This window comes from Macaca fascicularis, chromosome 1 (genome assembly GCF_037993035.2).
Source record: "Macaca fascicularis isolate 582-1 chromosome 1, T2T-MFA8v1.1".
Lineage (NCBI taxonomy): Eukaryota > Metazoa > Chordata > Mammalia > Primates > Cercopithecidae > Macaca > Macaca fascicularis.
The window spans coordinates 233,498,256-233,631,176 of NC_088375.1; the positions used below are offsets into that span (position 1 = coordinate 233,498,256).

General features: G+C 60.9%; 9 protein-coding genes across 33 annotated transcripts; 6 read left to right on the top strand and 3 right to left on the bottom strand.

The window, feature by feature from the left end:
• Nucleotides 1-7,879: 7,879 nt before the first annotated feature.
• Nucleotides 7,880-26,519, top strand: UBE2J2 (ubiquitin conjugating enzyme E2 J2). 11 transcript variants are annotated; one of them, XM_065531206.1, is made up of 8 exons: nt 7,880-8,039; nt 8,710-8,853; nt 13,760-13,890; nt 18,987-19,027; nt 24,429-24,531; nt 24,610-24,748; nt 25,307-25,387; nt 25,928-26,519. In XM_065531206.1, exons 3-8 carry the CDS (start codon nt 13,760-13,762, stop codon nt 26,210-26,212), a joined length of 780 nt encoding a protein of 259 aa, XP_065387278.1. In that variant the 5' UTR covers nt 7,880-8,039; nt 8,710-8,853; the 3' UTR covers nt 26,213-26,519. The 11 variants fall into 11 exon arrangements, 10 of the variants coding, with proteins under 10 accessions (XP_065387278.1, XP_073879981.1, XP_015299596.2 ...); XM_074023880.1 differs by having other exon boundaries at nt 25,995-26,519; XM_015444110.3 differs by lacking the exon at nt 8,710-8,853 and adding an exon at nt 13,164-13,434.
• A 5,075-nt stretch (nt 26,520-31,594) lies between these two features.
• Nucleotides 31,595-36,569, top strand: C1QTNF12 (C1q and TNF related 12). 6 transcript variants are annotated; one of them, XM_045388905.3, is made up of 8 exons: nt 31,595-31,968; nt 34,377-34,493; nt 34,580-34,691; nt 34,777-34,928; nt 35,330-35,438; nt 35,721-35,825; nt 35,974-36,052; nt 36,190-36,562. In XM_045388905.3, the coding sequence occupies exons 1-8, from the start codon at nt 31,813-31,815 to the stop codon at nt 36,545-36,547; spliced, it is 1,188 nt and encodes a 395-aa protein (XP_045244840.1). In that variant the 5' UTR covers nt 31,595-31,812; the 3' UTR covers nt 36,548-36,562. The 6 variants fall into 6 exon arrangements, with proteins under 6 accessions (XP_045244840.1, XP_045244845.2, XP_065387249.1 ...); XM_045388910.3 differs by having other exon boundaries at nt 35,735-35,825; nt 36,190-36,384; XM_065531177.2 differs by lacking the exon at nt 35,974-36,052 and having other exon boundaries at nt 35,735-35,825.
• Nucleotides 36,570-44,868: 8,299 nt separating this feature from the next.
• On the bottom strand, nt 44,869-46,790 carry B3GALT6 (beta-1,3-galactosyltransferase 6). The gene has a single exon (XM_045388917.3). It carries the CDS (start codon nt 46,754-46,756, stop codon nt 45,767-45,769), a length of 990 nt encoding a protein of 329 aa, XP_045244852.1. The 5' UTR covers nt 46,757-46,790; the 3' UTR covers nt 44,869-45,766.
• Nucleotides 46,791-47,045: 255 nt separating this feature from the next.
• Nucleotides 47,046-62,263, top strand: SDF4 (stromal cell derived factor 4). 2 transcript variants are annotated; one of them, XM_015444118.3, is made up of 7 exons: nt 47,046-47,144; nt 50,254-50,731; nt 55,064-55,200; nt 55,642-55,755; nt 60,218-60,376; nt 60,512-60,687; nt 61,483-62,263. In XM_015444118.3, the coding sequence occupies exons 2-7, from the start codon at nt 50,406-50,408 to the stop codon at nt 61,657-61,659; spliced, it is 1,089 nt and encodes a 362-aa protein (XP_015299604.1). In that variant the 5' UTR covers nt 47,046-47,144; nt 50,254-50,405; the 3' UTR covers nt 61,660-62,263. The 2 variants fall into 2 exon arrangements, with proteins under 2 accessions (XP_015299604.1, XP_045244833.1); XM_045388898.2 differs by having other exon boundaries at nt 60,218-60,687.
• Nucleotides 62,264-64,992: 2,729 nt separating this feature from the next.
• TNFRSF4 (TNF receptor superfamily member 4) lies at nt 64,993-70,048 on the top strand. 2 transcript variants are annotated; one of them, XM_045388921.3, is made up of 7 exons: nt 64,993-65,163; nt 65,366-65,488; nt 66,038-66,268; nt 66,425-66,491; nt 67,256-67,452; nt 67,562-67,690; nt 67,768-70,048. In XM_045388921.3, the coding sequence occupies exons 1-7, from the start codon at nt 65,019-65,021 to the stop codon at nt 67,836-67,838; spliced, it is 963 nt and encodes a 320-aa protein (XP_045244856.1). In that variant the 5' UTR covers nt 64,993-65,018; the 3' UTR covers nt 67,839-70,048. The 2 variants fall into 2 exon arrangements, with proteins under 2 accessions (XP_045244856.1, XP_005545179.1); XM_005545122.5 differs by having other exon boundaries at nt 66,038-66,139.
• Nucleotides 70,049-72,907: 2,859 nt separating this feature from the next.
• On the top strand, nt 72,908-76,049 carry TNFRSF18 (TNF receptor superfamily member 18). Of its 2 annotated transcripts, XM_005545123.5 has the most exons (5): nt 72,908-73,186; nt 74,034-74,156; nt 75,087-75,174; nt 75,325-75,527; nt 75,593-76,049. In XM_005545123.5, exons 1-5 carry the CDS (start codon nt 73,018-73,020, stop codon nt 75,715-75,717), a joined length of 708 nt encoding a protein of 235 aa, XP_005545180.3. In that variant the 5' UTR covers nt 72,908-73,017; the 3' UTR covers nt 75,718-76,049. The 2 variants fall into 2 exon arrangements, with proteins under 2 accessions (XP_005545180.3, XP_045238284.2); XM_045382349.3 differs by having other exon boundaries at nt 75,325-76,049.
• Nucleotides 75,754-78,421, bottom strand: LOC135965177 (uncharacterized). The gene is made up of 4 exons (XM_065521307.1): nt 78,355-78,421; nt 78,008-78,094; nt 76,940-77,923; nt 75,754-75,888 (listed from the first exon to the last, which is right to left on the bottom strand). Exons 1-3 carry the CDS (start codon nt 78,419-78,421, stop codon nt 76,992-76,994), a joined length of 1,086 nt encoding a protein of 361 aa, XP_065377379.1. The 3' UTR covers nt 75,754-75,888; nt 76,940-76,991.
• Nucleotides 78,422-80,647: 2,226 nt separating this feature from the next.
• TTLL10 (tubulin tyrosine ligase like 10) lies at nt 80,648-115,548 on the bottom strand. Of its 7 annotated transcripts, none has more exons than XM_045382311.2 (15): nt 103,395-103,817; nt 103,228-103,293; nt 98,450-98,642; nt 98,215-98,359; nt 97,193-97,499; nt 96,940-97,058; nt 96,682-96,811; nt 95,201-95,275; nt 94,585-94,670; nt 93,960-94,131; nt 92,922-93,093; nt 92,155-92,295; nt 82,088-82,204; nt 81,642-81,735; nt 80,648-81,129 (listed from the first exon to the last, which is right to left on the bottom strand). In XM_045382311.2, coding segments are annotated over exons 1-15 (2,283 nt in total). In that variant the 5' UTR covers nt 103,397-103,817; the 3' UTR covers nt 80,648-80,665. The 7 variants fall into 7 exon arrangements, 6 of the variants coding, with proteins under 6 accessions (XP_045238246.2, XP_005545184.3, XP_045238240.2 ...); XM_005545127.4 differs by having other exon boundaries at nt 97,193-97,328; nt 97,419-97,499; nt 98,215-98,642; XR_012427730.1 differs by having other exon boundaries at nt 92,155-92,311; nt 98,215-98,642.
• On the top strand, nt 110,233-118,687 carry LOC141410158 (uncharacterized). The gene is made up of 4 exons (XM_074038761.1): nt 110,233-110,315; nt 114,461-114,759; nt 115,178-115,398; nt 115,604-118,687. Exons 1-4 carry the CDS (start codon nt 110,233-110,235, stop codon nt 116,054-116,056), a joined length of 1,056 nt encoding a protein of 351 aa, XP_073894862.1. The 3' UTR covers nt 116,057-118,687.
• The last annotated feature ends 14,234 nt before the right edge of the window (nt 118,688-132,921 follow it).

Consider the following 132,921-nt stretch of genomic DNA (forward strand, 5'->3'; position numbering starts at 1 on the left):
GTTCTGGTGCAACAGACATGCAGCCCAAGGTCAGGATTCCTGTGGGCGTGGGAAGGCCAGGAGTGGCCTGGGGTCCTTCTGGCGTCCTGTACCCAGGCAGGTGAAGAGTCTCCCAGGCAGAGGCCCCTCAGCCCTGGGCATCAGTTGCACTGTCTGGTGGAGCCCCCACAGAACAGGCACTAAGGTGCCCCCAGCTGCTAGCCTGGGTGGGTGCTGAGGGTGGGAAGGTGGAGCCTGGGGTCTGGCCGGTGTCCCCCACTGGGGGAGTGAGGTGTGTGTGGGCTGCCTTCTAGGTTCCCTCATAAACCAAAAATAAAATTATAAGCCCTGAACTGTCTGAATGGACCCCTGGTCTCAGCCACGGGCATTCCAAAGTTAACCTGAAAAACTAGCTCAGCCATGATGGGAAGGGGGTAGGACGCGCCTCGTGCGTCCTCCCTGTTGGAATTCAGGCACAGCTGACCAGCATCAGCATCACCTCAGACCTTGAGTCGGACGAGAAGCATTTATAGTTGCTTCTCTCTGAGGCCTGTGACCTGGTGCCTTCATCTGTGATAAAACCTTCATCTCCATAACCCCATATTGTAATCAGACATTCCCTTCTACTGATAATAACTCTTTCCACCAATTGCCAATCAGATTTTTTTTTTTTTTTTTCGAGACAGAGTTTTGCTCTGTTGCCCAGGCTGGAGTGCAGTGGTGTGACCTCGGCTCACTGCAGCCTCTGCCTTCTAGGTTCAAACGATTCTTCTGCCTCAGCCTCTCCAGTAGCTGGGGTCACAGGCACGTGCCACCACACCCTGATAATTTTTGTATTTTTTGTAGAGATAGGGTCTTATGTTGCCCAGGCTGATCTTGAACTCCTGGGCTCAAGTGATCTGCCTACCTCAGCCTCCCAAAGTGCTGGGATTACAGGAGTGAGCCGCTGCACCTGGCCCAGAAAAATTTTAAATCTACCCATGACCTGGAAGCCCCCGTTCGAGTTGTTCCACCCTTCCAGATGGAACCAATGTAAATCTTACATGTATTGATTGATGTCTCATATCCCTAAAGTGTAAGGCAGGGCGCGGTGGCTCACCCCTGTAATCCCAGCACTTTGGGAGGCCAACGCAGGAGGATCACAAGGTCAAGAGATCAAGACCATCCTGGCCAACACAGTGAAATCCTATCTTTACTAAAAATACAAAAATTAGCTGGGCATGGTAGTCCCAGCTACTTGGGAGGCTGAGGCAGGAGAATGGTGTGAACCCGGGAGGTGGAGCTTGTAGTGAATGGAGATCACGCCACTGGACTCCAGCCTGGGCGACACAGCGAGCCTCCGTCTCAAAAAAAAAAAAAAAAGTACGAAAGCAAGCTGTACCCACACCACCTCGGGCACGTGTCGTCAGGACCTCCGAGGCCCTGTCCCGGGCACGGCCTTAACCTTGGCAAAATAAACCTTCTAAATTGGTTGAGACGTGTCTCAGATACTTCTGGATTCGCACCTTGGTAACCATGAAGGGCTTCTGAATGGCGGTGCCCCTCACCTTTGACAGATTTCCTATTGGTGCCTGGTACCAGCTAAAGCTCTCCTTATGGCTCAGACCAATAGGACAATTTACGGAGGCCTCAGAGCTCCCCACACAATTCCTGACCTCTCAGAATTTGGTTGAGATCTGAAGTTTATTTTGCTGTGTGAATCATTTTCTGGAGTTTTACTTGCCTCCATGACAATGGAAGGCTGGTAACTTCTGGAGTCCGAGCTCACATCCAACAGGGAAGGGGAGTTCGAATTTTAGTTCCTGTTTTCAGGACGGTAGACAGCAGTCTTGAACGGGGCCCCATTCCTAGGGAAGTAGCGGAATTGGGGTTTTTGTCTTGGAAATCCTCCTTAATGACTAAAATTGACAACCAGCTGGTCTTTTTTTTTTTTTTTTTTTTTTCTTTTTTTCAGACGGAGTCTTGCTCTGTCGCCCAGGCTGGAGTGCTGTGGCGTGATTTCGTCTCACTGCAACCTCCACCTCCCGAGTTCAAGTGATTCTCCTGTCTCAGCCTCCCGAGTAGCTGGGACTACAGGCGCCCGCCACCACGCCCGGCTAATATTTGTATTTGTAGTAGAGACGGGGTTTCACCGTGTTAGCCAGGATGGTCTCAATCTCCTGACCTCGTGATCCGCCCACCTTGGCCTCCCACAGTGCTGAGATTACAGGTGTCAGCCACACCAACCGGCCACCTTTTTCTTAAGGAGAACGACCCCATTTTTTTCTAGCTCAGACATGCACTCCTGGGGTCTTCTCTGTTGCTTTTTCTCCCAAAATTAAGCCCAACTGGCTTGTGCGTGCGTTTGTATGAGGAACTGAATTGTTGTTTGTGTAGACAAATGAGAGACTGAGTTTCCTCAGCTCCGGAAAGAAAAGGCATTTTGCTCCTCCCAGCTGAAAGGCGCCCCTGGTGACTGTGAGCCAAGCGGGTGTGTCTTGTGGGCTGATCCCCCCCAACATGCAGAAGCTCCCCAGGGACCCCCAACACAATCAGTTTAAAGGCTTGTCCAGGAGATGCAGGCAGGAGCTGCTCACTCCGTGTTCTGAGTCCTCTCAGAGGTGTTGGACTTCTAGAGAGAGAAACTGAGACACGTAAGAGGGCGGAGATGCCTCAGTGGTGACACACTGTGGAGTCCCGCCCACGACCCGTCCACAACCGGCACACTCAACCTGCTCCACGGAAGCCCGGGCCACAGCCCAGTTCCTCCTTTCAAGAAAAAAAAAAAAGTGGGAAATAAATAATGTAAGACTCAGGAAAGACAGGGAACTACCTCCTTCCAGGCACCCGCTGGTCTTACGGCGCCTCTACTTGCAAGTGTTGATGTAAAACTGAAAATGTCAAGGGCGTGCTGGGTTTCCTAGTGCCCCAGCTGGCTTCATATTATGGTCTTTTGGGGCACATTTTAAACTGATGGGCAAATTCCATCCAGGAAAAATTCAGAGCCCAAAGGTCGGCCTGCAACTATAGAACTACAGAGTTCCTGGCCAGGTGCGGTGGCTTACCTTGTAATCCCAGCACTTTGGGAGGCCAAAGTGGGCGGATTACCTGAGGTCAGGAGTTCGAGACCAGCCTGGCCGACAGGGTGAAACCCCATCTCTACTAAAAATACAAAAATGAGCCGGGCGTGGTGGCATCCACCTGTAATCCCAGCTACCTAGGAAGCTTAGGCAGGAGAATAGCTTGAATCTGGAAGGCGGAGGTTCCAGGGAGCCGAGATCATGCCATTGCACCCCAGCCAAGGCCACAAGAGCAAAACTCTATTTAAAAAAAAAAAAAAAGAAAAAGAAAAAAAACGAACTGTAGAGTTCCTAAGTTCTCTACCTCTCTGTTTCCTTTGCTGCCTGCTTTAAAGTTGCTGTTACTTTTTTCTTTTTTCAGACAGAGTCTCACCGTGTCACCCAGGATGGAGTGCAGTGGTGTGATCTCGGCTCACTGCAACCTCTGCCTCCCGGGTTCAAGCGATTCTCCTGCCTCAGACTCCCAAGTAGCCGTAGCCGGGATTACAAGTGTGCGCCACCATGCCTGGCTAATTTTTGTAAATTTAGTAGAGACGTGGTTTCACCGTGTTGGCTAAGCTGGTCTTGAACTCCTGGCCTCAGGCAATCTGCTCGCCTTGGCCTACCAAAATGCCAGGATGACAGGTGTGAGCCACTGTGCCCGACCAGCTGTTACTTTTCTACTGAGATGACATCCACAGTTTGCATCTAGATGTTTCTTTCTGTTATTGCTTTTCTGACCAGTGACTTTGTGTTGATATGTCATGGTTAGAGGTGTAAAGCAAAAGCTGTAGGGTTTTTGTATGAGCGTGCATGCGTGTTCAGATGTGTTTATGTGTACGTATGTGGATCCTGTTATGTTTTGTGGCCATAAGGTACCAAATTGGCTTAAGTTAAGGAGTACCCATACATTTAGTACATAATAACAAATTGCACGTGACTTAAGTAAAATCTTTTTTTTTTTTTTTTTGAGATGGAGTCTCGCTCTGCCCCCAGTCTGGAGTGCAGTGGCGTGATCTCGGCTCACTGCAAGCTTTACCTTTTGGGTTCAGGCCATTATCCTGCCTCAGCCTCCTGAGTAGCTGGGACTACAGGCGCCTGACACCACGCCTGGCTAATTTTTTGTATATTTTAGTAGAGACGGGGTTTCACCGTGTTAGCCAAGACAGTCTTGATCTCCTGACCTCATGATCCGCCCGCCTCGGCCTCCCAGAGTGCTGGGATTACAAGCATGAGTCACTGTGCCCAGCCAAAAGTATTGGTAAAGTAATATAAAAAGTGTCTTTAAAACTGTCAGCATACATTTTTGTTTGCATTTATTGATTTATAAGGGGTCAAAACTTGGCATAAGCATTATAAAACTCTAAACCCAGCTGAATGCCACGCATGGTGGCTCACGCCTGTAATCCCAGAACTTCGGGAGGCCGAGGCAGATAGATCACCTGAGATCAGGAGTTTGAGACCAGTCTGGCCAACATGGCAAAACCCCATCTCTACTGAAAAATACAAAAATTAGCCAGGTGTGGTAGCGCATGCCTGTACTCCCAGCTACTCAGGAAGCTGAGGCAGGAGAATCACTTGAACCTGGAAAGGGGAGGTTGCAGTGAGCTGAGATCGAGCCACTGCACTCCAGCGTGGGCAACAGAGTGAGACTGCATCTAAAAAAAAAAAAAAATTATAGGAAAACGTTCTTTCTACAAAATTTCTTATTAAAAGGTAAATAATTTTGTCTAATTCAAAGCTTATTTAAAGTTTATGTATAAAATGAAGTAAAAAGAACAAGAATATAAGGGAGACTGAGGGAAGTTATAAAGAGATCTTTTTGTTAAGTAAGGTTAAAAGAAAAATAATTTTATATGAGAAATAATCTTGTATGGTAAATGTCCTTAAATAAATGACTGGTTGTTTTAAAAAAGGGATGTTCAGGACAATCTAGAAAGTCCACAGGTTGTGAATGGTCTGTGTAAGCTGCAATACATTTAGTAAAAAAGGAATTTATAAAAATGTTACATGATAGGTCGGGCATGGTGGCTCATGCCTGTAATCCCAAAATTAGCCAGGTGTGGTGGTGCACGCCTATAGTTCCAGCTGCTCAGGAGGCTGAGGCAGGAGACTCAGTGGAACCTGGGAGGCGGAGGCTGCAGCGAGCCGAGATCAGGCCACTGCACTCCAGCCTGGGGGACAGAGCGAGACTCCATCTAACAAAAAAAAAAAATTGTTTTAAGGGGTAATGAATGCTGGTCCATGTCCATTCCTATCTGGCCTAGAAATTTTAATGGGCTGTAAATCTTTTAACTCTAAGTCCCTGGGTCGTAGGGAGTCCTACTGAGGGGCAGGATTGACCCAGGGTAGGCAGCCATACCAGCCCAGCAATGCTATGAGACACAATAAAGATTTGGTAGCCATTGATGTTGCCTCTGGCAAATCTTGGCCAGAAGGGGTGAATGCAAACCAAAAATTAAACCCTAAGGCCCCCCAACCATCCGCATGGAGCCCTCCTCTCAGCCAAGGACATTCCAGTGTTAACCTGGAAACTTGCTCAGGCCATGGTGGGAAGGGGTTGTAGGTCATGCCTCCTCCCTTTTGGAATTCAGGAAAAGCCGACCAGCATTGACATCAACACAGGCCTTAAGTCTGATAGGAAACATTTACAAGGTATTCTCTCTGAAGCTGGAGACCCGAGGCTTCAGCTGCGTGGAAAACCACAACCCCTTACTGAAACCCAGACATTCCTTTCTGTTGAGAATAACGCTTTCAACCAACTGTCAATCAGAATCATTTTGAATCTACCTATAACCTAGAAGTCTCCCCACACCACCCCAACTTATCCTGCCCTTTCCGATTGAACCCGTGTAAATAAATCATGTCTCCCTAAAATGTATAAAAGCAAGCTGTGCCACAAGCACCTTGGGCACCTCCTGAGGCTGTCATGGGTGTGTTCTTAACCTTGGCAAAAGGAATTTTCTAAAGGGACTGAGACCTTCCTCAGATGCTTTTGGGTTTGCACCCTCCAGGTTGGGATTCTCTGTCCCTCAAGCCCCCGCCGGCCAGACAGTCCCTGCTGTTCAGAGGCAGCCAAGGCTTTCTGGTCCGACCCTGGGGGCTGGAGGAGGTGGGGGCAGGAGGTGGCAACTGGGTTGGGGGATGTTTCATTGGGTCCCCAAAGCAGAGGGTGCCCCCCACTGCCCAAGATGCTGAGGGTGGTCCCTGTTGTCCTATTCCTGAAGAAGCCAGAGGAAGTCCCTCCTGAGGGCCGGCCCACAGCAGAAGGGCTGCTCCTGCCCTCGGAGGGCAATCTCAGGGTTGAGAAGGTTACAGCCACCATCCGCCACCAACCTAGCTGCTTGTGCCGATCCCACTGGCTAAGGCCTGGGCAGCCTGTGTCCTGCTTACCAGAAGGCCACAAAGGCAGGTGGGTGGGGTAAGGGCCATGGTGGGGGGTTAGCAAGGCATGCTGGCCACACCTGTCCCGGGCACCTTCTCCCTGGGGTGTGACTCAGCCATGCTCCTGAGCAGGATCCTCTGAGCTGAGCCTCACTGCCGCCTTCCCACCTGCAGAGTCCCCAAAGGTGCGCTCTCATCACACACTACTGAAGGACAAACAAGGCAGGGCGGGCCTCCATCTGCCACGGGCCACAGCCGTGAGCGTGCAAGCGAGTGGACGTGCTGGTGCCTGTATCTGCAGCCGGTGTGGCTTCCCTTACATAACTTTCCATGCTGTAAAACCAGCTCGGCCCGCCCTGCCTGGGAACGGCAGAGGCCTGAGAGGAGGCAGAGGAAGGAGGCTGGATGCTGAGCTGTTTTCCAAAGGTGGTGCCTGTGACGTCAGGAATGGAGGCAGGCTGGATTCCCACGGGCTGAGGCTGTGTGGACATTCCTCCTGGCTTCTGCCCCAGGACCTGCAGCAGCGTCTCAGACCCCCACCAAGGTGTCTCGGAGGGGCAGAGTCAGGCTGAGCATGGACACAGACTGCCCTCTGCCCGTAGCCACAGCGGGACCCACCCTCAGTGTTCAGCCACCTTGCTGACCTGTGGTTGTCTCTGAGAGGCCATCAGGGTTGGGGCAAAGGACAGGGCCACAGGCAGCCAGGTGGCGAGGTCCACCTCCCAATCCCCCACCAGGGGACCACCCTCAGCTCCCCGCTGTCCTTAGCTGCCTCTCGGGGAGGCGGTGGGCTGTGTGCCTGCCCTTAGCGTCCCACCCCAGCGCCCGGCCACCTACAGCTCCCTCCCAATGTGTCTGGGGTCAGAGAGAGGTGGAAAGGACGCAGCGCCCCGCGCTTTCTAAAGTCTGTCCAGAGGGAGGTCGGGGCGTCCCGGGACTGGGCCAGGCACCTGCAGGGGGAGGGTGCTGGGGCGGGGGCGTCCCAGGGCTGGGAAGGCTCCCGCAGGAGAGGGTGCTGGGGCGCGGACGTGGGTTGCAAAGCGATCCCACGCGTGTCACTCTCGGGTCCCTGAACGAGCCAGGCCTCCAGGCGCCCGGGACGCTCCACGCCGGGGCCGCGCCGCGCCGCGCCTCCCCTAAGGGCCGGGCAGGGTGTGGGAGCGGAGGACAAGGCGGGAGGGTCGGGGTCCTTTCTCCACCGGGGTCGCCCTCAGCCGGGCCTGCCGCCCTGGGCCGTGGCACGTGGGGACGTAAGCGCGCGGCTTCGGGGTCCGGGGCTTTCGCGCCCACTAACGGTGCCCGCAGCCGCCCGCCAGTGCGCACGCGCCGACCGCCCCGCCCTCCCCCGACCGGCGCCGGCGGCGACAGAGAGTCGTGGGCGCGGTCCTCCAGGCTGCCTAGAGCGGCGCCCCCGCCCCCCAGGGAACGCGCACCGGAAGCAGAAACTAGGCTGGTTCCGCCCCGCGAGCGGCCATCTTGGAGGTTGAGGCGGCGGCGGCCCTGCGACGGGTTCGGTGGGCCCAGTCCCGGCGCGGTGTGGCTGTTTCGGGCGCGGGCCCCGCTTTTCCGCACCCTGCTCCGGCCTCGACCACGGCGAGCCTGAGCGCGGCGGCGGCCCACGCGCAGCGACAGGGAGAGGTGAGCGCGCTCGCTGGCCTGCGCCGGGTCCTCGGGCCCGCTCGACCGCCCCGCCGGAGCCGGCCACAGCGGCGGCCCGGGGCTGCGGGGGACCCTGCGCGACGCTTCTCCGTTCGCGCCCGCCGCCCGCGGGGCCCTGGCCCGAGCCTGCGCGGAACCCGAGGTCGGTTACGGCGGGCTGCCGGAGCTCCGGGTCAGGGTCAGGTCGGGGACTTGACCACTAGGCCGGGTCTCCCGTCCGTTGGGACACTTGCGGCTGCCCCAGGACGGGCAGCCTCGATCCTGGTTTGTCAATGGATCCCGGGAGTCTGTGTCGGGGGAGGGCTGCCGTTGAGCCCGCCGCCGCCTCGCCCTGAACTGTTAGACCCCACACTGCCCCGAGAGGCACGAGAGAAACGAGCGTGCCCGGGACGGTGCTCGGGGCCAGCGTTTCTGGGAAACCCGGGCGGTGACAGTGGGAGACCGGAGTCTGGCTCCACCGCCGGCCGGCGGGAGTAAGACACGAGCCCGGAACAAGTCCCTGAGCTGCGCCGGGCCTCGCCGTCCACACCTGCCAATTCCCTGCACCCTCTCAGCCCCTGGCCAGGTGTCACCTCCTGGCCTCCTTTTCAATGCTTGCCATTTAGTGCGTGTGTATTTAACTCAAGTCCGGTTGCCACCCTCTTGCCAGACCCAGATAGGAAGCGGCTGAAAGGTCGGGCCTCAGCCCGGTGGGAGGGCAGCGAGGAGCGTACAGCAGGCTTGGCTGGGGCAGGTCGGTGGCCCCGCGTCCTGCCCCAGGGGAAACAGACGGTGTAATCTGGCTTCCGAAGAAGTGAGTATCTCGCTTAATCCAAAAGTCCAGCACCTGAGCCTAGGGCGTGGTTGGGTCTGGGTGCCCGGAACTCACAGTCCGTCATCTGCTCGGCCTGGCACCGCTGACGTCCTTAGCAGCTCCGCTCTAGGCAGGTACATGTGTGAGTGACAGGCAGGTGAGCCAGGCAGGTGCATGTGTGCGTTACAGGTGAGTGTCCCACCTCCATCGGCCCGGGCTTCCATCCAGCCTTCGGAGCAGTCTGGTGGAGAAGGCAGAGACTTCCGTGGCAGTCCTGGACCTGGGCGTGCCACGCGCCTGGCAGATGGGTCAGGCCAAGGTTTCCTGCCACATCCCTAAGCAGGAAAGAGCTGTCCAGACAAAGAGGGATGGGTGAGAGCTGCTGGGCAGCCACTGTCTCAGCGCCTGGGCACAGCTGCCCTCGGTGATTCACGCTGCTTTTATGCAGTTTCCGTGTAAACGTTTTTTTTCTGTACCTTTTTGTTTTAAAATCGCCAACTCTTTCTCTCAGCAGGATGATGTGCTTGGTGTCCCTTGTCTGTGGGGATGTTTGAAGGGAACCTGAGGCACATATGCTTCAAACTCTGTTCTCACAGTTTGCTTCCTTTGTGGATTTTTTTTTTTTTTTTTTGGAGACAGGGTCTCTGTTTCCCTGGCTAGAGTGCAGTGGCATGATCTCAGTTCACTGCAGTGTCCGGCTCCGGAGTTCAAGTAATTCTCCCACCTCAGCCTCCAGAGTAGCTGGGATTACAGGTGCCCACCACCACACCCGGCTAATTTTTTTTTTTTTTTTTTGAGATGGAGTTTCGCTCTTGTTGCCCGGGCTGGAGTGCAATGGCGTGATCTCAGCTCACCACAACCTCCACCTCCTGGATTCAAGCGATACTCCTGTCTCAGCCACCCGAGTAGCTGGGATTATAGGCATTTGCCAGCACACCTGACTAATTTTGTATTTTTAGTAGAGACAGGGTTTTACCATGTTGGTCAGGCTGGTCTCGAACTCCCGACCTCAGGTGATCCGCCCACCTCGGCCTCCCAAAGTGCTGGGATTACAGGTGTGAGCTACCATGCCCAGCCCCTTTGTGGATTTTTATTTTCCTTGTCCTTCCTGCTGTCATATTGGGAGGAGATGAATTGGGGGAAGTCGCCCCCTGGCGCCTTGGGGGACGTGAGAACGCTGTTCTGTGTGAAGCTCAGGAAGGGTGTCTGGGGAAACAGCAGTTGAATCGTGAACATGATTTTAAAAGCCTCTCCAAGCAAGTATGGGAGGGAAGCTTGCTTGTGACTGACTTGATGGAATCTATTTTATTTTTGCGTGGCTGTCCATGACCTTTCATTAAACCCGCAGCCTGGCCACTTAGCTAAGCCCAGACACACCTGTACCTGAATTGTCCAGTGAATTATTTTGTATATGGCAGAGTGTTAGCTTCAGGGTGAGCGTTTGAAAGGACGGCCTGTGTAGAGTGCTGCTTGGGGTCATCGCTGTGTCCATCACCAGGTGTTGGCCTGAGGGGAGATCCCTGGCCCATTGGCTTGAGCCAGGAGCTGGGGATGCCACTGTGTGGAGCACTTCCTTCCCGGGCAGGACTAGAACCCCGTTCCTGGTGAGGGCCCTCCTAGGGAGGCACTCCTTAGGCAGAGGAGCCCGCCCTTGCCTCTGCTGGGGCCCGAAAGGGCCCTGCGTGGTGTGTGGGGTCACATGGAGGCCAGTGATGTGTGACAGAGTGGGAGGCATTTGGCAGGGAAATCAGGGAGGCCTCTGAAGGCGGTGGCCCGGAAGGGCCTAGGGGAGTTTCCAGTAGAGTCTAGGCTGGGAAGCAGCAGTGAGAAGGAGTGTGTCGGTCAGGGGTTTGGAGTGGGGCCCTGGCTGTGCTGGGTCCTGGGAGTTGGAAACGGGTAGGGCTGACTGGGGCCGCTCTGTCAAGGGGCTGGCAGGCAGGAGGAGGTGTTGATTTTTCTTTGCTTGACTGTGGAGCATCCTGAAGGGTGGTTGGGGGAGTGGGTGATCAGAACAGTGTGTGGACTTAGGGGTACAAGAGGGCCTTGAGATGGGAGGACTTAGGGGTACAAGAGGGCCTTGAGACGGGAAGAGACTAGAAGCTCAGACCTTCTGGACTCATGGAGGGAGTTGGGAGGCTGCTGTGGTGCTGATGGAAGAAGTGACGCCATTCTGCATTAGAGAGGATAATGGGAGTGGGAAGGATGTGGTGAACTAGGATTGCAAGAGTCAGGGACCCCAGAACAAGACGCAGGGTCGGGGGTGGTGCCTCGGCTACACATTTGGGAGCACGCTGTGGGTGCCCTGGCTGAGCTCTGCACTCCAGGCCCTGGGTGTGGGGTGAGCAGCCAAGCCCTGGCCATCGCCATCCTCAGGTTGGGAACAGACACTGAACAGGCCACTGGTGATGATTCTCTGAGAAGGAATAAACGAGTCAGAGAGTCCAAGTCTGGAGATCTCTTGCAGGCGGAGACTGAAGGGCGGTAGAGTGTGTGGCTGTCTGCAGGTGTGTGAGTTGGTTCTCATGCTGCTATAAAGATGTACCCGAGACTCAGTAATTTATAAAGAAGGCCGGGTGCGGTGGCTCAAGCCTGTAATCCCAGCACTTTGGGAGGCCGAGACGGGCGGATCACGAGGTCAGGAGATCGAGACCATCCTGGCTAACACGGTGAAACCCCGTCTCTACTAAAAAATACAAAAAACTAGCCGGGCGAGGTGGCGGGTGCCTGTAGTCCCAGCTACTCGGGAGGCTGAGGCAGGAGACTGGCGTGAACCCGGGAGGCGGAGCTTGCAGTGAGCCGAGATCCGGCCACTGCACTCCAGCCTGGGCGACAGAGCAAGACTCTGTCTCAAAAAATAAAAAAATAAATAAATAAAGTAATTTATAAAGAAAAGGGGTTTAATGGACTCACAGTTCCGCACGGCCAGGGAGGCCTCAGGAAACTTACAACCATGGCGGAAGGGAAAGAGGCATGTTTTACATGGCAGCGGGCAAGAGAGCGGTCAAGAGCAGCGAACACTGCCTTGTAAACCGTCAGCTCTCCTGAGAACGGCTTGGGGCAAACCACTTCCACGATCCAATCACCTCCCACCAGGTCCCTCCCTCAACATGGGAGATTATGGGGATTACAGTTCAAGATAAATTCCCACCAGGTCCCTCCCTCGACATGGGAGATTACGGGAATACAATTCAAGATCAGATTTGGATGGGGACACAGCCAAAGCATATCAGCAGGGAAGCTGATGGAGTCGGCTTCAGGTTTGTGGAAACTGGGAGGTCAGGATGGAGATCACTGGTCACTGGCCATTATTGATCACCACTGATGTCCAGGGACCTTATTAAAGCGTGTGGCCATGGCTGGGCACGGGGGGCTCACGCCTGTAATCCCAGCACTTTGGGAGGCTGAGGTGGGCAGATTACCTGAGGTCAGGCGTTCGAGACCAGCCTGACCAACATGGTGAAACTCCGTCTCTACTAAAAATACAAAAAAAAATTGCCTAGTGTGGTGGCAAGTGCCTGTAATCCCAGCTGCTTGGGTGACTGAAGCAGGAGAATCGCTTGAACCTGGGAGGCAGAGGTTGCAGTGAGCGGAGATCACGCCACTGCACTCCAGCCTGGGCAGTGAACAGTGAAGATTCTGTCTTAAAAAAAATAAATATAAATAAAAGAGGTTTGAGTTGGAGCTAGTCTGATGCATCGGGGAGTCCTGTTTTTATCACCACCCCTCTCCCCAGCCTCAGGCATGGCTGAGGGGCCTTGGGGTCCCTGATCCAGCCTTTTCTCTTGCGTGATGGTGCCTCACGCTCCGTGCTCGGCCTGCAGTGCTGTCTTAAATGTCCCACCTGGAGCCACCAGAGTGACCTTCCTAACAGAAGATACGATCTGCCTTAAGGCTTGGACTCAAAACCCCTGTGGGGCCCAGGTTGCAGTGGCTCATGCCTGTAATTCTAGCACTTCGGGAGGCTGAGGCGTGAGAATCACTTGAGGCCAGGAGTTTGAGACCAGCTTGGGCAACACAGTGAGATCCCATCTCTACAAAAAATAAAAAATTAGCTAGGCGTGGTGGCACGCGTCTGTAGTCTCAGCTACTCAGGAGGCTGGGGTGGTAGGATTGCTTGAGCCAAGGCGGTCAAGGCTGCAGTGACTCCAGCCTGGGCGACAGAGCAAGACCTTGTCTCACAAAAAATAAGAAACCCTTATGCCCTGGCTCTGCCTCCCTGGCCAGTCTTATCCGTGCCCTCACTGTGCTTGGGCCCCTGCACACTGGACTTTCTCAGGTGTGGCCTGTTCACCTGTGGCCCCTTCTACCAGGAAGACAGCTGCTCCTCTGCCCAGCGAATGCCTCGGAGTCTCCAGCGTCTTCGTCACTCCAGCCGCAGAGGCTTCCCCATTCTGCGGCTCCTATTGCTTGTGGCCAGTGGTAAACGTTGGGCAGCTTCTGGGTGCAGTGGAGGGGCTGGCGGTGGTGCCTGCCCGTTTCCATGGTGTGGATTCTCCGTCAGTGAGCTCAGAGTTGGAAGGTGCGAGTAGCTGCCCTCAGGAGCTGGTCTGAGGCTGTGGCCTTAGCACCACCTCAGGCCCTGTAAGTGTATCCCTGTGTGAGTTCTTTGAGGACGGGAGCCCGGCTTTGGGTTTCTCCTCATCTTTGTACTTGAGCTGTACGTTGTGTCAATGAAGGCGGTGGCGGGACAGATGGGAAAAGAGAAGCCGCAGGGCCTCTGGGTATCTGGGCGGGTGGCAAGTCAGGGTGACCTGTGAGCTGTGACTCTCGGTGACTGGGCTGAGGTGTGTACGTTACAGCTGGGCCCTGAATGAGTGGTGGGCTGCAGAAACGGGAGTGGAGCCGCGTTGGGGGGAGAGCTGTGGCCAGCACTTTTCTTTGTCAGTGTAGACATTGTTTTTAACAGATGAGCAGCACCAGCAATAAGAGGGCTCCAACCACAGCAACCCAGAGGCTGAAGCAGGACTACCTTCGCATTAAGAAAGACCCAGTGCCCTACATCTGTGCCGAGCCCCTCCCTTCGAATATTCTGGAGTGGTAAGGCTGCGCCACTGATCACCTTGCACTGACTCTCGCTGCCACGCAGGCCTCTGCTGGCCTGGCTGGGTGAGCCTGGTGCCCCAGTCATGGCATTGGCAAGGTGCTCCTGCACCCTCCCCAGGGGTGAGTGGGTGCCCAGAGGCCGGTGGACACTCTCCGGTCTTTTCCCAATGGACGCATGCTGGGGATGTCACAGAACCCTGCTTGATTGAGTCTGGGGCTGGAAAGAATCTCTGGTGTGGGGTCCTTGGGGGAGGGGTCCAGGTTGCCTCAGGCTGGGGCTGGAGAGAATCTCTGGTGTGGGGTCCTTGGGGGAGGGGTCCAGGTATGCAGGGCTCACAGCTGCTGCTGATGTGTGCTCCAGGCACTTAGAGGAGAAACTGCCTTTCCAGACTCTGGTCTTTGCTTCTGGATACGGGAATCAGCCTGTTTTGGCTTGGACTAGGATCCGATACTCCTGTCCCTGGCACTGGCTTGGGCCAGGTGCCCCGACCCTCAGGCTGGCAACGAGAGGACTTGTGCCTCATAAGCGTTCACCTCATGGTGACTCTCCCCCTTTGAAGCATAGAGTGTGAGAGTGCATACCGCTCTGTAGAAACACCGCCATGACAGGTCTGCTAGTAATTTGGTAAGAAATAAAGCGTGAGAGCCCGGGCATGGTGGCTCACGCCTGTAATCCCAGCACTTTGGGAGGCTGAGGCGGGCAGATCACCTGAGGTCAGGAGTTTGAGACCAGCCTGGTCAACATGGTGAAACCCCGTCTCTACCAAAAATACAAAAATTAGCTGGGCATGATGGCATGCACCTGTAATCCCAGCTACTCAGGAGACTGAGATGGGAGAATCTCTTGAACCTGGGAGGCAGAGGTTGCAGTGAGCCGAGATCACGCCACTGCACTCCAGCCTGGGCAACAAGAGTGAAACTCTGTCTCAAAAAAAAAAAAAAAAAAAAAAAAAAAGGAAGGAAAATATGAGGATGTTTTATATTTTGATCTTTAAAAAAAAAAAGTCATGGCCGGGCGTGGTGGCTCACACCTGTAGTCCCAGCACTTTGGGAGGCCGAAGCAGGCAGATCACGAGGTCAGGAGATTGAGACCATCCTGGCTAACATGGTGAGATCCCGTCTCTATTAAAAGTACAAAAAATTAGTCTGGCGTGTTGGCGGGTGCCTGTAGTCCCAGCTGCTTGGGAGGCTGAGGCGGGAGAATGGCATGAACCTGGGAGGCGGAGCTTGCAATGAGCCGAGATCATACCACTGCACTCCAGCCTGGGGGACAGAGCGAGATTCCGTCTCAAGAAAAAAAAAAAAAGTTATTTATTTATTTTTTAATTATTTATTTTTTTGAGACAGAGTCTACCACTATCGCCCAGGCTGGAGTGCAGTGGCGCGATCTCGGCTCACTGCAAGCTCCGCCTCCCGGGTTCACGCCATCCTCTGGCCTGAGTCTCATGAGTAGCTGGGACTACAGGTGCCCACCACCATGCCCGGCTAGTTTTTTGTTTTTGTATTTTTAGTAGAGATGGGGTTTCACTGTGTTAGCCAGGATGGTCTTAATCTCCTGACCTCGTGATCCGCCCGCCTCAACCTCCCAAAGTTCTGGGATTATAGGCGTGAGCCACTGCGTCCAGCCTTATTTATTTTTTTGAGACACAGTCTTGCTCTGTTGCCCAGGCTGGAGTGCAATGGCATGATCTCGGCTCACTGTGATCTCTGCCTCCCAGGTTCAAGCAATTCTCCTGTCTTAGTAGAGATGCGGTTTCACCACATTGGTCAGGCTGGTCTCAAACTCCTTATCCCAGGTGATCTGCCTGCCTCAGCCTCCTAAGGTGCTGGGATTACAGGCATGAGCCACCATGCCTGGCCTAATTTTTTAAATGCCAGAGAAAAGATACTTCAGTGAGTTGAAAGGAAGTGTGTTTCTGCTTGGTCAGGGGTCCAGCTTCTCTGGCTCACAGAGGAGGCCCAGCCCAGGCAGGTGGAGGATACCCAGGGTGAGGCAGAGCCCCTTGGCCACCAGAGTGCTCTCTGCCCCCAGTGCTGAAAATCAGATGTGGCCCCCCAGGACATTGCTGGCAGGTGCGAGGGACAAGTTCCACGGTAGCCGCCGCCTCCCTGGTTGTGAGGACGCCTTCATCGTGTGGGGAATCGTTTCCCACAAGTCTGTGGGTCAGGCATCCCCAAGACCCTGTGCAGGTTGGATGAGTCACAAAGAAATACTCACCATTAATATTACGGAGAGAGGCTGGACGCGGGGGCTCAGCCTGTAATCCCAGCACTGTGGGAGGTCGAAGCCGGTGGATCACGAGGTCAGGAGATCGAGACCAGCCTGGCCAACATGGTGGAACCCGTTCTCTACTAAAAATACAAAAATTAGCTGGGCATGGTGACGTGTGCCTGTCATCTAAGCTACTTGCTACTTGGGAGGCTGAGGCAGGAGAATTGCTTGAACCCGGGAGGTGGAGGTTGCGGTAAGCTGAGATCGCGCCAGTGTACTCCAGCCTGGAGAGAGCGAGACTCCGCCACACACACACACGCGCGCGCGCGCGTGTGCACGCACACACGCACGCACACACACAAATTATGGAGAGAAAACAGCAGTGGAAGAGGCACGTGGGGCAAAGTCTCTGTGCTCCATTCCCAGCAGCAGGCTTGGGTTTGGACGGCGCGTGTGGAATGTTGACCAGAGAAGCTCATTGGAAACCGAAACGTTTTAGGGGAAGGCCCAGGAACTTTATGGGGCTGGTCCTAGGCATCCTCTGCCTGGCACCTGCCAAAATACCAAAATACCGGACTTCCAGGAGAGCAGGGGCTCAGCGTAGACCACGTTGCGTGTACTGTTGAGGCAGTAAGCCCCGGTTGTCAGGTGGTGGCACCTGACCCGGGAGGACAATGTCAGTGTCAGGCCTGTGCTGCGGGAGCCCCTGGCAGGGCCTCCACAGGTCTCTCCCCTCCCTGAGAGAAGCGTGCTTTCCCAGGAAAGGCCTGTGGGGTGCGCTGTGGGCCACATGGATCCCATCTTGTCTCGGCCGCCCCAAGGCTGCTAGGCTCTGTCTCAGGAAGAGAGTGACTTCTTTATTTCTTCCCAGTGTTCGCAGCTTGGGCACAGGAATTGGGTACAGGAACAACTTAAGGCCACACTCCTGGGTGCATCGTGTGCTGAGCTCGGAGTCACTGGGTTCCTGGGCCACTGACACATGATAATGGCATTTTTTGAAGAAAACATATCAGCTGGCAGATAGCACGCATCACATCATCCCATTAGTATTTTCTTTTGAGTATTTTTGTCCCTCAGGCTGGAGTGCAGCGGCGCCATCTCGGCTCACTGCAACCTCCGTCTTCCAGATTCAAGCAATTCTCCTGCCTCAGCCTCCCGAGCTGGGATTACAGGTGTGCGCCACCATGACCAGCTAATTTTTGTATTTTTAGTAGAGATGGAGTTTCACCGTATTGCCCAGGCTGGTCTCGAACTCCTGACCTCAGGCAGTCCACCTGCCTCGGCCTCCCAAAGTGCTGGGATTGCAGGTGTGAGCCACCGCGCCCAGCCTAATTTTTGTATTTTTAGTAGAGACGGAGTTTCGCCATGTTGACCAGGCTAGTCTCGAACTCCTGACTTCAGGTGATCCACCCACCTCGGCCTCCCGGAGCGCTGGGATTACAGATGTGAGCCACTAAGCCTGGGCCCCCGTTAGTTTTAAACTGATGTCACACATGTCCTGGGGGAGAGCAAGGGGAAAGATGCTGGCTGGTGTTGGCTGGTGTTGGCAGTTGAAGCCGTGTCTGGTTTCTGGCATTTCTAGCTGGCTTTACTTTCCATCTCTGTGCGCTTCTGTTTGGTTTGGGAATCTGTAAAGCCCAGACACCTCTTTCCGTGAAGCAGAAGCCTTGTTTATTTGTGTGGAGGAGGGGTTAGTCAGTTTGCTGCTGCCCCTGGTCTGAGGGTGAGCTCCGTGTGGGGACTGTGGTTTTGGGGACAATCACGGCAGTTCCTGTTCCTTCTCCAGGACAGCTGCTTAAGTCACTCATGGTTTTTCCAGGAGCATGAAAAACGGCTGGGGCACAGAGCCGGCCCCACATCACTGGCTGTGTTCTGTTTAGCCTGTGTGTGTGATACCAGAAAACACATTATGTATAAGTACATTTAAGAATATACATTTTAGCCGGGCGCGGTGGCTCAAGCCTGTAATCCCAGCACTTTGGGAGGCCGAGACGGGCGGATCACGAGGTCAGGAGATCGAGACCATCCTGGCTAACATGGTGAAACCCCGTCTCTACTAAAAAATACAAAAAAACTAGCCGGGCGAGGTGGCAGTGCCTGTAGTCCCAGCTACTCGGGAGGCTGAGGCAGGAGAATGGCGTGAACCCGGGAGGCGGAGCTTGCAGTGAGCCGAGATCCGGCCACTGCACTCCAGCCTGGGCGACAGAGCGAGACTCCGTCTCAAAAAAAAAAAAAAAAAAAAAAAAAAAGAATATACATTTTAAAGTACATCGTTTTTTCCTTGGAGATAGGGTCTCACTCTGTTGTGCAGATGGGATGTGGCAGCAGCCATAGCTCACTGCAGCCTGAAACTCCTGGCTCAGGCATCCTCCCGCCTCAGCCTCATGAGTAGCCGCGACCACAGGCATGCACTACCACGCCTGGCTGTTTTTTTTTAAAATAAAGGTGAGGTCTTGCTGTGTTGCCTAGGCTGGTGTCAAACTCCTGGGCTCAAGTGATCTTCCCACCATGTCCTTCCAAAGTGCTGGGATTACCGTCTTCAAGTACATCTTAGTAACGTACTGTGAAATTAAAATTTATTTAAGATTTCAGTTATTAATAATTAGGATTAACTATATTGTAGAAACAAAGGTATTTTATGATAAACATATAAAGTATAGTCTTTAAGATCCTGTTACAAAGAGACTGAAAGCACCCACAGTAGAAGAGACTGGGAGCTTTGAAGCTGTGTGGCTGTGTGACATTTCACCTGCATCTGTTCACTGCCTGAATGTGAATGTAATTTTGACTGGGTCCTATAAACCCCAGGCTTGGAATGCTTCAGGTTTTGGAGAATTTGCTGTCTCCAAATCCCAAGTAATTTTCTTCTCTCCCTTAGGCACTATGTCGTCCGAGGCCCAGAGATGACCCCTTACGAAGGTAAGGATTCTGTACTTAGGTAGAAGAACACCAGGCCGTTTTTATATTCTGGATCAACCTTGCCTGTTCAACATCTTTTATTTGCAAACAGCAGCCTTTCTACTTTGGATGTGCGCTAGTTGAATTGGCTTAGTTGGAACTCATCCTTGTCTGCTTTTTCACGCGCTGGAAGTGTTTGCTCTGCTGATGTGTCTCAGCCCACGGGGCCGCCTGTAGCGTCTGTGTTCACCAGCCTCTGACACCATAGGGCCACAGCCGAGAAAACCAGACTGGGGTAAACACTGAAGCTGGCCTGTTCTACTGTTTCTTAAGACCTGGTGCATATCATCAAAGGAGAGACATATGTATTCAATATGCCCTCTGTGCTGGGCGCCCCCAGGGTCTCGCGATCCCCAGGACGGTCTCTGAGCTAAGCGGAAGTACCCCTGTGTGGTGGCATCTGGGGCTTTGGGAGGCTGCAGGACCTGCCCAGCACCTCAGTCCTTCATTAGCTACCAAGGCCGATCCAGCAGCCTGACCCCTCTAGGTCAGCAGACACCACCTAGAGTCCTGGGTGTCATTTACAGAGTAGATGCTGGAGCTGTCAGCAAGTTTCTGGGGCCTTTGGTGGAGGCGGGCGCCAGCCTTGGTCTGGGCCAGGTCAGGAGTCAGCGTGCCCATGGATACTGTCCCACCGGCAAGTGCAAGGCACAGCAGGGCCAGGTCAGCATTTGGCTGTCCAGCCGCAGGTCCCCGGCTTCAGGTGGCTGGAGCAGCAGGCTCTGTTTGCCTGTGTGTGGAGGCTTTGGGTGAGATTTCACTAGAGGAAAGTGCTGCTGCTAGAAGGTGGTTTGCAAACCCCTGCTTTGGACTGTCAGAGGGTTGTGGGTGGGTAAGAATGAAAAAGGCTCTCCTGGCCGGGCGCGGTGGCTCACGCCTGTAATCCCAGCACTTTGGGAGGCCGAGACGGGCGGATCACGAGGTCAGGAGATCGAGACCATCCTGGCTAACACGGTGAAACCCCGTCTCTACTAAAATACAAAAACTAGCCGGGCGAGGTGGCGGCGCCTGTAGTCCCAGCTATTCGGGAGGCTGAGGCAGGAGAATGGCGGGAACCCGGGAGGCGGAGCTTGCAGTGAGTGAGATCCAGCCACTGCACTCCAGCCCGGGCGACAGAGCCAGACTCCGTCTCAAAAAAAAAAAAGAAAAGGCTCTCCTGAAGGCACTTTGGCCGAGTTCTCACAGCCACACCCGTGGACTCTCCTTTGGCCCAGGAATCCCAGTTCTGGGTTCATCTGCAACCAGGGCAGCCGGAGGGCAGGAGCCCATCTGTAGGGCAGGCACTTGATCCTAGCGCCATGGACCGTGACAGCGCTGGGGATGCCAGCAGGCCATGGCGAGATAAGGCCCGGGAGCAGTGTCCAGGGCGTGTTACTTGTTACGATGAGTCTGTGTGCCTTCAGCTGATTTGAAGAATCAACCACTGCTGGGCGCAGTGGCTCACGCCTGTAATTCCAGCACTTTGGGAGGCTGAACCGGGCGGATCACCTGAGGTCAGGAGTTCGATACCAGCCTGACCAACATGGAGAAACTCCATCTCTACTAAAAATACAAAATTAGCCGGGCATGGTGGCTCATGCCTGTAGTCCCAGCTACTCGGGAGGCTGAGGCAGGAGAATCACTTGAACCCTGGAGGCAGAGGTTGCAGTGAGCCGAGGTCATGCTGTTGCAGTCCAGCCTGGGTGACAAGAGCAGAACTCATCAGGAGATTGAGACTGTCTTGGCTAATATGGTGAAACCTCGTCTCTACTAAAAAAACACAAAAAATTAGCCGGGCGTGGTGGTGGGCGCCTGTAGTCCCAGCTACTCGGGAGGCTGAGGCAGGAGAATCGCTTGAACCCAGGAGGCAGAGCTTGCAGTGAGCCGAGATCGCGCCACTGCACTCCAGCCTGGGTGACAAGATCGAAACTCTGTCTCAAAAAAAAAACAAAAAATGAGTGGTGGTCTTTGACAAGCAAAATTATGCCAGCTTTACTTTTGTTTTGTGATTTTAGTTTTTTTGAAATAAATGATGAATATTAGTTCTGTATCTACACCCCGCCTCCCTCAGCATCACCAGCCAGGTCAGTTGCTGGTGGAGAAAAGCTGCTCCCCCGACAGGGCTGGACACAGTTGAGAGAAGAGGGGCAGCCCCTGCGTGTGGTGGGGCCGTTGCCGGCCCCAACCCTGTCACTTGTGCACTTATCCTGGTCCCTTCCCATTCCTTCCGTTGTGTGGCTCTGTGCTGGTCCTGGGTCTCAGGAAAGCCTCACTTCAGAGGCAGGTGTGTTCCTACTGCCCCTCCCTTTTCCCCTCTGGCACTGCTGCTCCCATCCCTGCGGCCCTCCCCTCGCTGGGGGATGCCTTCTGCTGTTTGCAGCCCTGCCCTCTGCTCTCCTTCAGTCTCCAGGGAACCCCTCTGAACTGCCACTTGCCAAGGGGCTATTCTCAGTCCTCAGTTTCTTAGCCTCTGGTATCTGATGCTGCTGACGATGGCTTCCTGACTTGGGGATTTCTGACCCCTCTTCCTGCCTTCTTGGTGGCTTCTGTGCCAGGTCCATGTCATTCTGGCCTGGCGTGCGTTAGCTGTGTCCCCTCCGTGCACTGGGCTCCGTGGCTGTTCTGCCCAGGCATGCCCACTCTGACAGTTCAGAGCTGGCTTCCTGCAAATGTTGTTAAATAATTCCCCTTGAGTTAATCTGTAGATTTCACACAGTCGTAACAAAATCTCAGTTTCTGTACTACACAGGCTTATTCTAAAATTTACATGAAAAGGCAAAGGACCTGGAACAGTTAAAACAATTTTTCTAAAGAATAAAGTGGGCCGGGCGCGGTGGCTCACGCCTGTAATCCCAGCACTTTGGGAGGCCGAGATGGGCGGATCACGAGGTCAGGAGATCGAGACCATCCTGACTAACACGGTGAAACTCCATCCCTACTAAAAATACAAAACTTAGCCGGGCGCGGTGGCGGCGCTTGTAGTCCCAGCTACACGGGAGGCTGAGACAGGAGAATGGCATGAACCCGGGAGGCGGAGCTTGCAGTGAGCTGAGATCTGGCCACTGCACCCCAGCCTGGGCGACTCAGTGAGACTCCGTCTCAAAAAAAAAAAAGAATAAAGTGGAATCTGCGGTGTGGTCACGCTGTGACTGGGGGGGGTCTCTGTGGTGTGGCTGCCGTGTGGCCACACTGTGACTGTGGGGGACTCTTGTTTTGTGGCTGCATAGTCCATGTGGGGCGTGGGGCCTGTGGGGACACGGGGGGGTCACCAGGGTACAGTGCGTAGCATGGGCGTCTGCGTGGGTCAGCTCGAGGAAGGGGGATGTGAACTGAAAATTGTCCTGGGTGACAGCCCCGCTTCTGGTCAGAGAAAGTCCAGCCTAGATTCAGAGTGGATCCCGAGGTGGCCTAAAACGATGAGAGTTCCCTGCAAGACGTGAAGCGCCCTAGGGGCAGGGGTGCTGCATCCTACACAGGCTGGCTGTGGAGCAGAAGAGCCCGCGACGATTTGGGAACTCGCATTGGGGCAGGATTGTGCACAGGGAGCCCGAAGGGAGGACAGAGGCCAGTGCTCCTCAAACCTGATGGCATGCACATGCACACACATAGACATACATGCATGTGTCCTTATGGCATGCACACACACGCACATGCAACACACATGCACGCACGCGCGTCCTGACGGCATGCACACGCATAGACATGCGCACACGCATGCAGGTGTGGCCGGGGAGTCCTGGCTCATGCACTTGTGCTCTGGTTGGGGTTGGCCCCAAGCTCTGAATTTCCAACCAACTCCAGGTGCAGCCTGGGCAGCCAGGGTGTGGGCCTCGGGCTGGGGCGGGGCTGCCACGAGGCAGCTTGTGGAGGGTCCGGGAGCAGGGCCGGGGGAGGCCATGCAGGGTGTGCGGATCTAGATTGATTTGAAGGTGGAGCCAACAGGATTTGCTCATTGCGTGGGTGTGGTACCAGGAGGATGGAGTTTCCAAGTTGCCATTTGGTGGAAGTGGCCGGAATTCTGTCCTGGATGGGGGCGTCTGGGCGCTGTGCTGTGGACGGTCAGTGTAGTGGCCTGGAGTGTGCAGGGGGCCTGTGGGTGCACCGTGGGGGCAGTGGCTGAGCAGCCATTCCAGGACTCCTGATGGGAGGCCGTGAAACTGGGGCGACTCCAGGAAGATGCCAGGACTAAGGGGAGAGCGCCCTGTGCTTGGGTGGGTGAAGAGGGGCTGGCTGGAGTGGGAAGAGGGGGTGGGGAGGGAGGAGCTAGACCAGGTTGGGGCCTTGGAGAGGCAGAGCCAGGAGTGGCCCCTGATAAGGCTATGCCGTTGGGTGGTCAGAAACCAGTGGGAGGGCCGGGCGAGATGGCTCACGCTTGTAATCCCAGCACTTTGGGAGGTCGAGGCGGGCGGATCATGAGGTCAGGAGATAGAGACCATCCTGGCTAACACGGTAAAACCCCATCTCTACTAAAATTTAAAAAAAATTAGCCAGGTGTGGTGGCAGGCGCCTGTAGTTCCAGCTACTCAAGTTCCAGCTACTCAGGCGACTGAGGCAGGATAATCGCTTGAACCCGGGAGGCAGAGGTTACGCCCCTGCACCCCAGCCTGGGTGACAGAGCGAGACTCTGTCTCAAAAAAAAAAAAAAAAAAAAAAAACACACCACCAGTGGGTACGTGTGGGTGACCCTGAGGTCGACCTTCAGGTCAGGTTTGGTAGGCCAGGGAGAAAGCCTGGTCGGGTGGATTCGAGAGCTTGGGAGGGGAGGACGTGGGAACAGCCATGGATGAGGCCCGAATCCAGGGGTTCAGGTCAGGGCGGGGGCATTTGGCAGAACTTGGAGGGGGGTGTGGTGGAGAGTGGTGTGTTTGAGGTGGGTTTTGCTGGCCTTTGGGTGCGGTTGGTCGGGGAAGCGAACAATGCTGGAGAGTCGCTGGGTCTGGACCTGAGTCCTGGGAGGGGCGGCCTCAGCTGGGCCTGGAGCTCCTGATGTGCTGAGGGTGTTGCAAGGAGGCCTGCCTGCCTCTCCCGACCCTCTGCTCTTGGTGTGGGTGTGTGGACGCTCCAGGGGGAGAGGTGTGCGGTAGCTGTGGGGGTCTTGAGCTCCCGGGGAAGTGGGGGGTCTGGGTCCAGTCATGTGGGTACGGGTAGGGTGGGTGGGGAGGGGCATTGGGTCTGGGTGGTCATGACGGTGGGTGGGTCATGACAGGAGTGGCACAGGAGAGTAAGGTCAGTGGGGGACTGAGTCTGGGAGCCGGCTCAGCACGGAAGGGCAGTGAGGACTCAGGAGCTGAGCTGGGGGGCGGGTGGTGTGGGGATGGGGACAAGGTCTCCAGGAGCCCCTGCTGTGGAGGACGACAAGGCTCTTTGTTTTGTTTCCATGTAGGTGGCTATTATCATGGAAAACTAATTTTTCCCAGAGAATTTCCTTTCAAACCTCCTAGTATTTATATGATAACTCCCAATGGAAGATTTAAGTGCAACACCAGGTAAGGTGCCTGGAGGGTGCCGTGGAAGCTTTCTGGCCGCAGTGGGGAGTGTGCACTGACAGGGCCCCTGTTTCGCAGGCTGTGTCTTTCTATCACGGATTTCCACCCGGACACGTGGAACCCAGCCTGGTCTGTCTCCACCATCCTGACCGGGCTCCTGAGCTTCATGGTGGAGAAGGGCCCCACCCTGGGCAGTATAGAGACGTCGGACTTCACGGTGAGCTTTCGAGCGCCTCTCCCTTGTGGGCCATCAGCCTTGTGTCTGGGGCTGTGTTCTGTTCCTGAGTTGCAGCTGCCTTTCTTCTCAGCAGGCGGGGCTGGGTGGAGTTCCCACCTTGTCCCAGGCACCCCTTGTCCCAGGCACCGTGGTGGAGACTGCTCCGCTCTGTGGCCTCGTGTTCCCCGCTGTCTCTCGGTCTTGCTTTTCTTCACCTCCAGCCTCATCCACACCCGCCAGTGGCTCCTCCTCGGGATCTTGGGGTGGGCCGAGGCAGTGCCAGTCGCACAGACGGCGGGGGCCTTTTCAGCCGGGAGCACAGTGCTTTTGTTAGCTGGTGTTTATTTTTCTATTTTTAATAGGAATCGAGTGTGATATCATTAATTGATGAGAAGATTAAGAAGCCTTTATAAGACTGAGTTTGCTGTGAAGAGTGTGCTTATTAAGTGCTTTCTGCAGCATGAAGACTGCAACCCTTGACTTTCAAATCATCTGCTTTTATAATTTTGAAAGAATTGAAATTAGTTTTCTGGCTGATTCCATTCTCTTCCTTCCTAGAAAAGACAACTGGCAGCGCAGAGTTTAGCGTTCAATTTGAAAGATAAAGTCTTTTGTGAATTATTTCCTGAAGTTGTGGAGGTAAGAAAGAGAAAGTCGGAAATGGGTTTCGCCTTCCCCTGTGTTAAAACACTTCAGTTTCACCTCTTTCCAAAGAGTAAAATCTGGGTCCTGAAGCTGCAGACCTCCTCAGGGTGTGGCTCCTCTCCCCCAGGAGCCCCGAGGCGGGGGAGGCAGAAGGCCTGGGCCCTGGGGGGTGGCCTGCGGACAGCTGTGCTGGCGGGCGGGGAGCTGGGCCTTTTCCACTCGTGGGCCTGAGCGGCCACCTGGGTGGTCGGGGGATGGCTGGGAGGCACAGCAGCTGCCGTGTGGGACTGGAGTGCTCCCTGGTCTCGGCCTCTGTGGCTCAGCCTTACTCTGGTCTGCCTGAGTGCAGGGGCCAAGAGGCACAGGGCCGGTGAGGCCAGCCACGCTCGGGCCCCCACCTGTGAGATGGGGTCGGGATGTGACACGGCCTAGGGCTGGGTTCTTGGTGGTGGACTGTGAGCTCCTGAGGACCGGAGTGCTGGTCCTGAGGCGCTGGTTGGAGACCAGCTGCGTTTCTCGCTGTTTCTCTCTTAGGAAATTAAACAAAAACAGAAAGCACAAGACGAACTCAGTAGCAAACCCCAGACTCTTCCCTTGCCAGACGTGGTTCCAGACGGGGAGACGCACCTCGCACAGAATGGGATTCAGCTTCTCAACGGGCATGCGCCGGGGGCCGTCCCGAACCTCGCGGGGCTCCAGCAGGCCAACCGGCACCACGGACTCCTGGGCGGCGCCCTGGCGAACTTGTTTGTTATAGTCGGGTTTGCAGCCTTTGCCTACACGGTCAAGTACGTGCTGAGGAGCATCGCGCAGGAGTGAGGCCCGGGCGCCCAGACCCAAGGCGCCAGCGAGGGCACCGCGCGCCAGAGCGTGACCTGGGCAGGCTGGACACACTGCCCGGCACCGGCGGACCCACCAGGCTCCTGGGTTGAGCGTTTAAAAGCCTGAAAGGGGAAGCGAAAACCAAAATGTGTGACCGGGCTTTGGAGGAGACCCGAGACTCAGGCCTGCCCCGGCCTCGCGCCCCTGGGGCCGGCGTGGATGGGCCGCTCGTGCGCTGGGTTTGTAGCTTCTCTTCCGTGTTGTCTTTGGAGCTGTTTTAGTAAACCCGTTTTTCATTCTGTTAGATGTGGTCACTTAGGAACAGACTCGCTGCCGACGCGGCTGCGCGTGCGCTCCTGGGGCTGCGGGCTCCGGCGGGGGAGGCGGGCGCGTGGAGCTGGCCGGGCCTGGCCGTGCGGTGACGGGGCTTAGCGGGCAGCGACAGCCGTGGCTCAGCATCCAGGGAGATGGGCTTTGGTCCCAGCATTTGCGAACGTGTTTACAGTCAGGGGGAAACGCGCTCCTTCTAGAAAGTGCGCGGGGCCTTCGGCGGTCGTGGAGCCAGGACCTGCCCGCTCCGACCACAAGGTGTCGCCCTTGACCGCGGCGGCCGCGGGGGGGAGGGCGGGGCGGGGCCTCCTGGGCGCCCCTCGGGGCTGCAGGCGCGGGGGCCTCGGGTACCCGCAGAGCCGCTCCCCCGAATTCCTTAAGTCCGGTGGCCCAGAGCCCGTCCTGCGCTGGCGGAAGGCGGAGGACCGGAGTCCCTGCGGGAGGCCGCCACGACCGGCAGGCTGGCCCCGTGCGCTCGGGGCCCCGCTCACATCCCATCCCGCGCCCCCTGCGCCGGTCTTCACCGTAGGTAACGGCGCCGGCCCGGGGTTCGCTCTCCACGGAAGATGGCAGAGGGGGACCCCGGCCCGGGAACGACGCCTGAGCCGGCAGGGGCTCCCCGGGTCCGGCCGTCTCCCCTCTTCTCCGTCGGTTCCGTGACTTCGCCCGGGTGGGATGTGCCGCAGGTGCATCGCGTCGAGGTGGGTCGCGGCCGCCGGCAAGAAACCCACCGTGTCCAGAGGCGGGCGGCAGACAAGCCCAGCCCGCGCGCGCTCCTCTTTGTTTGTTTTTCCATCGGTTTATTCAGAATTGCTCTATAATTTACCAATTGTATGTATTTAACCTATTGTGGAAAACAAAAAGTCTTTCATTATATCTTTATTTCTGAATTTCGTGCTGCTGGTGTCTCTGTGGGCGGGACGTGTGTCCGTCTCTGTGCTCTGGGCCGGGTGGCCCGTGACCAGGGGTCACACCTGCTGGCTGGGGTGGCAGCTGCAGGGCAGGTGGGTCCCAGTAGGGAATCGCGTCGCTGGGGCCAGGTGTGAAGCCCTCTGCAGGACTCTGTCCCCATCCCGTGCTGGATGCCAACCGTGCCCTGATGCCCAGCGCTTCCGTGACTGCCTGCATCACTTCCGAAGCCTGGTGTTTCCCGAGGCTCACGGGAGGTGGAATGCTAACGAACAGGTTTACTTAACACGCGTTACTGCCGGGTGCGGCGGCTTCCGCCTACAATCCCAGCACTTTGGGAGGCTGAGGGGTGGATCTCTTGAGCCCAGCCTGGGCAACATAGTGAGACCCCATCTCACAAAAAATACAAAACACTACCTGGTGTGGTGATGCACACCTTTGGTCCCAGCTGCTCAGGAGGCTGAGGTGGGAGGATTGCCTGAGCCCGGCAGGTGGAGGCTACAGTGAGCCATGATGGAGCCACCACACTCCAGCCTGGGCAAGGGAGCCAGATCCTGTCTCAAATGTTTTCTATATGTGAAATCTCAACTTTTTTTTTTTTTTAATGGAGACAGAATCTTGCTCTGTTGCCCAGTGTGGAGTGCAATGGTGCCATCATGGCTCACTGTAACTGTAGGGTCCAGCCCTACTGGGCGTGTGGATTTTTCGCCTTGTGTGTGGAGATGAGAGATCATAGAAATAAAGACACAAGACAAAGAGATAGAAGAAAAGACAGCTGGGCCCGGGGGGGACCACTACCACCTAGACGCGGAGACCGGTAGTGGTCCCGAATGCCTGGCTGCGCTGTTATGTATTGGATACAAGACAAGGGGGCAGGGTATGGAGCGTGAGCCATCTCCAATGATAGGTAAGGTCACGCGAGTCACGTGTCCACCGGACAGGAGGCCCTTCCCTGTTTGGCAGCCGAGGCAGAACGAGAGGACAGCTTATGTCGTTATTCTATGCATTTCAAAGAGTTTAGTACTTTCACTAATTCTGCTACTGCTATCTAGAAGGCGGAGCCAGATGTACAGGGCAGAACGTGAAAGCAGACCAGGAGCGTGACCGCGGAAGCACAGCGTCACAGGGAGACGGTCAGGCCTCCGGATGGCTGCGGGCGGGCCTGACTGATGGCAGGTCTTCCGCAAGAGGTGGTGGACCAGAGTCTTCTCTAACTCCCCGGGGAAAGGGAGACCCCCTTCCTGGTCTGCTGAGTAACGGGTGCCTTTTCTAGGCACTGGCACTAGCGCTAGACCGAGGTTCGCTAAGTAGCGAGCGTCTTCCCAGGCGCTGGCATTACCGCTGGACCGGGGAGCCCTCTAGTGGCCCTGTCCGGGCGTGACGGGCTCACACTTGTCTGCTGGTCACTTCTCACCGTGTCCCTTCAGCTCCCTGTCTCTGTGTGACCTGGTTTTTCCTGGGTTATAGTTGTAGAACAAAGATTATTATAATATTGGAATAAAGAGGAATGCTACAACTGTGATTAATAGTATATGTAATCATATCTATAATCTATTTCTCACATATTCTTATTGTGTATATTTTCTTTATTATACCGGAACAGCTTGTGCCCTTGGTCTCTTGCCTTGGCACCTGTGTGGCTTGCCTTGACCTCCTGGGCTCAAGGGATCCTCCAAACTCAGCCCCCTACGTAGCTGGGACCACAAGTGTGCGCCACCATGCCTGGCTAATTTTTGTATTTTTTGTAGAGATGGAGTTTCATCATGTTGTGCAGGCTGGTCTTGAACTCCTGAGCTCAAGGGATCCACCTGCCTCGGCCTCCCAAAGCGTTAGGATCATGGGCGTGAGCCAGCATGCCTGACTAAAATCTCAACTTGTTTTTTTTTTTTTTTTTTGAGACGGAGTCTTGCTCTGTCACACCGGCTGGAGTATAGTGGTGTGATCTCGGCTCACTGCAACCTCTGCCTCCCGGATTCAAGTGATTCTCCTGCCTCAGCCTCCCAAGTAGCTGGAATTACAGGTGCCCACCACCACACCCAGCTAATTTTTGCATTTTAAGTAGAGACGGGGTTTCACCATATTGGCCAGGCTGGTCTCAAACTCCTGACCTTGTGATCTGCCCGCCTCGGCCTCCCAAAGTGCTGGGATTACAAAGTGCTGGGATTACAGGTGTGAGCCACCACGCCCGACTGAAATCTCAACTTTTAGCGACCCTTGATCAAGCAGTGAAGGCGGTGCCCGTGGCGTGTTGTCTGCACTGGCCCAAAATAAGAGATGATGTTTGACCTGTTGGGCCGGGCATGTCTGGCCCTCTGTCCCTGTTTCCCGTAGAGGAATTGTGGGCCCCTCTGTTCTTGTGGTGTCACCAGTGGGGGCCGTCCTTGACCTGCCCCTGGGAGCACGGTGTGTCCCCTCGCCATGCAGACCACACTGTGGAGTCTTTTAATGAGGAGAGAAAAGCCCCTGAAAGGTTAATATTCTGCAGACACGTGCAGCACGTGGGCTCGGAAGAAGGCGTTTCCTGTGTGCGCTGGCAGCCTCGAGCTTCTCTGTGAGCGCATGCCCATGCCGGCCTGAGCGAGAGCGCTCTGGGTCTGAGGGAGCCGTTCTCCCTGCAGCAGGCGGGCGGGCAGGGCACTGTGGTCCTTTGCCATTTTCCCACAGCCTGGGGGTGTCAGGGTGTCTGGGTTGGGGGGTGCAGGGGGTGAGCAGAGCCAGCAGCTGCACCTGAGCCTCCCTGTGGGGGCAGCTCATGGCTGTGGCCCAGGGTACCCCAGGGCCTTGGTGGGTGACCCAGAGGGTGGGGTCCTCTTGGTCGTTTTCTAGAGGGAGTGTGGGGACTAAGTGTTCCTGCCTGGGTGCCAGGCTAAGCTCATTTTAAAGGTGCCTGGGGATGGGAACAAGAAGCCACATCCTTCCCAGTTAGGCCCAGTTGCACTCTGTCCAGCCTCCCAGGGCTGCCTGTTTTCCTGCCTGTAGGGCAGAGTTGGAGGTCCAGCCTGTCCTGTCTGGAGTCACAGGGGAGCACATTGCTAGTGCATGACACAGAAAATTTGGATGCCCTGCCTGTGAGGAGGGGTCTGGTAGCCCTGGGCAGGGGTCTCCTTGGCCAAGGCACCTGCCCACCGCTCCCCTTTGCCCCAAGCCTGGATTGAGGGGTGTTGGGGCTGCCTTTCCCAACCCATGCTGGATGCAGGTCACATCTAGGGCTCACCTGTGGGCGTCCGGCAGGGCTGGTACTGTGTGGGTGCTGTGCCATGTCCCCAGAGTCCTCCACCACCTTCACCAGCGGACACGGGGCTGGGAGGCTTCCACAGTGCGCTCTGGAGATGCCAGTCAGGCAGTGTCTGAGAGTCCAGAGGGTTCGGGGGCAGCCGGGGTCCCTGGTGGGTTCCCAAGCGTCATCCCCATCCCAGCCTGGTCTCCGGTGGCTCTGTCTGTGGGTGTGGCCTGGGGCTGGGGTCTCGGTGTGGCTGCCCTCGTGTCTGGCAAGAGGGGAGGGTCTGGAGCGTTCCGAGCTGTGCATCCGGGCCGGCATGTTGACCTTCCTGTTTCTTTTGGGGCCACTGTTAGCCTCCGCCAGGACCAGCGGCTGGAGGGTCTTCCAGCCCCACCTGGCCACCCCCTTCCTCTGGCCAGTGAGCCCGAGGGGTCTGTCGCCATGATCTGGCCTCATCTTTCCCCGGAGTGGGGCCCCAGCCAGGCCCGCCAGCACCCCCAGGACCCTGGGCTGGGGCGGTGAGTCAGGGCGGGGCACCCAAGAGGGCCTGGGTGAGGAGGTCGTGGGGGGGCTTTGGCTGGCTGGTAGCTGCCCTCCTGGTGGCTGGCTGCAGAGGCTGGTGTGAGGGGAGCCGGGCTGAGCTCAGCTGGGAGGGAGGGCGAGGAGGCAGGCAGCTGTCTTCACGGTTCCCAGGATGAGGTGGACCTTTGGGGAGGCAGTGGGGGCAGGGCGGGTTCTGGGGAGGGGAGGCAAGGAGCAGAGGCAGGGGTCAGTGGGGGTCTCCGCCCCGTCTCCGCCCCTGGCCGTCGGGGCGCCCGGGGGCTGGCGGATCATCCAAGTGTGAGCCCCCCTTGAAGCCCGCGAGGTCTGGGGAGGAGGAGGCCAGGGGAGGATTTACTGGGCGGCGGAGTGAGAAGGCCAGAGAGGACTGGCTGGGAGCGGGGACCAGAGCGGGACCCCAGCGGGACCTGAGCGCCGTCGCGCCGCCGTTCCGGGCAGGTCCGCGCAGACATGCAGCGGCGGAGACCGGGCGCGCCCCTGGGCCTCGCCCCCGCGCGGGGGCTCTGAGCGCCGGCCGCCCCCATGACTGCGCCCTGGCGCCGGGACTCGCCGCGCTGAGCCGCCTCGGGACGGAGCCATGCGGCGCTGGGCCTGGGCCGTGGTCGCGGTCCTCCTCGGGGGCCTTGGGGCCCGGCCGGAGGCGCAGAGGACGCAGCAGCCTGGCCAGCGCGCGGATCCCCCCAACGCCACCGCCAGCGCGTCCTCCCGCGAGGGGCTGCCCAAGGCCCCCAAGGTACGCGGCCGGGACGCACGTAGTCCCTTGTGGGGCGACTTCGGAGCTCGGGTCCTGGGGCGTCATCCCCCAGCAGGCTCTGTCCCCGCCTGCTCTGCCTCGGGGTTGCCCTTTTTGAGGCCTCGGCCACAGTCCTGCCTTGGGAATCTGCTGCAGCCCAGCCGGGCCGGCCTCTGGGAAGCCCTCTCCTCCTTTGCAGCCCGGACCTGGCCCCCAGCTGGCCTGGGGTGGGTGGGTGAAGGGGGGCTTCCCGCAGGGGTTGGGGGCTACAGTTAACCCTTTGAAGCCTGGGCCTGCCACGCCCTGAGGAACCTGTTGCTATTAAGTTAATTGCTGATTTGGGGGTGGGGAGGGGCTCCGGCAGCTTGCTGGATGGTTTACCAGACCCCCTGGGAGCCCAGCGCCCCATGACTCCCGCGGCTGGAGACGCCATGGTGAGCCCGTCCCTTGTGCTTTCTAGGGGTCCTGTGTAGCCAGCACCCCCCCTTGCAGGTTAAGTCCTCAGGCCCCAGCCTGGCCAGGCGTCCTCACAAAGACAGAAGGTCCCGAGCTCACCTCAACCCCGGGGCTTCCTCTCTCCTGCTCAGGGTCTCTCCAGGGGTCTTGGAGGGCAGCCCTTGCCGCTGCCGTCGGGGGCCCCGGGACTGGGAGGGGACCCGCAGTTGCCAGAGCAGCCCCCACCCCCAGCCCTCACACCTTTGATGCTGGCCTCCCTCCTCCCAAGGCCGGCTCTGCCGCAGCCAGCCCGGCTGCCTCTCAGCCCACGCGGTCCCCCTGGAGCCCGAGGCCCCGTTTCCCAGATGGGCAGGCTGAGGAGGGTTGAGGCCCGGCTCTACCAGCTCAGGAAGAGTGGGCTCGTCCCCGGTGCCAGGGCCAGCCTGGCAGTGCTGGCAGGGCTGGAGCAGTGGGGGGGTCTTTAGCAGTCCCGGCCAGTCACCGGGGAAGGGAGGGGGCACCCCACTGCCCAGGGCCACTGCTCCAGAGAACCTGCAGGGTGGCAGCCTCCCTCGAAGGGTGCCGGCTGGAGGGCTGTAAGGTGTGTGCTCAGGCTGGCCCTCCAGGCTTCCAGGGTTGGGCGGTTCTCCTGCAGTCTGCTCTCTGCTGCCTCTGGCCCTCTGTCCCCAGACGGGTTGATGCACAGGCCCCTCCAGGGCGCCAGGTCCCTCCATCACACTGCGGGGGTGATGCCAGGAGAGCAAGCAGATAGTGGATGCCGGAGGAGTAGGGGTGGAGTTGGCTGGGGAGGAGTGGGGAGGAGAGTAGGGGGAGCAGGGGAGAGGAGTGGGGGAAGGAGAGAGATAAGGAGTCGCGGGGGAGAGTGGGGGGAGGCAGGGGGAGAGTGGGGGGAGGAGGGGGAGGAGGGCGGAGCAGTGGGGAGGAACGGGATAAGGAGTCGGGGGAGGAGGGAGATAAGGAGTCGGGGGGAGAGTGGGAGTAGGAGGGGGGAGAGTGGGGGGAGGAGGGGGGAGCAGTGTGGGGAGGAGGGGGGAGCAGTGGGGAGGAACGGGATAAGGAGTCGGGGGAGGAGTAAAGGTGAATTTGAATGCTCTTGGATTGTTTTTTCCCTGGGTGGGCCCAGGTCTGGGATGGGTTCACGCCCACCCTGCCTGTCCTCCACCCCCCATGGCAGAGGCCTGTCTGGTCCACTGGGAGGACTCACCTGCCATGTCTGGTCAGGAGGCTGAGGCTGTCCTCAGAACCCAGCCTCGCTGTGTCGGGCTAGGCCAAGCTCAGGACGGGACTCTGTCCCGGGCCAGGGTCCCTTGGCTCACCCTGCTCTGGGAAGGGGCTCTCTCCTGGCCAGGCTGCGCTCTTCCTATCGCTTCCACCTGCAGGCCAGGCTGTCCCCAGCCCAAACCTCCTTAGCACATCTCCTCTGACTATGGGGGCTGGGGTGGCTTAAGAGAGGGTGATTGGAGGGCTGGAGAGGGTGGCAGGCCCTGTCTGACCCTTGCTTGAACTGGGTGGGCTGGCCCCAGCTGCCTGGACCTGAACCTGAGGACTGGGGTGAACTGGAAGGCAGAGGGTCCTTGGCGGGAAGGTCCGTGCCCGCTGCTCCCCTGTCAGCAGCCACTCTTGGCGTCTCTGGGACTCTCAGGCCAGTGGAAAACCCCCTCCTGTCCTCCCCACATCGTCCCGTCCATGTCCCTGCCTCAGCCAGGACCAGGCCCCTGTCGGGCTCAGGGCATCAGGCTGTGGCTGCGTCCACAGAAGCCCTGCATGTGTGCACTGCTGGTGCCCCTGGCATTGGAACGTCCAGGTTCTGAGTCCCCCAAGGGCAGCCATGGGTCTTTCTTGTGGCTGGTGATGCCTTCCCTGGGTCTGCCCTGAGTGGCCCCCGCTGCCCTGGGTTCCCAGCTCTCTGCAGGGCGCAGCCTCAGTGTGCTAGCCCCGTCCCGCCTCTTCAGCCATCCCAGGCCTCAGGACCTGAGCTCTCCGACGCCCACATGACATGGCTGAACTTTGTCCGGCGGCCGGACGACAGCGCCTTGAGGAAGCGGTGCGGAAGCAGGGACAAGAAGCAGGTGAGCCCCGCCCGGGCTGCCGCAGGGTCTGAGCCTGGGACAGGGTCCCACTGGGACACTTATCTCCTTCTTCTGTCTTCCCCCAGCGGGACCTCTTGGGTCCCCCAGGACCTCCTGGGCCCCCCGGCCCCCCAGGACCTCCAGGTGCAGAAGTTACCCCGGAGACTCTGCTTCGCGAGTTTCAGGAGCTGCTGAAAGGTCAGCTGCCCCGCACTGCCCAGAGTCCCGACGTGCCTGGGCCCCACGCTGACCCTGTTGGCGGCCTGTGCCCTCCTCCCCACAGAGGCCACGGAGCACCGGTTCTCAGGGCTCCTGGACCCACTGCTGCCCCAGGGGGTGGGCCTGTGGCTGGTGGGAGAGGCGTTTCATTGCCGGCTGCAGGGCCCCCGCCGGGTGGACAAGCGGACACTGGTGGAGCTGCATGGTTTCCAGGCTGTGAGTGGGGCCAGGAGCCCAGAGGGGGGCACTGGGTGGGGCCCCACAGGCAAGATGGGACCACACACACTGTCTGACACTCACGGGGCACCCACGTGAGTTGGGAGTTGGGAGGGGCTCGGAGGGCGAGGGGCTGCCTCGGGTGAGGGTTGGGAGGCCCTGGGGTCCCAGACCACACCTTATGCCCAGACCGAGGATGGGTCCCCGGTGGCCGGGAGGCAGGGAGACCCTCCTGGGTGTGGACTCGAGGGTCAGTCCTGTCAGTGCCCGTGGTGAGAGTGAGGGTCCTGGGGAGTCCTGCTCCAAGTGAAGGGCTGTTGGTTGCAGGCACCTTCCCCAGGCGGGGTCTGTGGGGTGGGGGCCAGGCCCTTCGCTGGCCGCTCACCCACTGCCCCTCACAGCCTGCTGCCCAAGGCGCCTTCCTGCGAGGCTCCGGTCTGAGCCTGGCCTCAGGTCGGTTCACAGCCCCCGCGTCCGGCATCTTCCAGTTCTCTGCCAGTCTGCACGTGGGTGAGCCGGATGGGGCTGGCTGTGCCGTGTGCTGTGACGGGGCTGGGGCTGAGCTTTCTGGGGGCGCCTGGCATCGCCAGCCCCGGGCATGGGTCCCATTAGAGATCTGCCCCCTGCCCCATGGGGGCCTTGGACTGGGCATGGGGTCCCTGCTGCACACCCGGCCTCAGGCCTCCCCTCCCCCAGCCCCAGCAGCCACTCCTGGGCCTGTCCTGGGCGGTGTGCCCTGAAGCCCCTCCCCACTGGCCCCCACCCCGCCCCCCCAAGCACCACCCTCCCCAGGGCTGTCTCCGCAGACCACAGTGAGCTGCAGGGCAAGGCCCGGCTGCGGGCCCGGGACGTGGTGCGTGTTCTCATCTGCATCGAGTCGTTGTGCCAGCGCCACATGTGAGTGACCTCAACCCCCGCTTCAGGCGGCAGTCCCCAGACCACCCTTGGGCGGGGCTCACGGGCCACACAAGTCTCTGGGCCCCGGGGAGGTCTTGGCCCCCTGGACCTGCAACGCCTCCCCCTTGCCCTGTGGGGCTGTGTTCAGGTCCCTGGAGGCCGTCTCAGGCCTGGAGAGCAACAGCAGGGTCTTCACGGCACAGGTGCAGGGGCTGCTGCAGCTGCAGGTGAGGCCGGGCCTGGTGTGAGCAGGAGGGCTGGGTTGCACTCAGGGTGCAGACCTCTGGGGCCTCAGCACCTCCTAGCGCGGCTGCCGGGTGGCTGGGCTGTGGCCGCGGTTGTGACGTCCCCATGCTTCTTACAGGCTGGACAGTACGCTTCTGTGTTTGTGGACAATGGCTCCGGGGCCGTCCTCACCATCCAGGCGGGCTCCAGCTTCTCCGGGCTGCTCCTGGGCACGTGAGGGCGCCGAGGGGGGCTGGGCGAGGAGCTGCCGCCGGATCCCGGGGACCCTCCCACTGATGCCTGCGGTCACCACAATAAAGAGCGCGCCGCCCTCGGTGTTGCCTGGATGTTTCACTGGGGGTGGAGGCCAGGCTGCCAAGGTTGGCAGAGGATGGGTGCGGGCAGAAGGGTGCTGTTCTCATGAGAGCCTGGTAGTCTGGAGTACGGGCTGTGGAGCCTCCCTCGGGCCCAACTTGTCTGGCCTGGGGTTATGGTGATGGCCAGAGGCTGGGCTCTGCCCTGGCAGCCCCTGCAGGGGCAACATCAAGCCTGAGGACAGGGACCACTGTCCATGCCAGCACCACTCAGCTCTGCCCACAGCCTGTCCAGCCTTTGGGGAGGGCAGCAGGTCGTGGGGCACTGGAAGCACCAGAGGTTGGGGAGCAGCACAGTTCTGGGCCCTCGGGAGGCCTGCGTCCTGTGGGGGGTTCTGTGCAAGAGGACGTGCAGGCCACACACGGGACTGCGTGCTTGTGTGCCCTGGCCGCCGCCGGCGTGTGAAGCTGAAAGGCACCCCTGCGGGCTCAGGTGCACCCAGACGGTGCCGTGCCTGGGGCACCCAGGTAGAGCAGGGCTGGGACCAGTAGGCTTCTCCTCGCCTGCCCTAGGGACAGCCGCACCCTAACAACCAGGGCCCCTGGGGGGCTTCAGGGGCCAGAATTGCCTCTTGGAGGGTGGGATGGGTCCCATATGCTATCCCCATGCTGCTGCCCCCTGGCAGGTCCTGTGGATTTGGGCCCCGCCCCCACCCCATTTTGGCTCTGGCAAACCCAGACCGAAGAGTGCAAATCGGCCTCAGGACGTCTGGGCCTCTGCAGCGCTGCGGAGATGCCGTCTCTGGTTGGCATCCAGGGCCATTGGTGGCTGGTGGGGTCTGGGAAGTTGGAAGAGGCCGGAGCCCACGGCTGTTACCCCTCCCCTGGGACCTGAACCTGCCTGGGGCTGGCAGAGAAGGGGCCCTCCCCAAGGCCTGCTGGGCAGTGAGGCAGGACAGCCCAGCCTGGCGACGAGGTGTGTGGGCAGGTGCCAATCAGCACGAGGTGGACTTGGCTGCTGACCCACCCCCACCTCTCTCCCTGGGCCCCCCAGGGTGGCGTCAGGGGCTGGGGCTGTCTGGAAGGGTCTCTGCTTCACTTGCCAAGGCTGTGGTCACCACCTGGGGATGTCCAGCCGGGCAAGGGCCGGTGTGGGGCACCATCCTGCGGCCCCCAACAGCTCCCACACCACCTTCCAAGTCCTGAGGCCCTGATGTGGGGCTGCGGGATACCAGGCCAGATGCAAGAGCCCCGGCTTGGGGCTCCTCTCTGCTCTCTGCTCCCCGCCTGTGAGCACGGCCTGCCCCAGGGCGTGGATCCAGAATGGGGGTCTCCCTTCAGCCCCTGCCCTGCTTGGCCACAGCACTTGGCAGTGCTCCCTTCCAGAGAGTCGGGCGGATGCCCATCCACACGGGGAGCGGAGGCTGTGCCGGGCCCTCCGGGAGCTGGGTCAGCGGGACAGCCGCGTGGGACCCCGAGGAGGCAGGGGCAGGAGTGTGGCCTGCACCTTCCCGGTTGGCGTGAGCCCTGGGCCACGGACTCCCCCGTTTGCTTCCAGTTTTCAGTGGCTCCTCCCCCACCTGGCGGGCCAACCCTGGGCAAGAATGGGCACCCAGGATCAGGCAGCACCCAGCCAGGCCCTTCTGAGCACCGCCTGGGGCCTCAGTATCCGGGAATGGGGGCCCTTTAGGTTCTTCAGCAGCAGCCAGTCCCCAGCCCCGGAGGTGGGGGCTGCGATGACAGACGGAGACGCCAGAAATGGGACCCAGGGCCGAGAGGAGACAGAGACGTGGAGGAGGGGGCGGGGTGGGGGCCGGGGCCCGGGTGAATGAGGGAGGGGCTGGGGGCTGGTGGGGGAGGCTGGGGGCTGGGATGTGGGCGAGGATGAAGGGGGGCCGGGGCTAGGGTGAATGGGGGGGGACGTCCTGGCGCCGGCACCACCTCTCTGGCCTCTGCCTCCTCTGCCACCTGGTTTCTGCCCCAGTTGGAGGTGATCCGCCACTTAGCCGCAATTCCCCTGGAATGTGCTGTCTCCAGCCCCTGTGACTGGGCACCCAGGAGCAGAAGAATGGACAGGTTGGGGTGGGGTGGGCAGCCTCACAGGAGGGTCCAGGCCCCCAGCCCACCCAGCCCAGGCTCCGTCCTCCGGCCCAGCCCAGCTGCACCCCTTCATTCTCTCTCAGCCTCGCCTCCTGGGCTGGACCCACACTGCAGTGTTTGCCATAGAGGGGACCCTGGACTCTTGATGGGGTGGGAGATGCCTGTCACTCACCCAGCCTGAGCGTGGGGTCCCCGGGGCAGGCGCAGGCCTGCCAGAGCTGCAGTTGCTCAGGGCCTGGGCTGGCTGGGGGACCCGGGGAGCCCAGGGAAATGGACCTCTTCAGGCCTGTGCCCCCTAGTTTGGGAGCGGGGGTACTGAGTGTCCCAAGCGTCTGGCGGCTTCCCGGACCCTGGCAGGAGCAGAGCCAAGGCAGCCAGCTCAGTGCTGGAAGGCCTCAGCCTGACCCCTGACCCCATGCCCTGAGCGGCGGGGAGCTGCCGGCTCCTCCATGACCTCCACCGGGGCTGACTTTCCAGAACTGCAGTCCGACCTGATGCTTGGCCGGCTCTGGGGGCGTCGGAAGCTGCTGCTGTGGGCTCCCTGCCATCCTGGGAGGGGCCGTGCCCGGTGTGGGGACACTCCCCCCACCAACCCTCCAGCTCCTGTACTCACAGGACCGGCCCTTCCCTAGAGCCCCAGCTGGACCTGCCAGGCCCACCCTGCCCAGGGCTGCCTGGGCTGGGTCGGAGCCAGTATTCCCAGCTCTGGTGCTGGCCTGGTCTTGAACGGACAGAAATGCGGACGGGAGCTCAGGGCAGACAGAAAATCCTCTTGGGGCCAGGTGTGGCGGCCACCCCGAGGGGCAGCAAGAGCCGGGGAGGCAGGGCTGGGGGCTTTTGGCTGTGAGGAGGAGGCTGGGCCCAGCCCCGGCCCTGCCTGTCAGGTGTGGACACCACTGCCCATCTGTCCCTGGTGCCTCGAGGGCCCCACTCTTGGGGTATGTGGGAGATGTGGCTGCCCTAGCCTGGCCCCTGGCGGCACCTGGGTGTGGACTCTGGGGCTGCAGCCAGGGCAGGCAGGCACTGGAGGCCCAGCTTTGGCATCTGACTTCACCTCCCTCTCTGCGCCTCTGCTGCTCCTGCTGCCCCTGCTGCCCTGCAGCTGGGAGGGTGTCTGCTCCCAGGGCCCCCTGGGCTGCCTTCCAGCCTCTCTGGAGTAAGCTCAGGGCGTTCCTGGGGCCTGTCCCAGGCCACAGACCACACCACACGTTGTGACCACTGTCATCTAGGCCTTGGAACAAGCGTGGCCTGGGGGCATGTTGGGGGCATCTGGGGGGCGTGTGGGATCCAAACAGACCTGCCTGGCCTCCTTTTTAAAAATCTATGTGCCAGGTGCCCTGTGTTGGCCCCGGGTTGACAGCTGTGTGTCCCTGTGGCTGGTGTGTGCGTGCCCACATGTCTGCACGTCCGTGTGGGTCTCTGCCCTGGGACTGGGACTCTGCAGAGCCAGCAGCACGGCCCCGTGGGAGCAAACGCAGGGCGGCCGTCCAGAGCCCCAGGGCCCGAGCCCTTGGCCGGCCACTCAGTGCCTGCAGCAGGCGTGGCCGGGGTCCCTGGGGTCCAGGAGACCACATAGTCTTGGTCCCACCAGGGACAACACAGGGACCCACGGAGCTGTGATGGCTGCTGCGGCATTTGGGGCTCCCCAAACTGCGTGAAAGGGTCCAGGGAGGGGGCTCCCACACCCAGCTGGGGGCTGCTCAGCACACTGTCCTGAGGGGGAGCTCTTTCCTGCCTGCACAACGCTGCCCTGGGATCTGCTGTGCTTGGAGGCTGCTGGGGGCAGAGCTCGGCGCTGTGTCCTGGGGCCGTCGCTCACGGGCTGGGCTTGGCCAGTCTGCCCTTGGACTCCTAGTTCAGGCCACTCTGAGCTGTGGTGACCTCAGGGCCTGTCCCCCAGGGGTCTCCCTCAGCCTGACCCTGGAATGGCTGCGTGTCTGGGTGTGGGAACACGCCCTGGCCCTGCCTGTGCCTGCTGAGCCACCGGCGTGTCTGTCTGCCTGCGCATCTGACTGCTGCACAGGTGGGCCTGGCACCAGAGGCCTGGGGACAAAGGGTCTTTGTTTGGGAGGCCGGGGGCAGCCCCTGCTCTGGGGCAGTGACTCACGGGTGCCTCGGTGTGATGACAGCCGTGTGTCATGCGTGTGACCCAGCCCAGCAGGGCCTCCTGCCCACCGCACGCCCACGGCCCTCACGAGGGGGTGACGAGAAGCGTGACAGGTGAGGGCTGGGCAAACCCTGTCTCCACAGGGAAGCATCTCCAGACCCCTCAGGCCCCCAGCCCACATGCCCAGGCCTCTCCCTGCCATACGGGTGTGCAGGACACCTCTCCGCAGCAGGAGGCACCACGGCCGGACTCAGGCCCTCTGGACGGGTGCTTTTTAGGCTGAGTTCAACTGTCCTGGGTCGGAAAGTCTGGGTGGGGCTGGTCTGCAGAGGCGGTCGAGGGTGAGGCACCGTGACCCTGTCACCCCGGTGGGGACTTGGGCCTGGCTCTGCTCATCCCTCACTCTCTCTCCGGTCTGAGGTGGGCGGCCGTGGGTGCAGGGCCCCTGGGGAGGCTGCGGCCGCTGAGACCTTCAGACGCCACCGGAGGGAGGGGCCAGGGCTTGGGTTTCCTTCTGCTCGGGTCACCGGGCTGGGTCAGGCCCCGGTCAGCGGGGAGGGGAGCTGGACTGCGGCCTTCCTGGGCTCCTGTCCTGCCTGCCCGGCTGGCCCTGGAAGATCTGTGGTGTTTACTCTGGGGGATGCAGCTGAGGAGGTCCCGGCAGGGCCACACTCGTAACCCCTGGCTTCTCAGCTGTGGGTGCAGTCTTGCACCCTGGCTAGCTGAGTTGAGGGGTCTTTGCGGCATCCATGGCCCCGACCAGGGCAGACTGCCTGAGCCCCAGTCCAAGGAGAGGCCTCGCTGGGCAACGCGACCAGAGCAGAGGCCGAGGCTGGTTGGGTGGGGAGCACCTGGGGCCTTCCAGATCCCCCTTCCTGCCCCTCCCGCCTCCACCTCCCTTCAGCCCCTCGGCTGCAGTCGCCCCTCCTCGGACCACTCATCCACTGTCCACCTCCGCTGGGAACCCCGGTGAGGGAGGCTCAGACCCTTGGGGAGGGAGGCAGGGATGGGTCTCAGAGAGGCCTTCCGAGGAGGAGCGCGCAGCCTGGGACGGGGTGGGGCCAGATCTTGGTTCTTCTCCTTGGGTGGTTCTGACCTAGCCGGTGCGGTACATGTGGCCATCGGGGCAGGGTTGGTGGCACCAGTCTCTGGTAGGAAGGGTGCGGAGAGCAGGGAGGCCAGAGAGGGAGGGGCTGTGAGTGCTGGGGGCGGGGACCCACCCTGGCCCTGAGGGAAAGGAGTGTGGACACCCACAGAGGCCACCTTGATGGGGTGGCCTGGGCTTCAGCTCCCAAGGCTGTGGGAAGGTCCTCTGGGTGGGGGCTGGGAGGAGACCTCAAGGGGAGGCCCAGGGGTTTGGGCTGTGCCCCTCAAAAGCCTCTTGAGGACCCTGAGATCGGTCAGGCCCGTGGGATGGACCCTGAGATTGGCCAGGCCCGTGGGATGGACCCTGAGATTGGCCGGGCCCGTGGGATGGACCCTGAGATTGGCCGGGCCCGTGGGATGGACCCTGAGATTGGCCGGGCCCGTGGGATGGACCCTGAGATTGGCCGGGCCCGTGGGATGGACCCTGAGATTGGCCGGGCCCGTGGGATGGACCCTGAGATTGGCCGGGCCCGTGGGATGGACCCTGAGATTGGCCGGGCCTGTGGGATGGACCCTGAGATTGGCCGGGCCTGTGGGATGGACACAGAGGTCTTTCCCCTCAGCCCACAGTGGGAGAGGGAGACCCCAGCGCACTCCAGAGTAGGAAACCAGGAAAAAGAGCCAAGCCCTTCCCAGGCCCCTGACACCAGGGAGCAGCCCCCGTGGAGCTGGAAACTCCTCTTTCACTGGCTGTCGGTGGGCCCAGGAAGCAGGGCCTGATGTGAACAAGGGGCCTCCTCTCTTCTCCGGGACCCGCTCTGTGTGCGGAGGGCTGGGCGCGTGGCTGTCTCTGGCCACTAGCTCCCCAGGATTCCGCAAGCCATCTGGGCAGCTGGGGCTTCCATTCCCGCACTGTCAGCCGGTCTCACGGTGCCACAGCTGGGGAGCCTGGGCAGGTGGGGCCACAGGAGGGCCGTGCCCCTCTCAGACCTGAGGACTCGGAGCTGGGACAGGCGGCCAGGGTGAGGGCAGAAGAGTCTGGGGTGACCCAGGCCGCAGGGGCAGCCCTGCTGCAGGCTGGACTGATGAACGCCTTCCGGGAACAGGGTGTGTGCTGAGCCCCAGGAGAAGATCTGGGCCCAGTCAGTGCTGGGCGTCTGTGACACCGCAAGGTTGCAGGAGCCCCTGCCCGCATCTGCACCGAAGAGTGCCAGGCACAGGCAACTGGGCTGGCACCCTGGGGCTGCTGGACGGGGTGTCTTCCCTCGCAGCCCTGGAGGCCATGCTCCTGACTCTGGGTAGAGCCCTTTCTCGCCTGGTGGGGTGCTGGGGGGTCCTCAATCCTCGGCCTGCAGAGGCGTCGCCTGGATATCAGTCTCTGTGGCCACACAGCGGCTTTTTCCGGGCCTATTCTGATAAGGACACCAGTTCCGTCGGAGTAAGGCCACCTCAGGACCTCGTCTTAATGCGATTCCACCTGCAGTGACCTGACTTCCAGACAAGGTCAGTTTGTGTATCTTTTAGGGGGCACAATTCAGTCCCTTAACAGGAGCCTTGACCGCCACGATCCCAGCCAGGCACAGGTGGGCAGGTGGAAACCTGGAAGCCTCGGGTGGGGGCACCTCCAGACGCAGGTAGCACTTTGCATTTTGGGGGTGACCACCCAGGCCACAGGCCCTGTGGTTACCCAGGGCTGGCCCAGAGAGCTGGAGCCAACGTCAGGTGCCTGCGTACCAGTCGTGGGGGGCAGAGGGGCAGGACCAGGGTCCCCAGGAGGGCAGAGGGGGGTGCTCTCCTCTTGGCGGATCCTGAAGGGACCAAAGCCCACCCTCTTGGCTTGACCTGCATTCCCTGCCGGCCATGTGCCTCCTGGGGGCTGTGTGCGTGCGTCTGTGCCGTGCCTGCCCAGCCCTGACACCGTCCCCTCCATGGTGGGCTCTCGGGGCCGCCAGAGGAGAAACATCCGTGTGGCTGAGAAGAGTCGGTTGTTTTGTATCCCAGGTTCCCACATGGAAATGAACTCGGTGACTCCCCATCACCCGAGGGCCTCCTGGTTTGGCCCTGGTCTCCGGGAACTGAGTACCCGGGTGTGTGGGGAGCTGTACAAGCTAAGACCAGGAAGGGACGCCTGGGGGAGGGGATGCCACGGCACGTCCACGGTCGAGCGGAGTCGCGGGGCAGGGAGACACCAGGGAGCAGGGAGGATCTATAGGGCAAGTTCGAGGTGAGACCAGAAAGAGCTGTAGCTGCCCCGGCTCTGGGAAGCCCCCAGCCCTCCCGAGGCCCAGCCTTCAGCCCACATGTCCTCTGAACCCGTTCACCACCGCACGGCTGGGGAGGGTCCGCCCAGGGCAGGCTTTGTTCTGACATGAAATTTAATGTCTTAGGCTGAAAAACACCAAATTTCCATTTTTTTGTAGGGCAGAAGTGGTTGCAAACTGGATTTTTAGACTTCCTTGGGAGTCTTGGACATTTGCACTGTTTTCCACAGGGGTCAACTCTTTGGAGCTACGAAGAACTCGGCAGTGCAGGCCAGAGGTGTGGGCGTCCAGCCCTTGGTTCGAATCCCGCTCTCCACTGTCCATGGGATCCTCAGCAAGCCCTCTGGCCTCTCCAAGCACACACAGGGTTCCTCAAGTAATTCCGAACTTCAGAGAAGGCATCCCAGGTAAAATCGAATGGCAGGGACCTGGGACACCGCTGTGATGGGCAGCCCCTGGGCTCGAGTCTGCCACCCCATGGGAGGGCAGGGCCCCATCCTGCTCACACCGGGGTCCCCAGCCCTGGATCCTCACGAGTCCGTGTCCAAGAACAAACTGTGCACAAAGGGAGGTCAGTCTTGTATTCAAGGTGGCCCATCGGAGCTCGAACTCATCTGCCTGACCTACGGACGCCTCCAGTCCCACCCTTTCCTGTTGGAGGTGGGAGAATCACTGTGCAGGTCGCTGACCCACTGACCACAGATCATCACTCCCCTCCACCCCAGCTGTTTCATCCTGAGACCACTGCTGCCTTCAAACAGAAATAACCCAAACCTGCTCCTAAACCCACAACAAGGCTGACCCAGAGCCTAATCCAACCCTCAGCCGAGCCTGACCCTGATGCTCCAGACTGGACCCCAGACCGGCCCCGGCTCCAAAGTGGGACAACAAAGATCACAGCGGGGACCACCCAGGTCCCCAGACAGAAAACCCGTGTTGGACTTCAGGGGGCTCATGGTCACCCCTTGTCCTGGGGCAGCTTTATTTTATTTTGGCAACGACAGCAGTGTTCACTCTTCTCGTGAACACTGAAGATTCCAAGGAGGTGTTAAGGTAGGCGAGAGGCAAGCCGGGTGCCCGCTGGTCCTCTTTTCTTAAGGCGGAATTGGAACCGCATCAGCACTCCGGGGTTCGGTTCCTGGAACCTGGGGTGGAGTCTGAAATAAAGCAGCGCCACGCACCCACGGGAAGCCTTAAAAGGAAAATCTCTTCAGAAAGAAACAATGAGTCCAATGACGTGTACACTGAAAAGATAAATGGCCAGTTTTAAAGTTCTCCTGCCTTTAAACACACGCAGCAGCGGGGCCGACGGTACAGGCACCAAGTTCTGACATAGAAGTGTTTCCTGAAACCATGTAAAAAACCCGAGACCTTCACATTGCCAACTTACACTCACATCGACACAAACTTACAATATTTATAAATAAGTTACAAGCAAACACTGAGTTATATTTACCACGAAGTCACTGGACAGAGACCAAAATCCCATGAAATCGGACTGATGTGAAATCACGTTAGATCTGAGACACGTACATGAAAAACGCCACTGATAAGAGACACGGAAGATCGGGGCCCAGCCCCGTGAGCCGGCTGCGGACAGCACGGGGGTCAGCGTGCGGCCGGGCCCCGCTTAGGCTCGCTAAGGTCCAGGAACCGGCACCTCCACCTGGACACGGCGCGCTGTCCCGGCAACCTCCAGGGGTCTCCCAAACGCAGGCCGGGGAGGCAGCGACCACGGGCGTGGCCGCGGGACGGGGGCCCTGGGGCCCGGGCATGGCGCGCGCTCGGCATCTGCCCCAAGGCGCCGCTGGGTGAAGCGGGTGCCCCGGAGGGCCGGGCCGCGGCGGCTCAGGGGATGCCCTCCCTTCTCTGGCAGCACTGCGAGGGCGGCGCGGACCAGTCGTACACGTAGGACAGGCGCAGCTGCACCTCGCGCTTGCACAGGCGGCCCTCGCGCGCCAGCGTCGCGTGCTTCTCCAGCATGTCCTCCAGGCTCTGCTTGTGCGTCACCAGGTACTGGTTGCTGCAGCCACGGGACCGGTACTCGGTGTCGAAGCGCGGGTCGTGCTCGCGCTGCACGTCCACCGGCGCCAGCCAGGCGCCCAGAGACACGTCCTCGCTGTGCCAGGCGCGCAGGTAGTCGCGGCTGAGGCGCAGGTAGCGCACCAGGTCTGCCGAGAGCACGTAGCCGCCGCCCAGCGCGTAGGGCAGGTAGTAGTCGCAGAGCTGCCAGGCGGCCTCGCGCCAGCGTCCCCCGGGCTTGACGCGGCCGCGGCCCGAGAAGAAGCCCCAGTAGAGGCGGCGGCGGCGCGCGGGGTCGCGGGCGCGCAGCTCCGCCAGCAGCGCGTCCAGCCGCGCGAAGGAGTCGTCGTCCGCCTTGAGCACGAACTCGAAGGCCACGTGCTCGTCCAGCCAGGCCAGCATGGCCAGCACCTTGGCCGTGAGGTTTTCGTAGGCGTCGCGCAGCGCGGGCAGCAGCAGCAGGTCCCCGTGCCGCGCCTGCTCCCGCTCCAGGGCGCGCCGCTCCTCGGTGCCCAGGCCGGCCGTGCCCACGGCGAAGCGCGCCCACACGTCGCCCGGGGCCCCGCGCCGCGCCAGCCACGTGCTGCGGATCACGCTGCGGCGCTCGGCGGCGCGGGGCGCGCTGGCCACCAGCACGGCCAGAAAGGCGGCGGCGCGCGCGGGCGCGGGGGGCGGGGGGCTGCGGCCCGACGCCGTCCTGGGGCCCCCGGGCTCGCCCGCGCAGCGCGCCAGGTACAGCAGCGCCGCCCCGCACAGCGCCAGCGCGCCCAGGCCTAGCGCCGCCCGCCGCCGCCACGCGCGCCGCAGCAGCTTCATGGCGCCCGCGCCGGGCCGGCGGCCCAGGCCGGACGAGCGAGTGCGCAAGCGCCGCCGGCTCGGGGCGGTGCGCGTGCGCACGGTGCTCCCGGGAGCGCGCCTGGGCCTTCCGCGGACGCCGAGCTCGGGGGCGCTCGGAGGTCGGCAGCACCAGGAGCGGCTGTCACGTGGCCTCGGGCACCCTTCTCATTGGTCAACCTCGGAGCGGCCCCGCGACCGCTTCCGCCCGAAGGAGAGATGGTGGCGCCGGCGTCCCCTCAGTGAGGTCGCGCGCGTTCGCACCGCCTCCGCCCGCAAGAAAGATGGCAGCGGCCTGATCCGGGCCCGTTGACGGCGTCACGGGCGCTTCGCTCCGGTCCTCGGATCCAGGGCGCGGGGAGGCAGGCCGGTGAGTGAGGGTCCCGGGGCGGCCGTTGCAGGCCGCTAGGCCAAGTGTCCACGCCGGCCGGACGGCGAGGGCGGGTCTGGAGGCCGCCGCCGTCTCCCGCCCTGGGCTGGGGCATCGTCCGTCCGCTCGGCCTCGAGCCCTGGCGAGACTTCGCCGCCACCGGGGCTTCCGGGACTCCGGGGGGCAGGGACGGGCCGACGACGCGGGCCTCTCCGGCCGCCGGCACGTCTGGTCTTCTATTGGCCAAAACCTACGAGTGCCACCGCGAAACGGAGGCCGAGGGAGTCTGGTTGGACTCGCGTTTATCGGCGAGGCGACCTTGGACGAGCTGTCCCGCTTCCCTGCGCCTCCGCCTCCGCTTCTGAACTCGCGGACCCCCCTCCCCAGTTTGTAGGGTCTGGAGAGGTGAAGTCGGCTGCGTGGAGCGCTTGGTGTCTGGCTCAGAGGCGGTGTCATGAACCCTGTCGAGCTTTTAGAATCCAACCGTGTGTGTTCGCCGCCGGAAATAGCCGCGTTCCACCCGAGCTGAAGCCCGGGGATGACGGAGACATAGCGTCTCTGTCTAAGCTGTTGACCACGTCCGCTTCGCAAGGGTGTGCTGAGTCCACGCTGGGAACTGAGCTGCTGGGGGATGGCGAAGTGGAAACCCCATTCCGGTGGGACAGGCCGGCGCCGCTGTGCTGCGAGCCTCGCTCACCGTGATGGAGAGATACTCTGAAGCCAGGGGAGGAAGCGCCACTTGATGGACTCCTGATATTTATAGTTATTTTGGGGTTACTTTTTTTTCCCCCTTTTTCGAGACAGGTTTCTTTTTTTTTTTTTTTTTGAGACGGAGTCTGGCTCTATCCGCCAGGCTGGAGTGCAGTGGCGCAATCTCCGCTCACTGCAAGCTCCGCCTCCCGGGTTCACACCATTCTCCTGCCTCAGCCTCCTGAGTAGCTGGGACTACAGGCGCCACCACCACGCCCGGCTGATTTTTTGTATTTTTAGTAGAGACGGGGTTTCACTGTGTTAGCCAGGATGGTCTCGATCTCCTGACCTCATGATCCGCCCGCCACGGCCTCCCAAAGTGCTGGGATTACAGGCGTGAGCCACCGTGCCCGGCCTTGTTTTTGTGTTTTAAAGAGACACGCTCTCACTGCGTTGCCCAGGCTGGTCTCACCGTCCTCCTGCCTCAAGTATACCGTGTAACTCATCAAGATAAGTAGAATCAAGAACTAGCCTTGTCCTCTCTAGGAACAAAGTACACTCTCTTTGCTTGCCACAGAATGTGTTTACGACTGTAGTTAGTGGAGTCAGCACCAGGAGGAGGTGTCTTGGTTCTTAACCAGGACACTCCCCTGGTCAGGCGAGCTGGGACAACAGGAACAGAATTATACCACCACTAGGGAAGGGAAAAGCCCTCAGCCATGTTCAGAAAATCAGGCCGGGTGCGTGGCTCACGCCTGTAGTCCCAACACTTTGGGAGGCCAAGGCAGGAGAATCACTTGAGGTCAGGAGTTCGAGGCCAGCCTGGCCAACATGGTGAGACCCTATCTCTACTAAAAATACAGAAATTAATGGAGCATGGTGGCAGGCGCCTGTAATCCCAGCTAACTGGGAGGCCGAGGCAGGAGAATCACTTGAACCTGGGAGGCGGAGGTTGCAGTGAGCCGAGACTGCACCACTGCACTCCAGCCTGGGCGACAGAGTGAGACTCTCTCTCAAAAAAAAAAAAAAAAAAAACCAGACATGACCCCTCACCCGGGGCTTCCTTCCTTGGGTGACCCCAGGCTTGTACCCCTGTTGGTTTGTGGCAGAGACTACACTGACTTCAAGGCCCTTTCATGGCGGCCCCACTGGCGTTTCTCGGTGCCTGGAGGCAGCATTTCTCTGTCTAATATTACACAAGGTAGCATTCATTGAGCACCTACTGTGTGCAGAGTGGCAGGTGCCAGGACAGTGAAGCTGAGTAAGACGGCCACAGGAGCCTCAGTCCATGTGTGTTCAGGAAACAGCTGCAACACGGGTCGGGGGGGCCTCAGCGGCACCCGGAAGGACCCGCAGGTGTTTGCCGGAGGAGCCGACTGTGAAAGTAGCAAGCTCGTGGGTGGGAAGGACCCCGAGTTTCCTTTGGGATACGTGAGGCATGAGGCCCTGTGAGCCCCTGCTTCCCACCAGGACTGGCCATGCCTCGGACGCCAAGACAGGCTTCTGGGCTCCCCAGCCTTGGCGTTCACTTACGAGTGTGGGCAAGGGCACGTGTGTGTAATATGTGCATGCATGAGTGTGGACGTGTGTGTGCGCACCTCTGTGTGTGGGGGCTGTGTTTGCTGGGACCAGGCCCTGACACCCTCTGCCCTTAGGGTTGGCTGTCTTCGCAAAGCCTGGTGGTGGGGGGGCAGGGAGAGCCTCCTGTTTCTTAGTGAGAAGCTGAGGCCTGGGAGACCACATGACTTAGCCAAGGTCATAGATCTCAAGAATGTTCAAGTCAGGGTCTGGAGAGTGACCATAACCCCATGGGCCAGTGACATGATGCCAGGAGGGACAGAGCCAGGCCCCACAGGAAGGCTGTGCTGTAGGTGTTGGGCGGCGGGGACAGGTTAGCCCCTGGAGGTGTTGACGGTTCAGGAGAGAGCTGGAAAGATGGAGAGACAGGGCTGAAAACTCAGTGTCTGTAAAATAGGGAAAAAAGACTAGGCACAGTGACTCATGCCTGTAATCTCAGCACCTTGGGAGACTGAGGCAAAAGGATCGCTTGAAGCCAGGAGTTTGAGACCAGCCTGGGCAATACAGCAAGACCTGTCTCTGCAAAAGATAAAATAAAAATAGCCCGGCATGGTGGTGCGCGCCTATGGTTGCAGCTGCTCGGGTGGCTGAGGCGAGAGCATCCCCTGAGCCCAGGAGTTCGTGGTTGCAGTGAGCCGTGGTCGCTACTGCACTCCAGCCTGGGTGACAGAGCAAGACCCTGTTTCTAAAAATAAAGAAAAAACACCACGTGTGATCTGGGGAAAACAATGCCACGTGTGGTCTGGATCCTGTGAATTGAGGATGTGTTTCATGTTGCAGGATAGACGTGCTTGGGGAAGTCTTTGCTAGTCTCACTAATGACGTGTCTGTGTCTCTGCAGCCCGTGAGCCGCTCGTCCCAGCCTGTAGCCGTCCTGGGGACACAGAGCCCTCCGTGGTGCCTGGGGCTTGGATTGGAGCCAGGACCTCACTTCCTCCTCTGCCCCTGCCCCTGCCCCTCCCAGCACCTGGCCCACACCCAGCAGCCCACCCCATGGTCTGGTCCTGGGTGGCGATGGCGTCCAGGTGGGGTCCCCTCGTCGGCCTGGCTCCGCGCTGCCTCTGGCTCCTGGGGGCGGTACTCCTGATGGATGCGTCAGCACGGCCTGCCAACCACTCGTCCACTCGAGAGAGAGCGGCCAACAGGGAGGAGAACGAGATCCTGCCCCCGGACCACCTGAACGGGGTGAAGCTGGAGATGGACGGGCACCTCAATCGGGGCTTCCACCAGGAGGTCTTCCTAGGCAAGGACCTGGGGGGCTTTGAGGAGGACGTGGAGCCACGGCGGAGCCGGAGGAAGCTGATGGTCATCTTCTCCAAGTAGGTGCCGCGTGTGCCCAGGCTGGGGGCCGCTGCGTACGCTCGCCCGTGTGTTCCTGGCCTGGCTTTGCGCAGCGGGGGCGCCACATCCTGCGTCAGGACCTGCCGGGCTGGTAGGGCGTGCCGGGCTGGGAAGGCGTGCCGGTGATCAGCGCCACTTCCAGCCTGCTGTGTTTGCACTGAGGCCTGTGCTGGCAACCTGGAGCGGCTTCTTGAAGGCCCTGGGTCCAGTGAGGGCTCAGAGGGCCAGAGTGGGCTGCGTGGCTGTGCCTAGGACAGTCTGGAGGAGGAGCCCTCCCGGCACTGCGGTGGTCAGTGTCCTCCATGCTGAGGGGCAGATGCCGGCCACGGGCAGCCTCTGCAGGCTGCAGCACCAGTTGGACGAGGCCTGGCTGAGGAGTGAGGGGCAGCCACGGGCAGCTGGAGAGCTGGTACAGGGTGCTCTGGGCTCCTCCTGACACACCCTCTGCCCTGTGTGTCTGGGGTCCCTGTCACACACGGGTGGGCAGTGTGTCGTACACGGGCTGGGGGTGTGTGGGGTTGGCTTGTTTTGCTGGCCTGTTCGAGAGCAGAGCTGTGCTGTCAGTGGCCCATCCCTGCCCCCGCCCTGCCACGTCCCCGAGGCTCTCTCGCTGCCTCTGTGCCTAGTGCCGAGCTTTCTCCCCCCACCCCATCCTCGAGTCTCGGGAGCCTTGTGTAAGGGATATAAGATGAGTCAACCTGACCACTCACCCACAAGGAGCCAGGTGCTGCACGGGAGCCTTACTCCTTGTGGCACGGCCGGGGTGCCCTGCGGTGTGGCCCTGGAGCCCATGTGCACTCAGCGCTGGCCTCACTCCTGGAGGCAGAGCAGGGTCAGGACATGCCCATGAGTCCTTCAGGCCAGCCGGGGTGCTGGGCAGGGAGCCAGGGTGCAGGTGAGAGAACACTCTGGGCCTCCTGGGACCTGTGGGACCCGGGCATACGGAGGCAGCCCCTGCCACAGGGCGTGGCCACAGGCTCACCTTCCTGCAGGGCCTGGTGCTCCAGGGCCAGTGCAGAGGGGCAGGTGGCAGAGCTGGTGAGCAAGGGGGTTGGGTAGGGCTGGGGCCCAGGGGTGCAGGTACAGGTAGGGAAGGTGTGAGGACTGGCCTGGCTGTGCCAGGGCCCTGGGCTGAAGGCCAGGCAGGAGGGCCCTGAGGATCCAGGTTTTTGGGCAGAGCACAGGTGAGCTGGTGGGACAGAGGCACGGTGCCAGCTGGAGGACCTGGGCGCCAGGTGTGGCGTCCCTTTGCACCTCTCCCCAGATGGCATGGTTCAGGGATCCTTTCGTAGCCTGAGTTCACTTGGTGGTGACCTGACCAACCATGAAGAGGCTGCTGGTGCTCCCTGGGGCCTGTCAGGTTCACTACCCTGAGCTCACGCAGGCCTGGCTCACGGCGTCACAGGGGAGGGTCCCCGTCCCTGCTCGGCCAGTGCTGAGGGTGGGCTGCATGCCTGGGCGAGGGGAGTTGAGGCGTCTGCTCGGCGCATCTCCGGCTGGACCGGGGTTTCTTTTTGGTGCCTGTAACGAAACCCCGAGCCATCTCGTTTGAGGAGGAGGCGGGGTCCCATTTGAGGAGGCGGGGGGCGTGGAGAGTGGGACGTAGCAGCAGGTCTCCGGGTCCCCGACACCAGCGCCGAGCGGCGACAGCGGCCGCCGTGGGTGTTCAGACTTCCCTCCCCAGCATGCGGGTCCCTTCTCACCCCCATTCTGCGCAGGGCCCTGTCCCTCCAGGACCTATGTTCACTCAGCTGTCCTGTCTCCTCTGCCTCCTCTGGGCTGGGACGGCATCTCAGACTCCGGTTTTTTTGTGGACGTAACAGTTCTGAGGAGGACTGAACAGGAGGTTTTAGAATGTCCCTCAGTGGGATGTGTTTCCTCCTGACTGTACAGTGTTGAGGGTTTTTAGAAAGAACACCCAGAGGGGAGGTGCCCTGTCCTAGGGGCTTTTGAGCTTCACTTTCCTTCCCGCTTCCCAGCACCATGAGATGCTCCAGGCTTTACTTCCCGCTTCCTGGCACTGTGAGGTGCTCTAGGCTTGCCTCTGTGCCGCCTGCCCCAGTGCAGTAGCTGCTGCCTTTCCAGGGACCCCTGGCTCCTGTGGCTGGAGCTGGAAGCCAGGGTCTGGGCACGGGGCATCTTGCCCTTGTCCTCTCAGGAGTCAGAGGTCGATAACATGCGTGTGCACTAGCCCAGTCACATCTGCGTGCTGCCAACCCTGTTCATGTGTGTGTGCTGTGTACACGCGGGTCTGGCCTGTGTACCTGCATGTGTGCATGCCAGTCCATGTACCTGCACTGCCCTGCAGCCGTGTCTTCAGGCACCTGAGTTTGGATGAGCGACTCCTCGCCGACGTCTTGACTGGAATCCTGCGCCACGTGGTTCTTTCCACCTTTTTGTTCTGCTCGTGTGCACCCATGTCTGTGGCGCATGTGGAGCATGTGGTGTCTGTGGCGTGTGTGGAGCACGTAGAGCATGTGGCCCGTGTCTGTGGTGTGTGTGGAACGTGTGGCATGTGTGACCCGTGTCTGTGGTGCATGCGCGCTGTGTGGAGCATGTGGCCTGTGTCTGTGGCATGTGTGGAGCTTGTGGTCCATATCTGTGGCGCGTGTGGAGCGTGGCCAGAGCAGTCGGGGATGCAGCTGTCCACGCGAGGCTCCCCAGGTGCCCCACCTGCCACACGGCCATCCAGGCGGCGCCCTCCCTGGCCGGTGTACTGTGGGGACTGTGGAGCTGAGGGTGCCTCCCAGGTCCATCCACCTCTGGGCTGCCGTGGCTGCTGAGGGAGGGGCGTGTGTGAGCGGTGGCCTGGCCTCCTTCTGTGGGGATCTCTGCCCAGTGCCTCTAAGCCGTGCCTGCGGTGTGTGCACCATGGAAGCTGGCCTGGCCCAGGTCCAAGAGGCCACACCCACCTGACGAGGGCCTGCTTGCCACCTCGTAACGTGGCCGCGGCTGCCCCTGAGTGGAGCATAGGGGCAAGGGGCCAGGGCACCCTACTCTTAGGGACGCCTCCAGCAAATGCACCAGCCGGGGTCTCGAGACCTTGCACCTCTGGAAGCCCTGCCTCCCAGCGCTGTTGCCCTGGGGTTAGGTTTCCAACAGGTGAGCTCAGGACACGTGCAGCCTCAGCAGGGGCAGGTGCTTGTGGCTTCCACGAGGACATGATGGTAAAGCCAAGCTCTGTGAAGCTGGGATGGAAGTGACTTGTCCTGGGGCCTTGGCCTCCTGACCTGGCCTGTGCTGACGCTGTGTCCTCAATCTGTGTCCCTGTCTCCCAAGTCTTTGGACACAATGTTAAGTCCCCACAGGCTCTTTTTCCTCAATCTTATCACTTGACGTTTATATGAAGGGTTTTGTTTTGTCTTGTTTCGAGTCGGGGTCTTGCTGGGCCGCCCAGGCTGGAGTGCAGTGGTGGTATCACAGTTCGCTGCAACCTCCATGCCCCAGGTTCAGGCAGCCCTCCCGCCCCAGCCTCTTGAGTAGCTGAGACCACAGGTGCACGCCATCGCACCTGTCAGATTTTTGTAATTGTTTTTTGTAGAGGTGGGGTCTCCCTATGTTGCCCAGGCTGGTCTTGAACTCCTGGGCTCAAGTGATCCACCCATCTCAGCCTCCTAGCGTGCTGGGATTCTAGGTGTGGCCACTGTGTCTGGCCTGTATGAAGGTTTTTCTGTAGCCACACGTGAAGCATCTAAAATAAAACATGGGCTGGGCCTGGTGGCCACACCTGGAATCTTAGCACATTGGGAGGCTGAGGTGGGTGGATCATTTGAGGTCAGGAGTTTGAGACCAGCCTGGCCAGCATGATGAAACCCTATTTCTACTAAAAATACAAAAATTAGCCGAGCATGGTGGTGGGCCCCTGTAATCCTAGCTACTTGGGAGGCTGAGGCAGGAGGATCACTTGAACTCGGGAGGTAGAACTTGGAGTGAGCCGAGATTGTGCCATTGCACTCCAGCCTGGGCGACAGAGTGCGACTCCGTCTCAAAAAATAAAACGTGAAGAGTGTGACTTTCGGAAGCTGTGGTTGGAGAGGGGAGTCTGGTGGTGATTCTGTGTGACGGAGGGGGAGGGTCCATGCATCCCCCTGGGGAGGGGACCGTGGCATCCACCTTCCCCAGTGTCTCTGGCGTGGCCCCCCCCACCCCGGCCCCCACGTCCCAGATGTTTCTTGTGTCGTCCGGTGGAGCCTGTCACCGTCGGTGGCAGGTTCACACTGCCATGGAGTACTCGGCCAGCGGCGTCCATCTGGCTGTTCAGGGTCTGGGGGCCCAGTCTGATGGCTGCCTGCCCATCTGCTGTCCTGCAGGGTGGACGTGAACACCGACCGGAAGATCAGTGCCAAGGAGATGCAGCGCTGGATCATGGAGAAGACCGCCGAGCACTTCCAGGAGGCCATGGAGGAGAGCAAGACACACTTCCGTGCCGTGGACCCCGATGGGGATGGTACTGCGGCCGGGCCGGGGTGGGGGCGGCGGGCAGGGCCATGGGCCTTGCCTGGTGCCTGGAGGGCAGACAGGCCAGTTATGAGGGATGGGCGGTGGGGAGGCATCAGCCGGAGACCCTGAGGTGTGGTGGGCGCTGAAAGCTGGGTTCGTGATGCCAGAATCTTGGTGACAAAGGCGTGTGTGCCAAGCACTGGGCGTGGCCCATGGAAGGCGCCTCTTAGGACTTTGGGGCCTTCACCTGGTGGTGCCGAGGCACAGACATTCCCAGCTGGCCTCACAGGTGAGGAGGCGGGTGCGGGGTGCTGGCCGGGGCCCTGGGGCTCCAGACACTGGCATCCTGCCGCCTCCAGCCAGGGCAGCAGAGCAATACCCCATCTCAATGGAAGAAGAAGTTCGGCTCAGTGTCAGACATCCTGACAGGTGTGACCTGCTCTTCCAGGCCATGTGTCATGGGACGAGTATAAGGTGAAGTTTTTGGCGAGTAAAGGCCATAGCGAGAAGGAGGTTGCCGACGCCATCAGGCTCAACGAGGAGCTCAAAGTGGATGAGGAAAGTGAGTGCTCAGCCAGGCTCCTGCCGCAGGTCTCAGGACTCCCATGTGTGCATGTGTGCGTGTCGTGTGTACGAGTGCGCCGTGCATGTGTGCTCGTGAGTACGTGTGTGCTCGTGAGTACGTGTGTGTCGTGAGTACGTGTGTGTCGTGTGTACGAGTGCGCCGTGCATGTGTGCTCGTGAGTACGTGTGTCGTGAGTACGTGTGTGTCGTGTGTACGAGTGCGCCGTGTGTGCTCGTGAGTACATGCGGGGTGTGTGCGTGTCGTGTGTACGAGTGCGCCGTGCATGTGTGGGTGTGCTTGTGAGTACATCCGGGTGGCCGTTCGTGTGTGCTCGTGAGTACATGCAGGTGAGTGCGCCCTCACGCCCATTGTATGTGCTCGTGCACACGTGTTCATCCTAACTGTATGGCCCAACCTGGGTGGTGGTGGCTGTCAGGAGGGAAGTGGATGAGGCCATTGCCAACTCAGGCACCACCCAGGGGTTTGGTGGGGAGTGTGTGAGCTGTGCCTGGGCGGCTCTCAACTCTGCTGGTGACGGCACCTTCACGGCCGTTACTCAGTTGGGTCCTGCAGAGAATCTGAGGCTGTGCATCTGGGGTGGGACCTGCCCCATACTCTGAAGGCCACCTGAGGCAGAGTTTCCCAGGGAGAGGGCACAGCCTGTGCCTGAGGGCTTGGCCCTGTGGTTTGGGTCTGCTGGAGACATCTGTGTGGCCGTCAGGTGGTCACCAGAGAGTGGTCAGGTCCCAGGGGGAGGCTCTTCCTTGGGTCTGGGGTGTGGCCGTTGGCCAGCAGGGCAACCTCAGCCCTGGGCGGGTCTGAGCTGGTGCCTCTGTGTGAAGAGGGTGGGGCCAGGTGGGGCCCGGCACCCGGGCTAAGGCCAGGCGAGGGGAGAGCCAGGCCACCCTGCGCGGGGCAGGTCTGGGAGCGCTGTCCGGGCAGAAGCCCCTGCTGGCTCAGTCGTGAGGCACAGCTGAGCGGGTACTGTGGCGTTGCTGCCACCCTGGGGCTCTGCGTGCCCTTCCCGGTTGTGCCCGTTGTCTGGTTTGGGCTTTGTGGAGAATGTGCAGCGACGCCGGTCCCATCGCGTCTCGGCTTCCTGGGGTGGCGTCTCTGCTGGGAGCCGTGTTGTTTACGGGGCTGGTCACGTGATAGACGGGGCCGCTCCTGGCAGGCTGGGTGTATCTTACACCTTTATTTGTTGTGCCTGCTCACTCTATCAGTAACACACACTTCCTCACCAGAGTCTGAAGGCAAACCTCCTCTTAATTTATTTCTTTTTTCATGAGACGGTCTCACTCTGCTGCCTACCCTGTACCTTCCCGGGCGCAAGGCAATCCTCCCACCTCAGCCTCCCAGGTGGCCGGGACCTCAGTCACTGTCACCATGCCAGGCTAACTTTTGTATTTTTTGTATGGACAGATTTTGCTCTGTTGGCCAGGTTGGCTTGAAACTCCTGGACTCAAGTGATCCGCCCACCGCAGCCTCCCAGAGTGATCGGCGTGAGCCACTGCACCTGCTCTTAACCTCTCTTTTTTTAATTTTTAATTTTTTATTGTTTGAGAGTGAGGGTCTCACTGTTGCCCAGGCTGGAGTGCACTGGTGCAATCTCGGCTCTCTGCAGCCTCCACATTCTGGGCTCAATCTGTCCTCCTCGGAGAATAAAAAAAGTAAAGGTGTAAGATACGTTCCTGCCAGGAACGGCCCGTATCATGTGACCAGCCCCCATGGCGGGGCGGCCTCCTGAGTAACTGGGACCACCAGTGCGTGCCACCATGCCCCACTGATGCAAAAATATATATTTTGTAGACACAAGATCTCCTCATGTTGCCTTAGGCAGGTGTCAAACTCTTGGGGTTTGAGAGGGTTCAAGTGACCCGCCTGCCTCGGCCTCCCCCCGTCCTGGAGTTGCAGGCGTGAGCTCCTGTGCCTGGCCTTGACCTTCTAGAATGATGTGGAGACTTTTGAGCCTGTTGGCTCTGCCTGCCCTTCTCCCAGTTCATGTACTCTCCTCTGGAGTTTGGTCGTGTCCTTTCTAAATTTTACCAATTGGACGTTAAAAAAACTAAAAAAGGCCGGGCGCATTGGCACACGCCTATAATCCCAGCACTTTGGGAGGTCGAGGCGGGCGGATCACGAGGTCAGGAGATCGAGACCATCCTGGCTAACACGGTGAAAACCTGTCTCTACTAAAAAATACAAAAAATTAGCCAGGCGTCGTGGCGGGCGCCTGTAGTCCCAGCTACTCGGGAGGCTGAGGCAGGAGAATGGTGTGAACCCGGGAGGCGGAACTTGCAGTGAGCTGAGATCCTGCCACTGCACTCCAGCCTGGGCGACAGAGCGAGACTCCGTCTCAAAAAAAAAAAAAACTAAACTCAAAATAAGAGGATCTCCCTGTGTTGCCCAGGCTGGTCTCGAACTCCGGCCTCAGCCTCTCAGCGTGCTGGGATTACAGGCACAAATCCCAGTACCTGGCCAAATTGGATGTTATTATTTCCTTTCTGAAAGAGTGGTTTACGTTTTCCTCACCGCACACGGTTTGTGCCTCCACCCGGGTCCCGCGTTCCCTGCTGTCCTGCCGGTGCCTTTAACCTTCGTCCCGTTGGTGAGCTTTTGTGCAGCAAGTCCAGCCTGCTGGCGATGTGCTGTGGTGGGAGGCCCTTGTGTTTGCCCGCGCCCCAACTCCGATTGTGTCTGTCTGTCCTTGGTGCCATTTTCTGCCCAGGACATGTCCCACCTGGACCTAGAGCTCTGTGACATCCCTGTGAAGCCTTCGTCTACTTTTGGGGCTCAGCAGAGGTGTATGTAGAATTCACTCTGCGTTCTGGAGGTCCCCGTGCGTGCTGAGGTGCCGTTCCCTGCCCAGCCGTGTCCGATCCGTCTTGGTCCCCCCGACCTCGGGGTGCCTAGGACCCCCCACCTCTTTGGGTATTTGGTTTCTGGCTCGGGAAGAGCAGTGGCCAGGTCCTGGAGGGAGGGCCTGGGAAGCACTGGTAGGCGTTGCTCCAGCGACCTCCGACCCCTCCCTGCATGGCTCCTGTGAGGGCCATGGCATGAGTCCTGGGGCTGCTGTTCTCGTGCTGCAGACCTGATTCTGGGGACTGCGGTGAAGGCATGGCAGGCGGGCATCGCCCCTGTCCCCTGCCTCCGTTGCTACATCTCTCTGGGTCTGAGGTTGGGGCTGGGCGGCGGCTGTGAGAATCCTGTGCTGGAGAAGGCAGCTCTCAGCCGGCCTGTCTGGTGCATCTGTGCCTGTCCTGAGTGAGTCTCAGTTCAGCCCCGTCCATCCCTCCCAGGAGCTGCGGTGGAGCCAGACAGGGAGGGGTGCCCCAGGACCCTCAGCCCCGTCACTCCTGTCTTCCTTTAAGTGAACTGGTCGTGTAGGAGGAGGTTGTTCAGAAAGGGATGAGGAGACGGCAACTAGGCCTCATCCTCCTGCAGTGACTGTGACCCAGAGGCTGCGGCGTTTGTGGCAGGGGCTGCGGCCAGGGCAGAGTCGGGCCTCACTTGCAGGGGCTGAGCCTCAACACTGGACTTGGCCACTGACCACAGCGAGCCCCAAGATGGGGCAGGAGGTTGTGGTTCTGCCCTGGAGACCGAGACAGGCCCGGGCTGAGGGTGGCATGGGGCCCTTGGGATGCGTGGGGACCTCGGGGTGAGGGGTCGTCAGGGCCGGGAGGGCACAGCGGGAGCGCGGGGGCCACACACCCAGAGGCAGTACCGTGTCCCAGCCGGGAGGCTCTGCTCAGCCCCTGTCTCAGTCATTTCTAGAAACTGTGTTTTCCTCCCTGTGACGTCACACATGACGGAAACGGAAAGGGCAGTGAGTCCTTTGCCCTGCGGCGCCAGGGCGGTCCTGCGTGTGGGTGATTGGCTCCTCCGGAGGGGCAGATGCGGGTGTGTGGGGGGGCCCAGGCCCATCCTGAGGGGTCCCGGGCATGAGGGGGTCTGAGCTATGTCCTGGGGATTCTGGGCCATGGGAAGGTTCTGGATCATGTCTTTGGGTGTCTGGGCTGTGTGGGGGGTCCAGGCCATGTCTTGGGGTCCAGGCTGTGTGGGGTCCAGATTCTGACTTGGGAGTCTGGGCTGTGTCCGTGGAGAGTCATGGCCATCCATGTATCGGGGGTCCAGGGTAGGGGGTCCAGGCTGTCTTGGGGTATCTGGGCTGTGTGGGGGGTCCAGGCTGTGTTTGGGGGGGCCTGGGTCATATCTTGGGGGGTCTAAGCTTTGTCTTTGGGGATCAGGCCTGTGGGGGGCTCTGGGTTATGTCCTGGCGGGGGGTCCAGGCTGTGTCTTGGTTGTCTGGGCCATGTCCGGGGGACCTGTGAATCCTGGAGGGTGGGGCCCCGGTCTCGTGGGCGGCTATGTCCCTCAAGTTCAGGCAGCACCTCTCGGAGCTTTCTGGCTTTGCGTGCTGGCGTCTGTCTGCCTCGATGCCCACAGGCTGCGCCCCTCTCAGCACAGGAAGTCCTGGAGAACCTGAAGGACCGCTGGTACCAGGCAGACAGCCCCCCCGCGGACCTGCTGCTGACGGAGGAGGAGTTCCTGTCGTTCCTCCACCCCGAGCACAGCCGGGGGATGCTCAGGTTCATGGTGAAGGAGATCGTCCGGGACCTGGGTGAGGCTGGGTCCAGCCTGGCTGGCGCGCCAGGGCCCGGGGACCAACGGCAGGGGCCGGGCATCGCCGGGAAGTCGGGTAAGGTCCTGCGGGAGCCCCAGCCTGGGTGTGGGCTGATCCGTTCCCGTCTCACAGACCAGGACGGGGACAAGCAGCTGTCCCTGCCGGAGTTCGTCTCCCTGCCCGTGGGCACCGTGGAGAACCAGCAGGGCCAGGACATTGACGACAACTGGGTGAAAGACAGAAAAAAGGAGTTTGAGGAGCTCATTGACTCCAACCACGACGGCATCGTGACGGCAGAGGAGCTGGAGGTGAGCCCTGGTGCAGCCGCGTCCCGGAGCCAGCCCTGCGAGGCACTGTGTGCGGAGGGGCCGGCGGATCTGGGCCTGAGACAGGAAGCCATGCTGGTGTCCAGCCTGAAACTCCCCCTGGGCCGGTCACTGGGGCGTTTGCTCAGCGGCGTCCACCAGACCGCGTGGCCATGGTTGGCGTTTAGGTTCAAATGGATCAGAGACAGGCGAGCCTGGCCGGGCTCCATCCTCAGGTTCTCACGGCCCCTTTTTAACGGGACCACAAGGGGAAGCTCCTGCTGGGCCCAACTTGGAGGCAGGTGCAGGTGGGCGGGGCGGCCTGTGCCACATGGCTGGAATTTACCACCTTCCTTTGAAGCGTTTTCACTGGTATCATGTGTAGGCTTGTTTGTCTCCACTGCTGAATGAGTCACCTTGTTTTTATGTAGAATCCTGTGATCCCTGGCGACAGCCAGTGAGCCCGGCCCAGGTTAGGGATCCTTCAGAACTGGGGTTCAGGCCGGGGTAGCCCCTGTACCCCGTGACCCCTGCCGGCCACGGGCAGGCCTTCCAGGGCCCCCGGCTTCTCCCTGCCCTGTGCCCTTCTCATTTGTGCCGCCTCCCTTCGGGAACCTTCCAGAACATGCCCACACTCCTGCTGCAGCCAGCAGGCACCTTAAATAGCCACTTCGTGTGGATGACCGCGGAGCTCGGGCCCAGCTGTTCCTCCCCCGAGCGGAGCCGGGAGGGCCTCCCGGGCGGCTGGCACTGGGAGGGGGAAAGGCGGATGCTGACCTGTGCCCCGCTCGCCCGCAGAGCTACATGGACCCCATGAACGAGTACAACGCCCTGAACGAGGCCAAGCAGATGATCGCGGTCGCGGACGAGAACCAGAACCACCACCTGGAGCCCGAGGAGGTGCTCAAGTACAGCGAGTTCTTCACCGGCAGCAAGCTGGTGGACTACGCGCGCAGCGTGCACGAGGAGTTCTGAGCGCCCAGCGCGCCCCGCGCACCACCAGAGCGGCCCCGCGGGCGACTCCAGGCTCCGTGGCTGTCCCGGACCCCAGCCCCTCCCTGCCACCCACCACCGGCCGACCGTGGCCGCCCCAGTTGATCAGCGACGAGTCCCCCCACAGCGCGCACCCCCGCGAGGCTCAGCGAGGCGTCCCCACCGCGGCGCGCACCCCGGCGAGGCTTCTGCTGTGATGCGGCCGGGGTGCGGGGCTGGGCTGCGGCTCCGCGGCGCCTCCTCCTCCCTGGTCCCTCGAAATCGCTGCATCTCACTTCTGAGAACGAAATCTCGCTTCAGGCACTCTGCCGACGGCGCTGACCGCATCGCGGCCGGAACCTCTGGGCCCGGCCCCTCCCAGGGCCACCGCTCCGTGGGAAATAACAGCTTCTCCGTTTCCTTGAAAACTGAACGATTATTAAAAATAGATTAAACTTCGCTGGAAATGAGTAGCCACGAAGTTCAGGGGAGGGCGCCTGGTCCTTCCCGGGCCTGGCAGGTTGGAGCCACCCAGGTCCCACAGCTGCCGCCGAGAAAATGCGAATATTTGTTGTGACAAGAATCACATTAATTTACTGTAAACATAGTTGCCTTTTTGGTCAGCTTCATTCTTTGGGTGTGAAACAAAACACAACACCAGCGTGGCACGTCTGTGGTCAGAGTTTCCGCTGGAGGCAGATGCTGGGTCAGGCGGAGGTCGTGGCCCGTCGGAGGTGATTCTCCTGGCCGGCAGGGACGGCAGGGGCTCTGGGAGGACGGGGGGCAGCGCTGTGTGTGTGAGCAGGGGTCCTGAGGGCAGCAGAAGTGTCCATTGAGTTTGGGGTTTGGACATTTAAGGCAGGAGCCAGAGCCACCTAGGGGAGTTTTGGGTGGAGGATGGCAAGGCCTTCGGGTGCAGAGGGGCGGGCCCAGCCCCGGGAGGGGCAGAGAAGGGGGGGTGTGAGGACGGCTGGTGGGGGTCTCGCCCTGTGGCGTGTGGGGGCCCAGGCTCTTTCCTGGCTTTCCCGGCGGGAACTCAAGGAAGCCAGGAGTGCCCCCTCCTCAGTCTGCCCTGCAGTGCCCGTGTGACTGGCCTCTGCCCGGAGCCCACCTGCCCAGGTGCCCCTACGGGGCCGAGAGGGCAGGTTGGCACCTGGGCTGGTTCCCAGGCAAACAGGATTCACAGAGCCATGGCCAGGCAGGTGTTGGGAGGAAGGTCCCGTGCCCTACTGGAAGGGGCTGTAATTCCCTGGAGCCAACCTTCGGTGGCCTGGACTTTGCCCTTCCCCATCCATGGCCCCAGGCCAGAGCCAGGGACCATCACAGCCTCAGCAGCTGAGGGCCATTCACCCAGAAGTGGGAGGTGTGAGCTGAGGCCATGCTGGACTGGACATGAGGGCGGGGGGACAGCTGGGTGTGTGGCGGCACCTGACCCTTCCGAGGCCCCGGCCACCTCCAGTCTGGTACTGGAGGAGCAGTGGCCACCCGCGGGCTGCCCTGGGCCGCCCGCGACACCACTGTGCAGAGTGGAGAGCCCAGCCCCTGGGGATGCGGTTTGAGCTGCAGGCTGCCTTGCAGACCTCGGGTGTCCTCAGCTCTGGGTCGGTGTCCAGTCTCCTGTGGCCACTCCACATCCGGTTCCGTGGACACAGCGGGGCTTTCTCGGACCTGTGAGCTTCAGCCCAGGACAAGGAGACCTGAGCTTCCTGGGCAGCTTCAAGCAGGAGGGGCCATGCCCCACCCTGGGGCCACTGCAGGTGCCAGCAACGTGCTGGGGGTGCCCTCTCCATGGTGCATGGGCCCCACTCACTGCACTTGTGGGCAGACGCGGCCACTTAGGCCCCAGGAGAGCAGTGTTGCCCATCAAGACCCCCAGCTCACCTGAACCTCCAAGAAACCAATTGCAAATACAAGCTTTTTCTCACTGTCGGTGGGAAACCCATGTGAACGCTGGGCGGAAACTTCCAGAAAATTCCAGAACTTTCCTCTTCTGCCCACCTGGGTTGGGGTGTGCACATGCACGCACACGCACTGTCTGGGATGCTCTGAGCCCTTCCAGGATCCTCTCTACTTGTGGGGTTATGGGGAGGGTGACCAAGTTAGGGACCCTCAGTACAAGGGTGAGTGGCCTCTCCCTCCACTCCTTCCCCCTCCAGGCCCAGCGGCCTCCATGGCTGGGAATTTCCCGCGGGTGGGCAGAGGGCAGGCAGCTGTTTCCTGTGCTTCTGGGAGGAGGGGATTTCCAGGCCCTTCCCCGCTGCTCTGTTCCCCTAGAGGCCCCTCTCCACTTGGCAACTTTAAAAATGAACTTTTGGATAATCACAGGCTGGTCACAGTTACTTGAAAGGTACAGAAGGGACCCAGGGAGCCTCTGGCCCCGCACCTGCTCCCCGGCTCTCCAGGCAGTTCCTGTTCTCTGGGCAACCCGTGGAACCTGAGAGCTGTCTGCATCAAGGGAGAAACCTGCCTGCGTGTCCACGTGTGCCAGGTCATCCAGGACCCACCCTCACGACCTCCTCGGAGGCCTGTCTCCAAACACTGCCACATGGGGGTTAGGGCTTCCACGCAGGAATTTAAGGGGCACAGTTCAGCCGTAGACACCTGCCCTGCTCAGGCACACTCAGCGTGGGCCCTGGTCACGGAGCCTCGCTCTGTCGCCCAGGCTGGAGTGCAGTGGCACGATCTCAGCTTTGCAACCTCTGTCTCCCAGGTTCACGCGATTCTGCTGCCTCAGCCTCCCGAGTAGCTGGAATTACAAGCACCCACCACCACGCCCAAATAATTTTTGTATTCAGTAGAGACGGGATTTCGCCATGTTGGCCAGACTGGTCTCGAATTCCTGACGTCAGGTGATCCACCTGCCTTGGCCTCCCAAAGTGCTGGGATTACAGGCATGAGCCACAGCGCCTGGCCGTGGGTGTCTGTCTTACCATGGCTGTGGTCACTGCTGCTCAGAGCTAGTCTTGGGCACTCAAGGGGGACCATGGTCCAGCAGTGTCACAGCTCCGAAGGTCCAGACTGAACAGCTGCCGCTCCTGACTCAGTGCTGCCTCAGTTTACCCACGTGCTCCATGAACCTTTTTGCTGAGGGTTGAGTCGCAGGCCAGGCCCTACTGTGCCCTGGGGTCTGAACATGGTGGTCTGGGGCCGAAGAGGGCAGAAGGCAGAATAAGCCAATGCTGGGGGTGTCCAGACCCCGCCTTTGTGCCCAGCCCACAGCCAGGGTCCCCAGCCTGCCACCTTCCTCCTCCCGCCTCCTCTGCCCTCCTCCCCTCTCCCCTCCCCTCTCCTCCCCTCCTCCACAGTCCTTATAGCCACACCCCGCAAGGAAAACCCAGACTCTGGCGACAGCGGAGACGAGGATGTGTGTGGGGGCTCGGCGGCTGGGCCGGGGGCCGTGTGCGGCTCTGCTCCTCCTGGGCCTGGGGCTGAGCACCACGGCGAAGCTCCACTGTGTCGGGGACACCTACCCCAGCAACGACCGGTGCTGTCAGGAGTGCAGGCCAGGTGAGGCCCAGCTTCAGGAGGGTCTGCCACGCACGGGGCACTCCAGGGACTGGGGGCTGGGGCAGGGATGGGCCAGCCAGGAGGCTGGTCCTGGGGAGGGGGCAGGCAAGGGGCCCGCCAAGCCTGGCAGAGGAGCCGTTTGGGGAGTCCACGGGCGCAAGCCCGGGGCCTGACCGCTGCCTGACGCCGGCCTCTGCTGCAGGCAACGGGATGGTGAGCCGCTGCAACCGCTCCCAGAACACGGTGTGCCGTCCGTGCGGGCCCGGCTTCTACAACGACGTGGTCAGCGCCAAGCCCTGCAAGGCCTGCACATGGTGCAACCTCAGTGAGCTCCCACCTGGCCCCACAGCCCCACCCGGCACAGGGGGCGGCAGCCTGGCAGCCACATTCCCACGCAGCAGCACGGGGCCCCCACAGCCACAGAAACGAACCTCAAACCACAGTGGGGTCTGCTCCGCCACAGGGTCCTTTGAGGAGCTGAGGCATCTCCCGGGGCACCCCCACTCCTTCCGGGCCCAGACTCGGCCCAGGCCACGTGGAGTCGGGGAGACCCCTCTGGCCATGTGGCCTGGCCCTGCTGGCCCGAGCAGTGAGGCTGGGGGCCTGGGCCATGGAGACCCTGCCTCAGGCAGTGCTGGCGGCTGGAGGTGGTGGAGGGGGTGGAGGGGTAGGGAAGGGTGGCTGGGGCTGCCACAGAACCAGCCCCAGGTTGTGGCCAGGAAGGGAGGGCCTCGGGGGCTGCAGGGGCTCCACACCTTGGGGGAGGCTGCAGACCCCCGCCCATGGCCCTCTGTGTGGTGGGGAGGCCAACCTGTCCTTCTTGGGGACCCTGTCCACAGCCCCCACCTGATAACCCCCTCCGGCCCCTGCTCAGGAAGTGGGAGTGAGCGGAAACAGCCGTGCACGGCCACACAGGACACAGTCTGCCGCTGCCGGGCGGGCACCCAGCCCCTGGACAGCTACAAGCCTGGAGTTGGTGAGCTCGGTGGCTGCGGCCGGCAGTTGGGGGTGTCCCAGCGGCTGTCTGTGACGCAGATGGGCCGTGGGCCGCAGGGAACCGGCCCCACTGGTGCCTCCTCTGGCATCCTCAAGACGGGGCTCCCAGGTCAGGGCCCACGGGTGGGATGTGGGCAGGGAGGGCTTCCAGAGGCCAAACCCACCACCCGGCCGTGGGGGGCGAGTGGCAACCCACAGGCTCTGCCCCATGTCCCCAGCACCCAGGGCCTGTGGGCAGCCCCTGACCACCCTATCTTTGTTGCAGACTGTGCCCCCTGCCCTCCAGGGCACTTCTCCCCGGGCGACAACCAGGCCTGCAAGCCCTGGACCAAGTGAGGGGCTGGGGGTGCTGGGGGTCCTGGGGGGCGGGGGGGCTCAGGGGTTGGAGGGGCTGGGAGGGGTGGGGGGGCTGGGGGGAACCAAGGGTGGTTGCAGTGGGGGCTGGGGGGCTTGGGGGGGTGGGGGGGCCGGAAGGGGGCCGGGGGAGTGGGTAGTTAGGACGGAGGAGGGGCCTGGACAGGGGCTGGGAGGGGCTGGGGGGACCTGGGCGGGGCTGAGTTTTTAGGAAGGCAGAGGGGCTGGAGGGCTGGGAGGAGCTGGGAGGGGCTGGGGGTCTGGGAGGGATTGGGGGGGTTAGGAGGGCAGAGGAGCCTGGCCAGGGGCTGGGAGGCTGGGAGGGGCTGGGGGGCTGGGAGAGGCGGGGGGCAGGTGGGGAGAGGAAGCGGAGGTGCTGGTGGCCCTGGGGGCCTGGCTGTGTGGCTGGACCTAGTTGGGGAGCAGGAAGCTGCTGCCTGGGGGCAGCCTCTCCCCATGGGTGGAGCTGGGTGTGTGGGACCCTCACCCTCTGCAGCTGGGAGGCCCTGGGGGCACAGGACAGGGAAGTGCCGGTGGGGGGTGTAGATGTGGGAGAAGGGTGTGTGGCCTTGGAGGCCCCTGTGGAGGGCACGTGGGGCTGGGCAGGGCCCTTGGCTGCTACTGGCCTGGTGTCTGTGGTAGACGCTGCCTGAGGCTGGCCAGCGCGGACCCTGTCATCCCCACTGCATCTCCCGGGTCCCAGGGTGTTTCTGGCCTGAGCAACACCCGCTGCTCCCCACAGCTGCACCTTGGCCGGGAAGCACACCCTGCAGCCAGCCAGCAATAGCTCAGACGCCATCTGTGAGGACAGGGACCCCCCACCCACACAGCCCCAGGAGACCCAGGGCCCCCCGGCCAGGCCCACCACTGTCCAGCCCACTGAAGCCTGGCCCAGAACCTCACAGAGACCCTCCACCCGGCCCGTGGAGGTCCCCAGGGGTAAGGGCGCCTGGCCCAGCCCAGCAGGGCCCCCAACCCAAATAGGAGGAGGGGAGGGCGGCATGGGGGCCCCTCCTGCGGACTCCACCCAGCAGACCCCTTCCCGCAGGCCCTGCGGTTGCTGCCATCCTGGGCCTGGGCCTGGCGCTGGGGCTGCTGGGCCCCCTGGCCATGCTGCTGGCCCTGCTCCTGCTCCGGAGGGACCAGAGGCTGCCCCCCGATGCCCCCAAAGCCCCTGGTGAGTGCCTCGTGGCCCTGCCCCACTGCCCCCACGCGTGAGGCCCACCCACCAATCTCTCCTTTTCTCCCCCCCAGGGGGAGGCAGTTTCCGGACCCCCATCCAAGAGGAGCAGGCTGACGCGCACTCCGCCCTGGCCAAGATCTGACCCGGGCCCACCAAGGTGGACGCTGGGCCCCGCCAGGCTGGAGCCCGGAGGTCTGCTGGGCGAGCAGGGCAGGCGCCGGCCGCCCGCCCCGCCACGCTCCTGGGCCACTCTGCGCCGTTCTAGGTGCCGCTGGCTGCCTCCGGCTCTCTGCTTACGTATGCCATGCATACCTCCTGCCTCGCCGGGCCACAATAAAACCTTGGCAGACGGGAGTCTCCAACTGGCACTGTGGGCTGCGCACCTGTGGCAGGGAGGCCCGGGCCGTGCCCGCCTCTGGCTGGAGAAGGGTCTTGGGCCAGGGTGGAGGTAGCAGGTAGTGGGGTCAAGTGGGACCCTGGAGGTTGGTCCCTGGGTGCAAGTTCTAGATTGAGTGGGGAGCCGGGGGAGTGATTGGGAAGGCTCAGGTCCAGGGCCGCCTGGCGTGGGGGCTGCTGGCCGGCCGCTGACAAGGGTCGCCCTGAGCCCAGGGTCACCCAAGGAGCTTGGGAGCGGCTGACCCCTGGGCCTCTGTGTCCTTGAAGGAAGAGTGTAGAGACCGCTGCTCTTCCCCTCCACACCTGCACCCACCCCCTGCTGCAGCTGGAGGTGGTCCCAGGGCCCCTGAACACTCAGAGGAGTCCATGCAAGGGCCCCTACGTCCCTGCCATGGGTGTCCAGGGGGACAATCACCTTGGAAACCACGGTTTCTGCTTGAGCCAAACTTCTGTCCACCCTGAGGCCCGGCTATGCCACTCCTGTGCACTTACCCACCACCAAGAGGCCTGGGATCTGCACAAGAATGTCCACAGCGACCTCACGTAACGTGGCCCCACAGTGGAGAACGTCCACAGCGACCTCACGTAACGTGGCCCCACAGTGGAGAACGTCCACAGCGACCTCACGTAACGTGGCCCCACAGTGGAGAACGTCCACAGCGACCTCACGTAACGTGGCCCCACTGTGGAGAAACCCAGGCGTCCGCCAGCAGCGTGGATGCATGAGTGCTGGCGTGTTCAGATGAGCTCCCAGCTCCCCGGCCCACACCACAGGTGTCCAAAGAAGGTCCCGAGGACCCGGAGCCATCCCTGGCCACATGGGAATCCTCCCAGCCGGTGTCTGGGAGTGGGACGTCCTCCGAGTCGGTGTCTGGGAGTGGGGTGTCCTCTGAACCGGTGTCTGGGAGTGGGGTGTCTTCCGAGCAGCACATGGGAGTGGGGTGTCCTCCGAGCCGGTGTCTGGGAGTGGGGTGTCCTCCGAGCAGCACATGGGAGTGGGGTGTCCTCTGAGCCGGTGTCTGGGAGTGGGGTGTCTTCCGAGCAGCACATGGGAGTGGGGTGTCCTCCGAGCAGCACATGGGAGTGGGGTGTCCTCCGAGCAGCACATGGGAGTGGGGTGTCCTCTGAGCCGGTGTCTGGGAGTGGGGTGTCCTCCGAGCCAGTGTCTGGGAGTGGGGTGTCCTTCAAGCAGCACAGAGGCTGCTCCCCTGAGGCCACAGCTCGGGAACAAGGCAGGAGCAGCCCTGCAGGCCTCCCACACAGAAGACACCCCGGGTGTCCGAGCGACGTCTGTGTCCCCCGGGAGGTGGAGGTGCCTGTTTGCCTCCGTTGTGCGGAACGGCCGTCAGGGGCAGAAGTGAGTGAAATCCTCCCAAGGGCTAAGCGGTCTCACTCCACATTTTTTTTTTGCCAGAGTCTCACTCTGTCTCCAGGCTGGAGTGCAGTGGCGCAATCTCGGCTCACTGTAAGCTCCGCCTCCCGAGTTCACGCCATTCTCCTGCCTCAGCCTCCTGAGTAGCTGGGACTACAGGCGCCGCCACCACGCCGGCTGATGTTTGTATTTTATTAGAGACAGGGTTTCACCATGTTGGCTAAGCTGGTCTTGAACTCCTGACCTCAGGTGGTACAGCTGCCTCAGCCCCCTAGAGTGCTGGGATTCCAGGTGTGAGCCACCACGCCCGGCCCTCACTGCACTCATGAATGAGAAACACGGCCGAGCCCGGGCACGGTGGCTCAGGCCTAGAATCCCAGCACTTTGGGAGGCTGAGGCAAGAGGCTCAAGAGTCTGAGACCTGCCTGGGTAACATGGCAAGACCCTTTCTCTATGAAAAACAGAAGAAATCAGCCAGGTGGACCATGCCTGTGGTCCCGGCTACTTGGGAGGCCAAGCTGGGAGGATCACTTGAGCCCAAGAGGTCGAGGCTGTAGTGAGATGTGACTGAACAAATAATAAAATGAAATTTTAAAAATTAATTAAGAAGAAACACATGAAGCCTCATGGAAGGTTTTGCTGAGGGCCTGGCACAGCCTGGACGCTCCGGCCGCCGTGGCTGGTGTGGTCCAGCCCTGCAGCTGCACCTACTGCTGCACACAGCGTCCCCGGGCCAGCCTCTGCGTCCTCCATCAGCACGCACTGCCCACGGCTGTCCAGGCCCCTGTGCCTGGCGGACGGCTCCCCTCTCCGCCGATGTTGTGGAAGTGGGGAACCGCCTCGGGGGCGCACAATGGGAGCGCCACGCACCACTCACAGCAGCCCAAGGTGCCGGGACCACAGCGGGCTGTAAGGAAGACGCCCCTCTCTGGCCTTGGGCTGCCCCAGACCCCTCCTGCGTCTGCGGCTGGTTTTCTCCCCCGTTTCTCTCTCTCCTCAAACCTCCGTCTTCCACCCACTCTCTGCCAACCACAAGCCTCCGCCTGCTGTGGAGGGAAGTCGGAGGCCATCCTGTCCCCCACCCAGCACCTTCACCGAGTTCCCCGGGTTCCTGCACAGGGTTCAACCTGCAGGCCCTGCACGGGGTTGGGGCCGTGCCTCTGAGAGCCCCCAGGCCCCCGCCCCGTGGGGCAGGCGAGGCCAGGCCTGCGGGCAGGATGGCGGGTGGGTGGGGGAAGGGGTCCGGTGGCCGGGACTGGAGCGGCCGGCCAGATCCCATGGGGCTGGCAGGTCGAAGGCTGTGGGAAAAGGGCCTCTTCCCCAAACCTGGCACCCACACCCATCGCTTCCTGTTTCCTCTCCTCTGGGCACAGCACCCCCCAGGCCCTGTGGGACTTATTCCCCAGCCAGGACCCCCTGCTGCACCCCCAGATGGACAAGAGACCACCTGCTCTTGGTCTCTGCGCTCACCCCCCGACCCCCTCACCTGACACCACCTCTGTTGGCAACTCCTGCGCCATCTGTGCCCCGGGCTCCGCCTGAGCTCTGGCCCGGTGCCCATCTGCACCCCCCTGCCCGGGCCCCACAGTTGCCCTTCTGGATGCACGCAAGGGCTGCCCCTCGCCCGGCAGCCGCCCTCGCCCGGCCACCCTGTGGGCTGCTCTCCTGCGTGAATGCCCCGTCGTTTGTGTCATTGGCGAGGTGCTCACAAAATACCAGAAAATAAGACGAACAAAATCACCTCCAGCCTCGCAGCCCAAGGACAGAAGTCATGGGGAGCCAGTGAGGGACCTTCCGCAGCGAGAGGGACGGGAGGCGGACGTCACACCCCCGGCAGCCCCTCCGGGGACTCTGTGTGGGGAGCTGCTCGGGCTGCGCCACGGGGCGGGGGGTCCTCTGCCCGCTGGCCGCCTCCCACTTGGCCCATAAACTGCTTGCCCTCCTAACTCTGTCCCTGCCTCTGGAAGCAGGACTCGCACCGTGTGGTTGATGAACATTTATTTAATTTTTTGGGACTGATGAGCGTTATTTACAGGGGACGCATTGTGTCTTCTCGGGCTGCCATCTACCGGCACTCGCCAGGATTGGGGGTGAGCCCAAGCTGGTGCAGAACTCCCGGGGTTTTGAAACAGGCAGGGGCGCAGCCCAGCCTGCCCGGGGTCTCCTCCCTGAGCACCTTCACCTGGCGTCCGGGTCTGACGGCACCTCTTTCTATCCAGGGGCCCAGAGCCCCTCCCAGGCTAGGGGCGGAATGAAGATCTCCAGGCCCCTCAAAGGCCCCCAGGCCCAGATGGCCCCACCCCCTCCGTCTGAGTGTCCAGGCAGCCTGGAGCCGCGGAGACCCCTTCCTTTTCTGCAGTGTCTGAAGACGGCCTCTCCGAGGCAGGCTCCTCCATCTTGGATCTGAGAACTCCAGGGTGTCACAAACAGCTAATTCCCGTCATTTACCCTGGGAAAGGAGGAACCGCCTTATGGGGTGAGGTGGTGGCTGCAGGTCTCAAAGAGGTGTCTAACCACATCCAGCTGTGGGCACAGCTACGCTCAAGTTCCCGAGCCCCCGCCTCCAGCATTCCTGGGGTCTCCACTGTGCTGCACGGCACCGAAGCAGGGCTGGGCAATCCAGGGAGGCTTCCTGGTGGAGGCAGGGTCCCAGAACCCTGCAGTGCCCACAGGGGAAACTGAGGCTCAGAGAGACATAGGACAGCCTCCCAAGAGCTCTGCGAGGGGCTCCCCCTCAACGCCCTGCAGGACCCGGATCTGTCTGGTGCAATGGATGAAGATGGCTCCAGAGAGATCTGAATGGGAACCTGCCTGAGACACGGCAGACCCGGCAGGTCGCTCTGCCCTGGGCCTTGGGTACCCTTGGGGGCAGCTGACACTGACCCGAGGAGGCACCACGCACCCTCTCGTCTCCCCACCAGCTCCTCCTGGTGCCCCCTCCCAAGCCCTGGGGAGCTTCCTGGGTTGGCAGCTGAGGGGGTCCTGGGGAGCTGTAAGCAAGGGGGAGGGAGGGAGCCCACAGGCCTGCAGCCCATGGTGAGTTTCACACACAGAGCTGGCCAGGTGGGGCGCGCTAAGCTGAGGGGCCCCGTCCCCATTCTGTGGGGTTCCCCAGCGCTGGGCTCCATGGCTGAGGCTCTCTGGGGGTGGCCAGGGTTTGCGGAGACCTCTCGGGGTCTCACAGACACCACCCAGAGGCGGTGGGATGGAGAGGGTGTGGCTGAGTCCCACTCTCCCGGTAGCCCCCACGGACAAGCTGTGGAACGCCGCCCCCGCTCCCCGCACTGGGGCCCACCGTGGCCGCAGACTTTGCACAGAAAACCTTTTTGATCCCCGCCAGCCCGGTTTCCCCGCCCCTGCCGGCGACTTGCTGCGATCGGGCTGTGTCTGCAGCGTCCACACCCCCTCCTCACACGCATCTCGCCGGGCGGAACTCTCGGGTCAGGAACAGTCCCAGTCACCTCTGGGCAGGGCGGTGAGGACGGGGACGGGGACGGGGCGAGTCCAACTTGCCGTGGCCTCCTGAAACCCAAGCGTGGCACGGCACGGGGCGATGTGTGCGTCCGGGACCCTGTGCTGCTTGGCGCTGCTGTGTGCGGCCAGCCTGGGTCAGCGCCCCACCGGGGGTCCCGGGTGCGGCCCTGGGCGCCTCCTGCTCGGGACGGGAAAGGACGCACGCTGCTGCCGCGTTCACCCGACGCGCTGCTGCCGCGATTACCAGGGTAAGTAAACCGTGTTTACTTAACACGGACCGGCCAAGGCGCAGCGCGGGAGCCGGGATGGGCGGGCGCCCCCTTCCCGTGCTCAGACCGGCGCCGCTGAGGTCTAAGGAGGGTGGGCACAGGGCCGCCAGCGGCCAGAGCCTTTCGGAGGGAGGCAGGATCCCAGAGAGAGGTGGAGGCGTGCCAGCTCCAGCCAGTGGTCCCCGCGGCGAGGAGCAGGGGCGAGCCGGGTGGGAGCACCCTCAAGGGGGGTCTGGGGTCCCAAGGTGGAGGAGGGCTGTTCCAGGTCCTGCTGGGTGGGTCCTGAACCCTCGGCCATCACCCAGCTCCCCCTGCACCGCCGTCTGGCCTGCTGCCTGCCTCTGACCTGCACCTGGGGGTAAGGGTTCAACTGACACGGCCGGCCTGGAGAGGAATCTGGCAGGAAGTCACCTCAGAGCTTCTTCCTCCAGGGTTGGAAAGGGAGGCTCTGTCCGGAGGCCCAGTGTGGCTGGTGGGGACAGCGGCGCCTGGAGACCAGGCAAGCAGCCTCTGAGGTGTCCACGGGCCTCCAGGGGGCTTTGCACTGTTGGGGGCCATCCCTGGGTCCCACAGGGGCAGCCCCTGGTGGCATGTGCAGTCAGCGCCTGGGCAGAGGCAGCTGTGGGGCACAAAGGCGGAGCAGCCCCAGTCCACACGGTCCCAGGAGAGAGAGACACCTGGACAAACCCAGCGTCCGGACTCCCGGCCAGGAGCCCTCGGCTCCCTGGAGCCGACTGTGGGTGGGGAACGGACAACCCCGCTCCCCTGGAGGGCCGAGGAGGGGCCTCAGCCCAGCTGCTGGGGGCCTGGCTTGTCTCCTGCCCAGGCGAGGAGTGCTGCTCCGAGTGGGACTGCGTGTGTGTCCAGCCTGAATTCCACTGCGGAAACCCTTGCTGCACGACCTGCCAGCACCACCCTTGCCCCTCAGGCCAGGGGGTGCAGCCCCAGGGTAAGTCCTGGAGATGTCTGTGAGCGTCCACACAGGCCAGGGGGTCCACTAGGGCCCGAGGCAGAGCTCGTGGGCGCAGGTGTCCGGCATGTGTGGTGTGTGGGGTCCTGGGTCCTGTGAGGCCGGGCAGCCCAGGCCATGCTCGGGCACCACGGGCCATGCAACTCCAGGAGTGTCCCGTCCCCCCTTTCTCGTCCTGGGCTTTTCCATCCAGCACGAGGACTGTGAGACCCCTGCGGGGGGCGGGGAGCTGTCTGGCTCTCAAGCCTGGGACACCCATCCTGTCTGTCCTCAGCGAATACCGAGCGAGCCTGCCCTGTGCCCCCCGAGTCCTGTCTGGGCCCCGAGCCTGCCCTGTGCCCCCCGAGTCCTGTCTGGGCCCCGAGCCTGCCCTGTGCCCCCCGAGTCCTGTCTGGGCCCTGGGGCTACACCTCCTCCTGGAACAAGCAGCTCAGGTCCTCTTGGCCGCTTGTTTACCTGACGGGAGGGGCCAGGCTGGGCACATGGGGGCTGTGAGGAGGTAGAACTGGGGAGGTTGTGTGAGGTTGGACAGGGCAGGGTCTGGGGTCAGCTGGGACCCAGCCTCACTCTTTCTGGGACCCTCTGTTCTACTGAGTCCTGCCTGGCCTCTGCCCGCCCTCAGCCCCCAATGGGCAGGCCCAGTGCACTCTGCGCTCCTCCCCCAGGTGCCCTCCCCAGGTCCCACCCCAGATGCCCCATCTGGGATGGGCAGACGCGGGCACTGACATCCAGGGCCCCAGTCCTGGGCCATCAAGGACTCTGTTGAATGGATGATGTGGGGGGGCATTCGACTCAGCAGCCAGACCCCAGATGGACCCCTGCACTGGCCTGACTCCATCCTCATCCATCCCAGCAACTCCAGCAGCTTCCCTCCCTCCTTCCCTCCCCAATTCCCCGACCCCGCACCAGGGAAATTCAGTTTTGGCTTCAGGTGTGTCGACTGTGCCTTGGGGACCTTCTCCAGGGGCCACGACGGCCACTGCAAACCTTGGACAGAGTGAGTCCTGGGTAGGCCCTGCCGGTGGCTGGGTGGTCCAGGCTCACTCTAAGGAAGGGTCCTCTCCTGTCCCTTGCACTGTGGCGAGCCCCAGACAGCGCCGAGGACAGCAGCCGGGGGCTGACTGGGGGCTGTGTCCGTGTATTCCAGCTGCACCCAGTTTGGGTTTCTCACCGTGTTCCCTGGAAACAAGACCCACAACGCCGTGTGCGTCCCAGGGTCCCCGCCGGCAGAGCCGCCTGGGTGGCTGACCATCATCCTCCTGGCCGTGGCCGCCTGCGTCCTCCTCCTGACCTCGGCCCAGCTTGGACTGCACATCTGGCAGCTGAGGAGTCAGCCCACGGGGCCCCGAGGTCAGTCAGAGCCTGGTGGGGGGAGGTGGGGGCCTGGCTGCCCGCTGACCGTGGCCCCTCTGCAGAGACCCAGCTACTGCTGGAGGTGCCGCCGTCGACCGAAGACGCCAGCAGCTGCCAGTTCCCTGAGGAGGAGCGGGGCGAGCGGCTGGCAGAGGAGAAAGGGCGGCTGGGAGACCTGTGGGTGTGAGCCTGGCCATCCTCCTGGGCCACCGACTGCAGCCAGCCCCTCCCTAGGAGCTCCCCGGGCTCCGAATTCTGCTCTGGGCCGGGCCCGGCTCCCCTGGCAGCAGAAGTGGGTGCAGGAAGGTGGCAGTGAGCAGCGCCCTGGACCATGCAGGTCGGCGGCCACAGCTGGGCCCTGCAGGAGTGAGAGAGAGACACAGCCATGGCCCCCTTCCTCCCTTACAGCACTGCTGGGGTGGGGTCTTAGGACGGGAGGCTGTGCCCGCGGGTGTGCAGTGCCCAGGACGGGACCCAGCTGCTTGGGGCCTTCAATAAACACTTGTCCAGTGACCTGAATGGACGCATGCTGGGTGCTGGGGGCGGACGGGGCGCCGGGGCTGGGCTTTGGGGCACCGTGCCCATGCCTGGCCGTGGTCCCCTCCACAGGGGGCAAAGGGGAGGGCAGCCAGGGCCCATTCCGGGAACTCCTGGCTGGGTGGGGATGGGGCCCGAGGAGGGGCCATTCCAGTCCTAGGCCCAGTGATCCTCAGGGATACAGGCTCAGCGGCTTCCCCAGTCAGGGGGCTCTTCTCTGGCGCCCCTGGATCTCTGGTTTCTGGCCACACAGCCTGCCGGCCCCTGGGTGCCCAGAGCCCAGGACTCACATCCAGCACTTTCCAGTGGTGGGGGCCCCGTCTCCAGGCCAGCCCTCTCTCCTCACCACCCCACCCTTGGCCTGCCCAGCCTCCTGCTCCAGGTGAGATCTGATACCAGCTCGCTCTGCTACCGGGGAGTGGCGGGCAGGCCGGTGCAGGCCCCTCAGCAGCATCCAGGAGGCACCGCACACCTGGCCCCCAGCTCAACTCCCAGTGGGCGGCGGGCCCAGCTCACAATAGCTGGATGGGGCAGAGGCGGCATCAGCACCCACCCCACATGGGACCCAGAGTGTGGAGAGCCCAAGGGGGGCACAGGGACACCGGGGAAGGTGCCCAGCCCTGGAAGCAGGACCTGGCCTTTCGGCGCTGTAGCGTACTGGGCTCGGGGCTGGGTACTGGGCTCGGGGCTGGGTACTGGAAACTGGCTCGGGGCTGGGTACTGGGCACTGGGCTCGGTGCGCTCCTCCCGTGCGAGCCCCGGGGCGGCTGAGCGGTCGGGCCCTGCCCCGCGCACTCCTGCCTGCAGCCCGGGTTCCCCCCGCCCGGCCCCGGCTCCCCTCACGCGTCCCCCACACCGGGGCTGTCCCGCACCTTCCCCAGAAAACACCGGCGGCCCGCGCAGTGCGGGTCCCGCGGGGCTGACTCAGCGCGGAAACTCCTCGTGGGCGGCTTCGCGTGGGCCTCGGCGCGGAAACGTCAGCGCGGGGGCGGCGGGGCTGACGCACAGCGGCGGGCGGGGGATTCCGCGGGCTGCGGGGCGGGCTCGGGGCGGGGTCTCCGGGGTCTCCGGCTCCTCCCGGGCCCGCCCACGAGCTTCACCTGGAGCGCGAACCTCCGGGCCTGGGGGGCCCCCAGCGCGCGTCGCGGAGCCCGGGGAAGGCGGGGGGGACTCGCGCGTGGGGGCGGGTGCGCCTCCGGGGGTCTCGGGGGGAGGCCGAGGAGGGGGTCCCGGGGCGCGGAGGGCCGGCGGCGCCGGGTGCGGAGAAGGGGCCGGGTGCGCCGCGGAGCGTCCCCCCCAGCAGCCCCCTCCCACTCGGGGCGCGGTGATCTCGGCTCCCCGGGGAGGGGAGGGCCCCTGCTCCACCTGGAAGCCCGACCCACTGGCACAGCGCGGCCTCCCTCCGCCCGGAAAACCGCAGCCGCCCCGGCCTCCCGCTGGCGTCGGACTTTTGAGAAAAGGGCCTGAGGCCACCTCTGTTCCCAGAAGCGCTTCCGGCCGCCGCGGAGCCTCCCCCGCAGCAGCCCCCTCCCCACCCTCCACTGAGAGCGGGACTCGGCCGAACCCCGCAGCTGACAGGGACACCTGTGGCGGGGGCCCCTTCCCACCCGGACAGAGCTGGACACAGCCTTTCCCAGCCCCAGGACAGGTGGGGGGTCCTTGAGGGACAGGTGGCCCCCGGCTGCCCCAGCTGCTGGGGTCTGTGGTCTGACCAGGACCTGGGTCGTCACCGCTGTCCCCTCCGATGCTGGGGAAGCTCTGAGGACAGCACAGGAGAGGACTCGCTCCTCTTGGCCAGTGACCCTCATGGGAGGCGCCTGGCGTGGGGGAGGAAGCAGGCCCCGCCTCCCACACATCTCATCTTCCCGCAAACTCGAGGAATTGGGGGTCTTTCCGGAGTTGGTAATTCGGTTGTCCTGGTCCCGGCCTTAAAGACACACCCAGGGGAGAGGGGCTGGAGGGGGCGGGGGCACAGGGGCCCATGGACACGCCGGCCTCAAGTCCTCCAGGGTCCGAGGTCTCTTCAGCTGAAACACACGCAGGCCCACTGGCCCTCAGCTGACCCCAGGCTCTGGCTGCTGGTGAGGGTCTGTGCTGGCCAGGCCCCACGATGGAGGCTGTGGGGATGGAGGGTGTGTGGCTGTGTCTGGGGGCACTGAATGGGGGCAGCTGACTCCCCCATGCCTTCCCCTTGAGTCCCCTACCTGGCAGCAGGACCCAGGACTCACCCGTGGAAGAGAGAGGGGGAGGGGGGATGTGGGGGGCGTCAGCTGTCAGGAGCCTCTACCTTGGATCCCAGGCTCCAGCTTGGCGTCGTCTCCGGGAAGCGCCCCAGCCCTGCCTGAACTCCTCATGTCCGGGAGGGGTTCTGAGGCCTTTCCTGTGGCCCCTGGCTGGTCACTTCACTTGAGTATTGGGGAGCACCTTGTACTGCCGGATACTCAGGCACCCACAGTCCCCCCTCCCTGGGGGTCCATGCCGTTGTGGCTTCGACGATGAGCACTTATGGACTGGGTGGTGGGGATGTGGCCGTTGCTCCTGGGTTCTCTGGAAACCTTGTTTATTCATTGACTTTCGGGCTCTTTGGGGCATCAAGGACTCCTGAGCAGCATCTGGATCCTCAGCCTAGGCCTTTGGGGGACCTTGGGTTGCGGGGCGTGGGGCTCGGTCAGGACAGGGCAGGCCACTGCCAACGTGCACCCTCCTCATGGGTTCTGGCGGTGACACATCCAATCAGGGCCCAGGGACGACAAAGGCTCTGTTGTCCCCTCAGGCTCAGGTGACCTCTGCTGACATCTTGGGGCCCCTGAGCCTGGGGGTGTAACCCCACCCACCACAGGGAGGGGAGCTGGACAGTTCCAGTGTCACCAGGGGACGTGGTCCAGACCTGGGATCGTGGCACGACACAGCACCAGGCATGTGGGGCGGATCCGGGGGCAGAGGCCGGGGGCACAGAGGGCCCAGGGACATCTGGGTGGCAAGAGCAGAGGGCAGCGTCGGGAGGACCCCGAAGTGATGTGGCCGTGTAGTGGCCTTGGAAGCCGCCAGGCAATGTGGCCCTGACCCCTAAGAGCAGGTGTGGACTTACCAAGTCCTGGGTGCTTGACCAGCCATGGAAGCTTCACCCCTCCCGGGCCCCTCCTGCTTCACCCCTCCCCAGCCTCGGTGGGCTGCAGAGCAGGCTGCTGCTGCCCTTGGTCCCCTAGAGGGTCCAGCAGACCTGCTGGGAGGAGACTGGGGGCCCCATCACAATGCCAGGTGTGTGCCCAGCCTCTCACCTGGGAACCCCCGCTCCAGGCCCCAGCGGCAGGACCATGTTGGTGGGGGCTGCCCCTGGCTTGGGGTGGCTCCTCACTGGCTCTGAGACCTGGGGCCTCTTTGGCCTCTGTGGGCCCCAGTTCCCTCTGTCCCGCCTTCTCCTCTCCCTGGCACCCTGGCTGTGCCCCACCTGCTGTGCTGGCCAGAGACCACAGCCGACGGTGCATTCCAGTGGTGCCTGGGCTGCCGAATCCCAGGGAATGGAGCTGCCATTCCCGTGGAGCGCAGGGTGGCCGCGGGGCCAAGGCTGACTCTGCTGGCCCCTCGGTCCCCCATGGCTGCAGTGCAGCGCAGGAGGAGGAACCGGCGACTTGGCCGTGACCCTGTGGAGTTGGGGGCAGGCCATGCAGGGGGTGGGCCTGGGGGAGGGACCCCCAATCCTCAGGTCTCGACTTGGGGGACACAGGGGACTTGAGCCAGCCATTGGGAGAGGCCTGTATACTTTAGCTCTCTGGGTGGGAGGTGGCTGAGGGGGTGGGTAGGGTGGACGCCTCAGAGGCCCTGGGCTGCCAGAGCTCTCCTCGCAAACCCCCAAGCCCACAGGGAATAGAACCATCGGCGGCCACACAGGGCTGACTGGGGCCTGGCCAGTGTGAGCTCAGCAAGTCTTCTGTGGGACCCTCCTGTTGGGGCCAGCTGCCCTGTGCCCCTCACCGCTGGCTAAGTCCTGGGGCCACTGTAGGAAGGTTGGGGGCTCGTGGAGCTGGAGCGCCAGGCCTGGGACTTGAAGGCCCAGGAAGGTTCTGTGCCGGGCGGGCTAGGGCGAGCCCTGTAGGTGCCCACGGCAGCCATCCTGGGCTCAAGGGGGGTCCTCCTTTGGAGCTCCAGCAGGGTTCAGAGGGGCCCATGGGGTCCAGACCCTTCCTGGGGACACCAGGCAATGGCGGATGCAGGCCAGGCCATGGGGGCCGTGGGGTCACAGGGCTGCAGGAGGGTCCTGGTGCTGAGGGGCTCAGGGTGATGGGCGGGAGCCCAGGATGGGGCAGCCCGGAAGGGAGCATAGGCCAGCTGTGGGGACCCCCCTTCCTCAGGACAGCCCCCCAGGACTGGGCCCAGCCGTGGAGACCCCTGTCCCTCAGCACAGTCTCCTCAGGGACAGGGCCCAGCCATGGAGTGGGGGCTACTGGGGCCTGGGGGCAGGGCCTGGGGGCTGGGGAAGTCCCAGGGGAGCATCTTTCAGGCCAGTGCCGGCGTGGTGGGGGGCGACCCCGGTGGGCATGGGCTCGGGGCGCTGAGGTGGCAGGACCGCTGCAGAGACCATGTTTGTAACAAAGTAGCCTTTATAGGTCCCTGAAGGCGGGCAGTGTGGCTGGGGCGTGGGGTGTGGGGCGTGGGTGGCCGCCCCAGGGCCTCGCGTTCTCGGGCTCCTTGCGTTCCTCCTTGGCTGTCCCCGGGGAAGGCTCTTGCTCCGGGTGCCTGTCGCCTATGCCCGGGGCCTGGGGCTGCCCATCGTGGGCGCTATCTGGGTCAGGACTGGGGCCGGGCAACTGGGGACGCTGCGGTGCCAAGGGAGGTGGCACAGGCCTGCGGGTGCCCGGCTGGTCTGGGGCACGCGGCGTGGGTGGCCCGGAGGACTTGGCCTGGCGGGTGGGCGGAGGCAGCCGTCGGCGGAGGCTGCAGGAGCCCCCCAGGCGCGGCCACACGTCGGCCTCTCCGTTGTGCAGGAGCACGAAGCGACGCTGGGACAGCAGAGGCAGCATCTTCTGGCCACGCAGGCTCTTCTGGAAGGTCTCCAGTGCCAGGTCTGGTGAAGGTGGGGGGGAGAGGGTAAATGGGGGGCAGAGGCTGGGACTGGGAGGAGCAGGAGGGGCGGGGAGGGTGTGGGGGGGGAGGGTGTGAGGTGCGGGGAGGGTGTGAAGGGTGGGAGGGTGTGAGGTGTGGGGAGGGTGTGAGGGGCGGGGAGGGTGTGAGGTGTGGGGAGGGTGTGAGGGGCGGGGAGGGTGTGAAGGGTGGGGAGGGTGTGAGGTGCGGGGAAGGTGTGAGGTGTGGGGAGGGTGTGAAGGGTGGGAGGGTGTGAGGTGTGGGGAGGGTGTGAGGGGCGGGGAGGGTGTGAGGGGCGGGGAGGGTGTGAGGGGCGGGGAGGGTGTGAGGGGTGGGGAGGGTGTGAGGGGTGGGGAAGGTGGGGGCTGGGGCGGTGCTGCCACACAGAAGGTGGAATAGCCCCATCTGTGGGGGTCCGAACTTGGGAAGAGGGCGGGTGGGCATTCAAGACTGGGCAGGCTGTGGGGGTGTGGGGTGGGGGCTTGGAGGGCTCACCCAGGGTCTCGATGACCACACCTGGGATGACCTCCTTCAGGACCTCGCAGTTGGTGTGCAGGGCTGGGTTGGAATTCATCTCCAGCAGCCATACCTGCACCAGATGCCAGTCAGACCCTCCCCACCTCGAGGCCACTGGGCCAGCAGGGCAGAGGCCCTGGTCCTCGTTCAGCCAGGTGGCTCTGGGAGATTGCTTCCTTTCTATAGCGTTGCTCCCCTGTTTGTCCACTGAAACTCTGAGGGTCTGAAGCTCTGGCCTGAGGGGCTGCCCTGAGGAGGGGGTGCAGGTCCGTCCCAGCTGCATAGGAGGTGAGCCTCGTGGATACATCCATCCCCAGGGCTGACTGCAGAGTCTGCCTGGGGCCTGCCAGTGTGGTTAGGGTGTGTGCAGATGGCCCCTGCCTCCTTGCATCTGCCTCCCGTGCCCCCGCCACCCAGGACAGCACCTTGAAGTTGTCATCAATCAGGAAGTCACAGCCGATGAGGTCAAAGTAACCCAGCTTGCACTCCAGCTTGGACTTGGCGGCCAGAAAGCAGTGGGCCATGATCTGCTGCATCCGCTTCTGCAGGGAGACAGGGAGGCATCCTGGCTGTGGCCTCTAGGCCCTGATCACACCCCAGGTCTGAAGAGCTACAGCCACGTCCCTCACCGGCACTCCCATCTGAACCCACACCTGTACAACCACACCTGCCCACACGTTCGTGCACTCAGCATCACAGGCTCACAGCCAGAAACTCAGTCAACAAAATCCTGGAGCTCCTGCCCTGTGCCAGGCCCTGGAGATACACGAGTGAGCAAAACTCACAAGAAATCTCTGCCCTGGAGCAGTTCTTTCATAGCAGAAGAGACGGATAGCAAATGGGATACATAAATCTCGAATCACCGTAAGAACGGTGAATTTTGTCGTTTTTTAATGTGCTCTGGTTTTTTTTTTTTTTTTTTTTTTTTTTTTGAGGCGGAGTCTTCACTCTGTCGCCCAGGCTGGAGTGCAGTGGCACCATCTCGGCTCACTGCAAGCTCCGCCTCCCGGGTTCGCGCCATTCTCCTGCCTCAGCCTCCCGAGTAGCTGGGACTACAGGCGCCCGCCACCGCGCCCGGCTAATTTTTTGTATTTTAGTAGAGACGGGGTTTCACCGTGTTAGCCAGGATGGTCTCGATCTCCTGACCTCGTGATCCGCCCGCCTCGGCCTCCCAAAGTGCAGGGATTACAGGCGTGAGCCACCGCGCCCGGCCAATGTGCTCTGGTTTTATCCTCTGCTCCCCAGCTCAGCTGTAGCCTCAAAAAACAACGGCGTGCATCCCCAGAACTGGAGATAGAAAAATAGACCTCATTTATGAAAAAAATTGTAATTATTTGTTTTCTTATGTCTGGTAGTTCTTTGGAAGATCCCACTTGAAAGGACTAACAGAAAGTAGGAGGGCCGGGTGTGTGGCTCACACCTGTAGTCCCAGCATTTTGGGAGGCCAAGGCAGGAGGATCACTTGAGCTCAGGAGTTTGAGACCAGCCTAGCCAACATGGTGAAACCCCATCTCTACTAAAAATACAAAAATTGGCCAGGCACATAGCTCACACCTGTAGTCCCAGCACTTTGGGAGGCCGAGGCGGGAAGATCACTTGAGCTCAGGAGTCTGAGATCAGCCTGGGCAATAAAGCGAGACCTTAGCTCTACAAAAAAATTAACAAAATTAGCTAAGCATGGTGGTGTGTGCCTGTAGTCCCACCTGCTTGGGAGGCTGAGGTGGGAGGACTGCTTGAGCCCAAGAGGCAGAGGCTGTGGTGAGCTGAGATTGTGCCACTGCACTCTAGCCTGGGCGACACAGTGAGACTGTCTAAAAAAAAGAAATATGAGGATGATGTCTCATCAAATAATAGAGAATATCGGTGAAGAGACAAAAATTACAAAAGAGAATCAAATAGAAATTCTGAAGTTGAAAAGTAGAACAAATAAAAAATTCACTAGGGCTCAACAGCAGATTTGAGTTGTTTGCAGATAGGCCAATTGAGATTATTTCGTCTGAGGAACAGAAAGAAGAAAGAGGCCGGGCGCAGTGGCTTCACGCCTATAATCCCAGCACTTTGGGAGGCCAAGGCAGGTGGATCGCTTGAAGTCAGGAGTTTGAGACCAGCCTGGCCAACATGGTGAAACCTCATCTCTACTAAAAATACAAAAATTAGCCAGCTGTGGTGGTGCGTGCCTGTAGTCCCAGCTACTTGGGAGGCTGGTAGGCCAGACGATTGCTGGCGCCCAGGAGGAGGAGGCTGCAGTGAGCTGAGATCGCACCACTGCACTCCATCTTGGGTGACAGAGACCCTGTCTCAAAACAAAAGAAGAAAGAAAGAGAGAGAGAAGAAAAACAAAGTCTCAGAGACTTGTGGGTGGGACACCATCAAATGGACTAACATATGCATAATGAGAGTCTCAGAAGGAGAGAAGAGAAAGGAGCAGAAACAATATTTGAAAAAATAACGGCTGAAAACCTCCCAATTTAATGAAAAACAATCAACACATTCAAGAAGCTAAATGAACTCAAAGTAGGATAAACTCAGAGATCCACCACCTCATCAGCAAACTTCCAAAAGACAGAGAACGTCGAAATCAGCAGGAGAGAAGCAGCTTGTCGTGGATGAGGCATCCACAGAAAGATGACCAGTTTCTCATCAGAGGTCGTGAGGTGGGCAGGCGGTGGGATGACATATTCAAATTACCGAAAGGAAACATACTGTTGACCAAAAATTCTACATCTAGCAAAAGCTGCTTCAAAAATGAAGGGGAATTTAAGACATTCCTGGATAAACAAAAGCAGAGGCCGACCTGCCCTACAGTCCTTCGGACTGAAACGAAAGGACACTAGACAGTAACTTGAATTCATGGCTGGAAATAAAGAGCCCCGGTAAAGGTCGTTGTGTAATTAAATAAGAGACAGAATAAATGTATTTTTGTATGTGATTGTCTTCTCCTAAAAGACAACTGTATACAACAATTATTATGAATCCATGTTGACGGACACAAACACACCCCGCTGTAATTTCTGGCAACAGCGTAAGGGAGGGGCGGGGCTGTGTAGAAGCAGTGTTTTTGTATACTTTTGAAATTAACTTGGTGTTAATAACAACTGAATTGTTTATTTTAAAACACTTTTTATTTTAGAAACAGGGTCTTGCTGTGTCGCCTAGGCTGGGGTACAGTGGTTTGACTGTGGCTGCCTGCAGCCTTGACCTCCTGGGCTCAAGTGATCTTCCCATCTCAGCTCCCCGAGTAGCTAGGACTGCAGGTGCACACCACCATGCTGAGCCAATTTTTTTTTTTTTTTTTGAGACGGAGTCTCGCTCTGTCGCCCAGGCTGGAGTGCAGTGGCGCGATCTCGGCTCACTGCAAGCTCCGCCTCCCGGGTTTACGCCATTCTCCTGCCTCAGCCTCCGAGTAGCTGGGACCACAGGCGCCTGCCACCACGCCTGGCTAGTTTTTTGTATTTTTAGTAGAGACGGGGTTTCACCGTGTTAGCCAGGATGGTCTCGATCTCCTGACCTCGTGATCCACCCGCCTCGGCCTCCCAAAGTGCTGGGATTACAGGCTTGAGCCACCGCGCCCGGCCGCCAATTTTGTTTTTTAGAGATGGGGTCTCACTATGTTGCCTAGGCTGCTTTCAGACTCCTGGCCTCATGTGATCTTCTTGCCTCAGCCTCCCAAAGCACTGAGATTACAGGCATAAGCCACCAGACTCACCCTAATTGTAGTAAATTTAAGATATGATATTAATGGCAATCCTCAGAATAACCACTAAAATAACTCAAAAACATATAGTAAAAGAAATGACAAGGTAATTAAAATGCTACACTAAGCGGGACGTGGTGGCTTATGCCTGTAATCCCAGCACTCTGGGGGGCTGAAGCGGGTGGATCACCTGAGGTCAGGAGTTTGAGAAAAGCCTGGGCAACATAGTGAAACTCCGTCTCTACTAAAAATACAGAAAATTAGCTGGGCGTGGTGGCAGGCGCCTGTAAATCCCAGCTACTAGGGAGGCTGAGGCAGGAGAATCGCTTGAATCCGGGAGGTGGAGGTTGCAGTGAGCTGAGATCACGCCATTGCACTCCAGCCTGGGCAACAAGAGTGAAACTCTGTTTCAAAAAAAAAAAAAAAAGTTACACCAGAAAATATCTCTCTAAAACAACAGGAGGCAGTAATGGAGAAACTGAGGAACAAAAAAGACATAAGACATAGAAAACAAATAACAAAATAGCATATATAAATTCTACCTTATCAGTAATTATATTAAATGTAAGTGAATTAAACTTTCCGATTAATAGACATTGACGGGGTGCATTAAAAAACATAATATACCATCTACAAAAGATACTTAAGTTTCAGAGACAAAAATAGGTGGAAAGTAAAGGGATGGAAAAAGATATACCATGCAAATGGTAACCAAAGTAGAACTGGAGTGGCTCTATTAATATCAAAGAAAATAGACTTTACAACAAAAATTATTACTACAGAGTAAAAGAAAAGTTTTATAATGATAAACCAAGAAGATCTAATAATCATAAACATACACGAACCCAACAACAGAACCTCAAAACATACAAAGCCAAAAACTGACAGATCTGGAGGGAGAAACAGACAACTGAATATCCCACTTTCAGTGCAGAGACAGAAGACTAACAAGTGAATAGAAGACTTGAACAACGTGATAAACCAAACAGACCTAACAGACACCCACAGAACCCTCCCCCCAAAGGCAGGACACACATCCTTCCCCAGTGCACATGGATATTCTCCAGGAGAAACCATATGCTGGGCCACAAACAAGTTTCAAGTGGTTTTTAGATTTTTTTAATTATTTACTTAATGAATAGTAAGTTTGTTTGTTGTTTTTTTAAAGATGGGGTTTTGCTATGTTGCCCAGGTGGGACTCAAACTCCTGGGCTTAAGCAATGACCTGGGATCCCAGGTATGTGCCGCCACACCAGCTCCAACAATTCTTCAATACTTTTTAAAGGGTTGAAATAATGAAGTATGTTGTCTGACACAATGGAATGAAATTAGAAGTCAATAACCGAAGGAAAATTGGAAAAATCACAAATATGTGGAAATTAAATAACATGCCCTTAAGCAACTAATGGGTCAAAGAAAAGCTCACAAAGGAAACTTAAAAATACTTTGAGGTTAAGTGTCGTGGCTCACGCCTATAATCCCAGCACTTTGGGAGGCCAAGGCAGGCAGATCACCTGAGGTCAGCAGTTCAAGACCAGCCTGGCCAACATGGTGAAACCCCATCTCTACTAATAATACAAAAAAAATTAGCCGGGCGTGGTGGCACGTGCCTGTAATCCCAGCTACTCGGGAGGCTGAGGCAGGAGAATCGCTTAAACCTGGGAGGCGAGGTTGCAGTGAGCTGAGATTGCACCATTACACTCCGGCCTGGGTGACAAGAATGAAACTCCATCTCAAATAAAATAAAATAAAATATAAAAATAAAAATACTTGGAGACAACACACAAAATCTTATGGATGCATCAAAAGTGGTGGTCATGGGGAAATTCATAGCACTAAGCACCTACCTTAAGCAAGAAGAAAAAACTGAAATCATAACCTAAGTTTTGACCTTAAGAAATTAGAAAAAGAGGGTTTGAGACGAGCCTGGCCAGCAAGGTGAAACCCCGTCTCCACTAAAAACACAAAAAAATTAGCCGGGAGCGGTGGCGCGTGCCCATACTCCCAGCGACTCGGGAAGCTGAGGCAGGAGAATCGCTTGAACCTGGGAGGCAGAGGTTGCCATGAGCTGAAATTGTGCCACTGCACTCCAGCCTGGATGACAGAGCAAGACTCCATCTCAAAAAAAAAAAAAAAAAAAAAAAAAATTAGACAAAGGAGAGCAAACGAAACCCCAAGCAAGCAGTAAGAAGGAAATAATAAAGACGTGACTGGAAATAAATGGAATAGAAAACAGTAGAGAAAAAATCAGTGAAACCAGGAGTTGGTTCATTGAAAAGATCAACAAAATTGATAAAGCCTTAGACAGACTGACCAAAAAGGAAAAAAAAAAAGGAGAGAATAATCAAAGTACTAAAATCAGGGGAAAAAGACTTTATATTGATTAAAAGGATGACAAGGGAATACTATGTACACTAAACAAATTAGATAACCTAGAAGAAATGGACAAATTCTTTTTTTTTTTTTTTTTTTGAGATGGAGTCTGGCTCAGTCGCCCAGGCTGGAGTGCAGTGGCACAATCTCGGCTCACTACAAACTCCGCCTCCCTGGTTCACGTGATTCTTCTGTCTCAGCCTCTTGAGTAGCTGGGACTACAGGCACCCGCCACTATGCCCGCTAATTTTTTTAGTTTTTAGTAGAGACAGGGTTTCACAGTGTTAGCCAGGATGGTCTTGATCTCCTGACCTCATGATCCACCCACCTCAGCCTCCCAAAGCGTTGGGATTACAGGTGTGAGCCACCATGCCCAGTGAAATGGACAAATTCTTAAAAAAAAACAAACCAGACTACTGTAATCCCAGCACTTCGGGTGGCTGAGGCAGGCGGATCACGAGGTCAGGAGATCGAGACCATCCTGGCTAACATGGGGAAACCCCATCTCTACTAAAAATACAAAAAATCAGCTGGGAATGGTGGCACTCGCCTGTAGTCTCAGCTACTTGGGAGGCTGAGGCAGGAGAATCACTTGAACCTGAGAGGCAGAGGTTGCAGTGAGCCGAGATCGCGCCACCACACTCCAGCCTGGGTGACAGAGTGAGACTCCATTTCCAAAAAAAAAAAAAAAAAAAAAAAGAAAAGAAAAATATAAATAAAAACAAACCAGACCAGACTAACGATTAGAAAATCTGAATGGACCTATAACAGGTAAAGATTGCAGTAGTATTAGTAATAATAATAATAAACTTTCCTACAAAGAAAAATCCAGGTGGCTTTACTGGTGAATTATTCCAAACAAAGAATTAACACCAATCCTTCACAAAGACTCCAAAAATAAAACAGGAAGAACACATCCTAACATGCTGTGAGGCCAGTGCTACCTTAATACCAACCCAGTCAAAGACATTCATGAAAAGAACGCTACAGACCAATATTGCTTATAAGCACAGACACAAAAATCCTCATTAAAATACTAGCAAACCAAATCCAACAGCATATTTAAATTTAAATGGTTCAATCCTATCATCAGGTGAGGTTTGTCATATGAAAGTTAATCAGGCCGGGCGCGGTGGCTCAAGCCTGTAATCCCAGCACTTTGGGAGGCCGAGACGGGCGGATCACGAGGTCAGGAGATCGAGACCATCCTGGCTAACACGGTGAAACCCCGTCTCTACTAAAAATACAAAAAACTAGCTGGGCGAGGTGGCGGGCGCCTGTAGTCCCAGCTACTGGGGAGGCTGAGGCAGGAGAATGGCGGGAACCCGGGAGGCGGAGCTTTCAGTGAGCTGAGATCCGGCCACTGCACTCCAGCCTGGGCGACAGAGCAAGACTCCGTCTCAAAAAAAAAAAATTAATAAATAAATGAAAGTTAATCAATGCAATACCACACATTAATGTAATGATGGGAGAATAAGACATGATCATCTCAGTGGATACAGAGAAAGCATTTGACAGATTTCAACATCCTTCTATAATATTAACAAAAACCACTTAACCAATTGGGAACAGAAGGCAACTTCCTCAGCCTGACGAGGGTATTTATGAGAAACCTCCTCAGATCAGGAACAAACAAGGATGACTGCTTTTGCTACTTCTTTTCAAAATTGTTCTGGAAGTAGCCGGCAATATGTAAGAAAAGAAATAAAATGCATATATATTTGAAAGGAGGAGGTAAAGCTGTTTCTATTCCCAGACGACATGATCCTTACATAAAAATCTTGAAGAACACACACACCCACGGAGCTAATAAGTGAATTCAGCAAAGTTGTAGGATACAAGATCAACACACAAAAATCAGTTTTATTTGGATACACTAGCAATGGATAATCTAAAAAGGAAATTTAAAAAATAACTCTATTCAAGGCCGGGCGCGGTGGCTCAAGCCTGTAATCCCAGCACTTTGGGAGGCCAAAGTGGGCAGATCGCCTGAGGTCAGGAGTTTGAGACTAGCCTGGCCAACATGGTGAAACCCAGTCTCTGCTAAAAATACAAAAATTAGCCAAGCGTGGTGGTGGGTGCCTGTAATCCCGGCTACTAGGGAGGCTGAGGCAGGAGAATCTCTTGAACCTGGGAGGTGAGGTTGCAGTGAGCTGAGATTGGGCCACTGCACTCCAACCTGGGCGATGGAGCGAGACTCCGCCTCAAAACAACAACAACAAAATAAACCTTTACAACTGGACAATAAAGGCCAGCCACAGCGTTTGAATAGACATTTCTCTAAAGCATATACACAGCTGGCCAGTGAACACATGAAGTTATTTGTCATTAGCAAAATGGAAATGAAGCCCACAATGAGGTATCCCTGCACCCAGACTGGACGGTGATTTTTTTTTTTTTTTTTTTTTTTGAGACGGAGTCTCGCTCTGTCACCCAGGCTGGAGTGCAGTGGCCGGATCTCAGCTCACTGCAAGCTCCGCCTCCCGGGTTCCCGCCATTCTCCTGCCTCAGCCTCCCGAGTAGCTGGGACTATAGGCGCCCGCCACCTCGCCCGGCTAGTTTTTTTTGTATTTTTTAGTAGAGACGGGGTTTCACCGTGTTAGCCAGGATGGTCTCGATCTCCTGACCTCATGATCCGCCCGTCTCGGCCTCCCAAAGTGCTGGGATTACAGGCGTGAGCCACCGCGCCCGGCCCTGGACGGTGATTTTTTTAAAAAAGAAAGGAAAATAACAAGTGTTGGCAAGATCTGGAGAAACTGGAAAAGTGGTTCATGGTTAAGTTCAAGTGTGTTACCCTGTGACCCCACGACTCCATTCCTGGGTATTTTCCCAGGAGAACTGAAAATATATGTTCATACAAACAGCATTTCATAATAGATCAATAATAAAACTCAGCGTCCACCAACTTATGACAAAATATGGTCCATCCGTATGAAGGAATGTTGTATGAAAGGGATACATGGCTTGATGACAAAATATGGTCCACCCATATGAAGGAATGTTGTGTGAAAGGGATACATGGCTGGGCGCAGTGGCTCACACCTAGCACTTTGGGAGGCTGAGGCGGGCAGATTATGAGGTCAGGAGATTGAGACCAGCCTGGCCAGCATGGTGAAACCCCTTCTATACTAAAAATACAAAAATTAGTTGGGCGTGGTAGCACACGCCTGTAATCCCAGCTTCTTGGGAGGCTGAGGCAGGAGAATCGCTTGGACCCGGGAGGTGGAGGTTGCAGTGAGCTGAGATTGTGCCATTGCACTCCAGCCTGGGCGACAGAGTGAGACTGTCTCAAAAAAAAAAAAAAAAAAGAAAAGAAAAGGAAAGGAAAGAAAAGGATACGTGGACTGTGTGGATGAACCCTGAAAGCGCCGCGCTAAGAGAAAGGAGACAGGAGAGAGAGAAGGTCCATCAGCGGCGGTTGGGGCTGGCCAGCAATGCAGCTGTGATAGCTTGTTAGTACAGTGTTTCTTTTTTGGGGTGATGCAATGCAGCTGTGATAGCTTGTTAGTACAGTGTTTCTTTTTTGGGGTGATGAAATGTAGCTGTGATAGCTTGTTAGTACAGTGTTTCTTTTTTGGGGTGATGCAATGTTCTGGAATTGGTGGTGGTAACTGCACAACTTTTGAAATACTAAAAACTACTGAACTGCATACTTTAAAATGGTGAATTTTGTGTTCTGTGAATTATCGCAATTGAGAGAGAATTTGGGAGATGTGAGGAAAGTAACTGGAGGCTCCTCTGAGTGCCGCCGTCCCAGCCACAGTGACACGCGCCTGTGGGTGAGGAAGGACCGTCCCTGGCTGCCGCTTCCGGGGCCTGGCCGAGGTGACCAAGACAGATAAGGAGTCCTTCGGCCAAGCCCCGTTTTAATCCCAGCTTCACACCATGCTGCTCAAGGGCCTTTGCTGCCAGGGTTGTTTTAAGTACCCCACAGGTACCCCACGGAAAGGAACCCTGCAAAATTAGGACACCCCACGGCACATGGCCCTTAGCTAGGAGTCCAGCCTGCACGGAGGTACCCCACGGAAAGGAACCTGCAAGGGCTGCTGCTGCTCCAGGACACCTGGCCCCGGGGCTGCTGTCGGCCCTGCCCTGCCAAGTGGAGGATCTGAAAGGAACAAAGACTTCACACGGTGGCTGCCACTGAAGCCGAGCTGTCCCCTGACCCTACGGGGAGGCTGCTCAGAGGGACCCGTGCAGACAGGCCCCCGGCTGGGCTTTCCGTCTGGGCCTTTGCCGGCTGGGGACAGGCACTACCAGCTAAGGGAGTGGAGACGCTGGAAGGGTTTGGTTCCACACGGTCAGGTCACGCTTTAGCGCAGCCGCCCATGCACGCCAGGGACGTCTGTGTGTCTGGTGCCCAGCCCGGCCATGCCCCCCGCCCCGAGGGGTCTCACCCCGGGCTGGAGGGCACCGTGCACCCACCGTGAGGGTGGTGAAGACCCAGTCCTTGGGGAGGCCCCGGGCTTTCCAGAACGTGGTGTTGATGTATCGGTTGAGGCGCTCCATGCTCCACACCGTGTCCTCCTTCAGCAGCACGTACAGCGGGCTCTTCTTCTGCATGAACTGGGGCAGACGGCGCCTGGAGACTGGCTCCCAGAGTGTCCAGGGCACCTGCCCTCATGGGGGTCCCCAGGAGAACTTCCCCTAACCTAGAGGGCCTGTTCCCTGGGGGTTCCCTGAGAGCCTCCCTCAGCCCCACCGTGACCTGCCTGCAGAGACCCTCCCACAAACACCTTCATCTGCTGAGACCCCCCTTCAGCTGTGAAGACCCCGCAGATCCTCACAGAAGGCCCCTACCTGGACTCTCCCATGAAGGCCCTTCCCCAGAGACCTCTGCCCACCGGGCCCCTCTGACGGCCTCGGAATCCCCTTGGTTCCCACGCCCACCCAGACACCATCCTCAGAAACCCCAGCTGCAGCTTGGGAGCCAGGCTGTGCACTGGGGGGTGCAGGGCTCTGAGCCCTTTCCCCAGCTAGCGGGGTCCCTGCCACACCCTTCTGCTGCTGTGCGCAAACGAGGGAGGGGAGAAGCAGTGCTGACTGCCGGCGGGGGGCAGCCTAGGCTACTTCTAGGCCTGGGCCACCTCCATCCGTAGCCGCACCCCCTCTGCATCCCCTAGCAGTGAGAACCTCCCTCTAATCTCATCCCAAGGCCACAGGGAGGGCCCTCACCTACGGCGGACTCTTACCTGGTTGGTCAGGTGGCCGCTGAGGTCGCTGGAATGGGGGTCGTAGAGGCTGAGGGTGAGGCGGGCATAGCCGTGGCTGAAGAAGATCATGTAGGGTGTGGTGCAGGCGATGAGCAGGTAGGAGCGCACGTCAAACTTCCTCCCATCCAGCAGCAGGGGGTTCTGGATATACCTGGGGGCACCACATCGGGGCTGCTGGGCTGAGCCGCGGGGCTGGCCTGGCCTGCATCCCCTCACACCCCACCCCAGGCCTGGGCCATTTCCTCAGCGTCCGGCCTCTGACCCAGGTGTGACCTCCAGGGAAAGGGGGCCTTTCTGGGCCGGAATATGTCAGGGGAATTGGAAGGAAGGGCCTGGCACCCTGATCGGTGCCCCAGGGCTTAACCACAGTAGGAGCCTGGAGGGTTGCCTGGAGGAGGAGGGCATGAAGTAGCTTTGGAGAGGAAGGGAAGGAGCACGCCAGGCGGGCGGCCGGGGGGTCCCAGGCAGTGTGTAGGGGGGCGTGCTAGGCAGAGGGGGTGCGCCAGGTGGAGAGAGGGAGCATGCCAGGTGGAGGGACGTGAAGGAGGAGCCGATGGAAGCTGGGGACAGTGGACGGCAGCTGTGGCCAGAGCGAAGCTCTACAAGGGCCGGGGTGAGCCTCGTGCAGCCACAGGGCTTTCCGGAGGAAGCCCCCCACCCCGGAAAGGAGAGGTCAGCTTGGCCATAGGCCTGCAGGCTGCAGCTGCTGACTGGGCTGGGGAGTAGGGGGCTGGCAGCCAGGAGGCCACCCAGGCCAGGCCACCTGTGGGACAGAGGGGGCCCCAGCTGAAGGACAAACTGACCAACCCCTCGATCCTGGATCCTGCGTCTGTGACCCCGGCCTGGTGTGACCCCTCCCCTCTGCTGACTACGCGGGGCCCGGCTGCGGTCTGCACAGGGGCTGGTGGTGCAGCTGCCTTCCACGGCCAAGGGCTCCTCGGCGGCCCTGCTGACCGCACCAGTAGGGCCCGGGTCAGCCCCCCAGACCCTCCCCGCTCTGGGCACCTGCGGCCGCACCTCTGCACCACCCGCGCCTGAGGCCCCCGGAACGGCGACTTATGGTGGATGGGGTCGTCCTCCGCGCGCCGGGTCTTGGCCTGCAGGGCGGCAACTTCCTCCTGGTTCCGGAGCAGGAAGATGCCTTTGCCCTGGTTGGAGGCCGTGGGCTTGCAGATCCATATCTGGGTTTCTGCAGAGAAGGTCGCCTGAGCCCTGGCCCCGCCCACCACCAGCCCCGCCCCCAGCCCGGCCACGCCCCTCCCAGTCCTCCCAAGGCGCGGCCAGGACCCTCTTCTCCCGGCTGCGACCCTAGGCCCGGCGACTCCAACCCTGGCCCCGCGCTAACCACACGCCAGGCCCCAGCTCCTGCCCGTGCCTCGACCACGCCCACCAGGACCAAGCTCCAGCCCTGGCCCCAGTGCTCTCATACCCCAACCTCCACGAAGGCCATTCCCTCCCCTTTCCAGCACCTCAGCCCCCACCCGGACCGGGCCCAGCCCTGGCCCCTTCCTGACCGCCTCGTCTGGTTCCAGCCCCACGCAGCCCCTCCAGACCCAGCCCTGCCCTCACCAGCCCCCACTTTGGTGCAGCCCTGACCGTGTCTCCCCAGGGCCAGCCTGGTGTCCCGCCAGCAGCCTCTCACCGTCAAACAGGGTGAAAAAAGCCTCTCTCTCGTGCTTGAGGTCCAGGCGGTAGGTCTCTGGGAAAAACTCCTCCATTCTCAGGACCCTGCAGGGCAGGGAGGCGGGAGGATGAGCTGCTGTCCCTTCGCCCCAGGATGGTGGGCGGTCTGAGGCCCAGTCTGTGGCCCGGCGGGAGGGAGCGAAGGCACTGGCACCTGGCGTCCGTGGCCGTTCTCCTTGTGGGGACTTTGCGTTTCCTGCCCCTTTGCAGGCCCCCCCACGGGCTTTGCTGCTGGCCGCGTCCTTCCGGCTGCCGACCCCCACCTGGGACCCTCCCGCTGGCTGCTTTTTCCCTCATGGTTGCCCTCCCGGCTGGCACCATCTCAGCCATTTATGAGACACCAGCTCGTGGCAGCGTCCTCACGGCTGGGATGGGGGAGCCCCAGCCCCGCCCAGCTCTGCATTCACCGGACGGCCAGCGTGGGTCTCTGCCCGGCCGGGCTGAGCCTCTGACTCTAGCTCGTGGTTTTCCGTTGTGTGGGACCCCCTCCCCGCTTTCTCCTTTTCAGACTACACCAGGTTTAGGTCTGAACTTCGGTCTGAAGGGCCCCTCCCAGCTGGGCTAAGTGAGTCTACCTCTGTGGCCTGAGGTGTCCTGGGCTTGTCCACGGGAGGTCCTCCAGGGTGGGTGCTGTTGCGTCCTTTCCCAGCCTGCAGCCCAGGGGACAGAGGGCCTGGGCCGAGGGGCCAGCTCATGGTGCTTGGAGTGGGTGGGGACTGGGGGATGGGGCACGGGTGGTGAGTGGGTGGACACGTGACGGTTTTTTTTTTTTTTTTTTTATTGAGACGGAGTCTGCCTCTGTCGCCCAGGCTGGCGTGCAGTGGCCGGATCTCAGGTTCACACCAGTCTCCTGCCTCAGCCTCCCGAGTAGCTGGGACTACAGGCGCCCGCCACCACACCCGGCTAATTTTTTTGTATTTTTAGTAGAGACAGGGTTTCACCATGTTGGCCAGGATGGTCTCGATATCCTGACCTCATGATCCACCTGCCTCGGCCTCCCACAGTGCTGGGATTACAGGCGTGAGCCACCACGCCCGGCTGGACATGTGAGTTTTGATGGAAGAAGGCGACTGGGTGGACCGCGGTGCCTAGGGGAAACAGCTGTGTTGCTCTAGGCTGGAAGTGGACGCTGGATGGGGTGTAAGGCTGGCGTCATGGGTAACTGGGGGCGGGGGGTGCAGATGGAGGCAGCTGTGGTTGGCTGGGCAGGTGCTTGGTGCAAAAATGTCTGGGCCAATGAAGTGGGGAGGGATGGGTGGGTCCATAGAAGGGCAGTGGGTGGGGCTGGGAGCAGGAGGACGAAGTCGCTGGGATGGATGGCCCAGACTTGGGTGAGCGATGGACGGCCTCACTCAGGGCACCCACGGGTGACGGTGGCACGGTGTGGGATTTTGGATGGACGAGTGTTTGGGGTGAAGGCACATGACAGGTGGGTTGTAGCTGGGTGGGTCTGTGAGATGGACGGGTGGGTGGTGTCAGGCCCAGTGGGCTGGGGACGTGTGGGATCTTCCCTGTTTAGCCGAGGGGAAGAGGCTGGGTTTATGGGATGGGCGTTTGGCCCTCTAAATGACAGGTGGAAGGTGGATTCAGGGTGCTGACGGGTGGGGGCTAGGGCCAGCCTGGGAACCCAGGTAGGCAGGGGCAGGGGCAGGGGCAAGGGCGGGTGCAGGGGTGGGTGCAGGGGCAGGGTCAGGGACAGGGATGGGGCAGGGGTGGGGGCGGGGCAGGGGCAAGGGCAGGGATGGGGCAGGGATGGGGCAGGGTCAGGGTCAGGGACAGGGATGGGGCAGGGGTGGGGGCGGGGCAGGGACAGGGGCAGGGGCGGGGGCGGGCGCGGGGACAGGTCAGGGGCAGGGACAGGGCAGGGGCAGGGACGGGCAGGGGCAGGGGCGGGGGTAGGGGCAAGGGCAGGTGCAGAAGCAAGGGCAGGGACGGGCAGGGGCGGAGGCAGGACCAGGGGCAGGTGCACGGGTGGGGGCAGGGGCAGGGCAAGGACGGGGCAGGGGCAGGGGCAGGGGCAGGGACGGGGCAGGCGCAGGGGCAGGGGCAGACTCACCTGGCCTGGGTCCCCCCCGGCGCCTTGCTGGCCTTGCTCATGGCCCATGCCCGCCCCCGAAGGGTGCTGAGCAGCCCGATCTTGGTGGTGAGGAGCTTGTTGTTGGGAAGCTGGTACAGCAGCTGCTCTCCTGGAGGTCAGAGGCCAGGGCACGTGTGGAGGGCGTGCAGGACCTCGGTCCCCACTCCTCCAGTCTGCCCTGTGCTCCGGCCCAGGAGGCCCCTGCAGGCTGCCCCCCGTGGCGCCGGCTCCCGCTACCTTCCCGGAAGCTGCCGTAGCTGTCTCGGCTCTTCACCTCACACCACTTCAGCACATAGTCCTCCCGGCGGCTGTCCTGGATGCGCCGCCAGCCCTTGCTTTTGCAGTAGGAGCTGATGCTGCAGGGGGGCCGGGGTGGGGGTGACCTGGGGGCCCGGGTGAGGCCGGCGGGCGGCCAGCGGAGGCCGGGCTGTGCCCTGGGAGCAGGCGGTGGGCATGCAGCGGGACAGGACCGCCCAGGGCCCCTACTCACATCGCAGCCCCATTGTTGCCTCCGATGTAGAAGAAAGGTCCCGGCCTCGTGCTGTGGGGCGATGGCTTCCCGTCCCCCAGCAGGAGCCCCTCCAGGAGGGCAGCTGGGGGCCCAGTGGCATCAGTGTCATCCGAGTCTGCAGGCGGGTGGCTGGTCAGGAGCCCAGGGGGTCCGGGCGTGGTGGAGACTCTTCCTGCCCCCTCCAGGTCCAGCCCGCCGTGCCCACCTGTGTCGTGGTCTGGCTGGCTTGGCTGACACGGGAGTCCCTCCTCCTGGCTGCTCCCCATTGGCCTCTCATGGGCTGGGCCTGTGAACGGGGTGGGGTCCCACCCGGGTGGCTACGGGAGCTGTCCACTCAGCCCAGACATGGCTCAGTCAGTTCGCTCCCAGCCCATTTCTCCAAGACCCTGGACAACCCCCCTGGCCCATTTGGGGCTCAAGTTCAGCCCGAGCTCCGACCCAACCAGGCGGCCTGGGGACTGCTTACACCTGGGGAGGGGCTGCGACCACCCTCCAGGGCCAGCCTTCCTGCCAGGGTGGGGAGCTCGGAGCAGGGGGCAGGGAGGTCGACCCCCACCCTCCTCACCAACAGGGCAGTGGCCTGGTGCAGGACAGGGGCTAGGCTGTGAGGCCAGTGCTGGGTGCAGACGTGACACAGGGATGGTCCCAGGAGGGCAGGGGTCACAATGTCCATGATGATGTCACGGGTGACCCAAGGGGCCATTGTCAGGCAGGGGAGATGAGGGGCTGCCCTTCTGGGAACAGGCAATGCTGCCCAGCGGCTGCCCATGGGGGTGGTGCCAGCCAGGCAGAACCCTGGGCCGCGGAGCGCGCACCTCCCCTCTGTGCCTGTAGAGCCTGGCGCCCACAGCTGGGCCTTTTCTCGGAGCAGCAGGGCGTGGCCGTGTGTGGGTCCTGCCCCTGCCCCATGAGACCGACTGACTTCCTTGGGGATGGAAGTCCGTCCCAGGGAGGCCTTGGCTTTGGAGAGGAAGGAGGCCACTGAGGGCTGCTCTATTCACCTGGGACTCGAGCCCGAGGCCGCCGCTGGATCTTTGGTCTCTTGCCCCTCTTGGAGCCGGCTTGGGTCCGAGTGGGCGGTCCCCGGCGATGGACGAACCGGGTGCAGCTGTGGGCCATTGGCCGGGGGGCGCCAGGCCGAGGGCCCTGCAGGGAAGATGCTGCTTTGACCCTCCTGTGGGAACTTCGGGCAGCCCGAGGCCCCAGCACTTGGATGGGGCAAGCAGTCAGGCCCACCCTGCCCAGGAAAGGGCGCCTCCCAGGGCCGTGGACTTGAGCCTCTGTAGGTGGCTGGCTCCTGCCTCCGTGGCAGCCGTGGGGCTTGGCGCCGTGGGGGGCCGAGGCTGTCTCTGCACCCTGTCTCTGCCGGGCGAGTCCTCCCCTGCCGGAGCTGCTCCTCGGGCGTGGGCGAGCTCGGCCTGGGTGCCAGCTGGAAAGAAGGACAGCGTCAGGCCTGCCGGGTGAGGCACCTGCCTGAAGAGTGGAGGGTGGGGGGACTCCCTGGCCCGAGCAGGGGTCTCCTCTGTCTCCGCTGCTGATCCCAGAGGCCAGTTGTGGGCTGTGTGCAGCCACCTGGTACCTGCCATCCGGGTTCCTCTGCGGCCGCCCCCGGGCGCCAGGCCCGACCCCCAGGACACTGTCCCCAGCACTTTCCTGTGTTGTGACTCAAGAACATCTCAGGAATTTTCAGCCAGTTCCTTGACAGATCCTGCTACCGCCGTCTCCAGCAAACAAAGCCATCTTGGGGCTGCTTGGGAGCTGAGGCCTTTTTTTTTGTTTGAGGCGGAGTCTCGCTCTGTCTCCCAGGCTGGAGTGCAATGGCGCAATCTCGGCTCACTGCAACCTCTTCCTCCCGGGTTCAAGCGATTCTCCTGCCTCAGCCTCCCGGGTTGCTGGGACTACAGGCGCCGCCACCACGCCCGGCTAATTTTTTGTATTTTTAGTAGAGACAGGTTTCTCCATGTTGGTCAGGCTGGTCTCAAACTTCTGACCTCAGATGATCCACCCACCTCGGCCTCCAAAAGTGCTGGGACTACAGGTGTGAGCCACCGCGTGTGGCTTAGGTGAGGACTTTCAAGGGTTTGAAGGAACTCGCCCAGGAGACAGGGGAGCACACGGCAGTGGAGGCTCTGAGGCTAGAGAAGGCTGGAGCAGGCCTGAGGCTCCAGGCTGGGGGCAGAGCTCTCCAAAGGCAGCCCCTGCGGCTGACCTGACCTGCAGAGATGGCGGCATCGCTTTCGGCTGCACGAGGGCTTTGTGTCTGCCCCTCCCTGCCCCACCTGAGTGACAGGAGGGAAGGAGACAACGAGGAAGCCCACGGGCAGGGGAAGGCGGGTAAACCGAGGCAGCCGTTCGCACGATGACCCAGCTGGGTGGGGCCACTGGGGCCCGTCCTGGGGGAGGAGCAGAACACAGGCTGGGCCCCGCACCTGTGGCCGGGAGAGCCTCACGCCCTCTTCCTAGGGTGGGCTGGGCACGAATGGAAGAAGTTGGGAGCCCTGAGAACCCTCCCCACTCAGAACAGGAGGACTTTTGGAGGAGGCTGGACCCTGCGCTGACATGGAACAGGCACGTGCGTACGATACTCTGCCTTCAATGGAGACCTCAGCTCCTTCTCATGGGTTCTCAGCACCCAGGAGTCCTGCTGGGGAAGGGGATCCTCTAAAGTTCTGACTCACAACCAAAGGGGCTGCCCAGTCCCGACAGCATCATCAGAGGGACTCCCAGGTGTGAACGAGAATGACAGGTCTACACACGCACACACACACACACAGACATGTCTACACACACGTCTACACAGACACACCTACACACAGACACAGGTGTACACACACAGACACGTCTACACACACCTACACACACACACACGTCTACACACACATGCACAGACACATCTACACACACGCACAGACACAGACACGTCTACGCAGACACACACACACCTACACACAGACACACAGACATGTCTACACACACAGACATGCACAGACACAGACACACCTACACACAGACACAGACATGTCTACACACACGCACAGATGCACACACACCTACACACACATGCACACAGACCCATCTACACACGTGCACAAGCACATCTACACACAGACACATGTCTACACACACATGCACACACAGACACATCTACACACACGCACAGACACAGACACGTCTACGCAGACACACACACCTACACACAGACACACAGACATGTCTACACACACAGACATGCACAGACACAGACACACCTACACACAGACACAGACATGTCTACACACACGCACAGATGCACACACACCTACACACACATGCACACAGACCCATCTACACACGTGCACAAGCACACCTACACACAGACACACGTCTACACACACATGCACACACACAGACACGTCTACACACACATGCACACACAGGCACCCACACACACACGCTGACACACACACAGACACACAGATGCGCAGACACACACAGACACGCACAGACACGCAGACACACACAGAGGAAGAGGAAAGGGGAGAAACGGAAACAAGCCCACCTGGAGAAGGCTGGGGTGGTGGAGACAGGACCCCTCAGAGAGCCGCATGCTTTTAAAGCAAAGGCATAGAGAATACAAAAGAGCTGATGGGAATTAAAAATGCAACACCAGGGTTGGGCTTTAAGTCAAGGAAATTGCCCAGAAGCGAACACTGGGGTTGGGGCTGTGGGTGTGAAGCCGAGGTGCTGCACAGCAGGGCCACCGTGGAGCCCCAGGCGAGAGGGGAGGCCCCAGGAGACACAGGCCCAGAGCCGGAGGAAAGAGGCAGTGGTCCTGGCCAGCCCTGGCTGCCCACCAAGGCCACTAGCAGCCCTCCAGCCTTCCTGGGGACACACAGGGCTGGAACCAGCCCAGGAGGCTCCCAGCGGGGAATTCCAGGAATTCCATACCTGGCCTACCACGTGTGGAGGTGGGAAAAGGTGGGGAGACGTCCCTCCGGGAAGCCTCGAAGACTCACAGGAGTGAGGTGTCTGGGAGAAGATGCAGCAGCTGGGAGCTTGCAGCTGACCTGTGTGCCCCAGCCTCCCCTCCCCTCGCAGCGGCCTCCCCTCTCCACACAGCGGCCTCCCCTCTCCGCGCAGCGGCCTCCCCTCTCCGCGCAGCGGCCTCCCCTCCCCGCCTGCACAGCGGCCTCCCCTCCCCGCCTGCACAGCGGCCTCCCCTCCCTGCCCGCTCAGCGGCCTCCCCTCCCTGCGCAGCGGCCTCTCCTCCCCGCCCTCTCCGCCCCCTCCGCCCGCGCAGTGGCCTCCCCTCTCCGCGCAGTGGCCTCCCCTCTCCGCGCAGTGGCCTCCCCTCTCCGCCCGCACAGCGGCTGGGAGCAGCAGCCTCGCAGGGTTGCTGTGAAGGTGGAGTTTCCACAAGTAACGTGAGGACAGCACCCGTCACACACCGCGTGGTCCACAGGGCTGTGGCGATGATTGTGGGGTGAGGGGAGGCAGAGCTCAGGGGCAGCTCAGGATAGGCGGGGACACAAGCACGTGTGAAAAGCAAGGCGATCGCCAACTCTGAGGAAAACAAAGGGCACCACCCGGGGAGGCCGGGCAGCTCTGCCCCGAACATCATTCGTGGCGGGATGATACGGACAGGGCAGCATGTGGAGGACAAGCCCCTTTCACTGTCCGTGGGGAATTTCTGCCCTGGAAACTCCGGAAGCAGCAGTGTCAGGTGCTGTTTGGAAACGGCCAGGCGGTTGGAAAGCGGAAGCACAGCACCCAGCGCCCCCCCAGGAAACTGCCTCCGTGTCTGAGCAGCAGCTGGAAGAGGCAGCCAGGTGCTGATTTCATTGTAAATCATTGTAAATGAGGCCTCGTTTGGGCTTTTCTAATTTTGTGTACTTATTATGTTCACGAGTAGCTAAATAAGTTGTGAGCTGTTATTTTTTCTCATTGAAATTAAAGGTCTTTTTTTTTTTTTTTGAACAGAGTCTCGGTCTGTCACCCAGACAGACACCTACACAGAGACACACCTACAGACACAACACAGACACACAGACATGTCTACACACACACACACACACAGACACACAGACACACACACACACAGACACAGACACACACACACAGAGACACACAGACACACAGACATGTCTACACACACACACACACACACGCAGACACACACACACAGACACGCAGACACACACAGACGCTGACACACACAGTCGCACAGACATGCAGACACACAGACACGCAGACACACACAGAGGAAGAGGAAAGGGGAGAAACGGAAACAAGCCCACCTGGAGAAGGCTGGGGTGGTGGAGACAGGACCCCTCAGAGGGCCGCATGCTTTTAAAGCAAAGGCATAGAGAATACAAAAGAGCCGATGGGAATTAAAAATGCAACACCAGGGTTGGGATTTAAGTCAAGGAAATTAAGTCAAGGAGTGCAGTGACGTGATCTCAGCTCACTGTAACCTCCACCTCCCAGGTTCAAACGATTCTCTTGTCTCAGCCTCCCGAGTATCTGGGACTACAGGCGCCCACCACCACGCCCGGCTAATTTTTTTTATTTTTAGTAGAGACAGGATTTCTCCATGTTGGCCAGGCTGGTCTCAAACTCCTAACCTCGTGATCCGCCCACCTCGGCCTCCCAAAGTGCTGGGATTTCAGGTGTGAGCCGACACCCCGGCCTGAAATTAAAGGTTTCTTAAGCGGCTGCCCACTGTGTGTGGTGAACCCGGGGCCAGAACGCAGGTGGGACGCAGCCTCCCGAGCGTCAGAAGCCGCTGGCTCCACACGCCTGTCCGTCTAGTAAACGCGTTTTGGAGTCTCTGATGGACGTGACTCTGAATCCGGAAAGAAAGTGTCTCACTCCGAGATGCTGACCGACGCGTCCTGTATGGCGGTGGGACTCGGGAAGCCGGCGGCGCCCAGGGTGCAGGATGGTCGTGACGCCCCTCGATGGGGACACGGTGTAAAGGCGGCGTGGAAACTCAGCTCACGACCTTACGATAAATTGTAAAATAAGGTTTTTACCTGGTGAGATGAAAAGACCGGCAGGAGACTGCAGCCCGGTAGGATGAACAGAGGAGACTTTTAAACCTGAAGAAATCGTCCAAAAAGCGACCACACGTTGGTGTCCTGCTTCGAGCTCCCCCCAAGAATCTAAGCTTGGCCACCTGGGGCCCTAGGAAGGTACTGACATTGTTCGAAGAACCGGTGCCTCCCGGCCAGAGCCGCTGTCTGGGGATGCACGCCCTGTGGTCTCAAGCAGTCGTCTGTCCAGGACTTGCTCTGGGGAAGCAGACCTGGTCCCAGGCCACAGAGCTCGTCCCAGGGCTGCCCTGCCCTCCCACCCAGCCCAGTACACACACGGTTCCCTGGCCTGGCCTGGGCCCGAGCCTCTCGCATGGTGGCGCTGGGTTTGGGACCCGAGTGTGGCCTCCGCAGAGCAGGCTCAGCCTGGCCCCACCCTACCCGATCCCTGTCCGGTCCCCTCCCCAGCCTCCTCTCCTGGGCAGCCTCCCGAGGGGACCCGCAGGCAGGGCATAGGAGGGCGGGGCCAAGCCCACTGGACCCCGGCAGATGGCCACGGGCGCCCTTACCTGCCCAGCCCACAATGTCCTGGGAGCCTGGGCCAGGAAGCAACAGTGGTGACCTGGCAACCATCTCCTGGCAACCACCGTGGCAACTGTCTCCTGGCAACCACCACGAAGCCGGAGCCCAGAGGTGAGCAAGGGTTTGCGAGGACGGGGAGGGGCTGCTGAGGGGCGGGGCCAGCCTGGGAAGCAGGGCTGAGGGCTGAGGCTGGAGAAGGGGTCTCATGGGCAGTCACTGCTGGGCCTGAGCCCCTCCACCCGGCCCTCCCAGATGGTCCCTGAGCCGTCTCTCAGGCCCCACCCATGCTCCGAACTCCAGGACCCGGCCCGGGCCAGGCTCCCGTGCACCCTGGCCATGTTTGCCGAATACCCAGCGGCCGATGCCTGAGCATTCTCTGCTTCAGCCGGTCAGGTCCCTGTTCTCTCTCCCAGTCCAGGACGAGGTGCTGCCGTGCCCTCCTCTGCAAACAGGAACCGGGGGCTCAGAGAAGTCAGTGCCCCACAGAGGGGAACTCACATCTGTCCGTCCAAACTGCACCGTTCTGTAAGCCCTCGCCGTGTCACAGACCTCGGCGAAAGTGAAGCGTTCAGTGGGAGTTTGGGCCGTGAGGGACAGCCCACCCGACCTGACGTGATCACACTCTGCTGGGAAAAACTCCAAGAACATCACGATTACCTTCTGCGGGAACAAGGGCCATCATGAAGCCCTACGGCCCAGGCCCCTCCCACCCATACCTACGGGCACCCCAGCCCGTAGGCAGCGGTGGGCTCTGGCATCAAGCTGGTCCCCGCCTGGCAGGTGTTTGCAGTGTACCTGTGTTGCTGTAAAGCTGCCCTTTATCTGTGTGTGTCTTTGTTTAACCCTCACCTTCTCTGTTTTTTTTTTTTTTTTTGAGACGGAGTCTTGCTCTGTTGCCCGGGCTGGAGTGCAGTGGCCGGATCTCTCAGCTCATTGCCACCTCCGCCTCCCAGGATCAAGTGATTCTCCTGCCTCAGACTCCCGAGTAGCTGGGACTACAGGCGCCCGCCACCTCGCCCGGCTAGTTTTTTGTATTTTTTAGTAGACACGGGGTTTCACAGTGTTAGCCAGGATGGTCTTGATCTCCTGACCTCGTGATCTGCCCGCCTTGGCCTCCCAAAGTGCTGGGATTACAGGCTTGAGCCACCGCGCCCGGCCTGTTTTTTTTAATATACAGAGTCTCGCTCTGTTCCCCAGGCCGGAGTGCAATGGCACAGTCTCAGCTCACTGCCACCTCCGCCTCCCAGGATCAAGTGATTCTCCTGCCTCAGCCTCCCGAGTAGCTGAGATTACAGACACTCGCCACAGTGCCCGGCTAATTTTTTTTTTTTTTGAGACGGAATCTCGCTCTGTTATCCAGGCTGGTACAGTGGCATGATCTCGGTTCACTGCAAGCTCCGCCTCCTGGGTTCACACCATTCTCTTGCCTCAGCCTCTCGAGTAGCTGGGACAATAGGCACCCACTGCCACACTCGGCTAATTTTTGTATTTTTATTAGAGACGGGGTTTCTCCATGTTGGTCAGGCTGGTCTTGAACCCCTGACCTCAGGTGATCCGCCCGCCTCCGCCTCCCAAAGTGCTGGGATTACAGGCGTGAACCGCTGCAGCCCGCCTGCCCTCACCGTCTCTTTAAAACACCAAATGATATCAGGTCTGGGAGTCCTGGGCTCCTGGCAAGACCCCTGACATGGTCTGATCCCCTCTGCCTCAAACGCTGAGCCTCCAGCCACGTGTCCCCCGCCCATCCGTGTCCTTCAGAGCTCTGCCTGTCAGAAGGGCCTCTGCTTCGGGTCCCCTTGCAGGGGGCTGGGGGTGCCCCCAACAGACAACCACATCCTAGCCCTGAAACCTCGAATGTGATCTTACTGAGAAGAAGGGGCTTTGCAGGGGGTTACGTCAGGATCTCTGGTGTGATAGCCCAGGGTTCCCTGGGCAGGCTCTGAATCAATGGCCACTGCCTGCCTGAGACGGAGGCGGAGAGAGGAGATGCAGACGTGGGGGAGACGCCGTGGGACCGGGGGGCAGAGATGGGCGACACGGCCACAGCCACCAACGCCTGAGCCGGCAGGGGCTGGGGAGGCAGACGGGGTCCTCCCCTGGATCCCCAGAGGGGTACAGCCCTGCCTGCCCCGTGGCTTTGGAGTTCTGGCCTCCAGAGGCGGGCATGAGCGTCTGTTGTGCCTGCCTGCGTGGGTTTTTCAGCAGCTGGGAGGAGAAGGCACCTTGCGAGAGCGTGATGCCTGCTCCGGAATCACCTCCCCGACGCACACCGGGGCTGCAGCCTGGGGGTCTCCCTGGAGCCTGAGCTGTGGGGGAAGAAGGGGCCCCACCTGTCCCTGGGGAGCCCCTGGAAGGAAGAGGGAGCTCTCGGAGGTGGGGCCGGGGGGTGCATCTCCCACCTGTCTTCCTGGTTCTGTCCAGCTGGGAACCGTGTCCTCGCCCCTCCCCACACTCCCACCTTGTGCCTGGTGCTCAAGCTTTGGGATGGTCCCTCCAGACCCTGGTGCAGAGCAGACCCAGGAGGCCCCTCTGCCCTCTGGGAGCCTCAGGTCAGGCGGCAGGTGGGGCTGGGGCAGGTCCTGGACTGAGTGGCTGGACCTTCAGGGAGTGAGGGCCGCCTGAGGGGGTGACAGGGCCCTTCAGTGGCTCCTGTGGCTCTCCAGGCTGGGAGCAGCAGATCCGGGTTCGGAAGCTCTGGCTCTGGGAAGGGGCCTACGTGTGTCCCTCCTTCCTGAGGCCAGGGCAGGTGACCCGACGGGAGCTGATGGGGGATGGAAAGGACTCTCCAGAGCTGACCCTTCTGGGAACAGAGCACGGCAGGGCCCCGGCCCCTGGGCTGGGAGGGGAGCTGCGTGTTCGTCTTCGTGGCGCAGCAGCCTTTGGAGGACGTGACCTGGACAAACACCTCGGGGGTTGGGTTTCCACGTGTGCAGGGGAAAGAGGGGGTGCAGCGGGCAGGTCCCCCAACCCCTGCAGCCTCCCCTCCCTGGGGCCCCGCCCAGGCCCGAGGACTCCCCACTGCCGACGAGCCCTCAGAAGCCCCCAGGCTCCCCAGCCAGGCACTACCTCGTCCCTCACAGCTTCCCTGAATTCAAACTTGAAAACTCTACCTCTTACTCCCCAGATCTGGGTGGTGCGGCAGCCACGGATACCTGTAACCCCAGCAAGGTTCCTGCGCAGGGCGGGTGGGCAGTGGGGTCTCGGGCCGTGGGTCCAGGTGGGTGCGGCCCCCAGGGCCAGGCAGAGTGGGGGAGGCCCGGCACCTCCCGAGCAGTGGGTGGGGTCTCCAGGCAGGCCAGGCCCTGCCACTGGAAGGGAGGTGGCCCCTTTACCACCAACCTGTGGCTGTCACTGGGGCAGGTGTGGCTGGACCAGGAAGCCCTCCTCACTGGTCCCTGGCTGCCTCCATCCTGTCCCCAGGCCCCGCTCCTGCTGTGACGTTCACGTGACTCTGGGTCACCTGCTCAGAGAGGCCCCCTAGGGCCACCGGCTGCCCCCTTGGTAGCTTCCTTCAGCACAGGCTGAGGTGTCTCCACTCAGGGGCTCCCCCTTCCCCCAGAACCTCAACCTGAGCTGGCCACAGAAGAGTCAGGGAAGATTCCTGAGCAAAAGAAGGAGGGAGGGAGGGAGGGAGGGAGGAGAAGAGGAAGGAGGAAGGAGGGGGAGGGAGGAGGGGGAAGGAGGGAGGGAGAAGAAGGAGGAGGAGGGGGAGGGAAAGAGGAGGGACGGAGGGAGGGAGGGAGGGAGGAGGAGAGGAAGGAGGAAGGAGGGGGAGGGAGGAAGGAGGAAGGAGGGGGAGGGAGGAGGGGGAAGGAGGGAGAGAGAAGAAGGAGGAGGGGGAGGGAAAGAGGAGGGAAGGAAGGGAGGGAGCCTCTCCTAGGAACCTCAAGGGCCTCTGGGGACAGGTGCAGTGTCTGGGGCTCTGTCCTCAGCTGGGCCCTTTGCATGGCTGGGGTCCGTGCTCGTGTGGTTAAAATAAGGAGCTGGTCCAAGCATAGGTGCGTGAACTGCAGGCTTTATTACTATACAAAGACTTTTTTCTGTTTTGTTCCCAGTGCTTACGGGGGGGGGGAGAGGAGGAGGAGGAAGCGCGCAGGGAGGATCTGGGTACACCCCGCAAGCCCCAGCAGGGTCCTTCCTGTCACACCCCGTGCAACACAGCAGGCTCTGTGGAGAGTGAGCCCCACTGCAGTGTGGGGTGCGTCTTCATCCGAGGGGTGCTTGGAGGGACTGGCCAGACGGGCACAGCGGCGAGGAGGTGCTGGGATGCGGAAGGTCCCCGAGCTCCGGGCGGTGCTGGACGAGCTCAGGCTCACAGGTGTGGCCCTGCCTGGCCCGAGCTCTCAAGGTGCATCCAAAGCTTGTGTTCCATGCACCTTGTAGTCCAGGGCTCACCTGTGGGGTCTGGTGAGGCGGAGGCCACATTCTGGGGGTGGCACTCCAAGTTCTTCCGCACACACATTGCTCAGGCGGCAGCAGCCTGTGGGGTGGTTTCGGCTGGCCCTGCGGGGACTGCCCCATCTCCCCAGAGAGGAAAGGGGCTCTGGTGATGGCCCCAGCGTAGGGGGCTCAACCTACAGAGCCCCACTTGGGGACAGCTCCAGATGACACCTCGTGAGTCGCCTGGAGTGGAGGGGCCCCCGGTGCAGGGCTGCGGGGCCCCAAGCACCTGCCTTCCCTATCCCATGGCCTTGCAGCTGGGCACTGGCCCCGCCTGCCTCAGCCCCAGAGATGGTCCCTGGAGGGAGAGTGTGGTCTGCACCCCACGGCTGGTCCTTGGCTGGCCCCTGGAGGACGAGGCTCAGGGCTGGCCCCTGCAGGACGAGGCTCAGGGCTGGCCCCTGGAGGACGAGGCTCAGGGCTGGCCCCAGGAACCTCCCAGAGGTCTCTGGGTCCTGCTGCCTGGCTGCTGGGAGGCTGTGATGTTGTCCCTGCCGGGCATATGTGCTCCCTGCCCTGGGCTCAGGCACTTTGGGGGACGCAGCTGCTTCTGTCTCGGCCTCCCCAGGTGGGGAGGGGGCTGAGGGCTGTGGGGTGGGGCCAGGCCCATACCATGGGGCCCACAGCATCTGCCCAGGGACTACAGCTTGAGGTCCCCGGGAGGCTGGGTGGGCGCAGGCCATGGCGGCGGGGGGGGGTGCACAGGAGCCCCAGACCCTGGCGACTTCACACTGATGAGCTGCGGGTGGGCACAGGCCATAGTGAAGGGGGTACGAGAGCCCTAGATGAGGCGGCTTCACACTGATGAGCTGCAGGGCAGGCAGCTCTCTCCTCTAACGGTGATCAGGCCGCGGATGGACGGTTTTACCAGACAGTATTAGACAGAGAGCCAGGTCTAACCGTGTCTGGTAAGACGCTCATCGGCCGGCGGTGGTGTGCGTGGCCTCCGGGTCCTGGGCTGGTGTCTGCAGGGCCTGTGAAGGGAAGGCCCTGGGGGTGGCTCCCCCCACCTCCTGCAGCTGCCCTGATCCCTCCTGGGTCTGCAGAACGAGGCCCTGACGTGCCTCCCTGGCAGCCTCCATCCCAGCACCTGGTCCTAGCCCAGCCCGGCTGTGTGGGGGTACCCGGGAGCCATCTGGTCACCTGGCCCTGCTCTTGGCAAAGGCTCCCTGCAGCCGCTTGCTGGCTCCCTGACGCTGGGTCAGGTTAATGAGTAACAGCGAAGGGCAGCCTCTCCCCAGTGGCCACCCCCTCCCCAGGCTGGGGCTTTGCGTGGGGGTGCAGTCCCAGGCTCCCCGGTTGCAGACCAAAAGGATTAAACAACGGGTAATCCTGGTCTGGTGGGTTTTGGACAAAATTTCCGTTCTTGTTGACTGGGGGAAGGAATGAGACCCCTTGCCCCTCACCAGCACAGCACGGGGTGTCCCCGCTCCCCTGCGTGGTGGGGCTCAGGAATCTGAATCCACCTTGTCCTTTCCGCGCCCCCAGCAGACCCTCCGTGGAGCCTGGACCGCCTGAGGGAGGCCACTGTTCCTCTTCCCTCTCCAGCCCTGGCATCCTGGCCTTATGGCCTTTCCTGGAGCCAGGTCACCCCAAAACCCAGCCTGGGAGGTTGCGGGGGTGAGGCAGAGGGGCTCCGGGAGGGGGAACAGGAAGCCCTCCAGGCGACCTGTGGAGGCACTGAGGGGTCCTCAAGGTGTCAGACCCAGCCTGGGTGTGAGTGACCTGGGGGCACCCCCGGCAGAGGCCAGCCCTTCCCCTGGGGGCTGGGCTTTGGAGCTGACACAGGCCCTCTGCCGCCCCGCTCAGCCCTCCACCCTCACCCATCTGCTGGCCCCGCTTGGCCCCCGGCCCCAGCCCATCTCTGGAGTAGGAGCTCCGGACGTGCCTCGGTGGGGTCTCCGGCGAGCGGTGGGTCACCTTTGAACATCGTTACCAGACAGTGTTAGAGTCAAGCTGGGAAATCCAGCACTGTCCGGTAAGATGCTCACAGGGGCCCGGGAGGGACATGGGATCCCTCAAGGCAGGCAGGGGCTGCTGTGGAAGTCCAGGGAAGACCTGGAGAGGTGAGCAGCCAGGAGTGGCGCCGGGACCGGACAGGGCTGGCAGAAAGGGGCTTGGCGGCCCTAAGATTGCAGACAGGGCCACCCTCCCTGCTTCCTCCAGGGCAAGGGGACCCTGAGGCCACAGACCTGGGGCCATGGGGGGGCTGGTCTGCTCTGTGGCTGGCCCACCCTGTCCGGCGGGAGGCAAGATGGCTGCAGCCAGGCTGGGTGGGCTCCCAAGCTGGGTGGGGCGGCTTCCTCTGGGTTCCACGTGGCTCCCGGCTGGGCCTTGCCCTCCTGAGCCCTTTGTTGGGTCCTGCTCAGCCCGCACCTGCTGGGTGTGGCAGCAGCACCTGCCCGGGCGCTGTGGGCAGGGCCCGGACATCTGAGCGTCCTAATCCCCAGATCACCGTGTAGCACCCTGGGTGCAGCTGCAGGGAGCATTGCATTCCGGGGTCTCTGAGAGGCTGGTTGGGGGGGCCCCAGCCCCTTTCCCAAGGTCACAACCTCCCATCACTCTCCCCAGAGCCTTCTGGCCCGGATGGGGTGGGGTCGGGTGAGCAGGCTGTGGGAGGGGGAGCGTGGGGCTCGGTGGGAGGCCCTGGGCCGGGATGGGGTTGGCCGGTCGCTGCGTGCAGGGCCCCGCCGTCATCATTACCAGGCAGTATTAGAGACCTGACTCCATCCAATGCTGCCCAGTAAGATGGCCACGGCTGCCCGAGCTGGGTCTGGGGCCGCCCGGCTGGGGGTTGCATGGGGCTCGCTGGGGGCCTCAGAGTTGGGGGGCCTCGTCCTCCTGGGGCACTGAGGGCAGCATTGCCAGAGGGAAGGGGCTGAGGTGAGCCCCACCCGCCAGCCCTGCCGAGTCCAGCAGCCACTGGCTTTGGGGCCTGGGGTAGGCACCTGGGGGACCGAAGTGTCCTGGCCAGGGGGTCAAGGACCGGGTCAGAGTGGGGCCGACGTAGACCCTCTGCCCGCCCCGCTCGGCCTCCGCCCCCACCCATCTGCGGGGGACCTTCCCTCGGGGTGGTCCAATCGGAAGGCCTGGACAGCAGCCGCAGCCCCCAGGGCCCCGCGTGCTGCCCATCTGAGGTCGGGGACAAGGGCCTCTGTCTCCAGGATGGCATTCCGGGAGCCACTTCCCTGCCCAGCTCCTCCTCTCCTCAAAGACCCGGTGTCTGCCAGGCTCTCAGACAGAACGGTCCCTCCCACCTGGAAACCCCTCTCCCATGCTGCCCTGCTCACTGCACAGCATCTGCGGGTGGGGGTGGGACGGGAGTGTGGGCGGGGGTGGGGGTGGGACGGGAGTGCGGGCGGGGTGGGGGTGCAGGTGGGAGTGGGTGGGGTGGGGATGGGGTGCGGGTGGAGGCGGGGGTGGAGGTGGGGGTGCAGGGGTGGAGGTGTGGGGGCAGGGGCGGGGTGGGGGCGGGGCAGGCTCCTGGCTATGCCCAGCCGTCCCTGCGGTTTCTGTGTCTGCTGGTCTGGGGTCTGACCCGGGCACAGAGGGAGACCGGCCACAAACAGACACCGGCAGCCGAGCCTCAGACGCTGTGGGGGCCGGGCCGCCTCTGCAGGGGCAGGAGGAAGTAGACGGCCCTGTGGCCCCTCCTTGCTCAGGGCCTGAGGCAGGTTCAGCTCCCAGGCCAGACCAAGGCTCCCTGCCCACTGGACACACCATCCTTCCTGTCCTCCTTCCCGCCCCTTCTCTGCCCCCACTCGGGTGCTGACCGGGCCCAGAGAGCTGGCCAGAGCCACTCTTCAAGATTTCTGGCACCTTCCACCCACAGAGGCTGTGGGGGACACAGGCCCTGTCTGCCCGACCACAACAAACGTTGCTTCTGCCCACCCCCGCCTGCTGCCAGGTCCACCCGGTTCCAGTCTCCTCCTCCAAAGGCCGCGTCTCCGAGGACCTGACCCAGCTTCCCTCACACCTGGACCCTCTCCAGAGACCCCACACCAGGCCTCCAGCCTGTCAGGCTCCAGGCACCGGGCTTCCCCTTTCCATCACCTCACAGGCCTTCACCACCGCTCCCATAAAATCCCACCAAATCAGTGCTTCAGGCCGGGCGTGGTGGCTCAAGCCTGTAATCCCAGCACTTTGGGAGGCCGAGACGGGCGGATCACGAGGTCAGGAGATCGAGACCATCCTGGCTAACACGGTGAAACCCCGTCTCTACTAAAAATACAAAAAACTACCCGGGCGAGGTGGCGGGCGCCTGTAGTCCCAGCTACACGGGAGGCTGAGGCAGGAGAATGGCGGGAACCCGGGGGGCGGAGCTTGCAGTGAGCTGAGATCCGGCCACTGCACTCCAGCCTGGGCGGCAGAGTGAGACTCCCTCTCAAAAAAAAAAAAAAAGAAAAATCAGTGCTTCAGGGACACAATTTCACCTGTTTTCTGAGCTGAGGGAGACGAAGATTTCCAGTTCAGAGTCGAATTTCAGCTCCATTCCTTGCTGCCAGGCTGCGTGGGGGGCCGCAGGTACCCGGCACTCGTCCCTTGCAGCTGGGGCCAAACACTGCCCCCACCCGGGGGATGGCCTCCCACTGCCAGGTTCAGGGCCCCGGGCCAGTGTCCCCAGGCTCTTGGCTACCCAGGGCCAGCCTTCTCAGTGGCCCCACAGGGCCAGAGCTGGCCTGGCCGCCCAGGCTTGTCAGCCACTGCATTCTCACCTGGGAGACTGAGGGGCACACGGCAGAGGCTCGTACCCAGGGGCAGACTTGTGTGGCAGGCGGGTGGGAGACGCCTCCTTCCTAAGTTCCAGGGCAGGATTCCCAGGCGCCTCCTGAGCCCAGAAGCTGTAAAGCCAGCGAGCAGCTAGCAGGAGAGGCCGGACCTGGCTCCCGGGCTGGGCGGGGAGATGGTCACCCGGGCCGGCAGGCTCAACTGGGGGACTCAGGACTTTGCAGGGCCCTGTGCCTGGCACAGGGGTGAGGGGCAAGGAGTGCAGCGGGCAGGCGGCCGAGTCTTACCGTGGCCACAGGTCAAGAAATGAAAAGTGAAAACGGACGGTCCCTGTTTTCCGAGAGCCCCACGCGGTGCTTTCTTGTCAACCGTCGCCGGGAAGTGGAGCCAGCGACGTGCCAGTTGAGGTGTTGGGTTAATCATCACCGCGGGGCCAGACTCAGCTTGGGAAAATCGAGGAGTGAGTCAGGAGGCCCAGAGCCGCCCCACCAAGGGGTTCTCTGCGGAACACATGCCCCGGGCAGGCGCCCCTCGGCTCCCCTGGCTGCCCTGCCCGCCTGCCTGGCCGGGTCCCACCTGCACAGACCGGGGTGGGGTGGGAGCGCCCGGCGAGGAATGTGATCCCAGCGTGAAAAACTAACTTGTTGGTTAACCTGCCCGACGGGCTTAATCAATGGTGAGGTCTCGGAGAACAAAGCCTGAAATCCAACCCGCCCCAACCGCGGAGCCGAGCCGGGAGCCAGAGGCTGCTGGGGGTGGGGTGCGGAGCTCAGCCTGGCCAGCACTCAGCTTCTTCCCTCCGCGTTGCTGGCGCTACACGTCTGCGAGGCAAAGCCGCCATTTCACCCACACGGCGGGCATGGATTTGCAGCCCTCTCAGGCTGGCTGTGAGCACGGCCCCCGCGTCCGGGCCATGTCCACCAGCCCCACAGAGAACAAACCAGGCTCCACAACCTCGGCCCGTCTCATCTTTCCCTAAATACGGTAAAAAATGTTCTGACAAACTCATTTCGCAAATAAATATTTGCAAATCACCAAAATGTCTGAAAATGAACCGCAGACTGCATCCGTGTTTTCACAAACGCAAACCTTAATTTTGCCAGATTCAACGTGCTGCCAACCGCGCTTTTGAGCGTTTCATCTGGGTTACTAGAAAAACAGAACAAAACCACCTCTTTCCCCAGACACTCAGCCTAAACGAGGCCTGAGACGCTCCCAGGGGGTTAATTAAAGCAACAGCTTTTCACGCCCTGAGAATTTTGTTCATCAAGGACAATGAACCTTCCCTCCCACCACCAGGATCAATCAGTTCCCAAACTTTAAGAAAACCAACGATCCGGCCGCTAAACGCGTTCAAGTGCCCCTGCGGCAAGTTCAAGGCTGGGCCCCGGTGGGTCAGACCTTGCTCCTGGCTACAGCCACCGTACTGTGCCGTTTCGCATTTAAGTAAAAACCTGTACAAGAGACGTTGTCCCCGCCCCAGTCACAGTGCGGGGCCTGGGAACCTTCTTCGGGCTGAGCCCCACCTGTACCAGACCAGCCATGGCCCCAGGCGCCAACCTCACTGTCCCCGGGCTCGGCAGGCCTCTGAGCAGAGGGTGCGGAGACCGAGCCCTTCCCAACGCAGACTCCAGAGCCCAAGGGAGACGCCGGTATCCTCAAACCGGGCCAAGCCCTTCTCCGCACCCACCTCTGAGGCGACGGCCTCCCCTCTCCGCACAAAGTGCCTCACGACGGCAGTGGTTGCTTCTGGAGAGAACTTTCTAGAAGGTCTGCTATCAGGTAGGTGGCAAGAGCATGACCCCTCTCGGAGGCTGCCCTCTGCCCAGGCCCTGCCCCGGCACTGATGGCCTGAGGGCACCCCATGCCTGGAGCCCACACACTGTGCCCGTGCCTGGAAGATGCAGCCTGTGGGCCCAAGATGGCTCCGCACCCGAAACCCAGCCGCGTCCGCGCCGGGGCCCACCTTTCCCTGGGAGGGAAGGACCCGCTCCGGCCTGTGTCTGCAGTGACTGGAGCTCCCCTGGATGCTGGCCGGGCTGGCGACGGCCCATCTGTCACCTGCGCCCCTGCCCCGCGTCGGCCACGGAGGGGCTGGCGAGGCCTCCCCTGCAGGAAGTGGCCTCCCCCACCAACCCCGCGCCTCGGCCTCCCCGCTGCCCGCCCTCACCTGCCCCCCCACTCTTACCTGCCCCGACAGGTTCCACCGCTGCTCCCGCCCCAACCCTGCAGCCAGCGCCTCCCGTGTGCCAGGCCCGGGTGGGTGTGAACCGGCTTCGGAAGGAATGGGGGGGACCCAAGCCCCTGTCCGTCCGGGTCCACAGAGCTGGGCACTTGGCCTCAGCCAGGGTCAGGCCTCAGGGCGTCTGTCGGCACGGGGCGTCCATTGGCGCGGGGAGACCTGCCCGCTGCCCTGCAAAGGTGAGCTTCCTGCTTCTGCTCAGGCGAAGCCCTGGCACAGGAAGAGTCAGTTCAGACCTGCACAGCTGGATAACTCGCCCGTCTCTGGGAGAGTTTCGAGGGCGACGGGACAATGGGAGGTGGTGGCGAGGTGGGGGCCTCGGGAGGGAAGAGCCGGCTCGGCCGGGCTCGCCTTACAAGGAGCGCTGCTCCCCGCCCCACACAGGTGCGAGCTCCCGCTGGCCAATCTCTGCTCCTGGCCCCCGACAGGTGTGTCCCCTGGGCTCCCATAGGCCGGGCGGGAGGCGGGCTGGTGACGCTGACGCAGGCCCAGGCCCCGCACACGCGTCCTGCCCCCACCTTGCCGCCCACTGAGGTTGAACAAAAGTCAGGATGGGAAGGCTTCTGTGGGGCCTGCGTGGAGCGTGGGCGACAGGGCAGGGACAGGGGAGGCCGCGGGCAACTCTCACCCCTCCACCCCGCCTCCCCGCCCCCAGCTCCGCAGGGCTCCTTCCCAGGCTGCCTTAGAAGCGGGTGGGGTGGCCCCAGGGTGGGTCCAACCTGCCTGCCACCTCCCTGCAGTGCTGGTGCCCTGTCCCATGGGGCCAAGGCCTCTCGTGGACAGAGGGCAGGGGCCGGACCTGCCGGTCTTAGCTCCAGGCCCCCAGCCAGCCCCTAATTTTGGAGCAATGAAGGGACCCCTGCAGGCCTATGTGGGTCTCAAGATCCGTCTCCTCGCCAGGGCCTCGCAGGAGCTATGTGCTCCCAGTCCCACCCCAATGGGCAGGAGGCTCCGAGACCCCACAGACCCACAGCTGGGTGAATGAGGGAGGGGTGTGGGTGCCTTCCTGAGCCTTCAGGGAGAGCTGAAGCCCCAGTAGCCCCCGGAACACCCCTCTTTGGGCTCTGGAGGTCACTTTGGAGCCCCTGGACTGGGGTACAAGTTTTCTTCTGGGAGCTTGGAAGGCCTGGGGGACCAGGAGTCTGGGGGTGGGGAGGGCAGGGCCCCCGCCCTGTCCGGGAAGCGACCCTCCCATGGCAACGTGTTTGCTTCTCGTGGTTCCCAGTGGAAGGGCCCATAGTGAAATCACAAACAGTCCGTAATTAGCCCGACCGGCAGAGAGGTCCCGGCGGACACCACGATTTTCCATAACAAGCTCTGGGAGCTCCGCTGGGAGCCTCGTCACCGAGGGCCTGTGCCGGGCGCTCCTGGCACTGTTCTCACTCTGCCCCAGGGGTTGGGGCTTGGGGAAGCTCAGGCGACTGCCCTGTGCCTGGTCTTTAGAAACGGGCGGGGCCGGGGGCTGGGACGGCCGGAGGCTCACTGGCGCTGGCCTCTGGCCCTGGCGTGGGGTCTGAGCCACTTCCTGGCAGGGCTTTTGGAAGCGGGCCCCGGGGGCACCGGTGACCTCTGACCCACTGCCCTCGCCCCAACAGGCCCTTCCTCGGACAGTCAGGGCCGGGCCCACTCTGATGCCCACTCAGGTGTCTGTGTGGGACAGGTGGGGGTGGGGTCAGCACACACCCGGCCGGGGGGCTCTTGTCTTCTGGGGAGAACGAGGCACTGCCCACACCTCCAAATCCAGAGTCTGCGGTTGGCGTCCAAGTGGGAGAAGCCCGGACCCCCGTCTCGTGCTCACACCCCAGCTGCCCACACGCCGCCTCACTCACTGGTCCCAGACGTGGCCCTTGGCCCCCCGCGCGGCGGGACCTGCCTGGGAGCTGGTCGAGTGTCGGGACAGGTGTGGTCAGATTTCATGGAGCGACGGGGCGGCTGGTGAGCCACTGGAAGCCGTGGGGACCAGGCAGAGTCGAGTTGCGCTGGGGCTGTGTCCACAGGCTGCATGGTTCCCACGGCTGTGGCTGTCCGGGAATGGGCAAGAGGTGGGCAGAAGAGTGACAGCCCCTTGGACGGGACGGGACGTCTGGGCAAAGGCTCCGGGGAGGGAGGGCCGAGGGCAGAGCTTCGGGAGAGGCTGCTCTTTTCTCCAAGGGCCACAGAGAATCGTGGAGGGAAGGGCCGCTTCGGACGTGGACATGGGTCCCTAGGTGCTGGCCGAGGCTCTGAGCAGCAGGGAGAGGCGGGGGGCAGGAGGGGCCGAGGGCCGGGTCTGGGGGCTTCGGTGGTCTTGGAATTGGCTGGTGGGGGGTGGTGAAGGTGGGGCTCTTCCCGGCTGTGGAGGGAAACCTGCTGCCTGGGGAGTCCTGGTGGGAGCTTGGGGCCTCTGACGTGGGGTGCCTCAGCGAGAAGAAAGGGGACCGCTGGCCTTAGACCCCAGAAGCCCCCCTCATGAGTCCATGGGCTGCAGCCCTGAGCCTCCCAGGATGGGCCTGGCTCCGTGGGCTGCTCCGACCGGCCAGAGCCTGTGCAGCCACTCCTGAGGGTGGCCCTGGGAGGGCCAGGACGCAGGCACACAGCCCCACCCCCACCCTTGTCTCAATTAGGGGCAGGGGTGTCGCTGGGACCCACGGGCATCCTCAGGTGAGTCTGGCAGGACTAGGGCCCGGTTGGATGGAGCAGGCGGCCCGGGAGGCCCCTCTGGTCCACGCTGCCTCATGCACACGTCCTCCGTTCTGTCCAGGCCCCAGGAGCAGTTCTTCCTGGACCCCCTCTTGGTTTGCAGGAGCCTGGGGGCAGCTCTGACTGAGACAGGGAGAGAGAGAACACAGGTGAGGTCCCGCCAGGGAACACCTCGCAGAGCCGTGTGTCCCTGTACCGTCTCCCTCCCTCGGACACAGGCCAAGGCCCCACGGAGGACAGACAGTGGCCCCCGCGTGCCCTCTGACCTGATCAGGCCCAGTGTGAGCAGGAAGCAAACTCCACTGACCTCCACTGAGCAGAGAGCCTGGCGCCTCCTTCCTTCCCCTCCCTCCTCCCTGCTCATCTCCCCTGTCCCCGTGCTCTGATCAGGACTCTGCCTTCTCCATCAGTTCCAAAGCTCCACGCGCAGACGAAACACCTGGCGCAACGTCTGCCCTCTGACCTCAACGGTAAAACACCATCCAGGCACGGTGGCTCACGCCTGTAATCCCAGCACTTTGGGAGGCTGAGGCGGGCGGATCACTTGAGCCCAGGAGTTTGAGACCAGCCTGGGCAACATGGTGAGATCCCATCTCTGCAAAAAATTTAAAACTTAACCGGCTGTGGTGGTGCACACTTGTGGGCCTGGGAAGTGGAGGCTGCAGTGAACCTTGATCGCACCACCGCACTCCAGCCTGGGCCACAGAGTCAGACCCTGTCTCAAAAAAGAAAACACAAAGATAAAAGGCCCCAGAGTTTTCTGCAGATTAATAAACTGTCTCTACCTGGAACGTGAAACAGTGAACGAGTGACTCACCGGCCCTGGGAGGAGGAAGGCCCCAGCCCCGTCCACAGCTCCTCCCACTTGGGCAGCTGTGTCCTGGCCCAGGTGCAGCCGAGCTGTGCCCTGCACAGCACAGGGCCCTCCACCCTCGCTGCTGTGGACGTGGAGAGCAGCGGGGCGCTGGGCGTGCCCCCGTAGCCCCGTAATAAAATCCACTGTGGCCGCTCCCCTGGCTTTGAGGAGGAATATTTGCGTCTGGCTGAACACCTGCTTCCTGGTCTCATGGTGACACTCAGGCCCCACACCATCCTGCCTAATTCCCTAGTAGAGGGAAAATGACCGGTGTCTGGCTGTGGAACTGGAGCTGCCGCTGCTTCTCGTGTGGAGCCGCTCGGAGAAGCGGGAGCTTGGCAGCACGGGCCAGACTTGCTCACACTTCCTCACCTGCTTTTTCTTTCAGACAGAGTCTGGCTCTGTCGCCCAGGCTGGAGTGCAGTGGTGCAATCTTGGCTCACTGCAGCCACCACCTCCCAGGTTCAAGCAATTCTCCTGCCTCAGCCATCCGAGTAGCTGGGACTACAGGTGTGCACCACCATGCCCGGCTAATTTTTCTATTTTTAGTAGAGACAGGAGTTTTACCGTGTTGGCCAGGCTAGTATCGAACTCCTGACCTCAGGTGATCCGCCTGCCTCGGCCTCCAAAAGTAGAGACATGGGTTTTACTGTGCTGGCCAGGTTAGTCTTGAACTCCCGACCTCAGGTGATCCGCCTGCCTTGGCCTCCAAAAGTGCTAAGATTACAGGCATGAACCACCACGCCTGGCCCCTCACCTGCTTCTGAACCAATCACTGGTTCACACTGCTCTGCTCATCCTGGATGAACCTGGGTATGGCTGCTGGACGACCCCGAGCCAGCCAGTCCCCACCTAGGCCCCAGGACCCTCAGGTGCCTCTGAGCCCGTGGATGGCCGGTTCTGAGGCCCTGAGCTGGGGGGGACAGCTAACGGAGTGGCTGAGGGCTGATGCCCGCTCTGGGGTGCAGCAGGGCCCCTGCACCGCCTGGGTGCAAGGCTCAGGGAGGGGAGGCCTGTGACGCTCGCTGGCACAGGTCTCTCTGGGGACAAGGGCAGGGGCAGGGCTCAAGTCTCGGGAGGCCCAGGCCGGCATCCCTCACCCACCAAGGAAGTGAGTGGCCCTGGGGCACGGCGGGTGGCGCCTGAGGCCTCTCTGCTCCTCTATGGAGAGGGCCCGGCGGCTCTGCCAGCTGGCGTGAGCTGGTCAGTGTGGGGCCACTCCACAGCTGACCCCTCACAGTGGCTGCACTTGGGGTCGGAATCACCAGGAACCGGTGGCTGCCAAAGGTTCCGGCCTGGCCCACCTGCTGGGTAGGATGTTGTCATGGCAGCCAGGCGGGGGGCACCGGGTGGGGACAGTGGAGGGGAGGGGGTGTGGCTCTCCAGGGACCAGGGAGGCCCCACCCAGGAGGGCAGCAGAAACTGTCCCTAGGCTGGCGGCTGATGGCAGAGCCGGCCAGAGGGGACCCAGCCCCCAGCCCCCAGCCCTGGCGGGGCCCAAGGTCTCGCTGGGCGGGGCAGGCAGGACAAAGGCCCTTTTGTGCTCTGGCTCTGGGCTATTTCCTGATGGCACCAGCCGCCGGAGGCCACAGGAAGCCACACGGTCCCCGTTTCTTGGGCCAGACTGCGGAGGGTCCCACCTGCGCCAGGGGCTACCTTCCCCCTGGGACGGTGCTGGGAGGAAGGGGAGGGCCCAAGAGCCTCGGACTCAGGACTGGGGCCCGTCTCTGCAAGGGACACAGGATCAGGGCCGCCCGCGGCTCCTCCACTTCCGGGCCCCTCCACTTCCGGGCCCCTCCACTTCCGGGCCCCTCCACTTCCGGGTTCTCCGCGCAGCGCGGGAGTCGCTCCTGGATCCTTGGCCACTGCGGCGCCCGCACCGGAGGGGTGGGTGGGGGGTGGGTGGAGGGTGGGGGCGCCTGCCCAGCCCTCCCTGGGGACGGTGCCCCACCCAGGGTGCCAGGCCCAGGGTCCTTGCTCACCCCTCCTGACCCTCCGCAATGTCGGGGTCTTGACCGGGAGGTGGGAGGGGCCCGTGATCCCCCGGCCGGCTGAGGGGAGGCCCGCTGGCGCCTCCACTAATTGAAGGAGGTTCTGGGGCTAATTTTCGCTTTGCCTCCTCTAGTCATCACCACGCTGGAACACAGACAGGCTTTGCTTGGAGAACCTTGGGAGGAAAACCCAGTCTCCCCGGCGGGAAGGGTGGGGCGTCCCCAGGGCCTAGAGTTTGAGATTCAGCAGGATCGGCGGAGGCCCCTCCCACCAGCTCCGCCACCTCGGGCGCCCAGCGGTGGCTTTTCCACCGCGTTGCCTTCCCCCTTCCTGCTCTACGCGAACCCCAGTAGCAGACACCCGTTTCCACCCCGGCGGGAAGGCCAGTGAGCCTCCAGGCCAATGGGAGGCAGGGCAAGGACGGAGCTGGGGGCTGGGCCGGGATGGAGGGGCTGGGCTGGGGGCCCGGGGGCGGGGGCTGCAGTCCCTAGAGCGCCCTGGACCCACCTGCTGCCTTTGCCTCTGGACCTTGATTCCAGGGCCGAGTGCTCCCTGCCCAGGCCGCACCCTCCTGCCATGCTGCCAGACGAGGCGGGTGACACCACTGTGATTCAGTGCTGCACAGAGCGGGGAGCCTGCTGCACCCTCTTCCAGCTACCTTTTCTCCCACTCGTCCCGGCTCCCCCAACCTGGCCCAAGGGCCCAGGCACCTGCTGGCCACTGCAAGCTCAGGGCACGACAGTTCAAGCCAGAAGGTCACTCTGTCCCCAGCCCGAGGTCCTGGGTCCTGGTCATGCTGTACAACCTTGGGTCTGCCCACAGTGGGTTGCCACAGGGTGGACCAGCCCAGTGCCTGGGACCTCCCCCGGCCCTCCTGAGCAAGTGCCGGGCCACCCTCCCCCCACCTTCTTGCCCTGAACCAAGCTCTGGGACCTGCCCATGTCCAGCCGGGGCCTGGTGGGTCAGCACAGGCTCCTGCAGCCTGGCTCACCCTGACTGGACCCACATCTGCCTGAGGCCCTGATGCTCCTGTGTCCCCCCAGGCTGGATCCCTGAGCGCTGTGATGCTTAGCCAAGACCTCTACTGAATTCTCAGGAAGGCGTTAACCAAAAATCTGGAAGCTTTGCCTGTGTTCTGAGATACAGCCCTCTCCTGGGAGCTTGATCTGAAGCCTGTCACTTTGTTTTCTTCTTAGTTATTCATTGAGATCTGCCCCAGTCCTCCACAGCCACCCTCGTCCCCAGAGGCCTCTAGGGCGTCAAATCCAGGGGTCGACCCTATGGCCTCCCAGCCCAGCCTGTGGGCAGCCGGTCACCACGTGCCTCCAAGGCTCAGCCCACTCAGCCACCGGGGCACAGACATCCCTGGGAACCAATGGGCTGGGGTGCTGGTGCCGGGGAAATGGAGTGGGCGGATGGAGACGGAGTCAAGGCGTCTGGAGGCTGGGAAGAGTGCACACTCTTCTCTGGTGTCATTGGCACAGATTTCCTGCAGACTCCAGCTAAGCAGATGCAGTTTCAGTGGGAGTTTCCCAAGTGGGGATTCCATGCTGGCTATGGAGCCCGGCAGAGACTGGGTGGAAGTGCACTGGCCGTGCCTGATGACGGAGGGAACGGAGGCTGCGGTCAGGTTGGCGGTGCCCTGGGGAATCCCAGGACTCCTGGATGGGAAGAGTGTGGGGTCCCGAAGGCCAAAGGGAGGGAGTGTCCCAGGCAGGGGACATGGCCAATGCCCGTGGGGTGGCCTGTTCACAGGAGTGCTGGCAGAGATTCTCAGGTCCACCTGCTGGCGGAAAAGGACCGAAACGTTCAACCATCTGGTTAAAGCTTCGAAGAGCCGAGGAGCTGGCGAGAACTCACCAAGCCAAAGTCACAGAGAAAACACAGCCTAGAGCACTATGCCACGTTCCTCGGGGTCAGCAGATGTGGACTTTTGTTCCAATGTGGAAATCATCCACCAGGAGACCCTCCCCACAGAACCTGGGAGCCCCAAAGGACTCCACTCCCAAAGTGAGGATGAAATGAAGGTGACTCCATCCTTGCAGCCCCAATTCAAGCCACCTGGGTCTTCCAAAGAACCCAAAGGCCACTCAGGCGCAGGCAGTATTGTCCCAGGTGTCTGGTAGAGGAAAGCCACATGGGGCAGGGCGTTTGCCCGAGGCATCAAATCATCCTACAGATACTTGTTCAAGTACAGTGACCAGCACACCGTCGAAGATAACCAGTCTCGCAAAGATATGATACAAGCAAGAACTGATGGAAACAGACACCAGTAAGACCTGCTAGAGGCCTGAGATATTGGAGTTATCAGAGACAGACCAAAAAACAACTAAAATCAGTATGTTGAAAACAAAAAAAGATGTTTTATATTTGCAGAGAACTTTACCTTAGAAAAATTATGTAGTAGATTAAAAAAAAAACTGAATGAGCTTTTAGAAATGAAAACATGAGGGCCGGGCGCGGTGGCTCAAGCCTGTAATCCCAGCACTTTGGGAGGCCGAGATGGGCGGATCACAAGGTCAGGAGATCGAGACCATCCTGGCTATCATGGTGAAACCCCGTCTCTACTAAAAAATACAAAAAACTAGCTGGGCGAGGTGGCGGGCGCCTGTAGTCCCAGCTACTGGGGAGGCTGAGGCAGGAGAATGGTGTAAACCTGGGAGGCAGAGCTTGCAGTGAGCCGAGATCCGGCCACTGCACTCCACCCTGGGTGACAGAGCCAGACTCCATCTCAAAAAAAAAAAAAAAAGAAAAGAAAAGAAATGAAAACATGATAACCACAATTTAAAACTCAATGGATAGGCTTAATAGAAGATTTAAAATGGCTGAAAAGAAAATCAGGGGTTGGATGTGTTGGCTCATGCCTGCAATTCCAGCACTTTGGGAGGCCAAGGTGGGAGGATGACTTGAGGTCATGAATTTGAAATCATCCTGGCCAACATGGTGAAACCTTGTCTCCACTAAAAATACAAAAATTAGCCAGGTGTGGTAGTGCACACCTGTAATCCCAGCTTCTCAGGAGGCTGAGGCAGGAGAATCACTTGGACCCAGGAGGTGGAGGTTGCAGTGAGCCGAGATTGCACCACTGCACTCCAACCTGGGTGACAGAGCCAGACTCTGTCAAAAAAAAAAAAAAAGAAAAGAAAAGAAAGAAAGAAGGAAAGAAGGAAAGGAAGGAAGGAAGGAAAGAAGGAGAGAGAAAGAAAAAGAAAATTGGGGAACTGGAAGACAGGTAAGTGTAAATTATCCAGAATGAAGGCTAGAGATATTTTTAAAAGACAATATGGATAAGGGTGGGAGGGTAAAATACATACATAAAATATAGAGACTTGGAAGAAGAGAGAATGGGAGAAATTAATATTTGAAGAGATACTATCTGAGAATTTTCCAGCACTGTTAAGAGACATCCAAAGACAGATTCAAGAAGCCCCATGAATTTCAAGCAGGATAAATGCACAGACATCCCCAGCTTGCTGCCACGTGAGCCATCCTGAAAGCCAATAATGAGCAGGTGGAAAACAGCCAGGGAAGAGTGAGAAAGGTTCACTTGTGAAGACCAGCGGTGGGACCGACGGCAGACACGCCTACAGGACAATGGAGACAGAAGACGGTGGAACAATTGCTTTGCAATAAGCACTGGCCGGAAAGCAAAACAAACAACAACCGGAAGAGAGCTGAGAACATTTGCCACCAGTAAATGTTTGCTAAGAGAATGTGCAAAGCACACACACCGGCAGGACGATTGCAGGCAGAAGGTTGCTGTGCAAAAAGTGATGAAATCTCAATTGATTTTGGCTTTGCGCAGCAATAATAACAACAATGAATTGCGGAGTTTTTAAATATTTGGAATTAAAATGCAGTTGTTCGCTGGGTGCCATGGCTCACATCTGTAACCCCAGCACTGGGAGGCCAAGGCTGGGGCATGAGTTGGAAACCTGCCTGGGCAACATGGTGAAACCCCGTATCTACAAAAAATTAAAAAAATTAGCTGGGCATGGGGGTGCACACCTGGAGTCCCAGCACTTGGGAGGCTGAGGTGGGAGGATCTTCTGATCTCAGGAGGGTGACAGACTCAAAAATAAATAAATAAATAAAATGCAATTGTTTACAGTCCCACTAGTGGAGAAACCTGATGGGCACAGCCTCTGCTGGGTGATGGAGGTGAGCATTGACAGAGCTGGATCGTGTGGAAAGCCTGGAACCCCAAGGGATGATAGAGCTGGGTCACGTGGAGAGTGCGGATCCCTGATGGGATGACAGAGCTGGGTCGTGTGGAGAGTGCAGAACCCCGATGGGATGATAGAGCTGTGTCGTGTGGAGAGTGCGGATCCCTGATGGGATGATAGAGCTAGGTCGTGTGGAGAGTGTGGATCCCTGACGAGATGATAGAGCTGGGTTATGATTGGAGAGTGCAGGTCCCTGATGGGATGATAGAGCTGGGTTATGTGGAGAGTGCGGATCCCTGATGGGATGACAGAGCTGGGTCGTGTGGAGAGCCTGGAACCCGGACACAATGGGGTGGAAGGAACTGGGCTCTGGAACTTAGAGCTCCATCTATCTTCCTCTTCACAAAACCCATAACCCCCGTATAACTGTGAGAAAAACATCAGACAAACCCACACTGAGGGATGTTGTACAAAACTCCTGACCAGCACTCCTCAAAACTGTCAAGATCATCAAAACCAAGGAAAGTCTGAGAAGCTGTCACAGCCCACAGAGAGGTGACGAGGTCACGGGACCTGGATGGGATTCCAGGATGGAAAGGACAGGAGGGGAAGGCCGACCAGCGTGTGGGGTTTAGCTGCTCGCCATCACTGGCTGCTGCGACAAACGGGCCACACCGATGTGCGGGGCTCACAGTGACTCCGGGTCTCTGCAATCTTCGAACCATCTGTGCAGCTTCTCTGTTGATCAGAAACTATTAGAAATAAAAAGTCTATTTAAATGTATATTTAAAGTCCCACCAGTGACCTTTGTTGACATTCTGCTGGTGTCAGAAGTGGCTGCTGTGAGCGGAGGCCCCGGGGGCAGCAGGAGACAGAGACGGAGGTGAACGGGGCACCCAGGCCCTGGCTGGGCAGAGCAGGAAAGGGCGCAGAGCCTCTGAGTCCTGGAGAGCCGAGGCCACCAGGATGGACCGTGGCTGCCCCTCCTCACACTCCAGGCTCCCCCTGGGTGCGGCCTTTCTGGGTTTGGTGACTTGAGCTCACCCTGAGGCCTCTGGCTGGGCCTGAGCATTCCTGGGAGCCTGGCCTGGGCTTGGCAGTGCCGCCGTCACCTCCACGTGTTGTTTGCTAGGGTTGTGGCCTGGACACCGGGGAACTCGCTGGGCGCCCTGCCCTGAGAGACTGTGGGGAGGGGACCTGGGAGACAAACCCTGCCTGGGACACTGAGGCCAGCTGTGCGTGAGGGGGGTGGCACTCCTGCTGGGTGGGGGTTCCGGGACAGGGGAACTGCAGGAGGGGCCCTGGAGCCCGAGATCTGGGTGCCGGGGAAGGCCGTTGAGTGGCGAGGACACCGGGCTTCTCAGGTGTCCTGAGCGGTGCGGGAACGGCCCCCAGCTGGCTCCTCGGAACAGACGGGCAGGGCCTACCCCAGGGGCTGCTGACCCAGTTCCTAAACACACAGTGAGTCCTGAGATTCCGGACCAGAGATGCCTCCAGACCAAGCCCTTACGACCAACCTCAAGGAACCTTGAGGGACGTGCCATGGCCCTCAGCACTGTGGGCCCTGGACAACCACTCCCCAGCCGGTGTCCCAGGGCTCGGCCGAGTCCCAGAAGGTGAGGGCACCTGGCAGAAACAGAACCTACGGCTGCAGGCTCCACGAGCCCGGGGGGGGGAGCAGGTATGGAAATCCAAGCCCGTGGAACCAAAGCAGCTATGGAAATGTCAGGCAAATCACCGGCGGCAGCCCCGCCAGCCCCGCCAGCCCCGCCAGCCCCGCCAGCCCCGCCAGCCCCGCCAGGCACGCCGGCCCCAGACTCAGCCCCACTGCCGGCCAGGACCCCCCGGCCCCTCACCTCCGCTCCCTGGGACCCCTCCCTGGCTCCTCGAGGCCCAGAGGGAATCTGGGGACTTGGGGCCTGAGAGATGGATGAGGGTGGCTCCCCTGGGGCCCCCAGGGAGTCCGAGGCTGCCCTCCGGCCCGGTGGGTGACAGGACACCCAGGGTGGGAGCTGTTCCAGGGCGGCCATTTTTTGTCCTTGGGAGGAGCAGCCGTGAGAGCTGCCGGGACGGCCCCCTCAGGCCTTGGGTCTGGAAGAGGCCAGTGAGGGGCCCCAGCTCTGCCTCCCCCCGCAGTCACTGTGATGGTTCAGGCCCTAGGTCTGGCCTCCAAAACAGGGCCCTGGGGAGGACGAGACAGCCCCACGTGTCCCCCCGCTCTCGGATGGTCTTGTCCTGCCCCTGCCAGACCGAGAAGCTCTGGGTCTGGGGCTCCTGGTCTTCTGCTGGGGAAACCGGGGCCTGCTTTGGGGGCCCAGGCCGCCAGGGTGAGCCCTCTTGCCCCTCGCTGGGCGAGGCCAGCCCTGCTGGGAAGGCTCCTAGGTGGGGACGGCTGATGACTCACTGGCCTCCAGGAAGGAGCACAGGGCAGGCAGGGCCTTCCTGCAGGTGCTGGGACCCACCTGGGCGGGCCTGTGTGTCTGTGTGTGCCCTGCAAACAGGCGTGCAGCTTGGGCCTGAGGTCACGCACCTGCTGGGGAGACGGGAAGGGGCCCCACCCGGCCGGCAGAGCTGCAGGCCTCTGTGCACCCCTGGGCCGCCACCTCCCACCTTTCCAGGGCACCAGGAGCCCCAGGCCTGGAGCGGCCTGGCTGGGGAGTCTGGGGGGGCTGAGGACCTTCTTGAGCTCAGGCCTCTGCTGGCCACCGTTCACCTGGCCTGCAGCCCCGTGCTCTTACAGCAGACTTCTCCACTGCTCAGCAGGGCCTAGAGTAGCTGAGAGCGGGCCTCGGGCAGCCCCCCTCATTGCCAGCCATGCAGCCCACACTCAGCACCCCCTGTGGGGTCTCCAACCAGCCCCCAGGCCTCCCCCTCCTCCAAGGGAGGGCCGCAGACACTCCCCATTCTCATAGCCTTCAACTGCTGCATCCCCAAAACCAACCTCCTGATGTCCCAACCCCACGTCTGTGTCACCTACAGACTCCCAGACTCCCAGGGCACCGGGGTTGGACCCACGGGACCTGCCCTCCTCCGCTACTCCCCAGCATGGGGCAGGGCCCGCAGACCTCAGCCCTCCAGCAAACCCACCCCAGCCACTCAGCCCCCTTCCCCCCTCCCCTGGGGCTGGGGAGGGGTCAGCAGTTGTTCCCACCTTCAGCTTCCAGGCCCCCCACCTCGTGTCCCCGCCTCCTCACCCACCTGCCTGAATTTCCGGGGCGTTTGGGCCTGTCTGTTCCTCTCTGCAAGGCCTCCTGTTTCGGGTGACTCGTCCCAGCCCCTCCCTCTCGTACCCCCACCAGGGCCCTGGGTCCCCCTCGGCTGCTCACTCCACACACGGTGCCTCCGTGGCAACTGCTCCCCCCGACTTCTCATCCCGGACCCGACCTCACTCCTTCCTCCTTTTCTCGGGGGCTGGAGGCCTGGCTGGGGCCTTGGTTCCTCGTTTATTAGTTTTAGAGACTTTCCTTAGTGGAAGCTTTTTCTTTTCATTTTGAAATAATTTCTGCAGAAGAGTTGCAGATGCTGCTGCTTCTGGGGCCTGACGCTCTTATCCTGACATTCTAGTGTCCGTCCTGCGAACAGCAGCCCCTCACACACCCACAGTCCCGAGTGCAGGCTGCTGACCTTCCCACACCTCGTCCCCGGTTATCCCCACGGCGTCCTTTGTAGACAGGACCCAGCCCGGGCCACACGGTGAGCCGTTCGTCTCTGCCGTCTCCATCAGCCCGGAACAGGCCTGGGCTGTTCCCTGACGCCCTCGCAGGTTCCGGGCCAGGACGTTGCGTGCAGGTCTCAGGTCCTCGTGGCTCTAGGAAGGCACAGAGTGGTGCTGAGTCCTGCTCCTGACTGTCCCCCACGGTGGCTTCCCAGGAACCTTGTTCCTTCCACACTATCAGCCACATGCCACTGTGAGGAGAAGCTTCTCTGCTCCCCATTTGCTTACTTTACACACTCAGAGCGGCCCCGGCACTCCTGCTTCCCGCCGCGGGTCATGGGCTGTTCCCATTGTCTGCTTTGACGCTCGGATGCTGGGCTCTGCTCCTGTCCTCTCCATCATTCCTTGAGTCCTCCCTTGTTTCCTGCAAGATGCTCCAGGCTCCTCCTGCATCTTTTCTGCACAGCCCAGGAATCGGCCCGGTTCCTCCCGGTGGAGAATGGGATCTAGAAGCCAAGAGCTGGGCGTGGGTGAGCTCATGGCTTCTGGGGTGTCGCTGGGTGGACGAGCTCAGGGATGAACGTGCGGCCACCCACGGACGCACCCGCACCTTGGCTCTCCACCCCCACCTGCTGTGACGGGATCCACGGGCTCCGGCCCGTCCAGCCTTCTGGACTGTATGATGTTTGTGGCATTTATCAGCTTTTCAAAATTTGCCATTTATTGTGATTTTGTTTCAGGTTCTAAATAAATATTTCACTTCTTTCCAATTTTTCATGCTTTATTCTGTCCTCTTGGTCTTCCCTTTTTTATGAGACAGGGTCTACTGTGTCTCCCAGGCTGGAGTGCAGTGGCATGATCTTGGCTCACTGCAGCCTCAGCCTCTTGGGCTCAAGTGATCCTCCCACCTGAGCCTCCTGGGTAGTAGCTGGGACCACAGGTGCCACCACACCTGGCTAAGTTGTTTCATTTTTTGTAGAGACGGGGTCTCTCTGTGTTGCCCAGGCTGGTCTCAAACTCCTGGGCTCATGCCATCCTCCCGCCTCGGCCTCCCAAAGTGCCAGGATGGCAGGCGTGAGTCACCGTGCCTGGCCTGTGCTTTTTCTTTTTTTTTTTTTTTTGAGACGGAGACTCGCTGTGTCGCCCAGGCTGGAGTGCAGTGGCCAGATCTCAGCTCATTGCAAGCTCCGCCTCCCGGGTTTTTACACCATTCTCCTGCCTCAGCCTCCCGAGTAGCTGGGACTACAGGTGCCCGCCACCTCGCCCGGCTAGTTTTTTGTATTTTTTAGTAGAGACAGGGTTTCACCGTGTTAGCCAGGATGGTCTCGAACTCCTGACCTCATGATCCGCCCGTCTCGGCCTCCCAAAGTGCTGGGATTACAGGCTTGAGCCACTGCGCCCGGCCTGGCCTGTGCTTTTTCTTAAGGAGAGCCCCAAACAATATAAGCCTCAACAACCAAGATGGGCACCATCCTCTCTCCTCACCAGCGTATGCTGAGTCCTGGGCAGGAGTGCCCTTGTGCCCCCCACCCCTCCTTCTTTTTATCAGACCCCTTGCAAACTGCAGCCTGAGTCCCATCACCCACCTGTGGGGAGAAGGCTGGGGCCACTGCAGGGCCTGGAAGATGGATCCAGACTCACTGACTCCAATCCCCCAACCCCACATTGCTCGGCCCCTCAGCAGGGTTGGCACCTCAGGCTGGGACCTCTGCCTTGAGGACTTTTCCCCTCAGGCTCCAGGCGCCGGGGGTCCCCACCTTCCTACCTGGGTTCCAGGCACCAGAGGTCCCACTTCCCACCTCCCTGCTCCTGGTGGCTCCTTTTCTGGCCCCTCCTGTTCTGACCTCTGAACCCACCGCCCCAGGGCTGTCCTTCACGTCAGCTGGTTCCCAGGCTCTAACGCCCTCTACAAGTGCAAGTGGCCAGGGGTCACCCAGGCCCACGCAAACCTGAGCTCAGACACCGAGCTTCCCTGGACCCGCCCCCGCCAGCCTCCCAAAACCTGGGGTCCTCCACAGCCCACCTCCCAGGAGAGCAGGCTGTGCTTTCAAAGTGCGCCCGGAACCCGGGGTCCTCGCAGCCAAAGGCACTGCTCCCGACTGCCGATGCCCGTCGCCTGGCTGGTGCCACGACGCCCACTGGCCCCGTGGCCACCCTGAACCACTGCAGCCAGTAAGGACGCGTGAGTTGGGCCAGCCCCGCGCTCAGAGCAGACCCGCGTCCCTAAGAGTCCGTGTTGCCCGGTCCCCACTCCCTGCACCCCTCTTTCCGCCCTCTGCCCAGGCAGGGCCCCTCCAGAGCAGCCCCCAGCGTCCGTGCACTTCTGGGTCGGGTCCAAGCACCAGCCTTCATGCCCCTCCTGGCCGGCCCAGCAGATCCAGCAAAGCCACTTGGATGTTTCCCCAAGCAGAGGTGAAATGACAGTTAAAAAAAACCCCAAAACCCATTCAAGGTCAACTTCTAAGGGGCTAACAGCGGCCTCCGGCCACTGCTGACCACCCGCCTCCCTCAAGGCACAGGGCTGCCCCAGCAGGAGGAGGAGCTGAGCCCCTTACTGAGGCCACGGCCAGGACACCCGTGGGAAATTCCGGCCAGAGGTGGCCCCAGGAAGGCGGCTCTGCACACCCTTGGAGGGGCTGGACACTGTGTCCCCTGCTGGAACCCACAGACTCATGGCACTGCCAGGCTGGGGGGCAGCTTTTCTCCCTGGAGGCCTCGACTTGGTGCAGACCCTGCCCTGGCACCGGCAAGGCCCAGGGTCTCCCCCAGGCCTGGCTCTGACGCAGCCACGTTTGCACAGGCGACAGATTTGCTTCCCAAAGCCACAGTGGTGGCAGCATCAGCATCTAATTTGAGTAAGAATCTCAGATTCCGGGCGGGGGGCTCTGGAACCCCAAGCAGCGCCAGGCAGTACTGAGAATGGGCCCTCCCAGGGCTGCCCACCGGCCCCAGACCCCAGAGGGTGCCGGGAAGGCAACGGACAGGCTCCTTTCCCACCAGGATGGGACCGAGAGGGCTCTGCGGGATCCCCTGTGGCCTCCCGGCCGCTCCATGCTGCTTTGTGGCCTCTGACCCCTGACCCTCCTGGGTCAGCCAGTGGGGAAGGTCCCCCCCTGGGCCTCGGACGCCCTGGCAGGATCCCCCCGGGACCCTCTGCCAACGCCGAGGGCCGCTCCCCCTGGCTCTGCCAGACCTGCAGCCCCTCCGGCCTCCTGGACTCAACTGGGCTCTACCCTTGTCCCCAGCCCTCGGCCTTCTGGGAGCCCTCCTGGGGGGTCAGCCATGAGGTCAGGGGGGTCAGTGAGGTCATGGGGATCAGCCATGAGGTCAGGTGGGGTTGGTCATGGGGTCAGATCAGGTCGGTCATGATGTCACTGGGATCAGTCATGAGGCTGGCGGAGGTTGGCCATGCGGTCAGGTCAGGTTGGCCATGAGGTCAGGTGGGGTTGGCCATGGGGTCACTGGGGTCAACCATGAGGTCAGGTGGGGTCAGTCATGAGATCAGGTTGGGTCAGCCATGAGGTCAGGTGAGGTCAGCCATGCAGTTAGGTCAGGTTGGCCATGAGTTCAGGTGGGGTCGGCTATGAGGTCACTGGGTTCGGCCATGAGGTCAGGTGGGGTCGGCCATGAGGTGGTGGGGGTCATAAGGTCACAAGGGGTTCAGCCATGTGGTCAGGCGATTACACGCCCTCCTTGCCTTCCTTCCCTGGGTGGCCCTCAGCTGCTCCCAACTGTCCCCCGGCAGGGTGTGTCCTCTGGAGACACAGGACTCTCAGGGCAGAGGCTGGATGGACGGGGCCAGGTCCGGTGCTGGGGTTCAAGTGACACTGAATGAGGTTCCAGGGGAGGCACAGGAGGGACTGGGGGGGACACAGGCTGGGAGGGACGGGGGGCACAGACCGGGAGGGCCGGGGGGGCACAGGCCGGGAGGACCACGGTGTCAGCCAGGAGGGACTGCAGTTGGGTGTGGGGTGACCTCCAGGGAGGGGAGGAGCGGGGGCTGTGGGGCGAGGCCCCTCCTGACTGGGTGCTGTGGGCGCTGCTGCTCGCATGCCAGGGTTCCTGCCTCGTGGAGACTCCGGCCTGGGCGAGTGCAGGCCTCAGAGCAGGAACCCCAGTCCTCTGGCCTCCTGGGGGGTGGGAAGGGTGGGGAGAGAGGCCGGGAAGGCCGGGGACTCCGCCAGGGGAACGAGAGAGGCCTCGGAGGGGTGGGTGGCCTGTCTGGGAAGCTGCTCTGGATCCAGCGTCAGGTCTGGCCCGGTCCCCGTCCGCACAGCCTGCACCACGGGAAGGAGGAATCGTGTGGAAGCCCCGAGAGGCAGGCACAGCCCCAGAGGCTGCAGGGGCTGCTGCT

What these genes read in the sequence shown, in the direction of transcription:
- UBE2J2 (XM_015444111.4), top strand. Translation starts at nt 13,760, where the DNA reads ATGAGCAGCACCAGCAATAAGAGGGCTCCAACCACAGCAACCCAGAGG. An exon ending in TAGAGACGTCGGACTTCACG is followed by an intron (nt 24,749 to 25,306) that starts GTGAGCTTTCGA and finishes CTTCCTTCCTAG; the next exon opens with AAAAGACAACTGGCAGCGCA. An exon ending in TATTTCCTGAAGTTGTGGAG is followed by an intron (nt 25,388 to 25,927) that starts GTAAGAAAGAGA and finishes TTTCTCTCTTAG; the next exon opens with GAAATTAAACAAAAACAGAA.
- C1QTNF12 (XM_065531162.2), top strand. Translation starts at nt 31,813, where the DNA reads ATGCGGCGCTGGGCCTGGGCCGTGGTCGCGGTCCTCCTCGGGGGCCTT. An exon ending in AGCTGCATGGTTTCCAGGCT is followed by an intron (nt 34,929 to 35,329) that starts GTGAGTGGGGCC and finishes TGCCCCTCACAG; the next exon opens with CCTGCTGCCCAAGGCGCCTT. An exon ending in TCGTTGTGCCAGCGCCACAT is followed by an intron (nt 35,826 to 36,189) that starts GTGAGTGACCTC and finishes TGCTTCTTACAG; the next exon opens with GCTGGACAGTACGCTTCTGT.
- B3GALT6 (XM_045388917.3), bottom strand. Translation starts at nt 46,756, where the DNA reads ATGAAGCTGCTGCGGCGCGCGTGGCGGCGGCGGGCGGCGCTAGGCCTG.
- SDF4 (XM_045388898.2), top strand. Translation starts at nt 50,406, where the DNA reads ATGGTCTGGTCCTGGGTGGCGATGGCGTCCAGGTGGGGTCCCCTCGTC. An exon ending in CTGATGGTCATCTTCTCCAA is followed by an intron (nt 50,732 to 55,063) that starts GTAGGTGCCGCG and finishes GCTGTCCTGCAG; the next exon opens with GGTGGACGTGAACACCGACC. An exon ending in GCTCAAAGTGGATGAGGAAA is followed by an intron (nt 55,756 to 60,217) that starts GTGAGTGCTCAG and finishes CGCCCCTCTCAG; the next exon opens with CACAGGAAGTCCTGGAGAAC.
- TNFRSF4 (XM_045388921.3), top strand. Translation starts at nt 65,019, where the DNA reads ATGTGTGTGGGGGCTCGGCGGCTGGGCCGGGGGCCGTGTGCGGCTCTG. An exon ending in CTGTCAGGAGTGCAGGCCAG is followed by an intron (nt 65,164 to 65,365) that starts GTGAGGCCCAGC and finishes CCTCTGCTGCAG; the next exon opens with GCAACGGGATGGTGAGCCGC. An exon ending in CGATGCCCCCAAAGCCCCTG is followed by an intron (nt 67,691 to 67,767) that starts GTGAGTGCCTCG and finishes TCTCCCCCCCAG; the next exon opens with GGGGAGGCAGTTTCCGGACC.
- TNFRSF18 (XM_045382349.3), top strand. Translation starts at nt 73,018, where the DNA reads ATGTGTGCGTCCGGGACCCTGTGCTGCTTGGCGCTGCTGTGTGCGGCC. An exon ending in CTGCTGCCGCGATTACCAGG is followed by an intron (nt 73,187 to 74,033) that starts GTAAGTAAACCG and finishes TCTCCTGCCCAG; the next exon opens with GCGAGGAGTGCTGCTCCGAG. An exon ending in CCAGGGGGTGCAGCCCCAGG is followed by an intron (nt 74,157 to 75,086) that starts GTAAGTCCTGGA and finishes ACCCCGCACCAG; the next exon opens with GGAAATTCAGTTTTGGCTTC.
- LOC135965177 (XM_065521307.1), bottom strand. Translation starts at nt 78,421, where the DNA reads ATGAGGAGTTCAGGCAGGGCTGGGGCGCTTCCCGGAGACGACGCCAAG. An exon ending in GCTGGAGCCTGGGATCCAAG is followed by an intron (nt 78,095 to 78,354) that starts GTAGAGGCTCCT and finishes CGTGTGTTTCAG; the next exon opens with CTGAAGAGACCTCGGACCCT. An exon ending in CTCCAGCCCCTCTCCCCTGG is followed by an intron (nt 77,924 to 78,007) that starts GTGTGTCTTTAA and finishes CGGGAAGATGAG; the next exon opens with ATGTGTGGGAGGCGGGGCCT.
- TTLL10 (XM_045382305.2), bottom strand. An exon ending in CCGGGGGGGACCCAGGCCAG is followed by an intron (nt 95,276 to 96,681) that starts GTGAGTCTGCCC and finishes CCTGGGCTGCAG; the next exon opens with GCTGGGAAAGGACGCAACAG. An exon ending in GGGTCTTCACCACCCTCACG is followed by an intron (nt 82,205 to 92,154) that starts GTGGGTGCACGG and finishes GTCTCCCTGCAG; the next exon opens with AAGCGGATGCAGCAGATCAT.
- LOC141410158 (XM_074038761.1), top strand. Translation starts at nt 110,233, where the DNA reads ATGCTCACAGGGGCCCGGGAGGGACATGGGATCCCTCAAGGCAGGCAG. An exon ending in TCCAGGGAAGACCTGGAGAG is followed by an intron (nt 110,316 to 114,460) that starts GTGAGCAGCCAG and finishes TCCCCGCCCCAG; the next exon opens with TCACAGTGCGGGGCCTGGGA. An exon ending in CTGCCCGCTGCCCTGCAAAG is followed by an intron (nt 115,399 to 115,603) that starts GTGAGCTTCCTG and finishes CGCCCCACACAG; the next exon opens with GTGCGAGCTCCCGCTGGCCA.